The sequence below is a fragment of the Lepidochelys olivacea genome, assembly GCF_965140295.1.
Source record: "Lepidochelys olivacea isolate rLepOli2 genome assembly, chromosome: 9".
NCBI lineage: Eukaryota > Metazoa > Chordata > Testudines > Cheloniidae > Lepidochelys > Lepidochelys olivacea.
In genome coordinates, this window is record NC_140419.1 from 103,252,270 (window position 1) to 103,393,891 (window position 141,622).

The following is a 141,622-nucleotide window of genomic DNA, read 5'->3' on the forward strand; positions in this document are numbered from 1 at the left end:
AGCAGCCTGCCTCTCACATGCAGAGGCCTGGGGCTGCAGGGTGGGCGGCCTCTCTCCTCTCCCCCGCCCGCCAATTTCTGGTGCCATCTGCATCTTATACCTCCTCTGCAAAAGGAGCTGGCCTGGTGGAGACCCGGGGGGGGCGGAGGGGGAAGAGGGCAGGGAGAGCTGAGCTTCCCTGGGAGGCAGTGGGGCTCAGCCCTGTGCCAGGGGACAAGGGGCTGCTGCCCCCCAGCCTAGGGTGGCAGCTGGTTACAGGATGCTGTGGGGCTGGCAGGCCCAGCATGTCTCCCTCCCTTGGCAGGACCTGCCCCCACCCTCACTGACTCCCCCTCCCCCGCAGAGTTAATCTCAGTGTGGCAGAGACATCTGCTCTGCATCCAGAGGACTGGAGGGAGCGGCAGGGCGAAGCTGAGGGCACCTGCCCCAGGGGATGACTCGCCAGATGGACGGACTGACGGCTGCTGCAGTGTGAATAAAGGCTGCTGTGCTCAAGCCCACTGGCCGCACCTCCCCCAGCGTGGGCCAGGCTGGCCCCGGTGGCTGAGTGCCTGGGGCGGGAAGGGGTCACAGCATCTGCGTGGGCTGCAGACGGAGTTGCCTGCTTCCCCAGGCTGGCGGGGGAGCAGACTCTGGCTGTGGGCTTGAGCCAGCCAGGGCCTGGCAGGAAGAGCCCCTTGCCCTCTGAGCGTGCAGCCCAAATTGTGCCCCCACCCCCCACTCATACTAGGGCCTTCCCAAGGCCGGGGGGCGTGGAGGGTGGGGGGGAAGCTGTGCCTGTGTTACGGAGTCCCCGGGCGATGCTCTGGAACTGCTCCCCATGAAGCCAGTCAGGACTCTGGGGCAGTCACCTTCCTATGAGCAGCCTGTCTGCAGGACACACAGCTCACACGGCTTCCACCTTCCTGGGTCTGACCTCGGAGCATTCAGCATCCTCTGCCCCTCCGTGCACTTCCACCCAGGCGGGGTCCTGGGGAAGCCAGAGGGTCCTGCCCCCCAACACCGCAGTCAGACGGGACTCTCAGCCAGCCAGTAAAACAGAGGTTTATTAGACAACAGGAACATGGTCTAACACAGAGCCTGTAGGTGCAGAGAACAGGACCCCTCAGCCGGGTCCATTTTGGGGGGCAGTGCGCCAGACAACCACGACTGCCCTTCACTCCATGTCCCAGCCAGCCCCAAAACTGAAACTCCCTCCAGCCCCCGCTCCTCTGGGCTTTGTCCCTTTCCCGGGTCAGGAGGTCACCTGACTCCTTTGTTCTCCAACCCTTTAGCTCTCACCTTGCAGGGGGGAAGGGCCAGGCCATCAGTGGCCAGGAAACAGGGTGTTGGCCATTCTCTGTGTCCAGACCCCTGCACACACCTGCCCTCTAGGGCTCTGCAACTATCATACACCTTTATCCCACCCCCTAGATACTTAAGAACTGCATGGGAGAAACTGAGGCACCCCCACACTATTCAGAGGAACCATTAAGAACAGTCCCACTTCGTCACATCTCTCCCCCCTTCGAGATCGAACTGAGCAGGGTCACTTTAGCCGGCGACCTGGGGAAGTTCGAAGCCACCAACGTTCCCATGGATGCTTCAGCATCTCTCCCATTCCTTGGTAGGAGTTACACCAGGCCCTTCCAGTTTCACGTCCTCCCTTAGGTCAGAGGTGGTTGATAGCACTTGCAGGGTGCATGTGGGAAGGTTTATGCAGCCCGTTCCCTTTTGGGCACCCCAAAACCCCAGGGGGGTCAAACTGGGATTGGGTCTTCTCCCCAACAAGCTGGCCAAACACATCCACTTGGTTATAGGACTGTTTAACTTTCTTAACAGCTTTCACTTCATCTGAGACCTTCTCAAAGCTATCCACACTGGCTCTTTCAACAGGAAAGTCAGTAGATCCATTCACAACAGAAAATTTCTGGCCATTAGGAACTGAAACTTTCTTGATTAAATTACTTTCACACCCTTCAGTGGCAGTAAACTGCTTGCAAAGACTCCATGAGGATTCCTTTCCCTAGGGCTTTTCTATGCAACAATTCACCCCTCACAGAATTCTGCCCTTACCCTCTTCACCTAGGGCTTGCTCTAGAGGAACACTTTCCTGAGCAACAACAGGCTGTTTCTGGGTCTCCCTTACATCCAGAATCACCTCTGGTCCATCCGGCAGATTCCTACACAATCCCCTTTCAGGCAAACTTACAGACTTCCTAGATAAAAGGTTAGAAGCATTCTCCTTCCCTTTGCCACACACAAGTTCAGGAATCTTTTCCTTCTTGCTACCGGTTGCCACACCCTCAGTAGGTAACACAATCAAATCACCTTCATGCTCTCCTTGTGCCCTGGCTAGGATCTCACCCTGATTAGACAGAGTTGCTCCACCCTTTCCCAACAACACACTAGCAACCGGCAAAATACAAGCACCAGAATTGTCTGGTCTCTGGGATTTTACATAGACACTAACTGGATACGACCTAGTTACAGGGCCATTCTCCCGAGCAGACACAAACTTCGGACCCTTCCCTTCCTGGGCTTTAGCTGAATTCAGAATAAACTCTGAGAAAACTACACTACCCTCAACCATCACAGGCTGAAAGGCCCCTTCTGTCTGCTCCACAGACAAAGAAGAGCCGGACACACTTTCTCCTTTACCAGACACACAGCTTGGGATCTCTTTCCCCTTGTCCCAGCAGACAAGGCTGGTCACAGACAACTGCTTGGAGACCGGGGTAGCTCCCTCCGTAGGCAAGTCAATAGCCCTGACAGACACAGGAACATTTCCTTCTCTGTCACAATTCTCCACCCAGGTAATAGGTAAGGTCCAGGGACACTCCTTTTCCACTCTCCTCGCCTTCCCACCCTGCTGACTAGACAAAGCCATCAGCTCACAAGGCTGCCTAGGCTCATCCAGACTCTCCTTACCCAGCACCTTGCCACTCCCCACAGATCCCCTGCCCTGCCTGTGTCTCCCCCCACTCAGCTGGGGTCTCAGCTCCCACTGTGCTCAGCGCTGCCCTTGCTGTCCCAGTGGGGGTAGGCAGCGAGCTCGCTGCTTTCCTCACTGCATCAGAGCCAGCGTGAGCCCCCTCTCCAGTGTGCAAGGGGGGCAGGGAGCATCTCTCTGTCCCACCCAGCCCCAGGGGTCTGGTTACAGGCAGGCAGGTAGCCTGAACCTAGCAGCTCCTCCCCCCTGCCAGCCAGGTCATCTGCATTTTCACTGACCATTTCCCTCCGCCGATTGGTTCCCTGGATTCAAATTCAAACCCTTGGCAGTTACCGGAGCAGGGCCTGGATCCTGTCCCAAAGAGACAAGTCACCCCACAACAGGGTCTTGCAGCTGGTATCCTGGAGAACCCCAAAGACCAGCCAGCCCCACCCCTCCTGTGTCTGCACAGGGATCTGGGCCATAGGCAGGGCGAAGGGCTTCGTCCCTTGGACCCTCACCCAGCTCACACAGCCCCTCAGCCTCTGAGGCTGCACCACCCAGGGCCTGACACCAGTTCTCTCTGTCCCAGGATCTCGCCACCCCAGGAATGTCTCCCCATTGACCATCACCTTCCGCTCCCACTGGAGGTCCGAGGGGCCTGACCCCAGGAAACTCCACACAGACATATAGGTTGGGACCAGGAGTGGGAGCCTGTCCACCTCCCCACCCATTTGGCTGACTGAGTCTACGGCCTTGGGACCCAGCAAGGGAGCTAGACACTGGGGCTTTTCCGCAGGGTCCCCCTGGTTCAAATCTCCAGCCTGCTCAAAGGCAGTGAGGTGGGAATCCACATCCCCACCGTCCTTAACCAGGGGCAGCAATTTAGTCCCAAGGTTCCATGCGGAACTGGCCCTCCGAGGTCTATCCCCACTCACCCCGGGGAGGTCCCCTATGCCTCTCCACTCCCCCATCGCCAGTTCATGCTGCTGCTGCTTCTGCAGCTCTTTCTCGGGCTCTCGCTGTCTCCCACAGTCCTCTTGCTCTCTCGGACTCAGCTCCAATCCCGTCCGTCTCCGATCCCCCGATGGGGAACCCAATCCTGAAGACCCCCGTCTGGTCGGGGACAGGAGTCTTGGCGATGCCTGGCTCCCACTCCAGCTGCTCCCAGATCCTGCTATAGCCCCATTTGGGGTCAGGAATCTGTTCCTTAGAGCGGTCATCCTCCTCCAGCTGCACGATTAACTGTGCCTTGGTGAAATTTCCAATGTGTAACCCTCTCTTTTTGTACAGGGTTACAATGTCCTTCTTAAGGAGATGGTGATAGGCCATCACTCCATTGTTCCCAAGTTGTTGTGGACTCACAGGCCTGTGTGCTCTCAGCTTCCCACGGTTTCCAGGGAGAACCCCTAGTGTGCCAGCCCTTCTCGAGGTCACCTCCTCTTTGCCAGGGTCGAGCTGCAGAGTACTCCGCCCCTGGGACCGCTCGCTGCAATCCCCCAGGGGACCCTGTTACTGCAAAAGTCCTTCTCTCTGGTCACACACTCCCAGGGGTTACCGTCCCCTGAAACCCTCTCTCTGAATCTTCAGCACACCTGGTCCCCGTCAATCCCCCTTCGTTTTACTGCTTCCCAGTCACTTACTGCAGGAAGCGCCATCCACGGGGTGCAGTACATCCCACCGCTCCCACCAGTTGTCACGGAGTCCCCGGGCGATGCTCTGGAACTGCTCCCCATGAAGCCAGTCAGGACTCTGGGGCAGTCACCTTCCTATGAGCAGCCTGTCTGCAGGACACACAGCTCACACGGCTTCCACCTTCCTGGGTCTGACCTCGGAGCATTCAGCATCCTCTGCCCCTCCGTGCACTTCCACCCAGGCGGGGTCCTGGGGAAGCCAGAGGGTCCTGCCCCCCGACACCGCAGTCAGACGTGACTCTCAGCCAGCCAGTAAAACAGAGGTTTATTAGACAACAGGAACATGGTCTAACACAGAGCCTGTAGGTGCAGAGAACAGGACCCCTCAGCCGGGTCCATTTTGGGGGGCAGTGCGCCAGACAACCACGACTGCCCTTCACTCCATGTCCCAGCCAGCCCCAAAACTGAAACTCCCTCCAGCCCCCGCTCCTCTGGGCTTTGTCCCTTTCCCAGGTCAGGAGGTCACCTGACTCCTTTGTTCTCCAACCCTTTAGCTCTCACCTTGCAGGGCGGAAGGGCCCAGGCCATCAGTGGCCAGGAAACAGGGTGTTGGCCATTCTCTGTGTCCAGACCCCTGCACACACCTGCCCTCTAGGGCTCTGCAACTATCATACACCCTTATCCCACCCCCTAGATACTTAAGAACTGCATGGGAGAAACTGAGGCACCCCCACACTATTCAGAGGAACCATTAAGAACAGTCCCACTTTGTCACAGCCTATATTTCTAACTACAGGGGGAACAGGCTCCTGACCCCCCCCAACACAGCTATGCCAGCCCCTGTCCCCTTCCACCCACGGCTAGGCTGGCTCTACACCCCACCCTTGTATTCAGGGGGTCAGGCAGGAGAGTGAGGGGAGATGGTAGCTGGGGGGCACAGATGGGGCGGAGGGAGGGTGCAGCGCACCAGCCACAGGCTGCATCTAGCTGACTCAGCCAGTTTTATACCGGCCACCACCCCCAGGCCCTGCCCAGCCTGGCAACTCACCCCGGCCCACCCCCACTAGCCCCTGCCCTGCTTACACTGCGAGCCACAACCAGCTCCCCTGGTGGGAGACGCCGAGAGCTCCCCCCACAGCCAGGGCCTCCCCTCATAGCCAGGGCCCTTGTTATACCAATAAAATAAAAACCAGCAGGATCTTATTAAAGGGGATAAAACAAAATGTCACATTTATTGTGAACACAGAAAGAATCATAGTAGGCAGTCAGAAAGAAAAGGAGTCCTTGTGGCACCTTAGAGACTAACCAATTTATTCGAGCATGAGCTTTCGTGAGCTACAGCTCACTTCATCGGACGCATTCAGTAGCCAGTTGGTAATAGCTATAACATTTCATTCATTCACACATTCATTCATACACACACACAGGTGCTGCAGCTGCTGTATAGTTACCAGTTTGTAGCTTGGGTTCGTAGCTTGGGGCAGCTAACTGGCCAGGCTAACTCTGCCTCTGGGGCCCGTGTGGTTGATCACCCGTCAATTGCAGACATGACTTTCAGCCTAGGACCTGGCTTTGATGTTTTTTCAATTGTATTTTTTTTCTTTTCTTTTGAGGGTGGACTCCTCTTCCTTTGTCAGGGCTGTTGTCTGCATCTTCAGCCGTTGGGTGTTTACACTTTATTTCATCAGGACAAGCTGGGGCTGGAGTTGATTCATTCCATCATCCGTTCTTACCTCATTCACACATCTAAACTACACCCATCAGATTACAGCCAGGTTTTTCAAAAATGAAGGTTGCAGCATTTACAAAATGGAGTGAGCATTTTAAAATGAAGTTTGGGACAAGTTAAAATGGAGTTTGAGTTACAATATGGACAAGTGTAAGGAATGGCAAACAGTGAGCAGAAGTTACAGTGTTGAAACAGGTTTCAGAGTAGCAGCCGTGTTAGTCTGTATCCGCAAAAAGAAAAGGAGGACTTGTGGCACCTTAGAGACTAACCCATTTATCTGAGCATGAGCTTTCGTGAGCTACAGCTCACTTCATCGGATGCATTCTGTAGCTCACGAAAGCTTATGTTCAAATAAATTGGTTAGTCTCTAAGGTGCCACAAGTCCTCCTTTTCTTAATGTTGAAACAGTGTAAGTTTCAGCGATTTAAGCAGCAATTGGATTGAAAGTGAAACTCAATTAGCCAGTTATTGGGGTAACCGGTTTTATGAATGAATGTTGTTTCATTCATAAAACGTTGCTTATGAAGTTATATTAATAAAATGAACAATTAAAACCAATCTCATTGATTAGTTCTACACCCTGCCCCGCCCCCCACAGCGCCCCCTGCTGGGAGAGGCTGGAACAGCTGGAAGCTCCCCCCACAGACAGGGCCCTGGCCCGCCCCCACAGCGCCCCCTGCTAGGAGAGGCCGGAACAGCTGCGAGCTCCCCCCACAGACAGGGCCCTGGCCCGCCCCCACAGCGCCCCCTGCTGGGAGAGGCCGGGAGCTCCCCCCACAGCCAGGGCCCTGCCTCGCCCCCCACAGCGCCCCCTGCTGGGAGAGGCTGGAACAGCTGGAAGCTCCCCCCACAGACAGTTCCCCTGTCTTGCCCCCACAGCGCCCCCTGCTGGGAGAGGCTGGAACAGCTGGAAGCTCCCCCCACAGACAGTTCCCCTGTCTTGCCCCCACAGCGCCCCCTGCTGGGAGAAGCCAGAACAGCTGCAAGCTCCCCCCACAGACAGGGCCCTGGCCCGCCCCCACAGCACCCCCTGCTGGGACAGGCAGGAGTATCTGGGAGCTCCCCCACAGCCAGGGACCTGCCCCACTTCCAACATCACCCCCTGCTGGCAGAAGCTGGACATTCTCTGCAGAGCTCAGCTTCGTAATCTGTGCTCATTGTTTGGCTTACACTTTGCTCCAGGCCCTTCCCTTCCTGTGGGCAGAGGCAAGCGCTGAGCCAGGAGATAATGCTGCTGGCAGCCACCCCTTGGCAGGACCTGATCCTCTGCCCTGCTTCACTCCCCTGTGTGTGTGAGTGTGTGTGTGTGCGGGCGGGTGGGGGGCTGTTCCAGGGCTATGGGGCTGATTAATTGCCCTGGGGGCTCAGGCTGCAGCCCGGCTCTGGGACCCCTCACCTCATAGGGTCCTAGAGCCTAGGCTCCAGGACAAGCCCAAGCATCCACATCCTAGTGCAACAGCCCCTTAGTGCCCATCCCAAAAGCCTGGGTCAGCGGGTGTCTGATTGCAGTGCACATGGCCCCTGTGGGACATGCCCAGGCTCCATAGGAGGAGTGTGGGCCAGTGGGGAACTGAACCTAGGACTTCACCCAGGCTTGTGCCCTACCCACTGGGCCAGCCTTCCTAGACAACTGCCCCCCCCAGCTAATCCCACCCACCACCTCCTCCTAACACTAACCCCCGCACTTGACCCCCCAGCCCCCTCAGACACAGCTCCACATCCAGCCCCCCAATGTCCCTGATGCAGCCCCCCCAGACAGCTCCCCACCCAGCCTCACCTGACCCCCCACAGTCCCCCACCCCCTCAGACACAGCTCCTGATACTGCCCCCCAGACAGCACCCCCCTGACAGCCCTCCCAACCTAAACAACCTACTGCCCCCCACAGCACACCCAACATGACTCCTCAGTTCTAACAACCCACCGACAGCCCCCCAATCCCTAACCACCCTACCTAATACAGTCCCTTCTAACACAATCCTCTATCCCACACACCACTTCAAACTATCCCCACCTGCCACACCTAACCAGCCCCATAGCTGTCCTACCCAACTGCCCTTCCAAACCAACTCTAACGCAGTCACCCCCAATGATGCCCACACAGCACTCTCAAACCAACACCCACAGCCCCCCAGCTTCTCCTGCCACCTCGTCCCTCCCAACCCTCTCCTGCCCCACACCAGGTTGTCCCCCACAAGTCATGTTGCCTGAAGGCTGGGAGCTGGGTCCTTGGCTGTGCTGGAAGTGGGTAGGGGAGAGTCCAGCTGCCCCAGGAGCAGAGGGCCCTGGCTCGGTGCCCGGCCTCCGAGCTGAGATGAAGGCTAGTGCCAAATTTGGAAGCTACGTTTCTTGCTGTTCCCTCCTGGGCCAAGCAGGAGCCAGGGTCCGGGGGTCACCACACGCCAGGGATTGCATAGGCTGGTTTTGGCTCTGTGTTCACTGCAGAGACCTTGGAGCTGGGCGCAGGCCCCAGTGTCCGAGTTAATCGGTTACAGCCTGTATTTGCCTTTGCAGCTGCCCACAGCACGGTTGGACTTGTTGAAATTCAGTGTCCCAGGGAAGCCGGGAGGCCTGGGTCGAGGCACTGAGTGCTGGGTGATGGGGACCCCACCAGCCATTGACATGTGGAGACAGGAGAGGCTCACGGGCTTGGGGCCCCTGCCTGGGGGCCCCTGCAGGGAATCTCGGACTGCTGCAGCCCCCAGCTGGAGTCGAGTCCAGGCCCTCCCAAGCTCCCCTGCGGGTGGGCCTGGCACTGCCAGCTCTGGGCTCTCACCTGCCTGAGGAGTCCAAGCCCAGCAGTTAGTTCTGGTGCAGCTGCCGTGGCATGAGGCAGGGGGCACGTGGCTAATGGCTGACCAGGGATGGGCTGTGGCAGTCAGTGAGTGTGGGCCCGTCTACCGGGCCCAGGGTGAGGATCCTGCAGAAGGGCAGGGCTGGCAGCCAAGTGGCACAGCTGGACACACCTGAGGCTGTTTACCTGGAAAGTGAGCAAGGCTGGATGGCGTCAGCCCCACTCCCTGGTCGATTCTGAGGGCTGGCCTCCTGCGGCAGGGGAGGGCCAGTATAAAGGTCCCAGCTCTGCTGAAGCAAAGCACTTTCAAGAGGACAATTGCACAGAGCCCTACCTGTTCCTCGGTGCCAGCGGTGAGTCTGGGGCCCCCTCCACAGCACGTGCTGCCTCAGCCTTCTCCAGAGGCTGGTCCCCAACTCCCACCCCCTGGGAGCGGGGGCCCGGCGCAGGGCTCTGGCTCACAGTTCTCCATGCTGCCCCAAGAGCCCTAGGCCAGCGGTCCCCAGGGGTAACCTCCCTAGCTGAGGGGTCTCCTTTCGCAGCCCAGCCCAGCTGAGGCAAGTTCTCCCCTCTCCTTGGACTGGGTAAGGGGGTCTCTTTCCTCCCCCGTCCCTTCACGAGCTGGAGGAGCAGTTTGGGTCGGCAGGGAACAGAGGGTGACATTATCCAGCTTCCTGCCAGGGATGTGCCCGACTCGTGAGCCAGGAGGCATAAGCTTGGTTGCAGGAGAGAGAGCAGATTTACTCCTCTGGCAGTCCCTGCTAAGGTCTGTTCTCCAGCCACCTTTATCATATGGGCAGCTAGCTCACAAACACCTCTGAAGGGCTCTGCAGCCCAAGCCAGCGGCCCTGTGAAGCCCTAGCTACCGTCCCAGCTCAGGGGCTCTAAGCAATATCCAGCAGCTCCTTGGGGTGGTGCAGACCCCTCGGCACAGCTGCTGGATTTTCCCAGATCTGGAACCTGGGGCCAGAGGAGACAAACCTCAGATCCAGCCTGCTTCTCTCCTAGGGGCCTCCAAGCCTGCTGTTCCCACATCTGACACCCACCCCGCGCTCCTCAGGCAGACGGGCCACAGCTGAGCCTTTGTGCTTCTCCTGCTGCCAACCCCAGAATGATGCCCAGAGCGTGCTGACCCCCCAGGGGCAGGGATCCCCCTCCCACCAATGCCAAGTGCACGCTGACAGTCTTGGGGGACATCCCAGGCCATTTCCCAGCATGCTCCAGTTGCTTTCCAAGCGAAGGTCCTTCCCCCCTGCCCAGGGCTGCTGTGCTGCCCTGTGTGGCCCCTGGCTGGGGAAGAGTGGGGCACAGACCCACACCTGGGCTGGAAGCTGGGGGTCTCTTCTTGGGTGCTGGGACATTTCCAGTGAGGCAGCCTGAGAGCCCACCAACCCTCTGTGCCTCCGCAAAAGGCAGCAGGTCACTCCTGCTCCCGGCAGACCTGCTGTGCCCAGCGAGGGCGGTGCCCAGTGAGGGGGGGCCCTGAGGCAGTGTCTCATCTACCTGGTCTAGGGCCTCGGTCTAGGCACTGTCAACCACTGGAAGAGGCTGGTGCTAGGCTGCCGCTGACGGGGGGGGATCCCCGTCGGGTCACTCCCAGCACAGGCTTCCTGCCAGTCCCTGCCTCCAGCGTGGGGCTTGCTCATCTCCACACATGCCACATGTTATCACATGCTACCAGACCCAGCTCCGGTGTGCTACCCCCCTGCTCCCCACAGCTACCAGACCCAGCTCCGGTGTGCTACCCCCCTGCTCCCCACAGCTACCAGACCCAGCTCCGGTGTGCTGCTCCCCACAGCTACCAGACACCCCCGGATCAGCTCCGGTGTGCTACCCCCCTGCTTCCCATGGCTACCAGACACCCCCGGATCAGCTCCGGTGTGCTACCCCCCTGCTTCCCATGGCTACCAGACCCAGCTCCGGTGTGCTGCTCCCCACAGCTACCAGACACCCCCGGATCAGCTCCGGTGTGCTACCCCCCTGCTCCCCATGGCTACCAGACACCCCCGGATCAGCTCCGGTGTGCTACCCCACTGCCCCCCTGCTCCCCATGGCTACCAGAGTCCCCAGACCAGCTCCAGTGTGCTACCTCCTTCTCCCCATGGCTACCAGACCCAGCTCTGCTGTGCTACCTCCTGCTCCCCACGGCTACCAGAGTCCCCCGACCAGCTCCAGTATGCTACATCCCCTGCACCCCACAGCCCCCTGGACCAGCTCTGGTGTGCTATACCCCCCACTCTCCAAGGCCAGAGGAAGGCCTCCCCCTTCCCTGCACAGTACCAGGGAAATGCAGCCCTCTCCCTGCGCTCACACTCCTCCCCAGGTCCCTCAGTGGCCATTGCAGCCCCAAAGCAAGAATTCGGCTGCACTCTGGCAGTCAGAGTGCCCCCCCGACACTCCCCGCCCCCATGTTTCAGGGGGTGTGAGCAGCACAACACCCCCACTGCCTCCCCTCGTCAGGCCGAGGCAGGCCCTCCCAGTCCCATCGCCTCTGGAAACCACTTGGCCTAGTCACTGCCCCGGGTGGGTCCGGAAGCCCTGGCGAGATAGCGCTCAGGCTCTTGTCTGGCTTGGAGTAGAGTCCAGCCCAGCTCTGTACCCACCCTGCCAGGCTTCTCTCGGGGCTTCCACAGCACTGGGTGCTCAGGAAACGCCCAGGCAAAGCCTGGCTGGGCCTGGGGCTCTGGACCACACCACACACAGCAGCAGCTTCACCAAAGGAGACCTCTTCAGAGCCGGGCTGCTAAGCCAGGGAATTTGGGAGCCCAGCCATCCATGGGCTCAGCATCCTGGTGTCCAGGCACATTCCTCACCCCACACACCCCTGAGCGCCAGGCAGGGCCACCCTCCCCCTTGTACAAACAGGGGCTAAAGTCCAGAGGGGCAGGGGACTTGCCCCAGGTTACATAGGCAGGGCCTTGAACACAGGCCTGGGCAGCGGCTGCTGGCCTGGCCTTTCTCTCCTCACACCTAAAGGTGGTTTTATCGGATCACAGGAGTTCAGAGGGTTCACAAGCTCAGTTCCCTCTAAGCTGTGTGACTGCACAGCTGCCTATTAAGCCCCACACAGGGACTCAGGGCTGCGGCGGGGAGAGATGCCTCTCCCCCAGCACAGACCTGCCACAGCGGGGAGAGGTGCCCCTCCCCACCGGCCCCAGTGCAGACCTGCCCTGGACTTGCTGCCGCTGGGGAAGAGGAGCCCCTCCCTCAGCCTGGCCCAGGCCCACCGGAGCTGTGCAGCTGGAGAGAGGAGCCTCTCCCCCTGCCTGCACCCCAAACCCCTCCTCCCTGACCCCACTCCAGAGCCTGCACCCCCCAGACTCAACCCTCTGCCCCAACCCTGAGCCCCCTCCTGCACCCTGAACTCCTTATCCCCCACCCCTCCCAGGGCCCGCGGCCCAATCCTCTGCCCCAGCCCTGAGCCCCCTCCCACACTCTGAACCCCTCGGCCCCACCCCCACCACATGAATTTTGTTATGTGCACCCATATGAAGGTCATGTGTCACATGTCACCTCCATATTGGTACACATAACAAAATTCATTCTGCACATGGACATACAAAATTAGAGGAAGCACTGCCCCCAAGGACCCTAAGGTGACCAGCAGACAGGTTTACAGCTGCTCAAGAGATCCAAGTTCTTTGCTGCTTTAGGGATGAGGTCCTTTCCCTTTTCTTTAGCTGGGCCCAGTGGGCATTTCCTGGGTTTATTATAATACTGTGGTTTGTCTGCAGCTCAGATTTATCAAAAAACAGCTTTAACTCTGACCCCCATCAGGGCCCGACTCCTATTCAGCCATTCACCACCCCTCTGCAGCTAGCCACTGGGCTACGTTTTCTGCATGATCACAAACATCCCTCATGCGACACGAACTGCCCTGAAAAGCACCCGCTGCTGCCATAGCTTCCTCCCTGAGAGCGCCCCACAGCCTGGGCCAGCTCCGTCCACGGCAATGGAACCCGGGCGCACTCGCTGCGAAGAGGGACACAAACCGGCCTAGCCTTAGAGCTCCCATGACTCAAGCCGAGAAAAGGACACCTGCCGCAGCCCCTGTACAGCGTCACACCTGTGCAACTAGAAGGGCTTGTAAACAGCTTGAAGGGAACTGACCCTGTGTGGACTCTCTGAATTCAACTGAAGCCTGGCTTGTGTCAGTGGGGAAGTGAGCTAAGCTACGTTGATACAAGCCAGATTTACACTGAATGTAGAGCATCCAGGCAGGGCCTTGTACCTTATGCCTGTTTAAGGAAAGGGGAGATTTTAAAACAGAGCAACTTTGAACATGGACTGGACCCAGTTTGATTTCACTGCACGGGTGGGAAGGTGGTTACTTATAGCCCATCATTTTTTCAGGAGACTCTTGAAGAGGACTGTTCATGCTCTGCAAAATCCCAGTCTTGAGACACCAGATCCTTCTCCCATAAACAGAACGCTCCGGAAACAGGGCAGTTAGTAGCTACAGAACAAGGGTGGACAACTTTGAGCACCAGGATTGTCCTGCCCCTGTGAAATCTACAGGAGGGGCCTTGGCTTGTCAAGCGACACCCAGATTGTCGGGTGCCAGAGATGTAACCTGCATTATGGGACAGCCTGGGAAAACCAGTGCTGCCCGAAGGAGGCTTCCGAAGAGCACAGCCATCTCGGCGGGGGAGAAGAACGCTCGTTACACAACCCACACTGCACCTTCGTCAGGACGCCAGCCACCTAGCAGGGCCCACCCCCCTGTGGAACAGAATGGCGCTGCAAGTACCCGAGCTGCTCCCCTCTCCCCACCCCCAATTCTTGGTGGCTTGGCCCTCCAGCCCCCCGCCCCTCCCTGACGGGGTATCAAAGTCCAAACCAAGCCAGTTTCCTGTCTCGCTGTAAGCTAGACACAGCCTGGCTTCCCAAGGGTCTCGCTTCTCTTCATCTCCTTTTCAGCCCATCCTCTGGACTCACCCCTCCTAAGCCTCCTGGGGCAGCCTCCTTCCTGGGCTGTGTGGGGGCCCCACAACAACCCGCTTTGGTGGGCTCCCCAGCCTGGGAACTCTCTGTTTAGAGCTGCCTGCCCTCTTCTCCTTCCCAGGGCCCCTCCCTGCGCAGCTGAGCTCCTTCCCCTGGCAGCCCTCCCTGCTCACTTCGTGGCAAACTCTGCCACTTTCCTTCTCCCCTCTGGGCCGCAGGCCTGGGAAGGGTGAGCCCAGTCCTTTCTGGGGCTGCCTTTGCCTCAGGGGCTTTCCCTCAGCCCCCCGGCATTGTGGCTCTGCTGGGGCATCTCAGCCTGCAAGTCTCTGCCGAGCTCCCCCTCACCAACCCACTGGCTGCCTGTCCACTTCTGTCTCCCACATGCCTGAGTGGGCTCTTTGTCCCCTGACCCCATGGGGTGCTGGGCTGCATCTGGCATCCCCGGAAGTACCAGCTCACCCTGTGACTCGTCTCTGGCCTGGTGGACGCTATGCCATGGGCACATGGGGATTACGTCTGCCGGAGGCAGGAGATGGGCCGAGATGGGCCATTGGCCTGCGGCAGTCAGGGTTCAAGTGTGTTCAAACCTCTCAGGCTGGCTCGGAAAAGACTTCTCACTGGGGCCTCCTCTGGCCGAAGCCAGGCCTGCTGTGGCCAGGACCATCGTGCGGTGGCAGCAGCCTGGTAACCCTCTCAGGGAACGCGGTGCCAGCATTCTGCTGTGGCCATGCTGGTGCCTGGGGAAGCTCCCAGGGACCTACCGCCATGGAGTGCTGGCCCGGTCTGACTGCTCCTTGCACCCCCTCAAAGCTGACTCCTGCAACCTCAGCAAGCTGCCTCTGGGCTCTGCATGTGGGCGCCCCTAGCAAGGGTCGTCTAAGCAATGCTGTGTCGGGACCTCTATCCCAGAGCCCCTGCCATGGGACCAATGCCAACACTGCCCCACAGAGCCTGGGCGTGCTGGAACTGGGTCGTGGCTGGCCTGCAGCCCTACTCTTCATGCTGCCCTCCACGGCTGCATTCCCAGATCTACCCCGCAGTGCGGAGAGTCCCTGTCCCCACAAACCCCCAGCCGGCTTCTCTGCTGCCTTTCAACTGGGCTGCTCCAGCCTCTCTTAGGAGCAGGGAGACCTGAATGCTGAGCCCTGAAACAGCGCCCAGACGGGCGCGTCACAGCCCCTGCCCTGCCCCTGCTCAGACATATCTAGTTAGTAACGCCTGAATTGCAACACCAGTCCCACCCCACTGCTGTTATCGCCCAGCCCTGGCCCTGTCTAGCCTGCCCCGCCCACTGGTATCACTGTCCCTGCTCCCCGCCTACTCCCCGCAGCCCATTTACCCCCTCCAAGGCTCCTCGGTCCACCTCCATCTCCCAGCCCATCTCCCCAGACTCCTCTGCCTGCCTCGCCTTCCCTGATGCTGTCACCATGTGTGTGTGGTAGGAATGTCCCTGCAGCTCTCCAGACCTCCTTCCCTGGTGCTGTCTGTTCCGCAGGCAGAGCTCCTCTTACGGACGGACGTCTCAGCCCTCCTTCCTCCTCACTGCTAGCTCATAATTTATGGCCACCTTAAAAGTGTTGTCAAGTCCCTCCCTTTTCCAGGCTCTGCAGCGCACGGCTCGTATGGTCTAAGTTTGTGCAGCACCTGGCACAGCCGGGCCCATGACGACAATACAAACAATTTTAACACTTCTGTTGAGGGCAGGGGGGAGTCGGCAGCAAGACAGGCTGGGTTCAGTTTTTTAGGGGTTCCTAAAGGCTCAACCTCAGCTCAAGCCCCCATTCAGAAACTTGGGAACCTATATACGCCGCCCAGGGCGCCTCTGATAGGCAATAGCTTCCGTCTCACAAGCCCTGTGCCCAGGGGTTCAAAACCAACCCTTGGGGGGAGGGGAGACAACACAATAAACGTGGGCCAACCTGCAAGTAATAATTCACTTACACCCCTTCAGTCAGACCCAGTGTTCCCTCTAATTTTGTATGTCCATGTGCAGAATGAATTTTGTTATGCGCATCAATATGGAGGCGATGTGTGACACATTACCTTCATATTGGGGCACATAACAAAATTCATGTGGCAGGGGTGGGGCCGAGGGGTTCAGAGTGTGGGAGGGGGCTTAGGGCTGGAGCAGAGGGTTGGGGTGCGGGGGGGGTGTGGGCTCTGGGGTGGGGCCGGGGATGAGGGGTTTGGGGTGTGGGAGGGGGCTCAGGGCTGGGACAGAAGTTGGGGTGTGGGCTCTGGGGTGGGGCTGAGGATGAGAGGTTTGGGGGTGCAGGCTGCCCCAGGGCTGCAGTGGGGAGAGAGGACTCCCCCCAGCCCTCTCTCGCTGCAGCAGCTCGGGGTCAGGGGGGAGAGACTTCTCCCTGGCTGCGGCAGGTCCATGCTGGGGAGAGGCATCTCTCCCCGCCACAGCCCTGTGCGGGGCTTAATAGGCAGCTGCGCGGCCGCCCAGCTTATAGGGACTTTAGGTCAAACCCTCCCGCCCCAGGGCCTGCCCAGCAGCCCAAGCTCAGGCCTTCCCCGGCCGCTGCACCTGGCTCATGATGAGCTCTTGTGGCTGGTCTCAGGCCATGCAACTCCCCTGAGCTCTGCACCAGCCGTCAGCCCAGGCTAGGCCAGCTGGAGTCACCGGTAAGAGACACCCGGCCTTTGCCAGCAAATAACCCCACTCCATTTCCCAGCCGGGCCAGAGCGACCCAGCGCCGCCGGGGCGGTTCTCCTGTCCGCCCTTTCCCAAGAGAGTCAAGAGAGTCTTTTATTGCCCACAAACTCAAAATTTAACTGTATTTTAACCAAAACAGCCCCAAATGCCGTAGCACTGAAATGCGAATGAGGCCTGTCCCCCAGTCAGCTCCCCAGCAGACGGCAGCAGAGAGCATCCCCTCCCTCGTTGGAGCCCTGTCTCACCCCGTGGGGCCCCCTGCTCCCCTGGGTGCAATGGGCAGCTCCCTGCCCTCCAGAGCTCCAGCGCTTGAGGCTCCCACAAGACCTTCCTCCTGAGCACGCGTCCCATGGCTGCACTAGCCCTGCTGCCGGCTCTGCTCTGGCACCATGAACCCTGCCCTGTCTCCCGTCCCAGGTGCTTGGGGCTCTTGTCAGAGCCCGGAGCTCCTCTCTAGAGAGCGGCCCAGGAGCCTGTAGGGGTGCCGGGGCGCGAGCAAGGAGCCGCGCTCCGCTGGCTTGGCTGGCCCTGGTGTCAGCAGATTCTGAATGCCATTTTTGCTCTTCACACAACCAAGCAGCAAGGACCCACACAGGTGCAGAGGGGTCCCATTACTCAGACCCCTTCCCGCATGCCGTGCCGGGCCTAGCCCCACACCCACTGCCACTCCAGAGGGGCTGGGGGCTTCTCAAACACACAGTGCAGCGAAGGCCACTGGGACGCTCACAAATTATTGAAAGGGATATGCCCCAATGCTCATGGAGTCCGACCTGCAGCAGGGGCCAGGCTTTCCATGTGTCAATATTGGGCTCGTGGCTAGGGCACCGGGCTGGGACCCAGCACATCATTTCCCAGCTCTGCCCCGGCCAGCTGTGTGACCCGGGAAGTCACTGACTCTCCCTGGGCCCCGCTCCCTGCTGGAGAGGGGTGCACGTGCAGGAATGGCAGTACCCAGCAAGAGGGACACAAGAGAGGCTGCTCTCCCCTGCCTGCAGAGCTGTCTGGCAAAGCTGTGATGTCTCCCCCGGCGTGGCAGACGCTCATCTCTCGCGGCACAGCGGGCTGGCGGTTCTTGGCCTCTTATGGCCCGCGGTGCAGCAGAGGGCATGACAATGCAAGGCCTTGGGTGGTCCCAAGAATGGAGGCTCCTGCATGCCCGGCTGGGACACTGGGCTCTGACACAGTGTTCTCGTTCCAAGAAGGAGCTGCCAGTTGCTAGATGTTTGTCAGAAGCCACCACAGTGACTGATACCAGCTCTGCACCGTGGTGAGGGGCTGGCCTGCCTCACCCCTAGTCAGCCCTCTGACCCACCTCCTGGCAGCAGCTGTGCACCAGAGCTCCCGAGACAGGCCCCTGAACATTGCTCGCTGCATCGTGTGCTTCAGCCACCAGGGAGCTCTGGGGCCACAGCGAGCCGTCCCGTCAGCGAGAGCCCGGATTGTTCCCTGGGCCCCGGGGAGCCGTCCCGTCAGCGAGAGCCCGGCTTGTTCTCTGGGCCCCGGGGAGCCGTCCCATCAGTGAGAGCCCGGCTTGTTCCCTGGGCCCCGGGGAGCCGTCCCGTCAGCGAGAGCCCGGCTTGTTCCCTGGGCCCCGGGGAGCCGTCCCATCAGTGAGAGCCCGGCTTCTTCACTGGGCCCCAGGGCCCTGGCGAGCTGTCCCATCAGCGAGAGCCCGGCTTGTTCTCTAGGCCCTGGGGCCCTGGCGAGCCGTTCCGTCAGCGAGAGCCTGGCTTGTTCTCTAGGCCCCGGGGCCCTGGCGAGCCGTCCCGTCAGCGAGAGCCCGGCTTGTTCTCTAGGCCCTGGGGCCCTGGCGAGCCGTCCCATCAGCGAGAGCTCGGCTTGTTCTCTGGGCCCCGGGGAGCCGTCCCATCAGTGAGAGCCCGGCTTCTTCACTGGGCCCCAGGGCCCTGGCGAGCTGTCCCGTCAGCGAGAGCCCGGCTTGTTCTCTAGGCCCCGGGGCCCTGGCGAGCCGTCCCGTCAGCGAGAGCCCGGCTTGTTCTCTAGGCCCCGGGGCCCTGGCGAGCCGTCCCGTCAGCGAGAGCTCGGCTTGTTCTCTGGGCCCCGGGGAGCCGTCCCATCAGCGAGAGCCCGGCTTGTTCTCTAGGCCCCGGGGCCCTGGCGAGCCGTCCCGTCAGCGAGAGCCCGGCTTGTTCTCTAGGCCCCGGGGCCCTGGCGAGCCGTCCCGTCAGCGAGAGCCCGGCTTGTTCTCTAGGCCCTGGGGCCCTGGCAAGCCGTCCCGTCAGCGAGAGCTCGGCTTGTTCTCTGGGCCCCGGGGAGCCGTCCCATCAGTGAGAGCCCGGCTTCTTCACTGGGCCCCAGGGCCCTGGCGAGCTGTCCCGTCAGTGAGAGCCCGGCTTGTTCTCTAGGCCCTGGGGCCCTGGCGAGCCGTTCCGTCAGCGAGAGCCCGGCTTGTTCACTGGGCCCCGGGGCCCTGGCGAGCCGTCCCGTCAGCGAGAGCCCGGCTTGTTCACTGGGCCCCAGGGCCCTGGCGAGCTGTCCCGTCAGTGAGAGCCCGGCTTGTTCTCTAGGCCCTGGGGCCCTGGCGAGCCGTTCCGTCAGCGAGAGCCCGGCTTGTTCACTGGGCCCCGGGGAGCCGTTCCGTCAGCGAGAGCCCGGCTTGTTCTCTGGGGCCCTGGGCCCTGGGGAGCCATCCCATCAGCGAGAGCCCGGCTTGTTCTCTAGGCCCCGGGGCCCTGGCGAGCCGTCCTGGCAGCGAGAGCCCGGCTTGTTCTCTGGGCCCTGGCGAGCCGTCCCGTCAGTGAGAGCCCGGCTTGTTCTCTGGGGCCCTGGGCCCCGGCGAGCCATCCCGTCAGCGAGAGCCCAGCTTGTTCTCTGGGGCCCTGGGCCCTGGGGAGCCGTCCCATCAGCGAGAGCCCGGCTTGTTCTCTAGGCCCCGGGGCCCTGGCGAGCCGTCCCGTCAGCAAGAGCCCGGCTTGTTCTCTGCGCCCTGGGGACAATCACCTCTGCAGATGGGCCGTGAGCTGGCGTCTCCCTGTGGCAGTGTGAGGCTCTGGCCGTGGTCCCCAGAGCCCGTTAGGGGGCAGTGGAGAGAGCACCCCAGTGGGGTCCCTGGCCACAGACGGCATGCCAGGAGGGCAGGGACCCGGACTCGTTCTCATGGGCAAGGTGGGAGCGGGCACGGGGCTGGGCCTGGCTGGAATGCAGGACACTGGCACTTTGTTTGGCAGGGGGTAGGCGGAAGTCAGGGCGTTTGATCTGAATTCTACAGTGTGTTGTTCCCATAAAGGCCTCATTGTATGTGAATAGTTTATAAAGCAGCATATGACTTCCCAGTGCAGGGCAGCGGCAGATAGAGACAAGGGCAGGCAGCGCGGGGGGCTGAGCCGCGCACACTCCTGCCTGGAGACATGAGAGCTTAGCGGGGACCCTTCTGGGCTGCTCAGAAAGGACACTCCTCACCACAAGGTAACATGGCCGCTACAGGGCCCCGGTCCGTCTCCTGCTCTTGGCCCTCTGCAGAGCTCTGCACGGGAGCCAGTGGCACAGGCGGAGCCGACGGGCAGAGGCAGGCGATGGCTGCAAGTCGTGTTTCTGGGTCCGTCCGGGGCTGGTAGCCCCAGCAGGGGGATGGATTGGACACTCGTCCGCTGGGCACACAGCGGCTGCTCCCAGTGCTCTGGCAGGGGGCAGGGAGGAGTCGTAGGGGTCCTGGTGCCATTCTGTTCTGATGGTTTGTGCCACGTTCTCCTGGTCTTGGCTCTCCCAGGGCTCGGGCTAGAGTCTGGAGAAGGGGGCAGGCAGCAGGGCGCTGTGCCCTGAGCTCTCTGCTCCTGCAGGGCCAGGCTGCGGGTGGAGAGCAGAGTCCCTGACTGTGCCTCCCCCATGCTGGGGGACAGCAGCAACCAGGGCGCATGCCAGGGAAAGCTGCACTCCCTCACCACTCCTGAGGGGGAACAGCCGCCCCATAGGTCAGGGCCCACCCTCGTCCTCCAGCCAGCAGGCCCTAAATCCCAACCCAGAGTGCCCTGCGGGGCGGAGGGGGGCACTGCTGCAATTAATATGCAAATGAGCAATCCAATCAGTACACCTTCCCCAGGCCTCAATCGCTACATGAGATTCAATGTATTCTAAGCTGCTCCTACCTCCTCAGCTTCACCGTGCTGCAGCCGGGGGCTGAAATCACAGGGCAAAGCTGGAGGGTCAGACAACTGGGGCAAGGGCAGGGGGTTTGGAGCTAGGGAGCCCCAGGAGGAGGGAAGGGATGAGCGTATTAGTTGGATTCTCCTGTGAAATGATCAGCAATGAGGGTGAACTATGTCGAGAATGAAAAGCACATTGTGAGTGTAACCCACACACCTCCTGGGGGTGGTTTCTGTCCCATTTAGCGGCACTTTGAGAGAGAGAGAAAAAATGAGTCTGCAACTACAGCCTTAGCTAAGAGCCAGTTGTCTTTGAGCTCATGCTGTAGACGCTCACGCACTAAGCTCCAGAGGCTCCAGGCTTGATCCTGCCCGTTGACAACCAGGGTCTGTCGGCGTTACGTTAGGTTTCAGAGTCAACACGTCACTGAGGTGTCAGGATTAGCTCCCACCTCCCTGTGCTCGTTTCAGACTGCCTGCAGACTCTGGCAGAGAGCATGGTGTTTGTTTCAGTGGTCAACATTCTCCAGGCTTCCTTTACAAGCACGAGGGCTAGAAACTCAGACCAAGAGTGTCGCTAGTGGTGACTCAATTTGGGTGCCCACCTGCAGACACTCAGGCCTAACGTACAGAGTGGTCGGCTCCCCAGCTACCACTGGCCAGGCCTTGTGGACACTCGCGTCAACAGAGGAAAGGGCTAAGTAAGAAGCATGGTGAATGCTGCCCCTGGAGCCTCGACTGCTTTTGGCCTCTGGTCTCCATTCCTCTCAGCCCACAGGGCCCATCCCTAGGGTCTCTGGGCTGCTAACTTGACCTCCTGCTGCTGTCTCTTGCAGGCGTGAGGCACGATGAATTGGGCAGGCCTCTACACAGTGCTGAGTGGCGTGAACCGCCATTCCACTGCCATTGGGCGCATCTGGCTTTCTGTCATCTTCATCTTCAGGATCATGGTGCTGGTGGTGGCAGCTGAGAGTGTCTGGGGGGATGAGAAAACTGCCTTCACTTGCAACACGCAGCAGCCAGGCTGCAACAGCGTCTGCTACGACCACTTCTTCCCCATCTCCCACGTGCGGCTGTGGGCCTTGCAGCTGATCCTAGTCACCACACCTGCCCTGCTAGTGGCCATGCACGTGGCCTACCAGCAGCACCAGGAGAAGAAGCTGCTGGTGCTGACAGGGCATGGCGACACCAAGCACCTCGAGGAGGTGAAGAAGCACAAGATGCGCATCTCAGGCTCCCTGTGGTGGACATACACCTGCAGCGTGATATTCCGACTCCTCTTCGAGGCTGTCTTCATGTACATCTTCTACATGATCTACCCTGGCTACCAGATGATCCGGCTGGTCAAGTGTGAGGCCTACCCATGCCCCAACACCGTCGACTGCTTCATCTCCCGGCCCACCGAGAAGACCATCTTCACTGTCTTCATGCTGGCCACCTCAGGCATCTGCATCATCCTCAACATGGCCGAGCTGGTGTACCTGGTGGTGCGGGCCTGTGCCCGCCGGGCCCAGCAGGACTCCAACCCCCCATCAGGGAAGAGCTCCTTATATGGCCACAAGCTCTCCCCCGAGTACAAGCAGAATGAGATCAACCAGCTGCTGACGGAGCAGGACAGCTCCCTCAAGGACATGCTGCGTCGCAATCCGGGGCTGCAGGAGAAGAGCGATCGCTGCTCTGCCTGCTAGAGGCGCCAGCTCCATTGGGTGGGGCCCTGGCACACAAGGCCCCTACCCCTCAGCCCTCCACCGGGAGCCATGGGGGACAGGCTCTGGCGGGAGATGAAGAGCATTGAACGGAGCCTGTTGGTACACTCACAACTGCCTGAGCTCTGGCCCTAGGACACTGCCAACTTGCGCACGGTGTCGTGCCAAGCCCTTCACCCCCCACTGCAATGGGCCCCCAGCCACACACAAGCCAAGTCCTTTTCACACCCTGAAACCCATTAGAAGGGCTGGGGTAGCTGCAGAGCTCTCAGAATTTGCCTTAATTCATTGTGTGATGCCCCCCAAGCCGTACTGGTGCCCCCAACAGAGGCCCTGTCTCCCAGAGGGAAAGGAGCCACCCCCACTGCGGGGCCCAGCCAGTGGGTCCGAGCGAGGGTCAGTTTCCTGCGGCAGAGAACACCAGATGGGGCCTGGCAGTTGGAGTACCAGAGGTGTAGGCCATTAAAGCTGTATCTCAGGAGCTGACTCTCTCTCTCTCTGTCACCGGGGGTTTGGTGAGGGCTCAGGATCTCTGGGGCAGCGGGACTGCAGGCCCCCCCAAACCTCGCCAGGTCAGCCCGCTGGGCCAGCTCCTTCCTGTCCTGCTTGGGGCTGGGCCAAGCACACACTGAACAGGGAGCTGCATCCCCCCCCCCCCCCCCGACAGCTGCCAAGCCTTCCGGACATCCCACGGCAGCCAGGCCCTTCCCCTGTGTCCTGCAGGCCAGTGTGGTATCCAGGGGCTGCTCGGACCTGTCCAGCCCCATAATGCTGACAGAAGGCGTGCAGAGCGCCCAGGGTCTGTGAGCAGCCTGTGAGCATCCTTGGACAGCATGGGATGCCTCTCCAGCAGCATGCACAGCAGGACAGCTTTCTCCCCCAGGGCCAGGCCCCATCTCACTGCACATGTAAGTCCCAGACCCCTCTGCCCCCTGCTCAACGGGGCACACTCACAGGCCAGAGACCACTTCAAAGCCCAGCTCTGTGACATACCAGGGCACAATCCAGACTAGTTGGGGGCTGTGTCACCCCTGCCCTGCAACCTTGGGTGCCTTGCTGTAGCAGCTCCCACTTGGGCCACTCACGAATAGCCTCCAGCATGCAGGGCACCCCCTGAGTGTCGGTGTGAAACTGCACCCAGCCAGCCACACCCTGGCTCTCACCAGTCTTGGTTACACTGCGAGGTGACCCCAGCACACCCCCAGTCCTGGATCTTCCCCCGGAAATGTACATTCTGTATGCCCAGCCCTGGCCCGGACGGTGCAAATATATTACGTCCAATATTCCTTTAAAGGAATAATAGGCCAGTCTATTACCTTAGATAGTTCTTCAGACACTTCACTTAAACACACTGGCTTAGATAAAATAGCCAAACATGTTTATTAACTACAAGGAGAGAGATTTGAAGTGAGTACAAGTAACAAGGCATAAAAGTCAGAAATGGTTAGAAGAAACTAAAGAGAAGCCGTTTGGTGGTGCCTCGTTTAACAAACTACAGCAGAGTCAAGCAAAACTTCTCACCACATGCTGCAGCAGATTACTGTCCAAATGCTCAGGTCAGGACCCTCCCCAGAGTCCAACAGCTGCTTCCTTCTGCTCTTCAGGTGCAGTAAATGTGATTGAGGGGCAGAGGGGAGGCACATTGGGGTGTTTGGCCCTCCAAAAACATTTCCAGCTGGCACCAGGAGCCCCAAAATGTCTAGATGGAAGGATGTTCCTTGCTGTTTTTTTCTTACCTGTTTGAGCTTCATTTCCCTGCCTGCTTGATGATTCTGTTTCCTGCTTAAAGACAGATGAAGCAGAGTGTGCTCCTTTGTGTAGGGCAGACCTGTCGGCCTGGACTGGCTGTGGAACATGTGCTAAGCACCATCCAGGGGAACCCTACCACTGCACATTTTACCAGGATGCTACTGACCAGCAGATGAGTTTTCACAGGATTCCTGCGCAAAAGGTGATTCCAATAGTGAGCAGGTGTGAATACAGTCCTGCCCCCCAGCCCTGTGGGTGAGGCATGCTCACAGGCCAGGGATCCCACGGCAGCCCAGCCCGCAGGTTGTGCCGCATAGCCCTGGGGCAGGGCCTGTCGGCACCCAGCCCACCTGCTCACCACAGGCAACAGCCACCAGAGTTGGGGCTCAGGGGAGACATCAAGGGACCCCCTCAGAAGCTGGGGGAGGGGCTACTCCCTGATAGCCTGGGTGGAGGCTTAGCAGGGTGGGCTGTTCCCTGCTAGCCTAGGGCTGGGGTGGGGCTCAGCAGAGGGGGCTGCTCCATGCTAGCCTGGAGGGCAGATCAGCAAAGGGGGCTGCTCTCTGCTAGCCTGGGGCTGGGGCGGACTCAGCTATATGAGTCTTTCATTTTCATGAATGGTTTTACGAGGTAATTTCTCCCCTGGCTGGCTGGACATGGGGCCCCTGAGGGGAGGGCAAAGGAGGCACTGAGCCTTACATGTGTGGGGGGACACCATGCTGGAGGAGAGGACCGGGGCACCACGCTTGGGAGAGCTCCATGCAGCTGAGGCTGTGGAGCATGCAGGGTGCTGCGTGGTGTGGAGCAGGGACATAGCCCAGCCCAGGCCTGTCCTGCCCCCTTGCTGACAGTACCACACTTGGGCTGCACATGCAGCCCCTCGACCTGCCCCAGACAGACAGGGCTGCGGAGGGCAGGGCAGCATGGTCACCACAACTGGCCCTTGCACTGAGCAGATACAAGGGCCTTGTCTCTGCCCAGAGAGCAGCCTGGCACCGGTCGCTGTCCCCGGGCACCGGGCAGCCCCGGGAGGCAGCAACACATTCCCAGCCTGCTGCATGGCTCCAGGCACTTTCTTGGCCACAGAAATGCTGGGGGCAAGCAGTGCCCTGCAGGTACAGAGACTGGCATGAGCCAGGGGATAGGGCACACTGAGGGGCTGAGGGAGACACCAAGTCCTGCCAAGTGTCATGGGGCCCCGCACACCCACAGCAGCCAGCCCCCGCCCCATTCTGACGCTAACCCCAGCCCAGATTACAGGAGGGCAAGGCTGGCTCACACCTGCTGCCGGGCCGAGTCGGCCACTTACCCGCCCCGCTGGGTATAGGGTAGTGAGGCCTCAGGGCACCTGCAGAGCACAGGGCACCACCCTCCCCAGCTGCCGAGGCTGACCCACGCCCTGGCAGGGTGTCTGCGCTACGCAGGCTGCAGGCAAGGAGAATGGTGCCCCCACAGCACCTCGCCCTGGGCCAGCATGCAGCCCCCGTCACCTACCCTGCTGTGGCACCAATAGCCCCCCAGCCCTCCCACCCTGCTCCAGCCTCTCCATCTCCCCAACCCCCCTGCTCCTGAGCCACCAGACCGCACCTGCCCCATGCCATGACTTACCTGACGGTAATGGCTACTGGTTTCGGAAACGTGCCAGATGCAGGTTTTGCTGTTACCCTGGCCCCACCCAGCAGCTGCAATCAGCCCACAGGCAGAGATCGCATGGGGGGCAGTGCCCGAGGCTCCGGCAATGGCAGGGAAATGAGTCAGTGACGCAGACCCAGAGAAACCCCCCCCTCTCCCCAGGCTGCAGAGGAAGGCAAACAACCCAACATTCCTGCCAGTCTGACCTGGGGGAAATTCCTTCCCCCCTCCCCCCCCGGCCCCCACACAGTGATCACAGCCATGGGCATGTGAGCACGAACCAGACTGCCATGCACCTGAGAGAGAGACTGCTCAGGGCCACCTCCAAGCCCTACCCGCCCGCCCCGGCTCCATCTCCAGCCGTGGCCAGCCCCACTGCTGCAGAGCCAGGAGAGGCTGACATCCTGGGGACCACCGAGACCAGACAGGGGTTTCCTCACCACCTGCCCTGTGGCCTTGTGGCCTTTGCACTCATCAGCTCCTTGACACCAGTCACCTGCCCTCCAACACAAGGTCCCCCCGGCTTTCCCCCGCCTCGGCACTCTGCAGGGTGACCCATCTCCCAAAAGCCGTATGTCCTGCGTTCTTACGGAACAGACACGGGCTGGCTCCCTGCCTGGCCGGGCTCAAACCCAGCCCTCAGCCCCTGCATGCCTTGGCACACCCACCACACAGTTTGCTTGGGGTGAAAATAAACAAACAGAAAAGTCACAGATTCAAAACTGAACTAGTGAGAGGGCCAAACGTCCGAGCTACCCAGGGAATAGCCACAGCTGCGCCCTCAGGCTTCACAGGGTCACATTAGATACAAATCCCTTTCCTCAGTTTCCCAGCAGGAGGCCCCAGCTCAGGGGGGTCCAGCACTCACAACCAGCCTTCCGCCGCCAGACTCCCCCGAGTGCTGCATGAAAACGCCTCCCTTCCAAACCTGCTGTTCAAATGCTTTTTCCTAAGGCCCCGGTGACTCGTGCCTTGCTCTTGTCCATTTCCAGTTGTTTCAGTGTCCTTCCACTGACACTCATGGGCCACCATTCTCTGTTCCTGGGCGGCAGGATATTTCTCTGAAAACATCCGCTCAATGCACTGTGTGCATCGGAGCGAACAGATGTTAGGAACCAATGGAAAGGGATAGCTAAAGACAGTAAAAATCATATTGCCACGATATAAATCCATGGTATGCACATCTTGAATACTGTGTGCAGTTCTGGTTGCCCATTCTCAAAAAAGCAATATTAGAATTGGAAAAGGTGCAGAGAAGAGCAACAAAAATGATGGGGGGTGTGGAGCAGCTTCCGTATGAGGTGTGATGAAAAAGACTGGGACTGTCTCTCAGAAAAGAGACGACTAAGGGGCGAGTTGACAGAGGTCTATAAAATCATGCCTGGGGGGGAGAAAGTGCCTAGGGATGTGTTATTTACCCCTTCGCATAACCCAAGAACCAGGGGGCACCCAATGAAATTACTGGGCAGCAGGTTTAAAACAAACAAAAGGAAGTATTTCTTCACACAATGCTCAGTCAATGTAGGAACTTGTTGCCAGGGGATGCTGAGCAGGCCAAAATGATAACTGGGTTCACAAAAGCATGAGACTAACACATTTATTTGGGCATAAGCTTTTGTGAGCTAGAACTCACTTCATCAGATGCATGGAGTGCATGCATCTGATGAAGTGGGTTCTAGCCCACAAAAGCTTATGCCCAAATAAATGTGTTCGTCTCTATGGTGCCACAAGGACTCCTCATTGTTTTTGCTGATACAGACTAACACAGCTACCACTCTGAAAAGAATGAGACATTCCTGGAGGACAGGTCCATCGATGGCTATTAGCCAGAGGTCAGGGACCTGCTCCGCCCTGGGTCAGAACAGTCACTGCAGGAGGTGTCCCTGGCGCCTGGGCTTGGTGTCCCTGCTGCTGGGGGTGCAGCGTGTGGGCATGTAGCCAGGCTGTGCCCTGGAACAGGTAGAGGGGGCCGTCCCACAGCTGGCCCAGGACAGGGTTTATGCTGGGGATGTGTCTGGTATTTCGTGGATCTCACGGGGCAGGCTGAGCCCCAGAACCCCAACCACCCAGTCTCCCTGCCCCCTGAGCGTCTACAAACTGAAGGGGAGGGGCAGCTAACTTCACCTTTACATTATAAATATTAACAAGGGGGCATGCCCCACTGCAGTGAGAAGGGCAAGGAGGGCTTTGCAAGCCTCCACCCTTCCCTGTGCAGGATCCCAGGGGGCACTGGTCCGCTGAGCTTTGTTGTGCAACTGCAGCACAGGGCTCTGACTGGAGTGCACCCCAGCTGGGATGCGCCAAGGGCTGCACTGGCCATGCCCGCATACTGGGGCATGGTCCCCCCCAACTCAGGCAAAGCCTTCCCTCTGCGTGGAGGAGCCCAAGGCACCGTGTGAGGATGGCGTCAGAGATGGGGCATTTGCAGAGGCCCCCAGGCCCAGCAGCGCATGGAGCAGGTCGGTCAGGAAAATGACCCTCCAATGGCATTGAGGCGGCCAGAGCCAGTGAATTGCATGGGCTCGGTCACAGAGAGCTCTCCCAACTTGCTGTCCTGACACCCTTCCCTGCAGTAGGGATTATATTTAGAAATGTGCTCAAGCCAAAAATAAAGAGGTAAAAAGGTTTCCCAGGGGCTGTTTCCGCCGTCAGTCACAGGGACAGCCATGAAGCGCCTGCTCCAACATAACCTGCATAAAACACGCTAGGCAGACAGACAGACAGACAGACTCACACGCCTGCCCCTTGCCAGAGACCAGCCGGACACTTCTGCCCCCAGAAGAGGAGTGGGGACACGTCCTGCTGGGGCTGCAGGGATCTACTACGCAAGAGGCACGGGGCAGCGGAGTTGCCTCCACGGCCACAGGATCTGCAAACGGTGAGGGAGTGTCTTTGTTTTTTGCCTGGCCTGTGGTCTCATGGCACTAGGCACTGGCATCTGCTCCAATGAGCACAAATGGGCCCCGACCCTGCCCTCCATTTGTCTGTGGGAGAAACCCCGGCCCTTTGCCCCAGACTCACCCTTGTGTGGCCTTGGCTGCGCAGGGAGCAGCTTTGGGCTAGGCGTCTACCTCAGCTGCCAGTGCTGCAGGACAGGCTCACCGGGCAGCGCTTTGCGAGCCCCAGGTAAAGGGCTTGAGCAGAATGGCTTTGACTTGAATTCTAGCCTTGGAGCTTTCAACCTGGGTTAATCCCTAGAAGAGGAAGCGCAGTGCAGGCTCCCCCCTGCTGCCCAGCCACTTGGCTTCCTCCACAGGGACCTGCTCAGCTGTTCTGTCTAGGAGGCCACTGATTTCCAGCTGCCTTGAGAGGCTGCTGCAGAGCTAGGAACAGAGCTGAGCTGTGCTGAACCTGGGGCCACCGCAGAGCCAGTCCCCAGCAATCAGTGCTCTTAAAGCAGGATACCAGGGCCAAACAGGGGTTAATCCTGGAGGGGTCTTGCAGCCACAGGCAGCTGATGGGCTCAGGTAGCCTCAGGTTAACCCACTCCCTGCCCTGGCTTTGCTCTTGAGCCAGGCACATGGCTTATACAAACACATCCCTGGCCACAAAAGGCAAGCATGGCTGTGCGCTGTATCTGGCTATCAGGCATTGCTGTTCTGGGACCCGAGGGAGGAAGCTCCGGATGCTGGTGTGTGCAGCAGGGCCGGGGAGGGCTCTGCTGTAGGGACGTGCCCAGTGCAGGGTGCCCCCATGCCAGCTTCTCACAGGTCTGGAGCAGTGCAGGGTGCCGGAGTCTCTGGGATGCCGATGTCTGGGCATGTTCCTCTCTTTTAGGATGAGCCGGTATTTGCACTCATGGGTGACTGGAACCTGCTGGGGAGGCTTCTGGAGAGTGCTCAGGAGCACTCCACAGTGGTAGGGAAGGTCTGGCTCACTGTCCTGTTCATTTTCCGTATCCTTGTCTTGGGGGCAGCTGCCGAGAAAGTCTGGGGGGACGAACAGTCGGGCTTCTCCTGCGACACCAAGCAGCCAGGCTGCCAGAACGTCTGTTATGACAAAACCTTCCCCATCTCTCACATCCGCTTCTGGGTGCTGCAGATCATCTTTGTCTCCACCCCCAGCCTCGTGTACCTGGGCCACATCCTGCATCTGGTGCGCATGGCGGAGAAGGAGCAGCAGCGAGAGGAGACTTGGGTGGCCCAGCAGGAGCCCCTGGTGCAGCATAAACCTTCCATCAAAGATGTTCATGGCAAAATCCGCCTGCAGGGGGCCATTCTGAGGACTTATATTTGCAACATTGTTTTTAAGATGCTCTTTGAGGTGGGCTTCATTGTGGGCCAATACGCACTGTATGGGTTTGAACTAAAGCCTCTCTACACGTGCAACCGCTGGCCCTGCCCCAACACGGTTAACTGCTACATAGCCCGGCCCACCGAGAAAACCATTTTTGTCCTCTTCATGACGGGGGTGGCCTGCCTGTCTCTGCTCCTCAATCTGATAGAAATGTACCACCTGGGCTCCACCAAGTGCAGGCAGGGGCTGGCAGCCAACCACTGCCAGGCGCCCGACCCCAAGGCCAGCTCCAACACTCCCAGAGAAACAAGCGACCACCACATTCCTCACTGTCCTGTGGCCAACCGCCTTCCCCATCCTGCTGACCCCAGCCTTCCATTGCAGCTGTACGCCAGCCAAACAGCTCCCTCTGCGGGCAGGGACAGCCATGCAGCATGGAGCAGCCGTGAGACAGGCAACCAGGGCCTGGCCATGGAAGAACCATTGCAGCAGGGCAGCAGGTCCAGTAAATCTAGCACTAAGCTGAGACCCAGTGACTTGGCTGTTTAACTGTGGCGGCCCAGCCCTGCACTGAGAGCTGGATGCACTGGCCCAGAGCTGACAGGCAGGGGAAGGGGGCTCTTGTTCCAGACAAGCACTGTTACCGCGAGGCTGCATCACAGGGAGCACAGCTCGGCTCAGGAGCCCGTTGTGTTTCCATGGATGCCATGTTGTCCCCACCATGGAAATACTGGGCCCGTAATACAGACACCAGTGTCCAGGAGCCTGAAACCTGGGCCAGACATGCACAGCTCAAGCCCTCTCCCCTCAGTGGCTCTGCAGCAGCCTTGTGGCCGTCAGGGGCAGGAGGCAGGGAGCCGAGAGGGGTAAGCTCCACACTTGATAGGACGCAGGCAGGGCCTGTAACTTTTCCTTTCCCATGTGACAAGGCCTCAGGGCTGTGTTGGACCTGGGCAGCCCCACTGGTGTTTCCCCTTTTCTAGGTGGAGAGCACCCCCACCCCCTTTTGCTCCTAGGCAGTAGCAGAGCTCAGGAAGGCCACAGCAGAGACTCACAGTAGATGGCTGCTCAGGGCCAAGAGACCCTTTCCAGGCCCTAGCAAGGAGAATGGGACTGGACATAGCCTTTGCCACGCACCTGGGGCCCTGCTGGATGGTCCACAGCTTTGCAGGCTGCTGGTGTAACAGCCTGTCAGGGAAGATGGAGCTGCTCCAAGCAGGAAGGCCTAGGCCCCACTACCACTGCATCCTAGCCATGTGGCTCCTTCCCCAGCCCTGTGCCCCAGCCGGGGCGACTCTCAAACCATCTCTACCTCCCAGGGCAACGTGTGTGGGAAAGCAAAGACTGCAGCTGTGATAGTCAGGTGACGCTGAGGTTTCAGCAGCCTCAGCTGTTGGACTCCTTCCAAGGCTGCACTGAGCCCTGTACTTGGGCACCTCCTGCTGTGACAAGACTGACTTCTCCCTCGTGAAAAGTGGAACAAGATGACGTGAGCTCTGCAGAAGGCAGGCACATTGTCCCGTAGCCAAGGCACAGACCCCTAGCAGGAGAGGGGAATTCAGTCCTAAACTGCTTCTCTCTCTGCCCCTGCCCAGGGTATCTGCGTGCAGGGCCACAGCACAGGGGCAGGAAGGGAACTTCCTGCTGGACAGAGCCTCTGCTCTCCCCAAGAAGGATCCAGGCCCTCGCTCTGCACTGGATGAGAGAGGCCCCTCCCTGCAGCCTTCAGGATTCCTGGGCTTTGCTGTGGGGACAAGGGAGAAGGATCCAGGCTTGGGCTACATTACAAGGAAGCGACCTCTGGATTGCAGTTCTGTCTCATCCTCTCTGGTCACTTGCCTTAGCCTTGGGAGGGTCACGTGGGCAGGGAGATTGCTGCAGGTGTTGCTACGATCGCCATAGTAACATAGGGAAGGGACCATCACTGCAGCTGGAACCAGGGCTAGTGCAGGAAGCTTCTTCCAAGGCCAACAGCAGCTGGAGAGATGGCGCCTGCAGGGCCCACCATTTCATTTCAGCCCCCCAGTACTAGAACAAGTTCAGCTCGTTGCAGGGAGGCTCCGTGAACCTGGACCTAGGGCTGCTTGGCTGTCTCCTGTCCACACTCTCCTCTGGTCCCATGCAGGACTGGTCAGGTTGCCAGCTGCAGAATTGTAGCCTCTGGAGAAGGCTGTGTTGCACACAGGCTGCCCCTCACTCCCTCAAGGGCACAGCCTGGCCACTCCCTGCTTAGCTCACAGGAGATGGAGGCAGGAAGGCCATGGGCCTCTCTCCCGCTCCACATGAAGGCCGGGCCTGCTCCCACCACAATTCGTAGATCCTAATGCCAGAAGCGACAGGCCACCATGGCCACACAGCTTTAGGCCCTACCGCAGGCAGAGCTCGCAGGTCGACCCATGCTGGGAATTACAGCTCCCAGCTGCTGGATAGGGTGCCCTGGCAGGTGAGCTGCCAGATCTGGTCCTACATCCGGCACAGACCCTGGGATGGATGGCAGGGGCAAGGTGACAGGGATCAGGCATAACTCCCTGATGACTGAGCCCTTGAGACAGGCAAGGGGCAGCGGCCCTAGCCTCCTCCCTGGAGCAGAGGCAGCCCCTGCTCTGCCCTTCAGTGGATTAAGGACAGCAGCTGCCGGCAGGTTTTTGCGTCTTTATTTGAAATGAATGGTTGCTAGAGACACAAGATTAGCCTAACGCCCCGTTAGCACTACAACAAGACCGGTGACTGGCTCACTCTTGACATGGAAACAGAGGGCCCCGGGCCAGGTCCCAGAACAATATATACAGACTCAACAGACAGTGCCGAGTCCCATTGACAGCTGATAAAAAAAATCAAAACAAAACACCAAGGGGAGGGAGCCAGAAGGGAACAGCAAAGCTGGGGCAGGGGCTGGGCGAGCAGAGAGACCCAGGCAGCCTCCACTCCCTCGTTGACCTGCGGCCCCCCTCCACTGCTCGCAAGTTCTGGCCTGGTGCGGCCCCGCAGAATTCTCAGTCTAATGCAGGCTTGGAGGAGACGGGCCCAGCAGCAATGAGTCCAGGCACAGAGGCTACCTCCTCCATCTGATAGTGTTAGGCTAGCAACGGGGGCACCATCCATTCTGCTACAGCTTGGGGGGCAGGGAGGGGTCCCTGCTCCTCAGCCCTGGCAGCGAGGATGCCCCTTGGCTCCCATGCCCGATGCAGAATTCAGACCTTCAACGGCCCCCAGTGGCTGCTGTGAGTGCACAATGCAGGGTGAAGCCACAGCTAATGCAGAGCTGGGGAAGGGAGATCCCAGGAGCCCCCTGGGCACTGACCTCTGTGCTGCTGAAGAGGAGAATGAGATGAGCCAGAGACAGCGCAGCCAGGGCCCTCTGGGAACACAGCCCCCTCCAGCAGAGATGGGAATGGTCCAGCCAACAGACTCAGCTTCTGGGAATGGCCCTGCTACCCCGGCTGGCACAGCTCCTCCCAGGGCCCTGCGTGCTGCGCATGGCTCCCTTCCCCACTCCTGCTGCTTGGGCAGGGAGCTGACTGTAGGCTCAGGGCCTCCTGTGCGGGCTACTAGGCCCAGTCTGTCCCCACTGCACTGAGCAGTCTCTTCCCCATGGCCCCACAGCCTGGTGTTCATGTTACACCAGGCAGGGAGAGACCGAGAACAGCCCTGGGGAGAGGGGACAGGCAGGGCTCACCGGCCCAGTGCCCTTTGGGGCTCCTGGCTGGGAGAGGGACTGGCTCTGGATCTCCACCCCTGGGAAGAAGGCGGGAGAAGGTGGGACACTGCCTCAGTCAGGCAGAGCACAGGAAGGGCCTGGGTGCCAGGGGGCTGATGTGGGAGGGGGACGGCAGGTTACTAGCATCAGGCAGGGATGTTCAGAGTCCTACACGCACTGAGCTGGACAGTGCTACCACTTCTGCAGGGCTGGGAGCGGCACTACGCCCCCATGCCATGCCACACTCACATGCCGCAACCCTGGCCAGGTAGGAGGAGCAGGGGAGATGCCTTCCCAGGCCAGAGCAGACCCAGCCCAGCGGGCCCTGGGTGCCGCCTGACCATGCTCCAGCCCTGGCCTGCGCTCAGTCCATGTCCTCCTCCAGGCTGCTGCCCCGGCTGTGCTCCTCGTAGATCTCCCGGACGGCCAGGATGCGATTCAGCATGCTCTCCAGCATGCTCCTGTCCATGGGGATGACCGAGTACCAGAGAGGCGACTCTGCAATGCACGACCGCTCTGGCTGCAGGTAGAAGACGTCGTTCCGGTTCCGCAGGCTCTCTGGACTGTGGCAAGAGGGGGGCAGAGTGAACCTCACCCTAGAGCCCAGAGAGCCCTGGCCTCCTCAGCCATCCTGAGCCCATAGGGTCCTTCCCTCCTGACCTGGAACCCAGCAAGCCCCGGTGCCCCCCCATTCACCCAGGAGAGGCCTAGAGCCCACTCGTCTGAGCGTCTGTAAAGGAGACGCTAGCACTGCAGGGAAAGGCCCATGAGCTGGGCTTGGAGCTCCTCTCCCAAGGTGACCCAGGACAGTGCTCATGGCAGGCAGGAGTGGGGGGTCCCGAGGCACCTCAGCCACCTCCTCCTGCCAATCTGAGGGGAGGGAGGGATATGAGAGCAGCCAGACAGGGTGAGACCAAAGGTCCATCCAGCCCCGTGCCCTGTCTGCCGACAGTGGCCGACGCCAGGTGCCCCAGAGGGAGCTAACCTAACAGGTGATGATCTAGTGATCTCTCTCCCGCCATCCATCTCCACCCTCTGACAAACAGAGGCTAGGGACACCATTCCTTACCCATCCTGGCTAATAGCCATTAATGGACTTAACCTCCATGAATTTAACCAGTTCTCTCTTAAACCTCGTCGTAAGAATGCCCACTGAGGGTGGCGCCCACTGAGGGTGGCGCCCACTGAGACGAGTTACTCAGCCCTAGAGCTGTGATCACAGCACTCCAGCAATGGCAGACACAGACAGGACTTGGGGATGTGAGAAACCAGCCCCTGGAGACACACACCCCATGCCTCCTGCTTCACTGGCAGGGCCCTGGCAGTCAGTGCTCTGCACAGCTCTTTGCAAAGGCAGCACATGTCGGGGGCAGCTGGGCTGCTCCACAATGTCCTTCCAGCCAGTCAAGGGGCCAGACTGGGCACACGGGGCTGCAGGAGTGCAGGGGATACCCCGGCAGATGGACGGTGGCTCCCTCTCCCTAGGAGACTCACCATTTGGAGAGATAGAATTCATAGAACTTGACCGGGCACCGGAGCGGGTTCATCCTGTTCTCCCGCTGCTCCAGGATCGGCAGCTCCTCCTCTCGCTTCCGCTTCCCAGAACTGCTGTCTGCAGAGAGAGGCCAAGTCAGAGCAGTGCACACACGGGGCAGGGGCGGGGAGACAGACACGTGCAGGCCCCTACCTCGCCCTTTTTTCTGCCGGACGGGGGCGTAGTAGCGGATGCTCACCACCTTGGTGGTGCCCCGGGCTGTAGTGCACTTGCGGGACTGGCGCACCACGTTGGTGAAGGACAGCTGCATGTGCTCCTCCGCAGTCTGCAGGCCGAAGAACTTGGTGTTGAAGAACATGAGGGTGTTGAGGAGGACAAAGGGGGAGTACACCCCCAGCTGCTTACACTCCCAGAGATGCTCCTCCTCCACGCGGGAAAAGATCGTGTCTGCAAGCACACAGCGGAAGAAGCTGGGTCACACGCGTCTGTAATGCTGTGGGCTCCCCGGCAAGCTCTGGCCCGGCAGGGAGACTGGAGGGGATGTGGCTGCTGCCGCCACCACCACCAGCCCAGCTTAAGCCACGTGTGTCAGGGGAACATCAACCAGGGCACTGGGGCCCTCCCCCGGATCTCTCTCCCTGCCTGGGGCAGAGGGAGCTTGGCTCAATGGTTCAGTGGAAGGACAACAGCTGTTACAACAGAGCCCCTTGCCCTGTGGAGTAGCGAGAGGAGCCATGCTTGCTGACACCAGGCTGGGAGCTGTCCCACTGTACCCTCCCCAGCCATGACCCAGCCTAGGTTAACCCACCACAGCACAGCTGGTGCAAGCCAGCCCCGGACCATACCAAGGGGCCCCCGCCCCACAGCTCGGTACGAAGTGTCACGCACTGCTGCATGTGCTGGTACAGTCAGAGAGAAAGGGAGAGCAGCAGGCAGGACAGGAACAGGCAACTCCCATGCAAAAGCCAGGCAAACTGCTCCAGCCCAAGAGCTTCCCCTGGCAGGCAAGAGGCTGGGACAGTTAACTTGACTGCTCTCAGGGTGCATGGAGACAAGGGCACCCAGCCTGGGGCCCGGAATGGGAAAGCACAGCCCTTATGAAGGTGTCTAACTTGGAATGGCTCTCTGTTACTGCTTGGACTATGCCAGGAAGCCAGGGAGATCAAAGACCTCTGGCCTGGGAGTTGGGAAGCAGACAAGGGTTCATAAGCCCCCGGGTCTGACACAGTGCTACCCAAAGGCTGGGGCAGGGCCTTCCCCTGCTATGGAAAGCAGCAGCCTGGTCCAAAAGTGGCTGGATGGAGAGTCCCCTATTGTATCTGGACAGAGAATGTGGTTTTCATGGGCACCTGCTAGCCTGGATTCAACCCTCAGCCAGCCTGAGATGCTGAATCCCAACTGCCGACAACCCCTGGCCCAGCTCTGCTGTTGGGTCCTGGGGAGAGGTTACATGCAGCTCCAAGATGCAGCAGGGGCAGTGGACTTCCCCCTCTAGGAATAAGGGTGGGCAGGCCTGGCTCTGTGCGCTCAGGAGGATTCAAGGATCCACTTGTCTCCTATGGCAAACTTCCCTCAGAAGCATCCCAAGGAGGGGAAGGGGCAGAGGTGGTCCCCGCTTGGCCAACTCCAGCCAGGCCTGAGAGCTTGACCGTAGTGGCCGCTAATAAAGGACACGTACTGTTTGGTAGGAGTGTGGGCTGCCAGCCACTCAGGGACTTGTTCAGCTCCTGCACGAAGGTCAGGTAGTAAAGGTCTGTGAAGATATTCACCATCCGGTTGTTCTCCAGCAGGTACTAGAAGGGAGAGAACACATGGTCAGTGAAGGGAGACAGCAGTGTTGGGCACAGGATGAAATGGTTCTGTACTGTAAGTGTGCTGCAGACGTGTATTTCACTTGGTGTGTGCCCAGCGTGCTGGAGCTGGAGAAGTTTCCCTAGCAGTACCCATAGGAGGCGGCACTCGGACCTCGTGCTCAAAGCCTTTCCCCTGGCTATCTAAGGTGGCCGGCGCCCTTCCCCGCCTCAGTTCCTTTGCACCGAATACCCAGAGACTGGACTCCATGAACAGCCCCCGATGCAGGTCAGGCAATGGACAGCGAGAGGAGGAAGATCCCGACCTGGACGCCAAGGAATCCGGGGTGTCAGGGGATCAAGGTGGCAGCTGTCCAGAGCGTGTGAGCAACCAGTCTGACTCACCCATAGCCCAGAATGGAGGGAATTGGGGCCGATGGTGGAAACAGAATCACCGGCACTGACTACACCTCCATCATTTCTGGTGCTGGAAGTGGTGTCAACCTCAAAACCAGCAGTGGTACCCAGGTGACTGACGGAGCCAAAGTGGAGAGTGATGAGTGCACGCTCACAACGGGATACCAAAGTTGTTCCTGGCACTGAGGAGATCCCTTGTGATGAGCCTGGTCCCAGCCCCACTTCCACTGACTGTGGAAGGGAAACATCGGTGTGTGGTGCTGACAGATCCACAGGTCCATCAATGGCTATTAGCCAGATGGGCAGGGATGGTGTCCCGAGCCTCTGTTGGCCAGAAGCTGGGAATGAGCGACAGGGGATGGATCACTGGATGATTATCTGTACCGTTCATTTCCTCTGGGGCACCCGGCACTGGCCACTGTCGGAAGACAGGTGTGACATTGCACTCCATATGTTTTATGGAAATACATTATATACACACTTATAAACCTAACTGGAATATACCTTATGCAAAAGGTCTCGTCAGGTACCATTACAAAGCTTATAATCTACAGTGTTCATCCTATTTGTATGAATGTATCTGTCTTGTATCTGAAGCTAGAAATATGAAGTATTACTCTGAAGTCCTATTGTAACTATGCAAAGTGTGGGTCATTAATGGTGGTTTGGAATCTTGATAGCTCCCATTAACCAGGAATCTTGATAGCCATTGGTTGTAAATGGCTCTGTTGACTTGTAAGCCTTCCTGTGTTCCTGTGAGTCAGGCCGGGAAGAATGGAGGCTTGGGGTCTCACAGGACATGTGACCATGTCACCTGGTACTGGAATCCACCTTAAACATGGTGCCTTTCCATTTAGAAGGAGGGGTGGGGACCCAGAGAGACAAAAGATTCCCACCTTGTGCCAAAGCCATAAAATGGGGTGGAACAGAACAAAGGGGGCTGCAACCATAAGAAATCCCCCTGTTAGTTACCACCTGAGCTGGAACTAACAAGGACTGTACCAGGGGAAAGATTGGGCCCAGACTAGAAAAGAGTCTAGACTGTGAAAGAAGCTTATTGGAAAGAAGCTTATCTCTGAGGGTGAGATTTACCTGTATTCAGTTTCTAAATGTATTAGGCTTAGACTTGTGTGTTTTTTATTTTGCTTGGTAACTCACGTTGTTCTGTCTGTTATCACTTGAAACCACTTAAATCCTACTTTTTATATTTAATAAAATCACTTTTGTTTATTAGTAAACCCAGAATAAGTGATTAATACCTGGGGGAGCGAACAGCTGTGCATTTCTCTCTATCAGTGTTATAGAGAGTGGACAATTTATTAATTTACCCTATATAAGCTTTATACAGAGTAAAACAGATTTATTTCGGGTTTGGATCCCATTGGGAGCTTGGTGTCGGGGTGCTGGAAATAGGTGACTTGCTGAGCAGCTTTTGGTTAAAGTCTGCAGCGTTGGAGGCATGGACCAGCCCCTGGGTCTGTGTTGCAGAAGCTAGCGTGTCTGGCTCAACAAGGCAGGGTTCTGGAGTCCCAAGCTGGCAGTGGAAAATGGGCTCAGAGGTAATTCCGTCCCAAGGGGGTCTCTGTGACCAAATCCGTCACAATAGAATACTGGGCTAGATAGACCTTTGGTCTGACCGAGTATGGCTGTTCTTCTGTTCGGTTCAGCAGCCTGCCCAGTCAATGGGCTATAAACGATGCAGCCCTGGCAAAGTCCTGGACCAAGGAAGAAGTCGGGACGCAAAAGCAGAGGTCCACTGCCGCTTGCTACAGAAACAGCCAGTGCTGGCATCACCCTTGTCGGTACCAGACTCAATGGATGCCAGGGGGCCAGAACTGGAGACAACAGTACAGGGTCTCTGACCTCCCTGTGCAGTACCGGGGAGTGGTTGAGGGAAACTGCTCCAATGCATCGTTTCGGTCCACACTCCTTCTGGAGGAAGCAGACGAGTACCCACACAACCTGAAGCAGCCATGACCAGTCCTATGAGACCTCTTGCTTGGCATACTCAGCAGGGAGAGACTCCTCCATCTCTTCAGGGAGGTACCAGCTCCAGACTGTGAAACAGCAGCACTCTCAGAACCGGAGGGCGACTTCCGATCCCATGTAGGCCTTGGGGCCGAAACAGGTCACATGCCTGTTCAAGCAGGCGCTGCTTCAGACCAAGGTCTCTCGCTACCTGAGTCCGTTTGGTGAATGATTTGTAAACCGAACACCACTCCTTGCCGTAGCCTTTGTCTGAGCACAGCAAGCTCTGCGTGTGGGGACTGTTGCTGGGATCACCCCGCACACGGCGGACAGTGTTTAATCCCTAGTGATGCCGTCACCAGGGAAATACTGGAACTAAGACTAACAGACGCCAGACTAAGGGCACTAGTTAACTAGACCCAGCTGGAGAAAGGCACTAAGACATTGTGAGGTTAGAAGCCACACAGCGCTCCGGCTCCGGCCAGGAAGAAGGAACGGAGGGGGTAGAGGCAGCGCTGGCCTGCAATAGCCAGGGAGGGACTATCAGCATGAGGCGCGAGCTCCGCCTTCTCCAGGTACTGCTAAGCTAAATTCTCCAGCTCCGGTGTGCTGGGCGCGCACACACCTACGTGGAATAAATGGGTGCATCTGACTGAGCAAGGAAGACTGCTGCAGAGACTATCACAGGGTATCATGTTGCCTCTGTATAAATCCATGGTATGCCCACACCTTGAACACTGCGAGCAGGTGTCGTCACCCCATCTCACAAAGGATACACTGGACATGGAAAAGGTTCAGAAAAGGGCAATGAAAATTATTAGGGGTTTGGAACAGCTTCCGTATGAGACGAGATTAATAAGACTGGGACTTTTCAGCTTGGAAAAGAGATGACTAAGGGGAGATATGACAGAGGTCTATAAATTTATGACTGGTGTGGAAAAAGTAAATAAGGAAGTGTTATTTACTCCTTCTCATAACACGCAAACTAGGGGTCACCAAATTAAATTAATAGGCAGCAGGTTTAAAACAAACAAAATGAAGTATCTTTTCACACAACGCACAGTCAATCTGTGGAACTCCTTGCCAGAGAATGTTGTGAAGGCCAAGGCTATAACAGGGTTCAAAAAAGAATTAGATAAGTTCATGGAGGATAGGCCCATCACTGGCTATTACCCAGGATGGACAGGGATGGTGTCCCTCGCCTCTGTTTGCCAGAAGCTGGGAATGGGCAACAGGGGATGGATCCCTTGATGATGACCTGTTCTGTTCACTCCCTCTGGGGCACCTGGCATTGGCCACTGTCAGAGACAGGATACAGGGCTAGATGGACCTTTGTTCTGACCCAGCCTGGCCATTCCTAGTACCGGTCAGATCACACATTGCAGAATTAGAGGGAGTTCAGAGAAAGGTGAGGAGAGTTAGAGGCCTTGGAAAAAAAAAACACCTGAAGAGACAGCCCCCAGTGTGATCCTCACACAGCTAGAACACAAAGAACTGATAGTTACTAGGGGTCATGGGGGGAGCAGGCCAGGGGAGCCCCGCACCCTTGGCTACAGGTTTGGGTGGGGAGGATGTGAGGCCCAGGAGAGAGCCTACTGGTACTAGGGTGAGGGGGGTGTGGAAGGCCTGCCCACGCTCTCCCATTGCCTGGCATCAGGATGCAGAACACAAGGCCAGGGGAGCCCCCCTACCTGCTGGATGCCGAGGCAGAGGTAATAGATGCTGTCTGGCTCATAGCGCTCGCCATTGGGCCGTGTTATCTCCTTGACGAACTGGGCAAGACCATAGTTGAGCTCGGCAGCGGTGCAGGCCAGGATATCCTCTTTGATGCGCATGGGCTTAGCTGCAGAGACAGAAGCAGATCAACCTCAGGCAAGAGCTCTCGTGGGGGTGGAATGCTCAGTGCTGACAAGGGAGCCTGGCTGCTGGCGTTGGGGACAGGTCCCTGGGGCTCGCTGGACTCAGGGGCTCCTTGGACAGGCTTCCCAGGCCCACTGGGCTCTGCAGCCTGATGCTGCAACCCCTCCCAGCAATCCCTGGGGCAGAGGTAGCACTTACGCCCAAAGCGCAGCTCCTCTCCCTTGCTGGACTCCCCGCCGGCATACTTTGTCTGCACCCAGCACTTCCAGGCATTCACCCCATACGAATAATTCAGTCCTGTGCAGCTGGGCTGGCTGCTCATGGAGTCCCGGGAGCAGCTTTCGGAGAGCACGAGACGCTTCTGACCCTGCGGAGAAGTGCACCGTAAGGCTGGGAATGCCAGAGCATACGTAGTGCAAAGGCAGGTGTTACTGACAGTCCCAAAGGATCCCAGAATGCCCACAGACTCAGAAACATAGGACTGGAAGGCCTCTCCTGAACGCCCACAACAGTAATGGTTAGGGCAATCAGCTGTGAGACCAGGCTCAGATGCCTTATTAGCACGTTTGGCATGCAGGAACAACCCATCCTCACAGCGTGCTACAACAGACCAGTGCTGGCACTGCTGGGGCAAAGGACCAAAACCTGCTACCAATGAGGGCAGACCGGGGGCAGCCACGGAGCTATCACCAAAAGGAGACGGCCAACCAACAGACCAGCCCTCTCCCACGCAACAGGAGCTGCAATAATGGCACTAATTCAAAATGTTAACAGAGGCTGTGAACTCCCACAGCAAAACCAATAAAGCCTAGAAGCTCTGAGGGCCAAAGTTCTCTGGGTCAGGGAAGTCAGAGATATGCTCAGCTGAGCATTTGATCTTCATGTGACATTCCCAAGGTTTGTTTAGCAGTCTGTGTTCAGACACAGCTACAGACAGCCCTATACCCTCTAACAGGCTGACTATTGTGTTCAATTGAACTCAGGACCCCTCTACACTTAGAGCTGAGTAGCCTGGCTCCTTCAGAAGGAAAATCTCCAGCAAGACGGCACCTAGCAGGACATAGAATCACTGGACTGAAAGGCACTGCAAGAGGTCATCTAGTCCAGTTCCCTGCACTCAAGGCAGGACTAAGTATTATCTAGACCATCCCTGACAGGTGTTTGTCCAACCTGCTCTTAAAAATCTCCAATGATGGAGATTCCACAAAGATTCCTCCCTAGGCAATTTATTCCAGTGCTTAACTACCTTGACAGTTAGGAATTTTTTCCTAATGTCCAACCTAAACCGCCCTCCCTGCAATTTAAGCCCATTACTTCTTGTCCTATCCTCAGAGGTTAAGAACAATAATTTTTCCTCCCTCCTCTTTGTAACAACCTTTTATGTACTTGAAAACTGTTATCATGTCCCCTCTCAGTCTTCTCTTTTCCAGACTAAATAAACTCAGTTTTTCCAATCTTCCCTCAAAGGTCATGTTTTCTAGGCCTTTAATCGTTTTTGTTGCTCTTCTCTGGACTTTCTCCAATTTTGCCACATCCTTCCTGAAATGTGGTGCTCAGAACTGGAGACAGGCCTAATCAGCGTGGAGTAGACTGGAAGAATTACTTCTCGTGTCTTGCTTACAACAGTCCTGCTAATACATCCCAGAATGATGTTTGCTTTTTTTGCAACAGCGTTACACTATTGATTCATATTTAGCTTATGGTCCACTATGACCCCCAGATCCCTTTCCGCAGTACTCCTTCCTAGGCAGTCATTTCCCATTTTGTATGTGTGCAACTGATTCTTCCTTCCTAAATGGAGTACTTTGCATTTGTCCTTACTGAATTTCATCCTATTTACTTCAGACCATTTCTCCAGTTTGTCCAGATCATTTTGAATTTTAATCCTATCCTCCAAACCACTTGCAAGCCCTCCAAGTTTAGTATCATCTGCAAACTTTGTAAGTGTACTCTCTATGCCATTATCTAAATCATTGATGAAGATATTGAACAGAGCCAGAACTGATCCCTGCAGGATCCCACTCGTTATGCCTTTCCAGCATGACTGTGAACCACTGATAACTACTCTCTGGGAACGGTTTTCCAAACAGTTTTGCACCCACCTTATAGTAGCTCCATCTAGGTTGCATCCAAGGAGAGAACCTGGCATCTGGGCTGCAGCCCACTCAGTGGCAAAACTCCCTCCCACAGTCCACCTCCTGCCTCCCACACAGCCCAAACTGAGACCAGAACCCCACAGCGTTCAGCAGGCAATGCCCACCAGCTGCCCTGGGCCACTGCAGCCCCGCACACGCAGCACTCACCTTCCGAATGGTGCGAGGGAGGTCTGGATCTGTGGATACATCATCTGGCCCCACTAGGCCACAGTCAAAGAGGAAATCCACACTGGGGTTAATGTCCAGAGGGTCTGACGGGAAACAAGGCAGCACAGAAGGGTTCAAAGGTGTGGGATTTTGCCAGCCACGCCATCCCCCCAAAGGGACAGAGCCAGCCGGGCCAATGTGGGCATTACCCAGGGATCCCCCCAGGGAGATCTCCTAGCCCCAGCCAATGGCAGGCAGCAGCACTGACAGCACCAAGCCATAGTGCATGGTAACGCTGGGCCTCTGAAAGAATTCAGCAAACCAACCCTTTGAGGGGGGTTCCCCAAAGGCACCTCTCGAGCCCCTCTTGTGCCATGGTCCCAAATCCTCTCCCTCTTCCAACGCTGTGGCCAGGCCGCTGCCCTGCTGGGTACAGGGCTTGTAAGCACGCTCCCTCAGTCCCACAGTACTTGGCTCATTGGAGTCTCCCACTCCTTGACAGTGAGGGGCCCTGCTAAGTACTCCAGGGATCGCTGACCTGCACCTGCCTAGCCAATGAGCCAGCCCCCTGTGGAGTTGCCTGCTCTATTTCCTGCCCACACTTCTGGCCTCGGCACATTGGATCAGTCTGCTGTTTATTCAGCCAGATCCCTGGAGCAGATTTAGCGAAGGACAGACCTAACCCATTCCCTGATGGATGCCTCGCCCTGCTCAGAGGTCACTTGGCACTAGCCTTCGGTAAAGCCCTATTTAGGGGACACTGTCACAATCCAGAGCAGCCAAGCTCACTTTGAGACACACCAGAGCTGAGCCAGGATTCTCCAAGGGATCTGGCACAGCCATACCCCGCTTCGTCCTGGACTCACCTTTCTGCAGGTTTTGCTGCTAAACTGATCTGTGTCTCCCTGATATTACTCCTTATGCCATGCAGTGTGGGCCTCCCACTCCCTGCCCTTTATAGGCTGCACGTAGTGAACCTGACTTGCCAGGGCCCAGGGTCACTGCTGAGCCTAACTGGCTTCCCTGCAATTGTACAGAGAGACTTCAGCATGTTCACTGCCCTCTTGGTCTCTCCTGATGCTCATGTTGGAGGGACCAGCTCCACCCCTCAAACATATCCGCCCCCTCTGCCTCCAGCTGCCACTGGCCCTGTGTGCCCAGCTGGCCATTTGTTTCTTTGACAGGGACAGTTCCTCTGTAAATGCTGCCTGTGCAGCAGGGTCCCTAGGGCAGTCTGAATGCGTCCCTGTGCCCCACGCAGCCTGCTCTTACTTTTGGGGAAGTCGGCCTCCAGGTCCTGGCCAGGTTCATCCAAGACATTTGCCATCTTGACAGCCATGGCTAACACATCATCTCTCGCTGGCCCAAACAGGTCGCAGTCCTCCAGGAGACCCTCTGCGCTCTGGTTACTCACCAGGTCTGAGGATACAAGAGCAGCTCAGGATACTCACGCTCCAAATTAGCCTCCCCCACCCCCTCCAACTGGAAACAGACATAATGGGTCAAATGACACTTGCAGAATTAAATAGACTCTCATAGGCTGAGGCTCTGTGCTAAAGTTCAGCTGACCTCCCTAAAAGCCACGCTGCAGAGCCTTCTCCAGTGCTCGGAGCGGCCCCAGGGCCTCTCCCGGAGACCAAGTCAGAGGCTGCAAAATAGGACTCAAGAAACGCAGCTCTCAGGTGACTGCTTGGGAAATGCTTACTCCGTGTGCAGTGCTGCACACCCATAGCCCATGAGGGACAGTGACCTGCACTCCTGCCAGGAACTCCATTTTAAAATAAATCATTTGGAAATGAACCCAGGGTGGTTAAGGTACATGTGTAGTACTCCCATCCCCACCAGACAGGGCTGCAAGCACAGCTCTGTGCCAGAAACACAGCTCTTAAGGTGCCTTTTCAGTGGCATCCATCTTAGTGGTGGTGCTCCCCACAGTTAGCAACCACCGCCCACCCCTCAGGCTGTGCAGAAGCTGGAGCATGGACAGAAGGGCTGTCTTTTGTAGCAACTGAGCCCAGGCCAGGTCCTGAGAGGGGCTCCAGCACATGGAATGGCGATGAAACCTACCACACAGGTCTGAGGATGCCTTGTCCAGCTCCTCAGCCTCTGCGATCATCTCGGCCATGGCCAGGATGTCAGCCTCCAGGGGATTGGAAGGGATCTTCACCTTCAGCTCCTCAATGGTCTCCACTATCTTATCCGTGCTCTCCAGCGTTGTGGGCAGGAACATTGGCACAGGCACCTATCAGTCAGCAGGACACCAGGCAGAGGTCAGAGCCAAACACGACCTCCGCTTTGGGGCCCGCACCTGACAGCAAACTGGCTCTGCCAAGTGCACCCAAAGCCAGGAGAGAGGAAGGAAGGGGGGCTCAGAGAGGCCCGTGCAGAAGAGGAGAGTCAGGGGAAGGGGAGCTCGAGCAGATGGGTGTGTTGCTTACCGGGACAGGCATGGAGAAAGGCACGGGTACTTTCTGGCAGTACATATGCATAGGCACAGGCACGAAGATCGGGACAGGGATCGGCAAGACAATCACCTGTGGCTTCCAGTCTGCCTCTGGCACAGAACAAAGGGCATGTCAGCGCCTTCTGCTGGCTCGGATGGGGACCAGTCTCTCCCTTGCACGCCCCCTTGGTTCTATTCCTTGCAGCACCCCTGGCTGGCTGTAAATCTCACTCTCTTCCCTATGCGGACACCCATTGCAGCGCTACCTGGTCCTGCATGCACACCCGGACATGAGCTCCCTTAACTCACAGGCAAATCCTGTGTGATGGGCTATTGCTGCAAACCCTCCTCTCCTAGAGAACCGATGGCCAGGGACACGTCTTACAGTGCTAATGGCATTTAGATGGCTGACTCCCCCAAGAAGGGACTGCCACGAGCACATCAATGGCTCGCCCGGACAGACCTCTTCGGCAGTCTGCCTGGAGCCCGTTGGCAGGCTGGCTGGGATGCTGCTGCCGCCCAGAGCCTGTGCATAGTCAGCTTGCCCCCCGGCCCCCAAATGAGACTGGCTCTCTGGAGTGGCATGCAAGAACTGCCAGAGTTGAAAATCCCACTTGGCCCTAAGGAGAAGGCACAGTCCCCTCATGCCTGCTGTTGGGATGCATGCAGCACCAGCAGGGGCTAAGTAGTGGGGATTGCTGGGGAAGTGGCCAGTTAGCCAGTTAGCAAGCAAAAGGTACAGAATTTTCTGGCTTTCTAAAGGAAGGGGTGAGGAGCTTACAGGGGCCGGTGGCACAGGTGCTCTTCGAGGAGTAAGCTAGAATGTGGACTGGGCCAACTTGCTCCGCACTCAGCAGGGGCAGACCACCTCTCTTTGGCTGGCACCTACTGGTGAGTTGGTTCCCCTCCCCTCCAGGCTTTCTGCACAGGAGTTACAGCCACTCCCACTCCCCTCTCAATTTGGTGCTGGGTGTTCAGTGAGTTTACACACACTCAGGAGCTTGTCCCAGTGGTCCCTGCTGCCCCAGGAAGACACAGCATATGCTCTTACCTGTCTGACATCCCTTGGACTTCACCTCTATCTTGCAGGACACACCCCGGTTCTGCATCAATGGTTTGCACATAGCAGCCTTGTTCTTCCGAGGCGTGGCTGGAACTGGTGGCGGTGGGGGGGCTGGGGACATCTGGGCTGAGGAGGCCTTTGCAGACACCTATCAAGATCCAGAAAGGGGCAAGTCTGTGTCCTGTGCTAGCGAACACCCCTTTCCCCCAACAACCCACATGGCAAAGGCCCAGTCCTCATGGCCAGTACCCTTCTCCCTGAAGCTGCTGCTGGTGGTGCCTCCCGCTGCCCCCATCTCAGGCAGTACCTGCAGACCCCCAGGTGCCCACCCCAGCCCCATTCACTGCTCTCAAGCCAAACACCCAGCAGGTGCTTGTACCTATGGACACACCCCATGCCAGGGAGCCAAGCCCTGAATGGGATGCACTGCCCAGGGGTGCAGACATGGCCAAAGCAGCAGCAAGCTCAGAGCTGGTGACTGACGAGCCCCAATCAGCAGGGAGTGTAGCACCCATTAATCCCACCCTAGGGAGCAGGGAAGGAATTTGGTCTTTTCAGGGTCCCAGGCTTTTGCGAGTGAAATGAACAGCCATGGGCCAGGGGGGGAAACAGGGTGAGGGCATGCATCAGGCGACGCTGGGAACCACTCAATAGCTTTACACTGATGTGCCTTCCCATGGCATCTGTCTGCTCCTAGGGCCAGTCACCCATTGCCACTTGTCCATGCAGCCATATTGCCCTCTCCACAGGCTGGTTCCCAGCAGCACACCTCAGGCTCCTCTGCCCACGCACAGAGATGCTGCCCCAGCCTCAGATGGGGCCAGTGCCACCCTGGAAACACTGGCCAGGTCCTAGAATTTGTTACCAACTCAGGAAGTCCCCCCTTGGGGCAAGGGCAGCCCAAGGGCCTCACCATATTAGTCTCTGCTTTCTGTGGGGAAGAGCCAGGAGGTTTGGGCTCTGGAGTCTGACCTGCAAGGGAAAGAGAAGAACCATGAGCACACGCTGCATTCTTGCTTGCCTGTGCTCTCAGGCTGGTGGATCCCTGGACAAGGCAGCAGCAACCGGCCAGAAGGGCAGGGACTAACATGCTCTCTTCTCACCAACCCAGGGCCAGTCCTGGACCGTACTTGCCAATGTTTCTAACCTGATGAGGTCACAAGATATTGGACCTTAAAAATCACATCATCGTCTCCATTGTTATCTTGCTCTTCCCAGCACTCCATCCCAGCTGTCATTGCTGGCCTGGCACCTACCCAACCCCGTCACAGTGGGTGGGCAGCTGATTCCAGACTTTTTATTCCACTGACCTGCTGCATGGCCTTAGCTGAACCACTTCCCCTCCCTGTTCCTCAGTCTCCCCTCTGTAAACCAGGGTATCCCCTTTGCAAAGTGCTTTGGGATCCTCAGGAGGAAGGTGGCAGAAAAGGACAAAATGATTAACAATACTGCCGAAATCTGCCCCACCGTGTCCCCCAGGAGCGAGGATGGCATAGCCAAGTGCACACTGGAGAGAGATGACCTGACTCAGGGATCCTGTAAGGCAGAGGTAATAGCAGGTCAGGACATCAGCCAGCCAGCTACTAACCATAGAGACGAATGGTCTCTCCAAGCTCCTCTCAGGAGTAATTGTCAGCTCCTTCACCCGGGTCTGCCAGCGTGTCCAGAATTACCCAGCAGGCATTAGACTGTGAGCGCCGGTGAGCAGGGACTGCTGTACACGGTACTAACGAAGCCGGAGCAGCAATGCCATGCTCAGCTCTCCGTGCAGGCTTCAGCAGAGCCTCAACACGCTAAGGAGCAGGAGTCATAGCGGCACCTGTCCCCCACAGTGCACTCCTCCCTGAGGAGAGCAAGGAGCTGCCAATGGCCCAGCCCTGTCAGGCAACAGAAGGGCTCAAGGGACCAGCCCTTCTTGGGTGCTTGACCCACACAGATCTTCTCTCTCTTTAGGAAATACAGAGTGCTGCTGGGGAAATCCGAGCACAGCCCACTTGATGATTCCAGCTCGGGAGGGGCGGGGGGTCCAGCAAGTCCTGCCCCAAAAATCCTGCCACGGGGCTGGCAAGGGTCCCCAGCTGCAGAATCTGCAGGTCTCTCGGGGGACCTTCCACCTCTCAGCAGACAGGCAGCCAGCCCAGACAGAACGGAGCCCACAACGTGCCTGCCTCCAAGAAACCATGGCTGTCAGCAGGGAAGGCCAGGGCTCTGGGGCATGAGCTAGGCTAGGTGACAGGCATCTCTGCAGCGGAGCAATCAGAAGCCTACAGCAGCACCCCACCTGACCAAGGAGAAAGGACTCTCTGCATGTGGGGCTGGGAGCCTAGAAGGTCCCTCACAGAGCCCCACAAGATAACTGACCAATCCCCCATCTTCTGGGTCAGGTGCCCCTCTGAAGCACACTGGCTGGTTCTTGGGTTCCTCCTGCTATCACGTCAGGAGCTCTCAAAGGCCCCATTTGGGAAGACTGACATTCTGCGTAGGAATGTCTGGCTGGCCTGAGAAGGAGGAAGTGCAGTAGGGCCTGTTGGAGAGCCAATCATTCCCAGTGAGAGATTGTCGACAGCTCTGGGACCCAGGTCTCCCCAACACCAGCCTGAGGCTCTGGTGCTCACACACAGAGACCTAGTCTGAAGAAGGGCAGTTGCAACCTGCAAATCGCTAAGCAGTTCCCAGGGCACCATCTTTCCAGAAGCAGCCACAGGGTCGCAGGGACAACAAGCTCCAGAAAGCCATGAAGCACAAGAGCCTGAAAAGTGAACAGCCAGCGGCTGTGCCTGGGATGGATCAGGAATCAGGACTGTACAAGGCTCCAGGTCTGAGCCAGGCTGGTTTCTGGTTTCTTACCACTCGTGGGCCTCCAGAGTTCTTCATCCCTTTGACCCTGCGGCCGCGTCTAGAGAGATGGCGCCATCTCCACAGCGCTGGGGGAGAGGGTGTTGGTCCCAACATGCTCCTTTGTGCTGTCACCTGAACCAGCTGGCAGAAACGCCTTTCCTGGTTTAGTGTGATTGGAGCTGAACTTGTACCGGGCCAACCAGAATACACATCCCTGCAAGAGGAGCTCTTTCCTGCTGTCTCTCTGTGCTTTGGCAAGTCACTCTGAACCCATCAGTTCTGGGACAGGAATATCCCCCTCCAAACCTAGGATCCCTGGGGGAATCCTGCTGCAGACCTGAACTCCATGGGCTGTTGATTGGAATCTAGTTAGTTACTACACACAGTTGGCTTCTGACCTACCCATTTCCTAAGACCTAGCACCTGCCCAGCTCAAGTTGGGGATCAGGGGTGGCACGCAGCAGTAAGATTCTTCAAGCCTTTCACTTCCCATGTATGTACTGCTCTGCGCTGAGAAAACATCCTTGTAAAGTCCCAGTCTCCCTTCAGGAGGCTTCTTGGGCTCACATACAAATGGCCCTGCCATCAAAGGTGGGCAGCACTGGTTGCATTTCAGATGAGCCACCTATTTATCACTTTTGAAGGGGATAAAGAAGATCAGCTACACTGGTTGATGGGCTGGCTGATTACAGAGGGGAACTCTTACAGATCCCAGCAGTCTGCACTGCAGAAGCAATGGCCATGGAGTGTGAAACAGGTCCTTCCCTAGGACCCAGAGGGGGCGAATGGCTTGCTTGCCCAGGCGGCTCTTGTGTGGGTGCTCCAGAGGGCAGTGTTAGAGGCCCCCTCCAGAGTACGCACCACCTCAAGGGCAAGGAAGGAGGTGGTGGGTTGCAGTGCCTTCAGCTGTGGAGGAGTCCATGTTACCATCAATGGACAGTGCAGCTATCAGCTTCCCCTGCGGCTAGGCGAGATCAGAGCATGGCAGAGACAATGCTGCTGAACTGGGAAATGGTAGGTGTAACACTCGCCCTCTGTCGGGGGAGCCTGACATCTTGCCTGGCTGGATCCTCAGCTCCCAGATGTCTCAATACCAGGAGGGGTCAACAGTGCTTTATCCAGATTTCTACAAGTTCCTGGCCCCTGGGGCCGCCAGGGAGGGTGATTCCAGCATGCAGGCCCTCCTTTCCCACTCCGATGTGCGGGGCCTTGCCCTTGCTCCTGGTCTTTGCTGCTCCAACATACTTTAGGTGGGGTGACCTATAGACAGCGCTCAGGGACTTCACTGGCTACAGAAAAGGCTGCCACTTATTGAGTGCTGCTTCTCACCAGGAGTACATGGATCAGCTCTGCTGTTAGCTGCTCTGCCATCCATCTGGTTTATGGTGCCAGTCCATTCCTGTCCCCTTCTCCTGGCAACAGAGCCTGGAGACTGGGGGCAGAGCCCTGGTCTCTGGAGTGTATTCCCCTCACCTTGGTACAGGTGAGCCAGGGATTTTCTCAGTGAGGAATATTTGCTCTTCGAAGAGTGTAGGGCTTGTGGGAGCAGGCTCAGGGTTTGGCAAAAGTCAGAGCTGTTGATGCTGGGTCCATCTGAAGTTCAAGTCATTTGATCTCCCAGTATTGCAAAAGCACCACATGTCCTGGGCATTATACAAGCCTAAACCAAATCAACTGAGTAACACAGGAGGAGGTCCTGGCCCCAAGAAGAGTCACGCAGAGCAAGGCTACGTCTGTGTCCCCAGGACAGTGTTAGCTGTGTCCCCTCACGGTACCAATTGGCACCTGCCATCCAGGGAGATCCCAAGGCACTTTGCAATGTCCTACCGCTGATTTACACAAGTTAACTACAGGAAACGGGGCAACAGGCAGAGAGAATTCAGCCTCCAGCTGGAACTGCTGGAACACAGCACAGAATTGTCCAGGACACTGGGGTTAGCAACCCCAGCACTCCCCACAACTGCCTGGGATTGCGGACAAGCAGTAAGACTTCCATGTCATGTCTCATTAAAAGAGCAGGACAGCACCCTCTACTGTCCTGCTCCGTTACTGGCTCACTTCTGACTGAGGGAAGAGCCCACCTACAGCATCACCAGCACCACTTCCTGCAGCACCCTGGGTGTTCCTTGAAGGCCTCCCATCCAAGCACTGACCTGGCCCAATCCTGCTTAGTTTATGAGATCTGAGGAGTCACAGCTCAGAGGTGTGGATTATCAAGTCAAACCATGCTGTCCCCTAACCCTGTAAATCAAGCTCCCAGCTGGCAACTTGAGGCTGGAGTCGCCCGTTAAATCCCTGAGCATCCTCGCTAAGAGTGAGAGCTACAGGCAGCCTGCTGGCACCGGCTCCGCCCATCTGGGCCCTGTGTGTCACAGAACCACAGACGTTAGAGATGGAGAAGCCCCCGTAAGTCCCACTCAGTCCATCCCCACAGGGGCCAGTGCAGGATTGTTCCCTAGTGTCTCGTCCGGTCCCAGCACTGGAGCTTCCAGTTCTCCCTGTCTCTCGGGCTGAGCTCTGCTGGGCTCTCTCCCTCCTTCCTACTCACTGTTCAGCAGGCTCTCGGGCCCCTTCTGCGTGTCCAGGTTGGGCTGGTTCTGTTGATTGTAAAACCTCAGCAGACACTGCTGGTTGCAGAAGTGTTTGATTTGCCCCCGCCAGTGGATGGTTTCCAGCAGCTTCCCTTGACGTTTGCAGGCATGGCACCGAGCTGCCTAAAGCCCCGAGTGGTAGGAGACACAAACAACCAAGTAACTAACCACACCCACTCTGCGTGTAGAGAAAGAGGAACACTTGGCAAGATGCTGTGAGCTTCCCCACAGAAGTGCCCTGTCAGCAGCAGCCGTGCAAGCTTCTCCACACCACTGCCAGCTGGGGACTCCAGCAGTACGAACTTCCTCAGAGCAGTGCTCTGGCAAGATGGGCTAATGAGCTTCCCCGCAGCAGTGTCCCATCGTTGCCAGCTGGGCACTCCAGCAACGGGAGCTCCCCACAGCAGGGCCAGCTGGGCACTCCAGCAACGGGAGCTCCCCACAGCAGGGCCAGCTGGGCACTCCAGCAACGGGAGCTCCCCACAGCAGGGCCAGCTGGACACTCCAGCAACGGGAGCTCCCCACAGCAAGGCCCAGTTCTCTGGATCAGTGCCCACACCAGCAATTCAGCACAAGGCTGCCAGTGCCGATACTGACCTTGAAGTACCATAGCAAGTATTTGCTCTTGCAGTCTTCACTACAGAAGTCCCAGGTGCTGCCCTCCAGCTGCTCGGTGACCGCCCGCTGGCAGGTCTGGGAACAGTAGGTGCAGGTGATGCAGCACAGACCCAGGTTCTTGGTAAAATCCTGTTTGTAAAGAAGCACACACCCTGCGGAGAAACAATAGGAGTGAAACCTTCCCAGGATGCACTGGGGGACTCCCTGTCCTGAACCAGACCAGAAGCCAGGTGTGTGGAGACACAACAGAGCACAATATTGTTGGGAACAATCCTGCACTGGCCCCGGGGCTGGGACAACATGGGACCTCCGGGGATTTGCCATCTCTCACCTCTTTGCTCCTAGGAAGAGCGTAACTCCAAACAAACGCCTCCAGCCTCCTTTGTGCAGGAACTTGCCAGGCAGGACAAGGTCAGGCCAGGCCAGCCCAGGTGTAGGAGTACAGATGTGTGATGACAGGAGGTGCAGAGCTGCCACCTGCTGTCTCTCACAACACTCAGACAGAGAAAAGCAATGAGACAGCCCTCCCCAAGCTGACACTGGATGGCAAGGCCTCTTCCCAGGTGCTGGCAGCCAGGACTCCACCCCTGAATCAGCCTCCCTGCATTACAAGGCAAGGCCTTTGCCCTGGCACAACAGACTTCCCTCCATTCCACTACAAGGTCTCTCCTTTCCCCAAGCCATGGGGCCGGCAGCAGGCGCCTCCCTCTCCCATGCTCTCTCCATATACCTTCACTGCAGAAGTTCTTCTCCACCCCAGAGAAGCGGATCTTCTCATGCAGCAGCTTCTCCTGCTTGCAGTGCTCACACTGGGACACTACCCCACGCAGCCGCTTGAAGTCCTCACAGCAGTCCTTGCAGCAGAACTGGTACACTTTGTCCTGCCAAAGAGACCGCTGCCTGAGTCAGCCAGCCTGGCCGGACAAGCCTAGGCTGGCTAGGAAAGCAGGAGCGGAATCATAGTGCTGGGTAGACAGAGTCACAACGTCCCCAGTGTAGGAACTGGGGCAAGGGGAACTTGCCCCAAACCCAGCCCAGCCTCTGCCCTGACCACCAGGAGAGCGTCTTCCACAGTCACCCCTACAGGGCTATGGCTGCCAGCTAACCTGGCCGAGAGGAGGCTGACCTGGGCTCTGCAACTCCTGCCCCCTCTTCAGAGCAGGGAAAGGAACCCGAGGAGGCTCTGCATCCCCTCTGGTTTGGGCCTCAGCCCCATGTACCCAGGGGCCAAGGCCCAGCTGTCTCTTCTCACCTGCCAGTCCAGAATCTCTGGCTTCCCGCTGAAGAGATTGTGACAATAATGACAGTTCAGGTGGATCCCCCCTTCGGGGCTGGTGCGCTGCAGGGAGAAAGGGAGAAAGTTAAAGGAGAAAGGACATGTAGGGGGCAGATGTACCCACCGTGCCCACCAGCTGGAGCATTCCTGCCCAGCCCCACCACACTCACTGGCCAACGTATCCCCACCCACCTCTGCCTGACAGCACATTCTAAGGTCACTGAGCTTAAGGCCAGAAGGTGACCATTACAGCATCTGACCTCCTGATGGTGACAAGCCATTACATTCCACCCAGTTCCCCTTGTATTGAGCCCTAGAACATGGGGTTATGTTGAAAGCAGATCTTCCAGAAAGGCATCCAGCCCTCATGTGCAGGCCTCAAGAGATGGAGAATCCACCACTTCATGGGGAGTTTGTGCCAATGGCTAGTCACCCTCCCTGAAACATTGGTGCTTTATTTCTTATCTGAATGTGTCTAGCTTTGGCTGCCAGCCACTGGTTCTCACTCTGCCTTTCTCTGCTAAATTAAAGAGCCCCAGAGTGCACTGTATTTTCTCCCCAAGAAGGCATTCAGACACTGTGATCAACTCAACTCTCAAGAGTCTTTCTGACGAGCTAAACACATTGGCCTCTAAGTCTCTCCCTAGCATACATTTTCTCCAGCCCTCAAATCCTTGTTCTGGCTCTGTTCTGTGCCCTCTCCAGTGTTTCAACACTTTTTAAGGTGTGGACACCAGAGCTGGATGCAGTCCAGGATCAGCCTCACCAACGCCTTATTCAGAGGTGATGTCCCCTCCCAGCTCCCCACTCACTATGTCCATTTACACAGCCAAGGGTCACGTTAACCCTTTGCCAGAACATCGCACTGGGAGCTCCCACTCAGCTGCTTGTCTGCTATGACCCCTAAACCCTTCAGAGTCCCTGCTTTCCAGGATACAGCCCCCTCCCCAGCCCTTGGCATTTTTTGTTCCTAGATGCATGAACTTGCATTTGGCTTTATTAAAACACGTTGTTTAAATAGGCCCAACTTACCAATCAAACCACATCGCTCTGTATGCCTGCCTGTCCTCAACATCATTTACCACTGCCAAGCTTTGTGTCATCCACAAAGCTTATCAGCAATATTTTATATTTCCTTCTGGATCATTGATGAAAATGGTGAACACTGGGCCTAGGAGGCCAGTCCCTGCGGGACCCCACTAGAAACATCCCCATTCAGTAATTCCCTGTTGACAGTTGCTTTTTGAGATCTGTCCATTAGCCATTCTTAATCCATTTCATGTGTGCTTACAACTACAATACCCACCTGCGGAAGTGAAGAAACAGACTGACAGAGCCAGAAGAGTACCCAGAAGTTATCTACTACAGGACAGGCCCAACAAAGGAAACAACAGAACGCCACTAGCCATCACCTACAGCCCCCAACTAAAACCTCTCCAACGCATCATCAAGGATCTACAACCTATCCTGAAGGACGACCCATCACTCTCACAGATCTTGGGAGACAGGCCAGTCCTTGCTTACAGACAGCCCCCCAACCTGAACCAAATACTCACCAGCAACCACATACCACACAACAGAACCACTAACCCAGGAACCTATCCTTGCAACAAAGCCCGTTGCCAACTGTGTCCACATATCTATTCAGGGGACACCATCATAGGGCCTAATCACATCAGCCACACTATCAGAGGCTCGTTCACCTGCACATCTACCAATGTGATTTATGCCATCATGTGCCAGCAATGCCCCTCTGCCATGTACATTGGTCAAACTGGACAGTCTCTACGTAAAAGAATAAATGGACACAAATCAGATGTCAAGAATTATAACATTCAAAAACCAGTCGGAGAACACTTCAATATCTCTGGTCACTCGATCAGAGACCTAAAAGTGGCAATTCTTCAATAAAAAAAACTTCAAAAACAGACTCCAACAAGAGACTGCTGAATTGGAATTAATTTGCAAACTGGACACCATTACATTAGGCTTGAATGTGGATGTGTCATTACACAAAGTAAAAGTATTTCCGCATGTTTATTTTCCACCCCCTACTGTTCCTCACACGTTCTTGTCAACCGCTGGAAATGGCCCACCTTGATTATCTCTACAAAAGGTTTTGGTTTGTTTTTTTTTCCTCTCCTGCTGGTAATAGCTCACCTTACCTGATCACTCTCCTTACAGTGTGTAGGTAACACCCATTGTTTCATGTTCTCTGTGTATATAAATCTCCCCACTGTATTTTCCACTGCATGCATCCGATGAAGTGAACTGTAGCTCACGAAAGCTTATGCTCAAATAAATTTGTTAGTCTCTAAGGTGCCACAAGTCCTCCTTTTCTTTTTGCGGATACAGACTAACACAGCTGCTACTCTGAAACCTGACTGATATCAGAGAGTGGTAATTTTTTTAATCAACACGTTGCGTGTCACTATGACAAACCCCTTACTAAAGTCTAACTGTATTACATCTACACAGTTCTCTTTCATCAGCCAAACCAGGTTTGTTTGACAAGACCTATTTCCCAAAAACCATGATGACTGGCATGACTTACATTCCCATCTTTTAACTCTTTATTGATTGATTCCTGTATTTGCTTTTCCATTACTTTGCCAGGGATTGATGGCAGGCTAACCAGCCTATAGTTACTCAGATCATCCTGCTTGTCCTTTTTGAACCATCGCATGACATTAGCTCTCTTCCAAGTCTTCTGGAATTTCCTCAGTATTCCAAGATTCACTAAAAATGCATGTCAGTGGGCCAGAGATCTCCAACTCTCTTAGGACTCTTGGTCCATATTATCTGGGGCTGCTGTTTCCTGGGACTCCTACAGGGAGGGCACACTGGAAAGTCCCAGCTGGGGCATAGGAGTTGCAGGGACTGTGCTTGTAAGTAACCCTGGTGCTGGCCCCACCCTCTGCTCTTAGGCTGGGTGCAAGATGTGGCTGGTTGTAATTTACTCCTATGCCCCAGCTGGGACTCTCCAGTGTGCCCTCCCTGTTGGAGTCCCAGGAAGCAGCAGCCTCTGCTGGGAGAGGAGAGGGACCCCTCCCTGACAGGAAGCATGTTTCAATACCTGGAATTTGGTCCAGCAGCTGGGGCTGCAGAACTGGTACACAACCCGGTCAGTCTTGTTGTAATAGCAGGGCTCAGACAGGCTCTTTCTGCAGAAGCTGCAGGGCCTAGCGGGACCTAGCAAGACAGAGACAGTGATGGCAGCAGCATGGAAGCTGGGACTGGAGGGAGAGAATGGGCTGCACGTTCCTATCCCATTCTCTCCAGGTCTGTTATAGTGGACCTGGTACTCAGACACCCTGGTGCAACAATCCCAGGAGAACGGGGATGCTGGGCTTTGCCAGGGCAGAAATGCTGCCTCAGGGGACAGGGAGGTCGCAGCATCACTCCAGCTTGGTGCCCAGCCTAGTCTTACCTAGGGCAATGTCGGAGATCCCCGAACGTGTGACATCTCTCTTTCTGCGAGCTCCCCCTAAGCCTCACTCCGACAGCTCAGAGGTCAGCGACACAGGGCCCTTTGGGGCTGATGTTCTCTTACCAGTCAGACCCGACTGCTTCACTTTGTGAGAGGTGGTGCAGCAGATGGAGCAGAACAGGCCCATTTTGCCACTCCGATCCACGTTGGGCAGCATGTCGAAGTTCTTACACAGCGTTTTGCACCACATGCAGGGGTACACGCGCGTATTCTTCTGCAAGCATAAAGCAGAGCGCAGCTACTGGAGAGCTCAGGCCTCTGCTTTCCTCCATCCCATGTCCTGGCTGGTCCCTAGCCCATCCTCACCCCATCTTACCAACTCTCCCTCCTCCGATTCCCTTCAATGGCCCCACAAGGCAGTTCTCCTACAGCAGGCTGACATGAACACACAACATGGACAACAAGCTTGCACTCTCTTCCGCCCTTGGGTCACAGGCCCTGGCAGCTGTTGGCAATGCCCAAGAGCAGGCCACGCTCCCCTCTACCATCTGAGAACCCACCTAGATCTCAGGCTAGCCTGGGGCACACAGACACTTTGTAGGGACCCCATGGCTGGATGCAAGAGAGGCCACTCAGTGGGGGCATTGTCTAGTTCACTGAATCCTGCACAGCACAGCAGGATAGAACCAGCTCTGGGCTTTCTGGCCACCGCAAGGACCCAGCTCTGTGCCTTTGACAATCAGCCTCGCTAGGCAAGTGACCAGGAGCGCCAGCCCACCTGCCACAGCGCCAGGCCGACTGATCCAGCAAGCCCACTGGCCACAGCGCCAGGCCTAGGGAGCTGCAGCCCCAGAAGCAGGAGTAAGCTCAGTGCACCTCCACTAGTGTGCTTTGAAGAGAGCCTTTGGATCTCTTTTCTTAAGAAGCTTCCTGAGCGTTGGAGGAGCTGAGAGGGAGACTGCTTGGTGTTGCTGTTACTGTAGAGGGAGTGCCCTGCACTGAGCCAAGGGAAGGCTGGTAAAAGCCTCGGGAAAGGGAGATGGGTGCCCCCGGAGCCCCTCCCCATCTCCAGGAACCCGCTCACCTTCTTGTAGCTATTGAGGCAGGTGGAATTGCAGAAGCGTTTCTGCTGCCCCTCGTGGAAGAGGTACTCTAGTGGCAGCCCCTTGTTGTAGATGTAGAGGCCGCAGTTATCGCAGCAGTTGGTTTTCAGCCCCTTGGTGGCTCGGAATTTGGTGAAGCAGGCATCACTGCAGAGCCGGTGCACCACGTTCCCATTGCTGACCTCGTGCTGGACCTGCACACACATCGGCACCAGGTATTCCCTCAGAGGCAAGCACAGGCCCACCCGGCCATTCTGCAGGGGTCTGGCCCTCAAGCCGGCCTGTGTCTCTGGGCAGGAAGGGCCATTACTCTAGCAAACCCGTGCAAGCTGGCTCCCACCCCAGCAGGACAATGGAATGAGTGGCACGGAGAGCTGCAAGGGGCAGCATGGGCAGAGAGAGCAGAAGCTGCACCTCTGGGGCTGATGGGTGGAAAACGATGGACAAGGAGGAATCTGAAAACAAGCCCAAATCTGCACATGGGCCACAGCCTGAGCCCATAGGAGTCCCTGCAAGGTTCCCCAGGCCGACCCAGATACTGATAGGCTCAACCAACCGCTATAACTGCACGAGGCAGCTCACAAGCACCCGGAAAGGTGTGGGCAGTTGCATTAACTCCAGCTCCGGCAGATGGCTTCAAAGCTTCTTGGGCCAAACACTGGAGAGACCAGGGCTCTGCTTACCTCCCCAGGCTTGTGACAGACACTGCAGCGGCTGGTGTCCGAGGCCTCTGCAGGCTGAGGGGCTGGTCTCTGCTGCTGCGCCTCGTAGAGGGAGAGGCACACAGAGGTGCAGAACTCATGGAAAGAGCCACCTGAGCCGATCTGGGCCACAACAGAGTCCTTGGTGTTCCAGATCTCTCTGTGGGGCAGGAAAGGACTGGTTAGCGCAAGGGACACCCTCACTCCAGGACAAAGAGGGAGGGTGGGCGGTATTGCAAGGGGCTCCAGGACAGGGGGAGGTGAGGAGGAGCAGAAAGTGCAGATAGAGGGAGTGGAGTCCTGTGGTGGGGAAAGACAGGGTATTGGGGGGGAGGCCAGGAGTGTGAAGGAGGGCGAGGGAGCCGGATGGGGTAACGTGGGGGGAGAGCAGACAAGGGAAGTGGGTTGGGGAGAGAGTGAGGGTGGGCGTGAGGGAAGGTAGGCGAAGGTAAGCAATACTGTGAAAGCAGGGCACATGGGTAGATGGGTGAGGAAGGCAGGGTGAGATGGGGGGAGGGTCGCTAGTCAGATGGAAGGTGGGGGGCGAGGGCAAGAGGGTGGGTAAGGCAGGAAGGGGCACACACTTTTTACAGAAGGTGCAGATCTTCTTGCCAGGTGGTTTCTTGGAGAAAGTGGTGAGACAGGAACTGGAGCAGAAGAGCTGAGGGAGCCCTTTGCGCTGGTAGGCAGTCTGGCCCTTCTGCAGTGGGGTCCGGCAGTTGGCACAAGTCATCTTGGTAACGGTGGAGCGCGCAGCCCGCTGAGCCATCTGTGTGCGCAAGGACATGCGGGTCGAGCGCCGGGTACGGAAAGGAACAAAGTCCTCATCGTTGGGATCATCCACCATAGCATCCGAGTCCTCGTCAGAGACTGGGACTGTAAGCAGGGAAAGGGAGAGACAGATTCCCCGTTAGGGACTGCAGCATAACCCCATGTCCAGACTCGGGACGGGACTTTCTGGATTCCATTTCAGGATGCAGGACCTGGAATTTCCTCAGCAGGGAGGAGTAAGGGACCTTGGAAAGCTGTAATGTGCTGGCAGGGGATGAAGCAGGAAACCCCCAGGCTCACTGAGCCTTGGGCACTGCTGTCTCCACACTCAAGGCACAATTCTTTCGGGCCAAGCAGCAAGTTCAAGTGCAAACAGTTAGAGCAGACTGAAGAAGTCTCTGCACGTTCCACTGTGCATTACAGAGAACAAGGCAGCACCCCCCAGCCCCTTCCCACAAGAGAGAAGGGAGCAGGTGACACAGCCAGAGTGTAAAGGGCACAACTCCTCTGCACTCCTACAGGAAGGAGCAGGAGATGCCACAAGCACTTTTAGACTCTGCATCTCAGAGGCAAAGACTGGATGTTTTCCCCCAGGAAAGTCCCTACAATGAAGCCTGCCTCCTGATCCCCAGATGGGGTGGGGAGAAAGGGACAGAGCTGCCCAGGGGATTGTGCTCCTGGCTGGGAAGGGGCCTCTCAGATGAGTGCTCAAACCGCCCCCCATCCTCTCCTCCTCCCCCCACTTAGAAATGGGCCGAGTGGCCAGCCTAGGTTACTTACTGCTCTCGGAGGAATTCACAGTTTCAGGCCTGGCTGCCTCTGATCTCCTGGCTCGTTCGCTTCTCTTCTGCTCCTGGAAGATACCCAGAGAACATTCAGACCAACCATCTTCTGGGGTGACCACAGACAGAAAGCCTTGGTCACTCCCAGGGCCCAGCTTCAGGGCTCTTCTTTCAAACTAACTGCAGATGGTTCAAGCTTTGCTGAAGCCCAGCCAAGGTCCTGACTGGGTTAAGCAGGGCAGGGGGGAGCCGAGCTGGCTTAAGAGAAAGGGGCTCTAGCCTGGCAAGTGGCAGGGAGCTAAGACTGAAGCCACCTGCACAGGACAGAGAAGGTGTCTGCCCCAGGAGACATGCACACTCCTTCCCATGCTCACTCAGAGGGGTGGCCTTCAAGTACTCTTGCAGACAGAGGCACTTATCTGAACTCTCCTCACCTTTTCAGTTGGCTGTTCACTTCCCTTCCCAGCCAGGTCTTCTCCTGCAATGGAAAGACAGACGACACCTGAATCCCAGACCCCAATTCTCTCCAGAGCAGGGGAAAAGCTGCCTGCTCAGAGACAGCAATCCTCTGCATAAACAGGAGGGGCTAGAAATCACAGGGAAGAAGACCAGCCTTTCCTCCTGCCTACACATGCACAGCAAGGCTTGATACCACAGAGTCACTTGGAGGAAGAACCACATACAAGGTGTGGTATCCACGGCCAGGAGCATGCCGCAGGGAACAGGCCTGCATGCAGAGCGGGAGAGAGAGACACTGGGCAGCTGCAGCTGTCACTTCTACATTTTCGGAGCCAGCCTGCCGACCTGGCGACCGAATCCTCTCTGTAAACACAGAACAGACTCAGCCTGTGAAGGGAGTGGGTAGGTCCAGGCCTTCCTCAGCCTGGTGTGGAGAGCAGGGCAGGAACCCTGCCTAATGGAGACATGCCCTGCCCACGCTGCTCCGCCCCTAGTGCCAAGGTAGCCTCAGACATTACCAACCAGCACCAGCATGGGCTGAATCCAGAGCGTTGGCTGGGGGACCAGTAGCCAACAGAAGCAAACTTCAAGCTACGGCAGCCAATGAGAGTGCTCATTTGCACCAGGGCCCTGACTGCCAGAGCTACTAATCCCTCCTGCGGGGGCCACTTCCCCAGCCCACCCAGTCAGCAGGAGAGGCTGGTTCACATGCAGAGGAGACCTAAGTTCCCTGTAAGCTGCGCAGCCACGCAGCAGCCTGCTTAGCACCGTGCAGGCGCTCAAGGAACCCACCCAAAGACCTGCAGCGGCTGGGGACCGGCCGGGGGAGGGGGCCACTCCGCTGGCCCCAACTCTGCTGTGGCCTGGATCTGCCGTGGCCAGGGCGGCACAGCCCCAGGTGCAGCCGGGGCACTCCTCCCTGGGCCCGAACCTAGTCCTGGACAGGGGGAGGGGCGCCTATCCTGCAGCCCCAGCCCCGGAGCTGCCGCGACAGGGAGAGATGCCTCTCCCCTCGAGCCCAGGTGCTGCTGCGAGGAGAAAGAGCTGGGGGGAGTCCTCTCTCTTCGCTGTAGCCCCGGAGCACCCTCCCGCACCCCAAAACCCTCATCCCTGGCCCCACCCCAGAGACAGCACCTCCAGCCGAAGCCTCACCCCTACCCCCTGAACCATCTGCCCCAGCCCCGAGCCCCTCATCCCCAGCCCCACCCCAGAGCCGCACCCCCAGCCGGAGCCTCACCCCTCCACACCCCAACCCTCTGCTTCAGCCCTGAGCCCCCTTCCACACTCCAAACCCCTCAGCCCCACCCCCCACCACATAAATTTTGTTATGTGCACCATATGAAGGTCATGTGTCACACATCGCCTCCATATTGGTGTACATAACAGAACTCATTCTGCACATGCGTGGGAAAAATTTGAGGGAACACTGTCAGGAGACTCCAGGGTAAGACAAGAGCTGATCAGTCTCCAGTTTACTGGAGCAGAGACTGCCCACCACTCGTCATGCAAGAGCTTTGCCCCGGCATTGGAAGACCTACCTGGGGATGATGACCGTGTGGCCTCCTGTGCTTTTGGCATGTTCCTCTCTTGTCTGAGGGCATTACCACCATCCTCATCCCCCTCCTCAGCCTGGCTTTCGTCAGTGTGCTCAGGGGGCAGGGCAGGGCTCTGTTCTAGCCCCTCTTCTGCTGCTGGCTCCTCTTTTTGCAAAGGGGAGCTTTTCCTTGGTGCCTTCAACCTTGTTTTCTTTGCCTGCTTAAGACTGGGCTGTGGTGGAACTGTTGGCAAACTTGAGAGCTGCGTTGTAAACTCCTCCGTGGGTGGCGCAGAGCTCAGCTCCCCTACGCTAGGACTGGGCTGCAGGGGGGACTTTAGAGTGTTGCCATCACAAAGCACAGTAGTGGCTGCAGCACAATCATCTTTTAGGTCCCCAGAGTCATATTTTGGTTTATCTTCCCCTTCTTTCCAAGCTTCTGGCACAATGTCTTCCCTAGCCAGCCCAGAGGAGTCCCCATGCCCATCTGCAATGTCCTGGGAAGAATCTGCCTTGTACAGACCCTCCAAATCCCCTGGTTTATCTAGACCCATCAAACCAGTGGCTTCATCCAAGTCACCTAAGACACCAGGTTTCTCCAGAACGTCCAAGACACTGGGTTTATTTGGATCAAGGTTGTTTGATTTGTTTAGATCAGCCAAACTGTCTGTTTTCACCAAAAGGTCTAAGTCCCCATCTGCAGTCACCTGCTTGGTCTCATCCCATTCCATCACAGGGGGCTGAAGACCTGACGCTTGCTGTGTAGAAGCTGTCTGGGAGCCCAGAAGATCTTCCCCAAACTCCATGTCGGCAGGGAGATCACCAATCAGTGGCTTATCAGGCAGAGAAAGGGGGTCCAAAGATCCAGGAAATTCACTGGAATCCATTTAGAAGCAGCAAACAACTGGGAATGAGAAAGAGCCAGAAAGTTAATGTTACGGTGTCTAAATACAGCATTACCCATTCTTCCAGGCTGCACCAGGAGATCCCTGGTGGGAATCTAGCACAGACCAGGAGACAAGTGACCCACCTCCACTTCTCACAGTATAACAGGGAATTACAAACTTCTGGAGCCAAAAAGCTGCCTTGAGCTCTGCCTGCCTGGGAATTTACCACGAGATGCCTATGCTCCACCATGGCCAAGATGCAACTAAAGGGGTGAGTGAGTATGTTTACAGCAGAGAAACACAGTGGGCTACTACAAAGGAACTGTGTTTCAATTCAGAGGACTGTGTGTAGGTATTCAGCAATCTGTAATGCGGTAGTGGGACTGGTGCCCCATCGCCCCTTCAGTACTTCACCAGAGCCAGACGAGGGGGCAGGATGGATCAGTTCTCAAACAGCTGCCCACATGTTACTATTTAAAGTGCCTTTTCTCCCAGCCAGTCCATCTCACCACCAGGAGCCGGCCCCTCCCCCACCCCCACTGTAGGAACCCCCTGCAGTCTATGTAGCCCATGCCATGGAGACAGACTATCCACAAGAGCTGGGAGTCAAAAAACACAGGGAGACAAGGACACATCTCTGGGATCCCAGCTGTACAGGTGCAGGAGTTGCAGAGTGTTTGGTTTCTGCAGAAAGAAACCTTCGGGGCGGGGGAGTAAGGCGGGTTATAAGTGAAGACAGAAATAACCCTAAGAGGCTAAAAACCACTGACAAAACATAACGGAAAATCATAAACTAATATCTTGGGGAATTACCCTGAAACTAGTACAGAGCAAGCTAGGCAGCAAGGATACATCAATCTGTGCTACCCCTGCTGAAATGAGATCACTTCTGGGCTCCTAATTATGTGAGAGATTGAAAGTTGAAGTCTAAGGAGAGCCACAAACATGGTCAAGGACTGGAGGAGCTGAATTATGAGGAGAAACAGAGATACATATGCCTTTGCTAAACAAGGAAAACCACCACCAACTATATGACAGATGTAAAAACCAAAGAGGGAGAGGGATCCTGGGAAGTGCCCAGCTGGATCAAACCTATGGTCTACCCAGGGCAGAATTGTTTTTCTGATGCAGCAAGAACCGGACGCTTCAGAGGAAGGAGCAAGAACTCCACAAGAGCAGATGTAGGATAAAGCATCATTCTAATCCCTAAGAGTTAGAAATTGGTCTAAGCCCTGAGGCAGGAGGTTTAATGTGTCTTCCAACATTTGTTACCAAACACTATTCTAACTCTGGACATTCTCAACCCTGTAGATGCCCACTTGCTTCTTAAATGGTCAGTTTTTGGTCTCAGTGACAGCAAGTCCCACTGACTAATTACAAATTGTGTGAAAATGTATTTCCTTTTCTCAGTTTTGAATCTGCCACCTTTTAATGCAATTAAAATGTCCCTCTGTTCTTCTGTCATGAGACAGGGAAAATAGGAGTTCCTGATCTACCTTCTCTCGACCAGTCATTATTTTACAGACCTTTATCACGTCTCCTCTTTAAAAGGAAACAATACCTATTTTTTCCAATCTCTCTTCAGGGAAGTGTAGCAGCTCCATCACTTGAGTCTCCTAAATCAGCCCCCAAATAGCAAGTACAGTGCTCCTCCTCAGCTTGCTCCCATCTGTAGTACCTCTGAGTCTCTTACCCCTGGGTCCTCTAAGTTCCTGTGGCCAGCACAAGACTCCTCCTCTCACCTGCGCCATAATACCACTTGGAGGTTGCTTCTATAACTCTAGCACCTATGAGGAGGGAATTATTACAGTGTTTAGTCCAGCATCCTCTCTGGAGGTGCTGGGACCTGCCACACTAGTTGGCTGTGTAGAAGTCACCTCACAGCTCAGGTGAATAGAGCACATTTGGAGTTCATATGATCCGAGATGATTTTACTGTGAAGAGAAGAAACCCCCCCCCCGCCACACACACACACAGCAGTCAACACCTCTTGAAAGGGCATATTTCACTCCTGCCACATGCCCACACAGTCCAGAACAGACTACAAATAGGGTGCAGCAAGGATGAAGCCTCCAAAGAGTTTTCTATCTCAAACAGGTTTGCGATGCAAGATGAGGAAGGGCAGAGGGAGACTTGACCAGCTCCTTCTTCTCTTCCTGCCCACAGCAGGAAAGCCAGGCGTCACTCACGAGGCAGTTTATTTCGAACTAACACATAGGAAATACATGTGTGGAGCAGGAACAGACCTGGGGAAACTGTCTTCAGAAGGACAGGTAAGAGTCTGACTTTGCAGCCAGACATTGTAAACATTTTCAGTTATCAACTAAAATAAGAATAGCCAAATATCCTACTTCAGGGTGGCAGCTGAGAACTGCTGCCCTCAGGAAGGGAAAATGATTCACCTGATACTCTACTTCTCTAAAGACATCATCTCACACACACATCTCTTCAGCAAGAGACTAGCACAGCTCCCCTTGTCCCATTAGGGCACCAGTAACAGAGCCATGCACCCTACTACTTTTGCATGCTACCTCCTATCAAATATAAATGCTGCCCTCCATCTGTTCCAGGCAGTTCCTCTGGTTGGATAGGAGACAACGCTCCCAGGATGAGCCAGTTCAAGAACATAAAATCTAAGATGTGCCTCAGAGAAAGGAAAAGAGAAAAAACAAGTGCAAGAGAAAAGCCCCTCCATGAAGAAAAGGTCCAGAGCCTTAGGGGAGGTGAGAATGCTCCAGAGAGGAGATCTTCCAAGAAGTAGAACAAGTAAAATAATTTCTCCTTTTCTAACGATGCCCTCTACCAGGATTCCCACTTCTGGAGAGCAAGAAGTTAGTACACCGCAGCAGCGACCAGCAATAAGGTCAACACCAGCCCAGTGAACAGGGAAGGGTTTCATTTGATGTACAAAGCAGAGGAGAAAGACACTTCTCAAATCCACAATTAGGTGCAATGTACAAGCCTGCAGAATGAGCCACAGAGGCCAAACACACAGACAAGATTGGTCACTGTGTGAAAACAACACAAAGCTTCATTTGGTGGTGGGAAAGCTTGATCTCCTGTAATAGGGGCTAATCAGGCCTAGTTCACCAGTGTTAAAGAGCTTCTTCTCTAGGAAGTCCCCAGCTAGGGTTCCACTAGGCTGCAGCTCAGGTCCCTTGTTTGGGATAGCCAGAAACCAGTCCTCCTCAGTCCCTTGCTGTTCCTTGAGTTACTTTTACCTCTGTAGTCTTCCCCAGCTTCTTTGTCCTGCTCCTTCCTTAGCTGGGTTGGTTGGTTTGGCAGCTTTTCACCAGCCTGCTGAAGGAATACTCCTCCTGCAGTCCCCCTCAGGGCAAGTCTACACTGCAAAATTAAGTTGACCCTAAGTTACATCAATGTACAGCTGCCACAGTAATTAAACTGCTTTTGCATGTCCATACCACACTCCTTGTGTCGGTGGTGTGAGTCCTCACTACCAGAACTTGCACTGATGCAGAGAGCAGACACCGTGGGGAGCTATCTCACTATGCAACTTGCCTCCATCTAGTGCAGGATGGTTTGGGAAGGGTTTGCAATGCCTCTTGGAGGCAAATGAGTCATGCAGAGGCAACTGGGACCATGGTTTCAACATCCCATGATGCAGTTTTCTCCATCCCATAATTTTATCTGCATCCTATGATGTCTGTGCCTCTTTTCAAAAGCCCTGCAAATCCACGCATCCACCATGTCTGTGAGAAGCATGGATCCTGCACAGGTCTGCACTATTTTGTGAGCACAATGGCCCTGATCCTGCAGCATTTGCAGAGCCACCAGAGGAGCTGTAGGGAACAGGACAATTCCATGGAGGCTAGCCTGTTGCGGAACGCAAACAATAGAAGGCTGGTGCTAGCCTTCACGGAGGAGCTGCAGATGGGGGAGCACCAGTTCTGGGCCTGAGAAACAAGCACTGACTGGTGGGATTGTATTGTTATGCAGGTATGGGATGAAGAGCAGTGGCTGTAGAATTTTTGGATGGGCAAAGCTACATTCCTGGAAGCGTGTGCAGAGCTTGCCCCAGCCCCCTGGTGCAGCAACACCACAATGAGAGCTGCACGGACAGTGGAGAAGCAAGTGGCAATTGCTGTGTGGAAGATGGCAATGCGAGATTACTGACAGATCAGTAGCAATCTATTTGGAGTTGGGAAATCCACCATGGGGGTTGCTGTGATGCAAGTGTTCAGGGCCATTAATCACATCCTGCTACGAGGGATTGAGACTCTGGGCAATGTGCAGGACAGAGATGGGGTACCAAAACTGTGATAGGGTGGGGGGGGGGGATGATACACATATCCCTATTTTGGCACAAGACCACCTTGCCTGACTACATCAACAGAAAGGGCTACTTTTCTATGGTATTGCAAGGGCTGGTGGATCACCAGGGACGCTTTGCTGATATCAACGCAAGATGGTCAGGGAAGGGGGATTAACACACATTTTTAACACAGGCCTGTTCAGAAAGCTGCAAGCAGGGACTCTTTCCAGACCAGAGGGTTACCTTTGGGGATGTTGAAATGACAATAGTGATCCTGGGAAACCCAGCCTGCCCCTTACTCCTGTGGCTCACGAAGCTGTACACCAGCCACCTTGATAGCAGCAAGGAGCGCTTGAATGACAGGCTCAGCAGGTGCAGCATGACACGGAATTTACTTTTGGACATTTGAGAGGACACTGGCACTGTTTACTCATGAGATTACTCAATGAAAAAAATATCCCAGTGGGTATAGCTGCCTGCTGTGTGCTTCATAGTATCTGTGAAGCAAAGGGGGGAAGTTTCTACCGGGGTGGAGATGGAACACCTGTCTGCTGATTTTGAGCAGCCAGACACCAGAGCTATAAGAAGAGCTCAACAGGGAGCTATGCAACTCAGGGAGGCTTTGAAAGACCATTTTAATAGTGAGCCACAGTGATGTGTGCTGCTGTATCATGCTCTGCCTGGCATTGTTTTGTGGTTTTTTTGCAGCCCCGTATGAACCTTGTAATGAGTGCTGTGTGTGTAGTAACAGAACACTGCAAATGCACCTATTGCTATTATCCGTGAATGCCCTAGCCATCATATGTTGTGAGCTAATAAAAATGAATTAAGTTTCCATAAATAGACTTTTATTCCAAATGCCGCAAACAGACATATTTGTAACTGAATGAAACTTTATAAATACAGAGAAAAGAACCTTTGAAGAGGAAAGAACAGTCATTTCACATACACATACACCAACTGTCTCTGTTGCAGGGTGAAGTGGTATGCGTAATGCACCACATGGGAGGACAGGGGTGTGGAGAGGTGCCAGAATGCAGCTCTTTATGGGTTGCAGAGGGAGGCAAGCATGGGTCTGTTGAATCCGAAGATCAACAAGAGTCTTCAGCATGTTTGACACTTGAGAAGTGCTAGCATCTCCTGCTGCACGTTTCTCTCTTTTTCCTGCGCTTTTCTCCTCTCCACTCCATCCACAAGGGCGACCCTCTAAGCCCTGTTCTCGGTATCCAAAGCACTAGAGACTTGCAGGGTCTTTTGGAACACATCATCCCATGTCCTCTTCCTTCTCCTCCTCATGTGACTCAGCTGGTGTGGATGGAGAGACCCTCAAGGCCACATTTCCAGCTGCAAAAGATGCAATGCACAAAGCTACTATTGTGAGTTTATTTGTAAGATAAATGGAAACTTGGCATACTGAACTCACTCCCCTTGATCCACACAAGTTACAAGCACTACATTCTCAGTTCTCCTTGGGATTCACAGAGCATGGGGCAGTCCCTCTACTTCTATTAGCTCTTTCACTACCTCTTCTAGCATGATCAAAAAGAGAACAAATGAACAGACAATATCAAAGCAATATCAAAGCAAACTCCATACTTACCAGAGAGATTCCTTCCCCTGCATCAGGCTCGCCGGTGCTGGACAACAGAGACTGGCTTGACTGCTCCAGCATCAGAAAGAGGTCCTTGTTCACCACGCCACTGGATCCACCCTGGTCGCCTGTCCCCCATGCTCCTCCTTTTCCAACACCTCTTCCTCACTGTTCACTTCAGGGACCTGTTACTCCAGCTCCCCTGAAGTATCCAAGTGGTTCTTCTTGGCAGTGGTGGTGGGGTCTTCACCAAGAATGGCATGCAACAATTTGTAAAAGCAGCGTGCCTGCCGCTCTGCACCAGACACTATTTGCATCCCTTGCCTTCTGGTACGCCTGCCACAGCTCCTTGACTTTTACGCAGCACTGCTACGGGTCCCTCTTACAGCCCTTCTCCCCCATGCCCCGAGCGATCTGCTCGTAGATATCAATATTTATGTGGCTGGATCAGTGCTATCCCCCCACAGCCTCTTCTCCCTACAGATATCAACCACTTTCGGTGTACTCCAGGAGGGAGCTTGTCTGCAGCGTTGAGCAGGCATGGACAGAAGCTAGGTGAGCTCTCCATACCAAGCAAACAGTAAATGGAATTTCAAAAAAGTGTGGGGCTTTAAAAGAAGAGGGGTGTCTACCCATGTACCTGGCCCCCGGGCAGTGGACTTCAAAAACATGACCAGAGCGGTCACAGTGGGGCACCTCCTAGAGGCCAATAAAGTCAACATAAGTAACACATTGTCTATACTGACATTGCATCGACTTAACTGCTATACCTCTCGCAGAGGTGGTGTTATTAAGTCGGCATAGAGAGTGAGTCACTTTGGTGGGAGTGACATTTTAGCGTAAAGAGAAAAGGAGTGGCCACTGAATACATCCGATGAAGTGAGCTGTAGCTCACGAAAGCTTATGCTCAAATAAATGTGTTAGTCTCTAAGGTGCCACAAGTCCTCCTTTTCTTTTTGCAGCTACAGACTAACACGGCTGCTACTCTGAAACCTGTCATTATTTTAGTGTAGACTCCTACAGAGTTTTATCGACATAAGCTGCCTTGTATTGACATAACTCTGTAGTGTCGACCAGGTGTGTACCTGTCTTGCAGCCTTTTTATCCTCACTGCTGCTGTGGAGTTACCAAATCAGCTCTGGCTGAGCATGAAGGCAGTTGCTTTGTTAACTCCCTGAACGCTGAGCCAGCATGGAGTATATAGATGCCACAAGACCTCCCCTATCTTGGGAACATGTTCTGGAACACAAGTCTGAAACAGGACTCCTTCCTGTAGGCCAGTCCAAATACAAACACCCTTGTAAATGCATGGGGACAGGATCGCGGATCAGCCTTGCTGATATCTACCATAGAAACATCCCTGAGGCAGGCCGTAGAGGCACCTGTGTCGAGGCATGCTGTCCAAGGCCCAGGGCCCCCCCAGGGGGCGCAGGGCCCAGGACATAAGCACCCAGTTTCTAAATCTGCCGGTGGGTGCTCCCCCCCCCCACCTCCACCCCTTCCCCCGAGGCCCCACCCGTTCCCCTCCCCCGAATGCACTGCACCCTCGCTCCTTCCCCCCTCCCCAGCACCTCCTGATGCCACAAAACATCTGATCCACGGCAGGCAGTACGCACTGAGAGGGAGGGAGAGGCGCTGATTGGTGGGGCCTGCTGGCCAGCAGGAGGCACTGAGGGAGGTTCTGGGAGGGGGGCTCTTCCTCGTCTCCCCCCGCTTGCCTGCGGCTTGCCTCCTAACCCCGCTAACCCACCTCACTGCCCAAGGCTCCCCAAAGTGCAGGGCCCAGGGTGGTCGCCCCAATTTGCTGTACCCAAGGGACAGTTCTACCGAGGACAGTCTTCTTGTTTCATGCAGTCAGGACCAGTGTTTCCTTTAATTTTTTTCACCCATGTGCAGAATGAATTTTGATATGTGCATCAATATGGAGGTGATGTATGACACATGACCTTCATATGGGTGCACATAACAAAATTCATGTGGTGGGGGTGAGAGGGGGCTCCGGGCTAGGGCAGAGGGTTGGGGTGCAGGGGTGTGAGGGCTCTGGCTGAGAGTGTGGGCTCTGGGGTGCAGCCGTGGATGAGGGGTTTGGGGTGCAGGAGGGTGCTCTGGGGCTACGGCTAGTCCCCCCAGTTCTCTCTCTCCCCGCTGCACCGCCAGGGCTGGGGCTGCAGGATAGGTGCCCCTTCCCTGGCCCCAGCAGGTCCAGGCCAGGGCTGGGTTTGGGTTGGGGAGGGGGCATCCCAGCTGCACCTGGGTCCAGGACTCTGGGCCATGCCGCCATGCCAAGCTGTGCCTGGGGGTGGGGTGGGCCTACCGCGCTGCCCTGGCCACGCCTGGGAGCATGCCGGGCCGCAGCACAGTTGGGGCTGGCAGAGGGGCGCCCCTCCCCGAGCCGGTCCCTGGGCAGCTTCCCTGAGCACCTGTGCAGTGCTAAACAGGCTGCTGCGCGGCTTACAGGGAACTTAGGTCAGGACACCGTAACATGAAAGGTAGTAAGGCATCCGCTCAGACAGTATCTTCCTGTGCACAACACTGCCCCGCATATTGGTGTCCAAAGGAACAAAGAACTCGTTGGACTACCTAAGAACAACTAAAGGACGGAAGCATTTGGAAAAAGGCTTCGTTGGGGTGAGCATGTGGGCGAGGGAAACCTGTTAGGCCAACAGGCTACTGAAGTGGAACTCCACCACCACAAAGAGGGTTCTAAGCCCAGAGCAGCACCATATCCTTGTAAAACTTGGAATAACGTGCACCAGCCACTGGGGCAGGACTTCAGTCAGTGTTCACTTTCATTAGCTTTGTCAGGACCACACCAATACCACTTGGAACAAGGTTTTTAGTGGACGGTTTGAAGAGCAATAAGCCCGGCATATGGCTGATATGGAGCTACAGAGAGTGCCTGACTGGGACGGTTCATGGGAGGCTCAAACAGTTGCCCAATGTACCTGGATGGAGTTAGTCTTTAGGTTGGACTCAGGCAGATGTATGGGGGAAAGTAAGGGGTCTCTTTGCACCTATTGCAAACTTTTTCCACTTGGAGGTGTAGGTCTTTCTGCTAGGTGGCTTTCAAGAGGCCACAAGTTGCCTCCATGACTACAGATCTCTGCCTTGCCAGGAGCCATGCTCCTGTGATGGTTCTGAGCGATGCTCTGAAAGCCAGATTCTCAGCCCAAGGATCAGCTTTGGCTATCTGCAACAGGGCAATGAACCATACCTATCTGGGATGGCAGAGGGCTTTTGGGATCATTGAGCGTCTCCCTCTCCTGGACTTTGCCAGAAGGTCTCCTTTCATAGGGCTGCCCAGGAGGCGTCCCTTTATAACGTGGGATTTTCTTAGTGCCACGAACAGGACACTAGAGGCTTATTATTCATGGGAGTGCTGAAGTGATCTATCTTTGGTACCCTCCTCCCATGGGGGAGATCTAATCCACAGGCAACTCACGAGGATCTACCACAGATCTGTCTGCAATCACATCTTCCTTCCTTCAGTCCTTAGTGGAACAAAGGATCTGGTCTAAGAGGTGAATATATAGCAGAACCTCAGAGTTACGAACACCTCAGGAATGGAGGTTGTTTGTAACTCTGAAATGTTCATAACTCTGAACAAAACATATGACTGTTCTTTCAAAAGTTTACAACTGACAATTGACTTAATGCAGCTTTCAGAATTTACTATGTAGAAGAAAAATGCTGCTTTTAACAATCTTAATGTACATGAAACAAGCACAGAAACTGTTTCCTTACATTGTCAAATATATATATATTTTTAAAGTAGTTTATATTTAACACAGTACTGTACTTACCTTTTTTTTTTGGTCTCTGCTGCTGCCTGATTGCATATTTATGGTTCCAAATGAGGTGTGTGGTTGGTGGGTCAGTTCGTAACTCTGATGTTCAACTCTGAACTGCCCAGTAATAGCGACCATAATGTAACTAAATTTAACATGCTTGTGAGGGGGAAATGCCCAAAGAAACCCGCCACAGTCGCATTTAACTTCAAAGGGGGAAACTACACAAAAGTGCGGAAGCTAGCCGAGCAGAAATTAAACGGAAGAGTCGCAAAGAGGAAACGCCTACCAACTGCATGGAGACTATTTAAACGCATCATAGCAGAGGCTCAAACTAAATGTGTATCCAAATTAAAAACAAGCAAATAAAAAACACCCAGTAAGATGTGGGTGCCACCAGAAAAAAGCGCCACCATGACTAAAACAGCAGAGTAAAAGAGGCACTTAGAGGCAAAAAGGCATCCTTTAAAAATCAGAAGTCTAATGCTACTGAGAAAAACAGAAAGGAGCATAAACTCTGGGAAGTCAAGTGTAAAAGTATAAGGTCGGCAGGCCAAGAAAGAATTTGAAGAGTAACTATCTAATGACAGCTAATAACAGAGAAACAGCATTTTATTTATTTATTAGTACATCAGAAGCAGGAAGGCTGCCAAACAATTGGTGGGGCTAAAGGGGTGCTAAAGGAGTGCTCAAGGAAGACCAGGCAGGTGCGGAGAAGCTAAATTAATTCTTTGCAACAGTCTTCATTGCAGACAATACGGGGGGGAGTATATTTCCAGCCATAATTTTTAGGTGACCAATCTGATCCACTGTCCCAGACTCAAGTGTCACTAGAGGAGGTTTAAGAACAAATTGATAAATTAAAGAGTAATAAGCAATCAGGACCAGATGGTATTCACCCTGAAGTTCTGAAGGAACTAAAATATAAAACTGCAGAACTACTAACTACGGTATGTAACCTCTCTCTTAAATCAGCCTCTTTACCTGATGACTAGAGGATAGCTAATGTAAGGATTTTTTTTTTTAATTTTTTTTTTTTAAAAGGCTCCAGAGGTGATCCTGGCAATTACAGGCCAGTAAGCCTAACTTCAGTATCATGCAAATTGGTTGAAACTATAGTAAAGAACAGAATTATCAGACACATAGATGAACACGATATGTTGGGGAAGAGTCAACTCGGCTTTTTTAAAGGGAAATCATGCTTCATCAATCCATTAGAATTCTTTGAGGGGGGTCAACAAGCATATGCACAAGGGTGACCCAGTGCATATAGTGTACTTGGACTTTCAGAAAGCCTGTGACAAAGTCCCTCACCAAAGGCTGTTAAGCATAGTAAGCGGTCATGGGATAAGAGGGAAGGTCCTCTCATGGGTCAGTAACTGGTTAAAAGACAGGAAACAAGGGTAGGGATAAATGGTCAGTTTTCACAATAGAGAGAGGTAAATAGGGAGGTTCCCCCAAAGATCTGTACTGGAACCAATGCTGTTCAACATATTCATAAGTGATTTGGAAAAGGGGGTAAACAGTGAGGTGGCAATGTTTGCAGACGATAAAAAAGTTACTCAAGAGTTAAGTCTAAAGCAGACTGTGAAGTTACAAAGGGATCTCACAAAACGGGGTGACATCATGGCAGATGATATTCAGTGTTGATAAATGCAAAATAATGCACACTGGAAAAAATAATCCTAACTATACATACAAAATGATGGGGTCTAAATTAGCTGTTACCACTCAAGCAAGAGATCCTGGAATCATTGTGGATAGCTCCCTGAAAACATCTGCTCAAAATGCAACGACAGTCAAAAAAGATAACAGAACACGAGGAACCATTAGGAAAGGGATAGATAATAAGACAGAAAATATCAGAATGCCATTATATAAATCTATGGTACACCCACATCTTGAATACTACATGCATTTTCGGTAGCCCCATCTCAAAAAAGATGTGTTAGAATTGGAAAAGGTACAGAGAAGGGCAATGAAAATGATTAAGGGTATGGAACAACTTCGACACAAAGAGACGGACTGTTCAGTTTAGAAAAGTGATGATTATGGAGGGATATGATAAAGGTCTATAAAATCATGAACAGTGTGCAGAAAGTGAATAAGGAAGTGTTATTTGCCCCTTCACATAAATACAAGAACTAGAGAGACAAGGTGGTTGAGGTGTAATATATTTTATTGTACCCACTTCTGTTGGTGAGAGAGACAAGCTTTCGACCTGAAGAGAAGCTCTGTGTAGGCTCGAAAACTTGTCTCTCCCACCAACAGCAGTTGGTCCAGTAAAAGATATCACCTTATCCACCTTCTCTCTCTAATATCCTAGTACCAACACAGCTACAACACCACAACATACAAGCACTAGGGATCACCCAAATGAAATTAATAGGCAGAAGGTTTAAAAAAACAAAAACAAAAGGAAGTGCTTCTTCACACAAAGCACAGTCAACGTATGGAACTCACTGCCATGGGATGTTGTGAAGGTTAAAAGCATAAACGGGATTTAAAAACACATTAGACAAGTTCATGGAGGATAGGTCCATCAATGGCTATTAGACACAATGGTCTGGCATGCAACCCCATGCTCTGGGTAAACCTAAACCTCCAACTGCCAAAAGCTGAGCCTCGATGACAGGATGATCACTCAAAATTGCCCTGTTCTTTTCATTCCCTCTGAGACATCTGGCAGTGGCCATTGTCAGAGACAGGATACTGGGCTAGATGGACCATTAGTCTGACCCAGTGTGGCCGTTATGTTCCCAGCCAAGTGCCTACTGACAAAAAATGGGAGGGACACAGCTTGCTCCCAAACCTACAGGACTGCCCAGTACCTCCTTCCCTGTTCATGGAAAGCATGGCAGCCTGATGCCCATTTGAATCCAGATCATCACTGGGGATACAAGACCACTGAAGGTCTTTGGGATTAGGCTAGGACACCTTCATCTCCAGAACATTTTGTGCAACTGCTGTTCCTGAGGAGACAAAGTTCAATGAAGAGGTAGTTCCTCAGCTGCAGTTTAGATAGGAGGTGTTGAGACATCCAATCTGTTACTCAGTTGTGAAGTGGAAGCCCTTGTGTTGCTTATTTCCAGTGGGATCCCAGGGTCTGCTGAGGTTGCCTCATGTGCAGATTGTGCCATGGGAACAACAAATACAGCTGTGGCCACTAGATAGAACATTCATAGCATGGCCGGTACTGTCATCTGCTGGCTTTTCATTATCCTTTCTGCCAAGCAAATTAGTTGTTGGATCCCATCCTGGGCAAGAAAGCTTTGAGTTGAGATGTATCTAACAGGGCTCCTGAATAGGACAATTGTATTCTGGTGCAAGTTGGAACTTTGGTCATTAAGCTTTTTAATAAAAGTATCCTAAGAACCCCATGGGATTACACGCTGATCTTTGACACCATCCAGAGCAGTGTCCTTAATCAGTTAATTGTCATGGCAGGGGAACGTTGGGGCTACCCACAGAGACCACAACTACCAAGCATTTAATGAAAACACACAGTGCTGATGCCAGCCCCAAAGTGCAGATAATGCTGTTCCCCTATGACCAATTAATCTGCCTTTGTGCACACAAGTGTCAGCAAGGTCCAGGGCATTCAAGCAGCTGACTTTCTCTAGCACACACAATGGCTCCGAGGGTAACCATCTTAAACTTTTCTTTTGCTGATCCAGATACTGATTCAGATTCCCAAGATCCACACTGTGCTGGAAATTTCTCATCTTTTTGACTATCAGAAGGTATCTAGAATGACGACGGTGTTAAACAACTTCTACTAAAGTTCAACATTTTTAAATCAGCAAGTCCAGGTAACCTGCACCCAAGAGTTTTAAATGAATTGGCCAAGGAACTCTCCAAACCAGTAATGTTAATTTTTAGTAAATCTTTAAATAATAGGAATTTTCCAGAGGACTAGAAAAAAGCTTATCTTGTGCAACATTTAAAAAGGGCAAGCAGGACACGGATCTCAAGCAAAATAATGGAACAGCTGATAAGTGACTCAATCAATAAAGAATTACAGGATGATAATATAATTAATGCCCAGTCAACATGACTTTAGATAATAGGTCTTGTCAAACAAACTGGATATTATTTTTTGAGACGATTACAAGTTTGATTGATAAGAGTAATTGGGTGGACATAACACCCTTAGAGTTCTGTAAGGCATTTGACTTAGTACCACACAACATTCGGATTCAAAAATTAGCACTATACAATGTTAACATGGCACAAAATAAGTGTATTAAAATCTGGCTAACAGATGATTCTCCATTAACATTTTGAGCTCTACCAGTGAATGACTGTTGTGAGAGAGACTGTTTCTCAGCCCAATGCTACTCAATATTTTTATCAAGGATCTGGAAAATGTAAAAGGTTAATTATCAGTAACTTTTGTTCTTCATGAGTCAACTCTGATTTCACACTTACAAGATTGGCACCCCCTTGCCTGAGAGGCTGACCACTGGGGCTGCACAACTGTAGTGACATTGACATTCAATTTCATAACTCATATCAAGGGAGCACAGTCACCAAACACATCAGTTCCTTCCTATCTGCCACCAAGAGCACTAGGGAACTGTGGTGTGTGTGGTCAGCGTTGCAGATCTGGGCTAATCCCCTTGGTTTAAATAGTTATAGCTCAATTATTACTGCTGATAAAGTTGGCAGAGACCATTAAGGTTGATGGAGTGGTATGAGGTGGACAAGATCACTGTTACAGAGAAATACAGATCACTTGGTAAGTTGGGTACAATTAAACTCCATGCATTGTAATACAACCAAATACAAGGGCCGACATCCAGGAACAAAAGTGCAGGTTACACTTAAAGGATGGGGCTGGTATTCGGGAAAGCTAAGCCTCTGCAAAGGATGGTGTAGATGATCAACCGAACATAAGCCTCCATTGCAATGCTGCAGCTAAGATTGATAATGCCATTCTTGGTTGTTGTGGTGATGTGACTCCCCACCGCCATGAGGCAAGGTGGTGTTACAGAACTCCTTTGGTCACAACCAGATCCAATTTGACAAGCCTCTGAGGCTTGTCAGGCCAAGGGGTTGGCCCTTAAAAGGGAGGAATCCAGGTCAGTTGAGGCGCCACTCTGAAACAAGCAGACCTGGGGCACAGGGCTCCCAGCCCAGGGCCCTAGGTTACTTACTGAAGGAAAAGCTTGAGCATGCAACCTGGCCTAGCCTTTGGAGAAAGAAGACAGAAAAGAAAACCAGCCTTTGTTGGAACCCCTGGAACTAAGCCTTGGCTTTAGCTATAGGGGCCCCAGACTTCCTTTGGGGATCTGAATGACTGGCTTCCACTTATTGGCATAAAGTCCCGAGGGCCATGGAAGTATTTTCTTTTTCATTTGGACTGCTCTGTACCCACCGAAGGGGGTGGACTCAAAAAGCACAGATGAAGGGACATCCCGAAGGGGATTCCAAGTAACGAGGTAACGATGTAGGAGGTAAGTGAAATGCCCTTCCCCACTTCAAGGGTGCAACTGGGAAATGTAGCCTTTGACAGATGTAGAAACAGGGAGAGCAGGAGGAGGGAGTGGCATTCCCTATGTATATGGCACTGGTGAGATTATTGCTGGAATATAGGATCCAATTCTAGTGTTTACACTTTTAAAAGGACATTGAAAAACAAGAGGATTCAAGGAAGAGCCGTAAGAAGCAGTCAAGGTTTGGAAAGCTTGCCTTCAGTGAGAGACGTAAGGAGCACCATCTGTTTAGTTTACTGAAAATTAAGTTAAGAAGTGACTTTATCACAGCCTAGAAATATTTACATGGGGAAATTTCTGATAGCAGATGGCTCTTTCATCTAGTAGACCAGGCAGAATCCAATGGCTAGAAGATCCAATGGCTAGAAGCTGAAGTTGGACAAATTCAAACTGTAAATAAGGCACACATTTCTAACAGCACTGGTAACTAACCATTGGGACCACAAAGATTCTCCATCATTTTCAGTCTTTACATCCCCATTCGGGGTCTTAAATTATTGGACTCAATGAAGGAATCACTGGGTGAGGTTCTCTTGCCTGAGGTATGTAGGAGGTCAGATTAGACAAGCACAATGGTCCACTCCTGGCCTTTGAATCTGTACCAGCCTTCTAGTTTGTACGAGTCTAAATAGCAGCCACCCTCGCCATGATCCCTCGAGCCTGCCCCCACACATGCAGCTAGAATTGTCTACACAAGATGGGTCATCCCAAGTGTTCTGGAAAACACCACCACTGGCTTTGCCACAACTATCAGTGCTAGGGACACCAGCACCAAGACCAGAGTTTCTTGCACCGGGAGCACCAAATTCTTGGGGTGCAAGCCTCAGCCTTGGTGCAGTAGTTACTCTGATTCATCATGAGATTGTACACCTGCCAAGAGAGAGCAACAGGATGCCCTGAAGTCGGTATTGTAGGCTTCAGGACAGTTTCACAAGAGCAGGATTAATCAAGCTAGGTTGCCCAGAATATACCCAGAAACTTTATCCCCCTCCCTGCTTCAACCAAGAGAATGCAGAAAGGTGAAATCCAGAAGCCTTAAGGCAGAGCTGTCCAGAATTGTGGTTTTGACAGGGTGTGTCAGAAAGCCCAATTTACAGGGGCACTCTGGGATGCCTCAGAGGGCTTGAAAGCACTCCTCATACCTCCTCACCACTCAGGTACATCCGCTGATGTGTCCAACACGCAGCACTAGTGGTAAACTCTGAGGCAGACAATATCAGCGTGCTCAGCAGCCTCTGACAAATTTTGGAGCAGAAGAGCAGCCTCCTTCCTCCTTGTTTTCCCTTCTTCCGACACCAACGGCTGATATCTGTGTCACCTCTTTGCCAAGTGATGGCAGATATTTGGGCTTTGCCTATTAGCTTCCAAGTGGAGAAGTGAACCATATGGAATCTGGATGTATTCTAAGTGTAACTCATTTTATTTGCACATCTACACCAGCCCCAGACAGAAATGCAGACAATCCCTTTTTTCAGGAATCTCAGCCCAATTTCAATGCCTGGTTCCCACTGAGCAATTCTGTCTCAAGAATTGACCCCAGTCAGAGACCAAGGCAGAAAGCGAATTCTCGTGCAGCTTGCACAGCTCCCTCTCCAAGAACTACTGCTTCTACCCAGACCCTCACCTGTAAAACAAACACTACACAAGCATTTCTTCACAGACCAAAAACCTGCCATGAAAAGACATCTGCCAAAACAATACCATACACAAAAACAGGACTCTGGGAGCACTCAGTGAAGAACAAGCATCAAGCTAAGAGAGGTGCTGAGGTGAATGATGCTCAGTGTCAAGACACCAGCCAAAAGACAAAAACAGCTATTGGAGCCCTGGAAAAGGCCAAAGAATAGTGGTTTCTGAATGTCAAGGAAATTGCCAAAACATGCACCAGCATGACAAGGCAATGGCCTCAAAACTTCCCACAGATGACCACAGCTGCCAGGAAAGCAGTTGCAGACACAAACCACCACCAGATGAGTATAGCTGAGACGTGGGGAAGAGCTGGAGTGTTGGTTTGATGAGGTGCAGTCTCTGAAGCAAGTTCATTTACTAGCCGTGGTGTTGAACATTTGGAGACATTTAGATGGCAGACAAAACTGCCAGTAAGCAGCCTGGCACTGATGCCATGCTGTTTTCTAGGGCCTCAAAACCTGAAGAGCTAGGAGAGGATTCTAACCAGTCTTGAGCTAGGAACCAAAGACCCATCAGTAAGAATCCAGCACAGATAAGGTTCTTAGAAAAGGACTTTTCTCCCCATATGCAGGTGTCTACAATTGGCCTGGGGCATTACAGGGAATTTTCGCCTTTCCCAAGAGCATCAGGAATTGACAGAAGCAGGGTGCTGGTCTGGATAGACCAGTGTTTTCACCCATTTTGATAAATCCTAGATTTCTCCTTCTTTATGTTGATGAACCTAAAGTCTGGGCAATTGGAGAGGCCCCTGAGCCCTGGCCATGGGATAGCCACAGGAATCTGCTGGTAGGGTCCATGCCCATCAACCAAGAACACTTTTCATTGGGGAAGGAGAAAGATATAGAGGGTGGTGTCTCTTAGGCCTGATCTATACCAGCAAAGCACTCCTCGTGTGGATTCAGCTATACTCTCTAACCCTGAGCAAAACAAGCTAGACTAGTAAAAGCTCAGTTTTGCCACCGTGTCTACCCTACAGGCTGCTGCCAGCACAGCTGTATCAGTCAGGGATCACACCACTTCACAGCCCAAACTCATAGCTCTGCTTGTAGAAGTCTGTAGCCTAGACACAATCTTAGGCTTCTCTCCCACCCACCCAATTTAAAGCTATAATACCTAACTTTGATCCTTTGTCCCAGATATCAGATTTTTATTGGGAGTCTGGAGTGACCAGCTGTTTGGGTGGGTTTGTTACACTGCACCCCTGCCCTCAGCAGCTGGGGGGGGTGGCCAGGGGCGGGAGGGGGAGCAGAAATGACTGTAGGCTCAAAGGGAACTTGGAATGGGACCTGGCTTGTGAATGGGCAAGAGACATGGCTGGAGCCATGGGGTGCAGCTTGGTTTTACTCCATCAACCACAGAGGGCAAATGTGCTACTGTCCCTTTCAAGATGAGAAATGAAGCTAGGATGGAGCTAATGACAAAGTCATGCTCTAAACAGGAGCTTTGAATTTGGGAGGCAGTTTGAGGGAATGGCAGCACAGTTGAGTGATAACAGGTGAGTGACTTGCAGTCTAGAGCCAGAGCTGGAACAGCACATCAGGAGATGAGAGGAAGCTTCTACTGGGACAGAAAAGTAACTCAAATCATGGCTCCTTCTCACTTAGTTGAGAGGTTCATCCCCACCCTGTATCCCAGAGCCCTGCACCATATCCCATCCCACAAGACCACTCCCTGCAGTCCAGAGCCACATCTCAATCCTTACCGTGAACAAGCCCACATGGCAGGTAGAATCATACGTCCACCCCACAGAACAATACCCTACAGAGCCATACTCCCTCCCATCAACAGCCACAGCCCACCCCATACAAGCACACTCTGCAAGCACCACCAGCATGTGTGTCCCACCACAGCCAATCCAACAGCAACTTCCAGGCAGCGCTTTGCCCTGCCCCCCCCAGGCACACCCTCTCGGGAGAGCTGTTGCTTTAGGGACACAAAGGCATCTCCTGCTTTTTCCCACTCCAGGGCCCACAACATAACTCAGAAAGAGGGAGCTGGAGTCCAGTGTGACTCCTGCATCAGCACGTGTGTTTAGGCACCTTCAATGCAATTTTTTATTCTCGTGTGTGGAGAGCCAAGCACATGGGACACTCTGCAGAAAAAGTCTCTTCCCAAAGGGCAGTCAAACCAGGTGGCGAGGAGGAGGGGAAAGGGCTCTGGAAAAAGCCCCGTTTGACTCAGATGTGAAAAAGGGTATTGGGAAAACAAGCTGAACAGGTGTAAATGCTCCGATCCCGTTTGACATCTGAGGGAAACAAGGAGCCCCCAAGGCCAAAGCACAACCCGCGATCAACCACCGTCGCGCCGGCCCTGGGCAACGCACCATCTTAGCTGGGCTAACCGGAGGCTTGCAGGGCTCCAAGGATTACGTCTGGATGTGGGGGTAGAAGAGACACGTGGTTTTTCCTGGAGACCCAGAGCAAGCACTGGTCTGAAATTCTGGGCAGGGGACCCAAAGTGCCCCATGTGCCGGCAGAGACAACCCCGGAGACAGAGCCTCACCCCCTCCCCGCAGACCCCTCCCACTTCCCCGGGGCAGGGGCGCCCGCCCCCGCGCTCCCACCCCTGCTCCCCCTCCCCCACAGCGGAGCTGCACATCTATGGGCCCCTGCACGGAAAGGGGCGGGGTCGGTGCGCGCCCCCTCCCCCCTGCGCGGAAAGGGGCGGGGTCGGTGCGCGCCCCCTCCCCCCTGCGCGGAAAGGGCGCGGGGGGAGGGTCCGGAGGCGCCCCCTCCGCCCTGCGCGGAAAGGGGACGAGGCCCGGCGCGCGCCCCCCTCCCCCCAAGGGCCCTGCCCCTCGCCCCACGGGGGGCCCAGCCCCGCCCCCACCCGGGAGCGGAGGCATAAGGCGCCCCGCGGGCGAAGCCGGGAGCCGCCACCCCCTCCCTCTCCGAGACCGCGCCGCCCCCCCGGCCGCGCTGAGCCACCGCAGCCAATGAGGACCCGCCCCCAGCTCGGCCGCGGCTCGTACCTGGCTCGCCGCGCCGCCCGCACTGCCCGGAGCCCGGATTCGGGTCGCGGCCCCTTTAAATGGAGGCGCCGCTCCGAGCCCTCAGCGCGCTGCAGCCCGAGGGGGGGCGGGGGCGACTCCCCATTGGCTGCGGCGGGAGGGGGCGGTTCCCTATTGGCTGCGGCGGGGCTTGGGCTCGCGAGACTCCCTTTCAGCGGGCAACCCCAAAAACCCGGAGCGGATTACAGTGTCTGGGATCGGAGGCAGACCCCGGGATCTGCAGGGCGACCCGAAAACGCGGGGCGGATTTCCGGATCGGAGGAGGAAGCCCAAAGGAGCTGGAGCATAGCTCCCGGCGAGGGACGCTGCCTCCGCAGCTGCCTCCGCTGCTCGCTTGGGGGTGAAATCCCGGCGTGGAACCCAGGATCGGGACCGGCACCGAGGGCACCGTCCCCTCCTGGCGGCTGCCCGCAAACTGCGGAGCGGATCCTGCCGCCGGAGCGCGAGCACCAGCCCCCTGGAGCCGTCTGCCCCGTTAACCCTCTCGGGCCCGGGGGAGGCCGCGGCGGAGCGGGCCCCGCCTCGGGCCCCGCCATACCTGGCCTCGGCCCCGAGCGCCCCTGGCCTGCGAGCGCGCGGGGGCGGCCCCCGGCCCCGGCCCGCTCCGGCCCCTACCTGCGCCACTCAGGAGCCGCCCGGCCCGCTCCGGGCGCCGCCGCCGCCGCCTCCCTGGAGCTGGAGCGTCTCCCCCGGGCGGTGAGTGACAGCGCGGCCGGGCGGGGCTTCGGCGGGGGCCCGGGACACGGCCCCGCCCACGGGCTGGGCTGCGCCCGGACCCCCCACTTCTCACCCGCCGGGCCCCGCCCACCGCCGGCCCCCCCGTGGGCCCCGCCCCTCCCCGACACCCCGACTCTCCTCACCCCCCCCCCGAGCCGCCCACTTCTCACCCCCGGGGCCCCGCCCCTCCCCGACACCCCGACTCTCCTCACCCCCCCCCGAGCCGCCCACTTCTCACCCGCCGGGCCCCGCCCACCGCCGGCCCCCCCATGGACCCCTCCCCGACACCCCTACTTCTCACCCGCCGGGCCCCGCCCCTCCCCGACACCCCGACTCTCCTCACCCCCCCCGAGCCGCCCACTTCTCACCCGCCGGGCCCCGCCCACCGCCGGCCCCCCATGGACCCCTCCCCGACACCCCTACTTCTCACCCGCCGGGCCCCGCCCCTCCCCGACACCCCTCACCCCCCCCAGCCGCCCACTTCTCACCCGCCGGGCCCCGCCCACCGCCGGCCCCCCCGTGGGCCCCGCCCCTCCCCGACACCCCGACACCCCTCACCCCCCCCGAGCCGCCCACTTCTCACCCCCGGGGCCCCGCCCCTCCCCGACACCCCGACTCTCCTCACCCCCCCCCAGCCGCCCACTTCTCACCCCCGGGGCCCCGCCCACCGCCGGCCCCCCCGTGGGCCCCGCCCCTCCCCGACACCCCGACTCTCCTCACCCCCCCCCGAGCCGCCCACTTCTCACCCCCGGGGCCCCGCCCCTCCCCGACACCCCGACTCTCCTCACCCCCCCCCGAGCCGCCCACTTCTCACCCGCCGGGCCCCGCCCACCGCCGGCCCCCCCGTGGGCCCCGCCCCTCCCCGACACCCCGACTCTCCTCACCCCCCCCCCCGAGCCGCCCACTTCTCACCCCCGGGGCCCCGCCCCTCCCCGACACCCCGACTCTCCTCACCCCCCCCCGAGCCGCCCACTTCTCACCCGCCGGGCCCCGCCCACCGCCGGCCCCCCCATGGACCCCTCCCCGACACCCCTACTTCTCACCCGCCGGGCCCCGCCCCTCCCCGACACCCCTCACCCCCCCCAGCCGCCCACTTCTCACCCGCCGGGCCCCGCCCACCGCCGGCCCCCCCGTGGGCCCCGCCCCTCCCCGACACCCCGACACCCCTCACCCCCCCCGAGCCGCCCACTTCTCACCCCCGGGGCCCCGCCCCTCCCCGACACCCCGACTCTCCTCACCCCCCCCAGCCGCCCACTTCTCACCCCCGGGGCCCCGCCCACCGTCGGCCCCCCCCCGTGGGCCCCTCCCCGACACCCCTACTTCTCACCCGCCGGGCCCCGCCCCTCCCCGACACCCCGACTCTCCTCACCCCCCCCCCCGAGCCGCCCACTTCTCACCCCCGGGGCCCCGCCCACTGTCGGCCCCCCCCCGTAGGCCCCTCCCCGACACCCCTACTTCTCACCCGCCGGGCCCCGCCCCTCCCCGACTCCCCGACTCTCCTCACCCCCCCCCGAGCCGCCCACTTCTCACCCCCGGGGCCCCGCCCACCGTCGGCTCCCCCCCCCGTGGGCCCCTCCCCGACACCCCTACTTCTCACCCCCGGGGCCCCGCCCACCGTCGGCCCCGTGGGCCCCTCCCCTCCCCTCCCCTCCCGACTGTCCTCGCCCCCCCCACGGACACCCCCGGGGCCCCGCCCACCGTCGGCTCCCCCCCGTGGGCCCCTCCCACCGTCGGCCCCTCCCCTCCCGACTGTCCTCGCCCCCCCCCACGGACACCCCCTACTTCTCACCCGCCGGGCCCCGCCCACCATTGGCTCCCCCATGGACCCCTCCCTGACACCCCTACTTCTCACCCCCGGGGACCCGCCCACCGTCGGCCCCCCCCGTGGGCCCCTCCCCGACACCCCGACTCTCCTCACCCCCTGCTCCCCACAGACACCCCACCGCTCTTCCCCGCTGCGCCACGCCCACTCCCAGGGACCCCTCTACCCTCCCCCTACGGACACCCCCACTTCTCATAATCCGGGTCCCACCCACTGCCGGGCAACCCTCCCATGCGCCCCCTCCCCCCACTGACATCCCTCGACCCCACCCGGCCACGCCCATTCCCAGGGACCCCCTCCCCCTTCAACACCCCTACCTCTCTTCACCCCCCCCCCAGACTCTGCCCCACCTCCACTGGGGCACCCTCCCCGCTGGGACGCTTCAGCCCCAACCCCCCTTGGCTCCCTCCCCCAGGGACACTCCCACCTCTCTCACACACCCAGATCCCTGCTAGGCCCTTCCCATTCATGGGGGTCATCCCCCCCAGGACCCCTTCCCCTCTCCTCACCCCTCTGGACCCCTGCTCCACAGGGACCTGCCCACTTCTGGCACCCCGCATCCCACCAGGTGGACTTCCCCCCCCCCCCAGGGACACCCCCAGCTCTCCTCACACCCCTGGGACCTGCCCACTCCCCAGCATTCCCCATCCCTCCTCACCCATAGGCCCACCTCCCCCCATGGACACCCCCACCTCTCTCACAACCTCATAAACCCCCACCCCTCCTGGGACTTCCCCATTCCTCACACACACCCTGCCCCCCAGGGACCCACCCCCTTCCATCCCAGCCCCCACATCTCCCTCCAGGGACACATCTTCTCACACATATCCCCATAGGGGGATCCACCCCCTCCTGGAGAACTCCCTTCGCTACCACCCTGGGACTCCCCCTACACCTTATTCCACACAGTCCCCCTCCCCTCAGAAACAACCCCACCTCTTCTCACACACACACCTGGACCCTCCAACCTGACTCTGCCCTGTCCCCCAGGAACCCGCCTTGACCCAGACATCCTCTTCCCCACCACCTCGCGCTCTCTCTCTCACACACACCCTTCTCCCTGTCCCATCCCACAGGGACCCACCCAATCCCAGCTGTCCCCTCCATCCCACATCCCGTTCCCTCACAGCCCCCCCCCCCCGCAGGGACAACCCCTTCCCTCACACCCCCTCATCTCTCCAGACACACTCCATTCTCCTAGGGACCCCCCAGTGACACCCCATCCACTCACACAGATACCCTCCTGCATCTCATCTCACATCCTGCCCCCCTCACCCCGTGGGACTCTTGCATCCTCACACACACCCCTCCATCTCCTCTCACATATACACACACCTCTCTCCCTGAATAGCCCCATCATTCCGGGACCCTCCCAGGGGCTGCCCACCACTTCATACACACACTCCCCTCTGCCTCTGGGGACCCCCCACCACGCCCCTCCCCTGCACCCTTCCCCCCACACACACACTCCTGGACACAACCCATCATCCCTGGACACCCCACACCGCTCTCCGCCCTCAAGGATTCCCCATCCCCTCACACAAACACACCCCTCTTCCCCAGACATGTCCCCAGGGCCGGCTCTGTTTTTGCGGCCCCAAGCAGTGCAAAAACCTGTCGCCGCCGAATTGCCGCCGGCCAGCAGGGGAGAGAGAAGCTGCTGCCACGGAAACTCTGCTGCCCCTTTCTGACTGCCGCCCCAAGCACCGGCTTGGAACGCTGGGGCCTGGAGCCGGCCCTGCATGTCCTATACCCTTTCATACACATCACCCTCTTCCCCCAGACCCCCGTCTCCTCACACATCGTCCAATCCCCTGGAGACATCCCCCATCCCCTCATGCACACACCCCCTTTTCCCCCAGACACACACTCCATCTCCTGTGGATCCCTCCATCCCCTCACACACACACTCCTCTTCACCTGGACACACCCCATTTCTCCCCCCCCACACACCCCTCTCCCCCCAGGAGACATCCCATCATCCCCTCACACATCTTCCAGCCCCCTAGAGACATCCCACCTCCCTCCTCCACACACGCCCCATCCCCTGGGGATCCCTTTGTCCCCTCACACACTCCTGTCCCATTACACAACCTCTCCCTCCAGGGACACTCCCCTCCCCCACACCACCCTGGACAATCCTCATCCCCTTACATACACACACACCCCACCCTCCACCATTGCCTTGCACACCTCCCTGGTACACCTCTATCCTCTCTCACACACAACATCCTTTCTGAACACTGTTGTTTCCTCTCATTCCTCCATCCTGTCCTCCCTCATGAATACCCCCATCCCCTCACACATACCCATTCCCCCACATGGAAACCCCCATCCCCTCTGGATGCTATTATTTCCTGTCACCCCCACCCCTCTCACACATCCATTCCCTTCCTTATCTATCATCTGGTGTACCCCCATCCTCTCCCCCATTCTCCTGGATACACCCTTCATTTTCCCCCATCCTCCCCTTGTACACACACCCATCTCACTCCCAACCCCCCCACCCATATTCATGGTACACCCACCTCCTTTCACCCATCTGCCCAGTTCCACACAACCCAATACCTTTCACATGCCCTCCTTATTGATTCTCCCTTGAGATTCCCATCCGCCTCCTCAGTTTATTTTTTGGGAACACCCCCCATCCCCCACCGATCCTCCCTATCCCCTCAAACACACCCTTCACCACAGTTCCACACATCTTTTGGGATCCCTTCCATCCTCTTTCCCCTTGATTCCATCTGAGATCCCCACACATGTGCCCTCAATTTACTCCTTGGAAACACCCTCATCCCTCCCCACTCCAATCCCCTCCCAAGGACACTCACCTGACCCCTCAATTCCCAACCCACAACTTCCCCCCATCCTCTCACTTGCTTCCCCACTCCTTCCCTGGGGAACCCCATCCCCTCACCCAACATCTCCCCCTCCAATTTCACACCCCCAAGGGGGGTAACCCAATGGGGAGTCACAGTGAGAAAAGGATGCTCTGCAGGCACCGAGAAAGTGAGGCAAGGAGCTGGGACTGGATTCAGAAAGGCAGAGGGCAGTAATAGGATACAGGGAGGAGAATGCATGGCTGAAGCTGCAGGGAAGGAAATGGATTTTAGCTGCAGTGTGTTAGATGGAAGAAGGGAGAGCCAGGAAGGCTGAAGAAGAGGCGACTACAGGAGTCCAGGCCAAAGAGAACCAGGGCATGACCCTGGGTTGCGGCAGCAGAGATGAAAAGGAAGAGAATATTTCAAGATGTGATAGAGAGAGACAAGATTACCCATTGCTCCTGTCCACGTTGAGTCACAAGATAACCTGCTTCACCAGCAATGCCAGCTCACCTACCTGTTCATCAGCTTCTCACACCTTCCATACCACCCCTTTTTCACTGAACGCCTCCCTCAACTGATCTGGATGGCCAGTAACTGCCCTCTCCTGCTTTAAATCTCCACTCAAGTCTAGAAGAAATCTGCCAGTTGGTGGCAGCTAGGATGAGGGGGAGAAGGGAACAAATCATTTGCAAGATTGGAAAAAATACTTGCTTTATAGTATGTATATAAACAGTAAGGAGCCCGGTGGCACCTTAAAGACTAATGTCTTAAGATAAACAGTGTATCCCTCTATCCCCACCCGTCATATAACATACGTCTTAGATGGTACGCTTCATAAAGCAAATGACTCTCTCCCTAAATGTGCAGTACAAGGGGGTCCTGATCCCAATTTTGGCCCCTGAGGCCTATTGCAATGTAAATATTAAATTATATATAAAAAACTGTCAAAATATTAAGGTTGCAAAGTGAAGCACTCAAAATCTAGGAAGCACTTGTGCATCCTTAACACTGGCCCTTTGTGTATAGAGCCATTAAACCCCAAGAAAGAGAGGGCCTCAAAGAATAGGAGAGGGATCTATGGTGAGATTGAGGAGAATAAGAATGGAGAAGAGACTTTTAGACATGGAGGGAAAGAGTAGAAGCAGGGGAGGAGGAGATCAAGGAGGGAGTTGGAGAATAGGAGGTCAATGCACTGGGCATAGAGAACCCATTCAAGGAGCTTTAAGATGTAGGAAAGAAGTGGGGCGCTAGAAAGCGAATTGGAATCACAGAGGAACAACAAGGAGTTCGGTGGCATCTTAAAGACTAACAGATTTATTTAGGCATAAGCTTTAGTGGGTAAAAAACCACTTCTTCGGATGCATGGAGTGAAAATTACAGAACATAACTACCCCCTGATGCTTGATCACAGAGGAGTTTACTCTAGGGCAGCAGTGCCCAAACCATGATCTATGCAGAATTTAATTGTCACATTCTCAAGAGAGCTAAAATATATAAATACATCCCTGAAGTGATTGTCACCTCTTTCTGTTTTATTTATTTACACTCTAGCCAGTGGTTCTCCAACTTTGGGGTGGGCCCTCCTGGGAATGTGTCAAGGGAGGCAAGAGCTGTGCGCTTTTTTTCTTTTTTTTAAAAAGAGCTCTGGCTGTCAGACCACCCACCCCCAGCCCTGTGTCTCAGGCTCCTGAAAAAGGGCTGTGCGCACCCAGGAGGTAGGGATAGCCAGAGCCCCACCCCACGGGCTCAGGCTCTCCTCTCCCCCACCCACATATCCCTCACCTGGAAGTGGCAGGGCTCTGGCTCTCAGTCCTGGGGTAGCAGCAGAGAAGTAAGGGTGGCAATGGGGCACTAAGTCTGTTGTGAAAAGTGATATTGACAAATATCGCTTTTCATGTTGCCACCCTTACTTCTGGGGTGCTGCCTTCAGAGCTGGGGCCCCAGCCAGCAGCCTCTGCTCTTCCTTCAGAGCTGGGTGGCAGCACATGTACTCGGGGGGAAGGGCATAAATGACCACAGACACAAAGAAGGGGGGGGGGCCCTATCAAATACGTTTGAGAACCACTGCTCTAGACTTAGAACAGGTTTTGTGTGTATACACAAATGCAATCAGATGGAGACAATAGTTGTAGTTACCACTGGTATGTTATGGGGTTTGAACGTACAGGCAGCTGGGGAGGAAACTGACCAGTCAGAGGAGATGGGACTGTGCACATAGGATGGGAGCTAAAGCCTGGTGATCGTCCGTGGGAGAGGAGATGGGGGGATGGTTAATGGCCAGTAGGAAGGAAAGGAAGGCTGGGCAGAGAAGCAGGGCTAATCCAGTGGCAGAGCTATGACCAGGCAATCACCAATGGAGGGAGTGTCCATGAGACTATCTTTCTAAGACGTTGATTCCACATAGTGAAACATTAGGTGAAGTAGCAGCATTCTTGAAGGTGGAAGAAAGAAAATGAATAATGGTGATAGGAGGAGTGAGAAGGGTAGACAGGCTGGGATCCAGGATTGGAGGCAGTTAGAAGCTAGGGGACCTCAAAGGTGAACACAAAGTTCATGATAGCAAACACTCACGTATATGTTAGGAGACCCTGTTGTACATTCTCACAACTTTATGAGAAATCCCTCCAGCCTTTATTAATCTATCACAGTAGAAACAGATTGTAGAAACAGTAGAAACAATTTAAAGTTCAGTTATTGTCTACAAAATATGTGCATCCAAATCAGTGCTACTGCCTTTGGGGACCACATAAGCTTATTCAATGTTTTAGTTATGTTAGTTTTGTAAGGCTTGGGAGAAGAAGCCATACTCCATTCTTTAAGATGGAGTCACTGAGAGCTGATAAAAATTGAACCCACTATAATAGAATAAGAATCTGACACCAGGCATGCTGGGAAGAAATTGAACTCTGTTTCCAGTCCCACCTGATCTGGGTCAGTATTTCAGAGGTCACATGGCAGTAGTCATTATCCACTGATACAGTGGCTGGTATTACACCCACAATGCCATGTTTACTGTCACTCTTCAGAGTCTAAGGCTATGTCTACACTAGCACTTTGTCGGACGGGGTGTGGAAAAAAACCACACCCGACCAACGTAAGTTTCACGGACAAAAGCGCAGGTGTGAATAGCGCTATGTCGGTGGGAGATGCTGCCGACATAGCTACTGCTGCTCACTGGGGGTGGTTTAATTATGCTGATGGGAGAGCTCTCTCCCATCGGCATAGAGCAGCTACATGGGAGACCTTACAGAGGTGCAGCTGCAGCAGTACAGCTGCGCCACTGTAAGGTCTGTAGTGTAGACACCGCCTTTTAAGACTTCTTTCACTCAACAAAATCCCCATGATGGCTGAAGTGGCATTTTCAAAAGCATTGGACATTGCCAGAACTGCTCCCATTGAAGTGAATGGGAATTTTACCGTTTGTTTCACTGGGAATGGTTAAGCCAATACCCTTTGGAAAAATCCCACTCTAACTCTGAAAGCTCCAACCTTGGCCTACAAGTGTGAGCTAAGGTTGGAGAAGAATTTAAAACAAAATTTAGAGGAATGACAATCTGCTCTGAGCCTGCTCCTGGGCACTGGCTAACAAAGCTCTTCCACACCCAAAGTTGCATCAGTTTCACTAAATCAGCGTAACATCCCATCTTTAGGCCTGTTCTACACTTAAAATTACCTACATGCCTCCCGCTTTCATCCAGACCACACCACACGATCCATTGTCTACAGCCAAGCTCTACGATATAACCGCATTTCCTCCAACCCCTCAGACAGAGACAAACACCTACAAGATCTCTATCAAGCATTCTTACAACTACAATACCTACCTGCGGAAGTGAAGAAACAGATTGACAGAGCCAGAAGACACCTACTACAGGACAGGCCCAACAAAGAAAATAACAGAACGCCACTAGCCGTCACCTTCAGCCTCCAACTAAAACCCCTCCAACGCATTATTAAGGATCTACAACCTATCCTGAAGGACGACCCATCACTCTCACAGATCTTGGGAGACAGGCCAGTCCTTGCTTACAGACAGTCCCCCAACCTGAAGCAAATACTCACCAGCAACCACACAACAGAAACACTAACCCAGGAACCTATCCTTGCAACAAAGCCCGTTGCCAACTGTGTCCACATATCTATTCAGGGGACACCATCATAGGGCCTAATCACATCAGCCACACTATCAGAGGCTCGTTCACCTGCACATCTACCAATGTGATATATGCCATCATGTGCCAGCAATGCCCCTCTGCCATGTACATTGGTCAAACTGGACAGTCTCTACATAAAAGAATAAATGGACACAAATCAGATGTCAAGAATTATAACATTCAAAAACCAGTTGGAGAACACTTCAATCTCTCTGGTCACTCGATTACAGACCTTTAAAAGTGGCAATTCTTCAACAAAAAAACTTCAAAAACAGACTCCAAGGAGAGACTGCTGAATTGGAATTAATTTGCAAACTGGATACAATTAACTTAGGCTTGAATAGAGACTGGGAGTGGATGGGTCATTACACAAAGTAAAACTATTTCCCCATGTTTATTCCCCCACCGTTCCTCAGATGTTCTTGTCAACTGCTGGAAATGGCCCACCTTGATTATCACTACAAAAGGTCACTGCGGCCTCTCCCCCCCCCCCCCCCCGCTGGTAATAGCTCACCTTAAGTGATCACTCTGGTTATTGTGTGTATGGTAACACCCATTGTTTCATGTTCTCTATGTATATAAATCTCTCCACTGTATTTTCCACTGAATGCATCCGATGAAGTGAGCTGTAGCTCACGAAAGCTCATGCTCAAATAAATTGGTTAGTCTCTAAGGTGCCACAAGTCCTCCTTTTCTTTTTGAGAATACAGACTAACACAGCTGCTACTCTGAAACTTAAAATTTAGTTTGACATAGCTCTATTGCTCAGGGATGTGACAAACCACACTGCTGAGTGGCATAGTTATGCCAAGCTAACCTCCAGTGTAGATGCACCTAGGCTGATGAAAGGATGCTTCTGTCAAACTAGCTACTATTGCTTGGTGAGATGGTGTTCCTACACCCGCAGAAAAACCCATGTCACCGCAAGCTGTGTCTGCACTATGTGGTTATGCCAGTATAGTACGCATAGTATAGACATGGCCTGAGTGAAACTGGTACAATTCTGTGTTCAGACAAGCCTAAAGTTGCTCTTGTTCTGTACTGAAGGTTCAACTGCCTCAGCACAGCCTAAAGCACTCCTGCCCTTTTAACTGAGCCCCACAGAAAACTGTCCCCAGCCAAGGGGCAACTCAGCCCACCTTCAGAACTTTGAAATGTTCATGCCATTAAGCACAGGCAATTTCTCAGCTCTGTCTGTTCTCCTGGGATTTGGTCAGTGTTGCTCTCATGAAACCCCCACACATGCTGAAACATCACAGAGGTCAAGAGGAGTGTCTCCTCCACTTCACACTGCTAGTGGTAGTACTACAGAGATGGAACCTACATGCTGCAGGATGCAGTGCCTCCTTGCTTCTCACTTTGATGCTAGCTGCTGCTGCTTATATTGTAGTAGGTGCATCTGCACACATGGGGCTTCTGTAAGACCAGCAGTAACTGCTGATCTGAGAATCCCCCCATCACCAAAACAAAAAAAAAAATCAAGAAAATTAAATGCAAAAAACTCTAGTAATGCAACATTAAGGCTGTGAACATAACTGCACAAGAATTAGGGAAGGGAAATGTTCCCTTTCTTGTTACAGTTAAGTCTTACTAATAGAATATAAAATTTAGTACAAAGTGCTCCTCTTACCAGGCCTAATGTGCATTGTAAACTACGAGGTGTTCACATAGTTATGTGATGCCACATGCCAGTTAGATATCAGAGGTGTGTGAATCACTTTTTCTCTTGAGGCAACTCTGACTAAAATTACTTGTGTCGGGTTCGGTCTACACTACATACTTACTTCTGTGTAACTACGTCGCTCAGGGTGTGAAAAATCCACACCCATGCGCGATGTAGTTATACTGACCTTACACATACACACCCCCCTCACTGTGTAGACAGTGCTATTTTGGCAGGAGAACTTCTCCCACCAACATAACTACCGCCTTTTGCAGAGGTGGAATTATTAAGCCAGCGGGAAAGCTTTCTTCTGTTGGCTTGGAGCATCTTCACCAGACACACTGCATTGGTGCAGCTGCGCCAGTGTAAATTTGTAGTGTAGACCTGCCTTCAGTTTAGTTCTCTGTTTGAAATATGTGAGCTGGAGTTTTCTACCAGGCAGGAATGTTAAAAGTTAACCAGTATCCTGCCTCCCATATGAGCCATCACTCCTGCTACAGGGTAGGCCTGGCCAGGAGGCAGAGTTCTGGGAAAGCAGGGGTTCTCTTGTAGTGCTGGGGAGTGAAGCACAGATGGATTTTCATCCTCCCTAACTCCTCATCCTGAAACTACCAGGCCAGGGTGAGCAGTAGCCCTCTCAGCGTGCAAAATAGGGACTGGTGACAAAACATGGGAAGTGTCTCCAACATGGGGCACTGCTTACCCAAAGTGTATTAAATGGCACTTCGTTTGGGAGAAGGGGTGTTCTGTTAATTATTTTCAATAATACCTTTGTTAAGCTACTGGTTATCCTGTGTTACATTCCTTCCCTTTCTCTGTTTATACATTTTCCTAGGTGTCTGTTTCCCACAGAGGGACACTGTCAACTTTGGGCACGTCTACATACAAAATTTGCACCACATTAACTATAACTGTATGATTAAAGCGGTACCATCTCCCTAGTGTGGATGCAGTTATATTAGTGTAGAGGTGCTTTTATTCCTGTACACAAAGGGGAATAACTGCTTGTTTAAGTCACCTTTATAGCATAGGTGCTGACTTCCCTTCTGCCCCGTGGGTGCTCGACACTCCCCCCTGCCCCTGACCCCCCCCACCCCACCTTGCCTCACCCCCATTCCACCCCTTTCCCCCCAAGTCCCCACCCCTGCCCCACCTCCTCCCCTGAGCGTGCCACATCTCCACTCCTCCCCCTTGCTCCCGAAAAGTCCTAAGCACCACCAAACAGCTATTAGTGGCAGGGGGGCGGGAAGCGCTGGACGGGAGGGGGAAGAGGGGGGGACGCAGCACGCTCAGGTGGGAGAGAAGGAGGCAAGGAGGGGGGAGCTTGGCTGCCAGTGGGTGCAGAGCACCTGCTAATTGTTCCCCGTGGGTGCTCCAGCCCCTGAGCACCCACGGAGTCGGTGCCTATGCTTTACAGTGGTTTAACTGAATATAGAGTAGGCTTTTACTTGTTAGCAAAATTATTATATAAGTCACATCCATAACCAAAATAGTTACACCAGTAGAAATTTCAGCTGTTGACCAGGTCTTAAAATTTTTTGGTTGAAAACACACCCATTTCCTTACCTGTGTTTTCCAGTTGCTTCCCCTCCACCCATCTCCTATCCTGCTGCTGCAGGCCCTAAGAGGGTTTCCCTGAGCTGAACTGTATTCCCACTACTGTCAGCTTTGCTCCCCCTCCCCACTAACTGTGCAACCTCTGTCCCCAGCCAGATTGTGTAACCTCATCACCTTCCCTATTAACTGTACCCACTGGTATCCTGTGGAACACTCTACCCCCAGGCCCGAAAAACAACAACAACAAAAACAACTGTGCCCGCAACCAGACAAGATTACAAATCTGGTTAATAAAGGTAATAGTACTGATAGCACTTTTGCAAAGCAGCTAAGTACTGCGCAACATTCTGATTAAAAACAAGCACTAAACAAAATCAACATGGGTCATATTGAATATATTCAGAGCTAACAGATAAATATAAAAACATACCTGTTCATTAACTATTATCAACTGGGGGTTGCTCAGGCCTTAGTTCTTGGCCCAATGCTATTTAATATTTTTAATCAATGATCTATAATATAAAATAATTGATAAAGTTTCAGATGAGACTAAGGTTGGTGGATTAGTAAATGAGGGGGACAGATCACTGTTTCAGAACAATCTGGATCACTTGTAAACAGGATGCAATCAAACTACATGTGTTTCTGACTGAGCTTGTGAAGTTTTCACACTCAGCATTTCTCTTTCTGTAACACAATCAATTCCAAAATTTCAGGGAATGCTCTAGGCATCAATAGCCAAAACTATTGACTTTTTTGGGAAAAATCAGAAAAATGGGGGAGATACAAAGCTCCTGTTAGCTTTTTAGCACAGCCAACTGATGCAAGCACCTCTGCAATGGTCTACAGATCAAACCACTGGTTGATGGCACCCATTAATGCCTTCCAGCATAACAGTACTCCTATTTCACTGCTGTGTATCCTCCGAACAGAGTTAAATCATTCAGGATGTCAAAATGTTAGTCTCCCAGGCAGAAAGAACAACCATGAGGGAATATGGGGTGCCGTGGTGTGAACACAGCCCCTGGCATGAGGGAGGAAAGAATGAGGATCCTGGTATGGGGGAAGGGAAAAATGGAGTACACAAAGCCACTCGGGCAGAGACTGGGGGACCTGGGTGTGGGGAAAGGGGTCACACAGAACCCATGGCATGAGGGAAAGACAAAAACCTTGTCATGCAGGAAAAGGGGAAAGGGGGGAAGAGGCTAATGAGATTTCACACAGAGTCCCTGACACAGGGGAAGAATGGGGGCCCTGGAATGGAAAAAAGGGGCCATGCAGAGCCCCTGGCATGGTGGGGGAAAAGGGAATGAGGGCACATAGCATCCCTGGCTCGGGAAGACTGAAAGACCCTGGAACAGGAGAAATGGGGGGTATAAGGGAATGAGAGTAATGGAACACACACAGACACGCTTCCGTGAGGAGAAGAATGGAAGGCCCTGGAATGGTAGTCACACAGAACGCCTAGTTGGAGGGAGATTGTGGGAAGTTGCAGCAAGCTCCTGAAATAGAGGGGGATGGGAGGGGTGACACCCACCCACAGATCTTGGGGACAGGGAGAATGAAGGATGCTAATCGGAGCTCCCAATGTGTGCAATGTACTTGGCCTACAGAAACTAAAAAGCATGCAATCCTCTACCAATATTTCCAAACACAAGGTCTTACATTTAGAACACAGAATTTAGGTCACACTTTCAGGGTCAGGGACTGTACCCTGGAACACAGTGACATCAAAAATAATGTAGGGGGCCACTGTAAGTAACCAGCTGATTATGAACTTCCAGAGCAAAGCTGTAGCAAAAAGGACTAACACAGTCCTTGGATGTGTAAACAGGGGGATATACAGCAGGGGAGTAGGGAGGTTACAGTACCCCTGCATACCACACTGGGGAGATTGTTACTGGACTGCTGTGTCAACTACTGGTGGGTGCATCCTTTAGAAAGAATACTGAAAAATTGGAGTGGGTTCAGAGAAGAGCCACAAGAGCAATTTGAGGCTTGGAAGGAGTGGGATACTTAAAATCTATCTATTTAGTTTATCAAAGAAGCTACTTCATTGTGATCTATAAATTACCAACACAGAAGAAAATACTGGATAATAGAGGGAATCTAGCAGACAAAGACAGAACAAGATCACATGGGAAATAAGATGCAAATTTAATTACCTATTAGAATAATTTTGCCAAGGGATGCAGTCAAATCTCCATCACATGGAGTCTTTAAATCGAGACGGGGTATTTTTCTAAAAAGACCTGCCCTAGTGGGCAGTACTGAGTGACATTAGATGGCCTGCGTTACTCGGGTTAGGCTCGATGGACACAAGGCTCCTTTGGCCTTAGGACCCTCTGGATCTGCGGCGGGGGTCACCGGCTGCCTACCACTCAACGATGAGCTCTCCGAGGCAGGCTGGCATTTAACCCCTGGCTGCGGGGCGCGTGGGAGCTAGATCCACAAACGGGATTTAGGGTCCACACAGCAAACCCTGACTTCACCCGCCCAGCGGCACCCAGAGCCGCGGAGGGGCGCGGGCTCCCGGGCACTGCGGAGCAGAGCTGGACGCCGGAGAGCCGGCCAGCCCGCGGAGCGGGAGGCCCCGCCGCGAGCCAGCAGCAAACGCCCGGGAGGAGAGCGACGGGGCGACCCCGGGCCCGGGGGAGGTGCCGCCCAGGAGCCCCCGGGGCTTAACCCCGCCTGGCAGCCGAAGCCGCTGCACGCCGCAGGGCAGGGGCCGGCCAGAGCCAGCCAGCGAGCGGGGCCGGGCCGGGCCGGGCGGGGCCGGGGACCACGGCGGCCCGGCGCCCCCCGACGCTCCAGCCCAGCGGCCAGGGCGCCCCACGCGGCTTGACGCCGGGGCCGGGGCGGGCCGAAGCTGGCGGGCGCTGCCCTGCGGGCTCCGGGACCGGGGGGCCCCCTCCCCTGGGCTCGGCTCGGCTCGGGGCGGGGCCGCGGCGGCGGACTGACAGCAGCCCCGACGGCGGCCGCGGCACTGTCTCTTTAAGCCGCACCACCCTCCGGACGCTGCGCAGATGCCGATCTCAATGCGCCTGCGCACGCTCGGGGGTTGGCTTCTTCGTTCCTTTGTCCCTACCTCGCCTCTCATCTAAGCTTGGTGCCTGAGGGCATGAGTGGCAGCTAGTTTCGCGGGCTGCGAAGACTGCTCAGCCAATAAACTACGAATAGAGGCGCGATCTTGTCTTTGGTCCCGCCCTGCTCCATTCCTTCTGTGATTGGCACTGCTGTGAGCCACTGAACGGAAAGTGTGTGGAGAAGATTGGCCAATGGGGCAGCAACATGGGCGGCCCTTGGGTAACCGGTTAGGCTGTCCGATTTCCGGCCGCACGCGCTCTTTTTTTCTAGGCGACGAGAAGGCGAGAAGGCCGCGATCCGTTGTGGGAGCGAGGGCCCAGGAGCAGGTGAGGCGGGGGCGTCCCGTGAGCGGCTCCGGGCGCAGCGGGCTCCGGGCGCGGCGGCTCCGGCGGCCTTCCGCCCGAGTGGGCCCGCGCGGCGAGGCCGCGGTGTCCGGCTGACGCGCCCCCAGCAGCGGCTCTTGGCGGGCCCGCGCCGGGCGGGCGGGAGGCCTCGGCCGCACGCGGCGCGGCACCGGTTCAGCTTCATGTCAAAGGCTCCCTTCAGGATAAACCGGTGCAACTTCCTCGTGTGCCCCCCCCCCGCTTTTCCCTTCGCTGCCAGGTAGCTGCTGCGGCCCTGTCAGCCCGCCCGGCCCGTCGCTCTCCTCCTCCAGCCTCGCTGGCTGTCGCCCGCGCTTGCCCTTTTCTTCCCCCCCGGTGCGCCGCAAACCTGCCGTAGCCCCGCCTGTTTTCGCGCTCCTTGTCTCCCACCAGCTTTCCGCCGGTTGCCCTTGCGTGGCTCCTCGGTTAGCTGTAAGTAAACGACTCATTTGTGCCAGTGCTTCTCGGTGGCTTCACAAATTACACGTTGCTTTTTTATTGCTTCCGCTTGTGCTGCTTGTAGGCACAGTACCCCGCTTGTCACTCTTTCTTTAGGTGATTGCATATGAACTTACCGCTTTGCATAGCCCTCCACCGCTCATGCTCCCGCCTCCATTGACGCTCCCCCCCACCCCGACACATTTACTTTCCGTAGGTGCACTGGCTAGGGAGAATTATTTAAGTTGCAATTCATTCTGCCCTATGCATTCTAAAAACTGCCAACCAGGTTTTAGTTCCAGTATTATTGTTTTTTTGTTGTATATATTTGAACTGTCTGCAGCTCCTAGGTACAGTGTGTTGGTGCTTCATGAGTAAAATAACTTCTTTTGACTGAATGCATAGTTTGAGCATGCTGTGTAAGGATTACACATATATCTTGTCTGGTTGCCTTACAGCCACTTTGACCAACTTGGAATCTAGGTCTCTCCAACACTTCTAAATGGAACAAACTTAGTATGGAAGGAATTGGTGGCAAAGGAATGTGGATACCCAAGATAAGACAAGTACTATGGTGCAGCTTTTTAAACACAGTGCTGATTGCACAGATGCTTATAGCAAACAGTATCATCAGGGGACATATTTCTGTTTTTGGTTGTTGTTTTTTTAAGTCTGATGGTCTTATAAAAGTTCTAGTAACCATCAAAACAACAGCCACTAAACATAATATATATAAAATAAGAGTGGCCATACTCTGTCAGATCAGAGGTCAGTCTAGCCCAGTATCCTGTTGTCTGACAGTGGCCAATGCCGGGTACTTCAGAGGGAATGAACAGAACAGGTAAACATCAAATGATCCATCCTCTGTGGCCCATTCCCAGCTTCTGACAAACACAAACAGAGGCTAGGGACACCATCCCTGCCCATCTTGGTTAATAGCCATTAATGGACCTATCCATCATGAATTTATCTCATTCTTTTTTGAACCCTGTTATAGTTTTGGGCCTCACAGTATCCTTTAGCAAAGAGTTCCACAGGTTGACTCTACATGGTGTGAAAAAATACTTCCTTTTGTTTTGCCTAATTAACCTAATTTCATTTGATGACCCATTTGTGTGTTATGAGAAAGAGTAAATAACACTTCCTTAGTTACTTTCTCCACACCCATCATTTATAGACCTTTATCATATCCCCCCCTTAGTTGCCTCTTTTCCAAGCTGAAAAGTCCTACTCTTATTAATCTGTCCTCATATGGAAGCTGTTCCATACCCCTAATCATTTTTCTTTCCCTTTTTCAAATCTTTCCAATTCCAATATATCTTTTTTGAGATGGCCTGACCACACCTGCATCCAGTATTCAAGATGTGGGCGTACCATGGATTTATATAGAGGCGACATGATATTTTTTGTCGTCTTATCTATTCCTTTCTTAATGATTCCCAACATTCTGTTAGCTTTTTTGACTGCCGATGCACACTGAGTGGATGTTTTCAGAGACCTAGCCACAATGACTCCCAAGATCTTTCTTGAATGGTAACAGCTAATTTGGACCCCATCATTTTATGTGTATGGTTATGTTTTCTGATGTGCATTAATTTGTATTTTTCAACATTGAATTTCATCTGCCATTTTGTTGCCCAGTCATCCAGTTTTGTGAGATTTCTTTGTAACTCTTTGCAGTCTGCGTTGGACTTAATTGGTTTTGTTTCATCTGCATATTTTGCCACCTCATTGTTTACCAATTTTTCCAGATAATTTATGAATATATTGAATAGGACTGATCCTGGTACAGACCCCGGGGGACACCACTATTTTACCTTTCTCCATTGTGAAAACTGACCATTTATCCCTACCCTTTGTTTCCTGTCTTTTAACTAGTTACTGATCCATGAAAGGACCTTCCCTCTTATCCCATGACAGCTTACTTAGCTTATGAGCCTTTGGTGAGGGACCTTGTCAAAATCTTTCTGAAAATCTGAGTACACTATATCTACTGGATCCCCTTGTGTACATGCTTGTTGACCCCCTCAGAGAATTGTAGTGGATTGGTGAGACATGACTTCCTTTTTCAAAAACCAGGTTGACCCTTCCCCAACAAATCATGTTCATCTAGGTGTCTGACATTCCTGTTCTTTACTATAGTTTCAACTAGTTTGCCCAGTACTGAAGTAATTGCCAGGATCACCTCTGGAGCCTTTTTTAAAAATTGGTGTCATGTTATCTATCCTCCAGTCATCTGGTACAGAAGCTGATTTAAATGATAGGTTACATACCACAATTAGCAGTTCTTCAATTTCACATTTGAGTACATTCATAGCTCTTGGGTGAATACCATCTGATCCTGGTGACTTATTACTTTTTAGTTTATCAATTTATTCCAGAACCTTCTCTAATGACACCTCAATCTGGGACATTTCGTCAGATTTGTCACCTAAAAAGAATGGCTCAGGTTTAGGAATATCCTTCACATCCTCAGCCTTGAAGACTGATGCAAATAATTCATTTAGGGTGTGTCTACACTGGCATTTTACAGCGCTGCAACTTTCTCGCTTAGGGGTGTGAAAAAACACACCCCTGAGCGCTGCAAGTTTCAGTGCTGTAACGTTCCAGTGTAGACAGTGCACCAGTGCTGGGAGACGTGCTCCCAGTGCTGGGAGCTATTCCCCTTTTGGAGGTGGGTTTTTTAAAGCGCTGGGAGAGCTCTCTCCCAGTGCTATGCTGCAACTACACAAGCAGCACTTTAACGTTGCCGTTGAAGACGTGCCCTTAGTTTCTCCACAATGGTCTTATCATCCTTGAGTACTCCTTTAGCATCTCTATTGTTCAGTGGCCCCACTGTTTGTTTAGCATGCTTCCTGCTTCTGATGTATTTAAAAAAGGGACATGGTTAACATAAAATCACCCTTGCCTGAATTCTTTTACTTGCTACTGTTACAGGGAATACATCTTCTTAGAACTGAATGCTTAAGACAGTTTTTTGTTTTCTTTTTGAATTTGAGAGTGCTTCATGTGTATTGCACTTTCCCCTGTGTATGTGGTTCTTTCACATAGCAACATGAGAGAAATTATCTTAAATAGGAAAATATAACTACATTGGTTGGCATTAGGACTCGAATGCAGGACTTAAAACCAACTAGATTTTAAGTTAACTTTTCCCTTAAAGGAGGATCTCTTCTTGGTTTTGTAGTATTTATGTGGCTAGTAGGTCAGAAAGAGCACTTTAGTTGGAAATATCATTGGCTACACAGGTTAATTCGAATCAGATGTATTATGTTCAAATTGCACTTTCCCTCATATTGTCTGTTTCCCCCAGGTGTCTGGAGTTGCAGAGACTGGAAATGCTTCTGTTCTGATGATTATCTCTGTGGTTGTGCCCAGGAAAGTAGCTGTAGTGTTGTGTGCATTGGCGGTTGCTGGTTTGTACATTGAGGATATATAACCAATGATGTATTTGCTCTCAGGTTGGAAAAATGCAAGGCAATAAAGGCTTTAACATGGAGAAGCAGAACCATGCTCCAAGAAAACAGCATCAGCATCAACAACCACCTATTCCTGCTAATGGACAGCAGGTCAACAGCCAGAGTGAGTAGATTACACAAGTCCATCTTGGTTGTTGTAGCCCTCTGGGCTGCCAAAGTGCCATCCGCATAAGCCCTGACTTAAGTTTCACTTTAAACTGTCACAGGTTCTTTCCCTGTTTGAGATGATCTGATATCCCATGAGAAAGGATTAGTTTAGATCCTCTTCTGCTGTCAAGTTCCTCTGGATTTTTTTATTGCCAATCCTTGCCCCGTGAATAACCCACTTGTATTCGTTCTTTTTGGTATGAAAGCAGAGCTTTTTACTAAATCTGTAAGAAGAGGAGATTGCGTTCAAGATTACGCTTTCAGTCAGTTCAGTTCTGCTCTTATGGCCTGACTTTCAAATATGTTGAATGCTGGTTGCTCCCAAAGGTTTCATTGAGATTTTTGGGGCTGAGTGCTTCTGAATCAGGCCATTAATGTGCACGTTTAAAGATTTCTTCCTTGCTGCTTATAGGATCTTCCAGTAAATCTAACTGCCCAGAGGACTGCAAATCTCTCCAATCCTCCAGTGTCACCACTGTGGATTTTACAAGAAAGAGGTGGCTTGTCTGTGACTGGCACTCTTTCCTCCTTTTCTCTCACCCTCACCCTTCTTCCCAAAGCTGTACCAGAGGACCACCTAGCACAGTCCTTCCTAGGTATTGGTGGGATAGAATTGCTGTCTGCATAGATGCAGTTCTAATAGGAAGGTTGTTATAGGGTTCCCTAATCACACATCAAATCGAATCACACATCAGTTTGAAACTTCTGAGCAAGGTGATCTCCTGACTTGGCTGCTTGATACTCCAGCATCAGAGGGCCAATCGTACCAGTGAGGGTTGTTGTGCCAGTAAGTCCAATCCACTGACGTGTACCCTTGTTCAATATGGGCTGGAGCTCTATGGAATTGTTGGGTTTTGATCTTGAGCTGAAGAAGTGGGGTTTAATGACCTTTGGGGCCTTAACAGATCTAACTTAATGGTTCAGAAGCATGTAGTGGTGAGGGTCTGAAGCTGCCATTCATGGATGACTGGGGAGTGTGTCTGGTTACATTGATGAATCAGTTAATTTGATAGTTATGTTTTGCTTTGAATGTGGAATCTACTACATAAGTGTTATAAAAAATAGAGCTGCTCAAGTTGAGTGTGTGATAAAGTGGTTGGCCAGCCTTCTCCCTACTAGAGTGGGATAATTTTACCCTTGCATTCTAGTCTCACCCATTAAAAACTAAATAGAGTGACAATGGGAGATCAAAAAGAAAAGGAGTACTTGTGGCACCTTAGAGACTAACCAATTTATTTGAGCATAAGCTTTCGTGAGCTACGGCTCACTTCATCGGATGCATACTGATCAAGTCTCTATTCATGCTTCTTATGGGTCATCTCAAAATACCATTTTTGTGATTATTGCTTGAGACCATAAACCTGAGCATTTCCCATATTTTTTTCCACCATTGTAGTGTCTGCACTTTCTTACTCCCTGCCTCACTATATTTTTATGATTTATCATTAATTTGCTGGCTTTTTGGTTCTGTTTTAGCCACTGAGTGTTACTTGACTGTAGACTTCGTGACTAACTTTGCTGACTTTTCTGAGGTCCCATCCATATTGCTGCTTTATAGCTTCCAGCTGCTTTCTCTCCAGCTTGGAGATAGGGTCTGGGTTCCAGAATCTTTCTAGTGCATTCCCAGGCTGTAGGTGGCTGAAATGTTATCTGCTTTTTCCCCCTTGTGCATCTGTTGTACTAGGCAAGACTAATTAATGTAAGTATCTTTTGAATGTGTGTTTTTTGTTTTTTTGGTTTTTTTTTCTGAATCACTGTTGAGTTCTGAATTCATTCCAGGATGATAATCCTCTAGCAGCCTATGACACTGCAGCTTTTCTGTAGATAGCTAAGCTGTGGTCTTGAAGTCCATGTGTCAAACATAGTCCACAGTAAGAGTTGCTAAGCATCTTTTGACGCAGTAGTCAAGTTAGGAAGGCTGCTGCATTCTTCCAAGGTCCCTACTTCCCGCTTTGGGCTCTCCCTCACATAGTGGCCGATGCCTTGTTACGAAGCAGTGCAGTTCCTGCAAACTTCGTCTTTCATCAGAATGTTGGCCCATGCTGAAATACTGTCTCCTTGTTGCTATGGAATTGGTTGGAGATGTTTGAGACTTGGGTGAGCGGGTGGAGTTAGCTATTGTTGTATGTCTTTATGCTCGCTGTGATGTAACATAGTGGAATTTATCCCCCCAATTGTAGAGCGACTGTGTACCTTATTCCCCTCAGATGAAGGCCTCACTATTGACCTGAAGAATTTCCGGAAACCTGGTGAAAAGACATTCACCCAGAGGAGCCGCCTCTTTGTGGGGAACCTGCCCCCAGATATTACTGAGGAGGAGATGAGAAAGTTGTTTGAAAAGTATGGGAAGGCAGGTGAAGTCTTCATACACAAGGACAAAGGCTTTGGATTTATCAGGCTGGTGAGTCATTATTGCTTCCTTTGGGGTGTCCTGTGTTAGCGCTCTGACATTAGGAGAGTGGTGCTTATTGGAAATAGTAACCTTGTTCACATATTTTGCTAATCGAGTTGGTATCTTCACATAGATGTTTAAAATTAATTCTGGTGATCTGAAGTATGGGATACATTGGAACCAATTGGTTCTTAGATTTTTAATATTTTGAATTATACAGCAGGTTAGCTGCCTTGCAGTTATATGGATTAAACAAGGATACTTAATTTATTTCAAGACAGTTGCTTCAGACATGGGAATAAGGTCTTGCCCATCCTCCAAACTATTGTCTTGGCATCCTATTTAGGAAAGGAAGATGTAAAACTGGGGTAACAGCTGTTCTTGTGACAAAACCTATATTTTAAGTCCCATACAAGTGTTTTGCTTATATTGAACATCAAGAAACAGGAAGGAACCATCTTGACACTTTCTTGTCTTGAAATACAAGATGGGCAGCATGGTGAGAAGCTGGAAGCTTTTTAAAGTACTATGGAGATAATGAGTATTTAATACAAGTTCGCATATTTTCCAATAAGTCATTAGTCAGGTAATGGATCTTAAGATTTTGAAAGACTCCTGCCTTTCTTGTACTTTCAAATACTGAGTAGTTCCTGTGTCAATCATCAGACTAGATTACTGGGAAGAATTAGGAAAGTAACAGTTCTCACTGTGATCCTAGTGCTATTCATTGATGTGTGCTTAACTAATATTAACTCCTAGCTACAATCTGTAATCCTTGCAACATTCCTTTTAAGTTTTGTACCTGATGTTGTCTGCTTTCTTTTTATCTTCTCTCCCCAAACTTAACATGTGCTCCCTGAACTAGTTTAACGGGCACCTTGGATAATGGTCAGAAGACCATTACAAACGTTACTAAGGCATCCTTTGTGGTACAAAGAGTTTTGTTCTTCTTGCTGTATTGCTAGTCCAGGGAAAGATAGGCTAGTGACCCTGTCCTCTGCTTCTGTGGCAGGAAACATGTTTCCATACTGCATTGCAAGTTTAATGATAACTTTTCTTGTCTTCAGGAAACTCGCACTCTAGCCGAGATTGCAAAGGTAGAACTAGACAACATGCCTCTCCGTGGGAAGCAACTAAGAGTGCGCTTTGCATGCCACAGTGCATCACTGACTGTCAGAAACCTGCCTCAATTTGTGTCAAATGAGCTCTTGGAGGAAGCCTTCTCTGTGTTCGGCCAGGTGGAAAGGGCTGTGGTTATTGTGGATGACAGAGGAAGATCGTCTGGGAAAGGCATTGTGGAGTTTTCAGGGAAACCTGCTGCTAGGAAAGCTCTGGACAGATGTAGTGAAGGGTCTTTCCTGCTAACCACGTAAGTGAGGAGGGCGAGAAGTGCTGTTCTGGAAAGTGCACAGCTTGGCCAGGCGGGTGCTGGCTTGTGAAACACTGGTGCTTTAACACTAGAGTGGGGCTATGTGTGGTATGGGGCAGAAGGCACTATGTACTTAAACGTAAGTTCTATAATGACAAACTTCCTGTCTCATATCTGGGCCATGTTAGAATAAATCTGTGCACAGGCTTATGTTCAAAACCATCTTGCTTCCTGGAGGCTGTCCATGGGATTGAGTGTGCTAATCTGGGAACTGCTGCTGTTGAGGTTCCTCATAGACAAAGCCGCCTTTGGGCAGTTCAAGTAGTCCTGAAGAAGAAGAAGCTATTCCTCCCCTGTTAAAGTATTGCTGGCAAGTGAATAAAGCTTGTGTATGTTAACTGTGCAGTCTAGATCACCCTAGAATTGATTATGAAAATGGGCTTTTGTTTTGCAGTGGGTACTTTTGTGATAGAATGTTGCACACAATCCTGTCAGCAGGCATAGATTCAGTTTGTTGTTTAAATGGCTAGATTGTGTGTGTCCATGCATTCATTCGTTTGTTCTGGCTGCAGCACACTAGCCTCCATGCTTGAGTATTCCAGGGGCACCTAGCAGGTCTGCAGAGTTCAATGTCCTTCTGGGAATGACTGTGCATTCTTAAGAGTGGAACTAAATCTGAAATGTTCTTTGCCCCATTGGTCCCAACAGCCAGTGAGTCGGACCAGTTATGTATGGTACAAGGCCCATCGCTCCAATGCTTTTGGTTAGGTTGGGTTGCTTTTTGGGGGAGTGCTGAGCTGACTGTTTTTTCTCTCCCCCCCGCCCTTTGGGCGGGTTTTTTTTTAAAAAAAAAAGTTATTTTGGTAACAGCAGTTATTAAAGCCTAGGATATATTGTGTTTGATTTATAATCCACTTACTCTTCTAAGTAACATTTTATTCCTGCTCCTATTCCCTCACTACCATTGTCCCTGCTATACCTTGCCTTGTTCCAGAAGATTTGGAGATGGCACCTTTCATTCCATTGCTAGGATACTCTGAGATCAGTACACAAACGCCTTCAACTTCAGAAAGCAGCTCAGTTCTGTTCAGTCTTTTCTTTTCTTCTGTGCTAGCCTCTCCAGTGTGTGTCTGGGACTGGCCAACGGTGCACTAATAGCTGGGCTACAATTGGAGGGTCTTTGGACTCTGCCCAGACTGTTTGGAAATCTTCACTCGTATCACGTCTTTGTTTAGTAACTATCATTGGCTGATTCGGGACTCAGAAGTAGCTGTCTTAAAGAAAGAATACGAGAACTAGCTGTCACCAAATGAAGTTAATAGGCAGCAGGTTTAAAACAAACAAAAGGAAGTATTTCTTCACACAATGCACAGTCAACCTGTGGAACTCTTTGCCAGAGGATGTTGTGAAGGTCAAGACTATAACAAGGTTCAAAAAAGAACTAGATAAATTCACGGAGGATAGGTCCATCAATAGCTGTTAGCCAGGATGGGCAGGGATAGTGTCCCTAGCGTCTGCCAGAAGCTGGGAATGAGCAACAGGGAATGGATCACTTGATTACCTGTTCATTCCTTCTGGGGCACCCTGGCAGTGGCCAGTATCGGAAGACAGGATACTGGGCTAGATGGAACTTTGGTGTGATCCAGTATGGCCGTTATGTTCTTAAGCGATTATAGAAGCAATTTCAAACAAGTCACACCCAAAACCCAGACAGTACCAATATATAACTTGGGTGTGAAGATGGCTTTCACTTGTATTCTGGCTGTCTTTGTCTTAGCATCCGATGAAATGAGCTATAGCTCATGAAAGCTCATGCTCAAATAAATTTGTTAGTCTCGAAGGTGCCACAAGTACTCCTTTTCTTTTTGTGGCTGTAGACTAACACAGCTGCTACTCTGAAAATTGTCTTAGATGGTTTTCTTAGGATCTGTTATTCTGAAACTTCATTGGTAGAGAGAGAGCAGTATTTTATAGCTCCAGCTAGAATTAAGACACACACAGAAGCTGGCCTGCGGTGCAGCCATTGTCTAGGTAACACTGAAATTGTGTGGCCTCTTTTCTTTCCAGATTCCCTCGGCCTGTCACCGTGGAGCCAATGGATCAGTATGATGATGAGGAGGGACTGCCAGAGAAACTGGTCATCAAAAACCAGCAGTTTCACAAGTACGTGTCCACTAGGGAAGGAAGAGGGGTGTTAGTGGTGGACCATTCAAGAGATTGGTGTCTTAATCTTTGGGAGAATGCATCCTCACAAGCTAGTAAAAGGCTCTTCTTATTGCCTTAGTACATTTCTCTCTTCCCCTAATCCTAAATATGTGTTTCTTTACTAACTTAGGCATGCCTCTAGAAAGCACCACCCCTGTTCAGGCAGCTGAAGTTTTCATGAGTAGTTGCCCCTACACTAGAGAGTTGGGTGGGTGGGTGAAGGGCAGAGAGTAATTAGGATTACCTTTTAGTTTCTTCCTTCAATGAATTGGACAGGTCTTTTCTGGGGAGATATGCCAGTGCTTCAGATAGGGTCCTCTGCTAGAAAACAGGAAGATGCAGAAAGAGCAGCTTCCCATTTATTGCAGTGAGAATTCTATTTCTGTGTCAAGCTGGCAAGATGGCAGCTTCTTGGATAAGATATTCTAAGTGCGTTATTGATCTCTCCCCTTCGTAGGTGTTAATTAGAATCTCTCATATTTCATTTGTATGAATCTTTATTTTCCACGTTGGCTTTGCTCAAGTTTTCTTGTCTTCCACTTCCTCAGGGAGCGTGAACAGCCTCCTAGGTTTGCACAGCCTGGCTCTTTTGAGTATGAGTATGCCATGCGCTGGAAGGCTCTAATAGAAATGGAAAAGCAGCAGCAAGAACAGGTGGACCGCAACATTAAGGAAGCAAGAGAGAAGCTGGAAATGGAGATGGAAGCAGCTCGCCATGAGCACCAAGTTATGCTCATGAGGCAAGGTGAGAGCCAACGTCATCAAAGACCACTCTTACAATTTCTTCGTAAAACTGGGAGTGTCTAGCACAGTAACCAGACCAGTGTTGGCTGGAGATGGGCGTGTTGGCTGGAGATGGGCCTGGGGATGGATGTCTGACTGATAGCTTGCCAGATAGCCGTTGTCTAAATAGATCTGCTGTACAGTATAACAAGCTTCTGTTCTGCTATCTTCTGTAGGATGGCAGCTATAGAGTCTTAGTTGATCATACGCTTAACTTGATGACATTTCTTTGTGTATGTCTGTAAAGCAATAACTTGTGAATGCTGCATCTGATCAATTTCAAAATCCCAGGGAATGTCCTAGGTATCAGTGGTGAGAACCCTACCGATTTTGGGGGAAATTGGAAAAGTGAAATGAGGGGGACACAGAGCCCTTACTATCTGTTTAGCAGAGCCACAGCTTCAAGCACTTCTGCAGTTGTTCATAGATTAGATTGGTTGAATGGCACTCATTCACACTTTCCAGCATAACCAAATATTTGTCTCTCATCTCTGCGTGCCCTTCCAGTAGAGTTTAACATGTTGACAGCCTGAATGACTTATCTCCCAGACAAATAATAAGGGGAAAGGGGGGAGAAGGAAAATTGAAGCATGTACACAGCCCATGGAATGGGAGATGCACAGAACCCTGGCAGTCCAGGAAAAATTGTGGTATCCTGGCATGGGGTAGGGGGAACGCAGATCCAGCAAGGGGGAGGGGAGAAAATGAGAGGCAGACAGCCCCTGGCATAGGGGGAACTAGGGGCACACAGGATTCCCACCATAGAGAGATTTGGGGACCATAGTATGAGAGCACACAGAACCCCTGTCCTGGGGAAAAGAGGACGTGGAGGGAAGTGGAAATGGCATGCATACAGAGCTGCTGGCATGGGAGGAGAATGGGTGCCCCTGCTATGGAAGGAGAAGAAATGGGGAACTTCTGGCATGCAGGGAGGGAATATGGGACCCTGGTATGGGGGAAGGAAGGAATGGGGGGGCCCACACAGAACCCCGTCATGAAGGAAGGAGTGCAGGCAGTTGCATGGAGTCACTATAATAAAGGGGGATGTAAGGGTAGCACCCAGGGACCTTGTGGGGAAGGGTGGAGGAATGCAAGGAGCCCCTGGTGTGCACAATGAGCTCAGGCTAGAAAAACTACGAAGGTGCAACCCCCTGGTGTGGAAACTAACTGGTAAGTTGAGGTTCAGGTATGGAAGTGGGGGGAGGTAATGTTAGTCTGGTCACCTAGCAGCCCGCAGAGGGAATGACAATTGGCCCAGTGATTGGCTTCTACTGTCACCTCTTCCAGATTTAATGAGACGCCAGGAAGAACTAAGGAGAATGGAGGAACTGCATAACCAAGAAGTGCAGAAACGTAAACAGCTGGAGCTCAGGTAAAGGGAGGTTCTGGCCACTCATATTGCTATGAATTAAATGCATCCCCTTAGACTGGGGCTAGGGCATTATCCAAAGCAGTTGGACACACAATTTAACAAATATAATTTCCAAACGTTGAGTCATCTTCATCCATAAGCAAAATTTACAGTAGGTTTAGGGTGCAGTATTGTTTATGGTGTATGCCCGTGACCTTGAAGTACACTGACTAGTTCTTGTTTTTTCACTGATAGACTCAGGTTTGGATTCTTACTGCTTGGCTTTCAGATGTATATACAAAAGCCAGGTGTTTTTGCAGCAACCTCGATTGCTCTAGCGCTGTAGGTGGGGAAAATCCTTGCCCTAGCTGCAACCTTTTCATTCTTCCTGTCACTTAAGGATCTATGAGAATCTCTCTCCTCTCTCTCAACTCCTTTATGGTCTTACTGCCTGGTTCTCAAGGTAATTCTGTAGGCCACTAGGAAGATCTTCAGACCAGTTCTTTTCAGAGCACAGTTTGAGAACGACTTGGCTAATGTTTCCTGATTACATATGGATAGCATTTGTTTCAAAGCGTAGCGTATTCTCTGACTGAGATTTTTTTCTGATAAGATCACTAGAATTGAAAGGGATTAGAAATAATGGTAGTTTTCATGAGTTCTAGAAATTTATCATATTGAAGAGCTTAATGCTGTACTTGTCTGGAAGAACAGTGTCATCTTTACTGCTGACAAATGCCTACCATGTAGCACTTCGCCCCTGTGATACAGAATCTGCTTATGTCGTGCTGAGTGACTCTGGAGTCCTTTCCTTGCAGGCAGGAGGAAGAACGCAGGCGCCGTGAGGAGGAGATGAGGCGGCAGCAGGAGGAGATGATGAGACGCCAGCAAGAGGGCTTTAAAGGGAACTTTGCTGATGCGGTATGAGTTCTCCTACCTTTTGATTCATATGTGGCTTCTGTCAGAAGGATAGTTGTCCAGAGACAGGGCAGGATTTCTGTTGATAAGAATATGACTGGGCATATATTTTTCTCTAGAAGAGTACCTCTTTATGGAGGTACAAGTAACACAATAAGATGGGGATGGGACTGCGTTTTTACAAATCAATTTTAATCTTGTTGAGGATCACAAACACTAAAATTAACCATACTCGTGGTTATTGCATGGTCTCACTACAGGCAGAATTAAGATTGTTCGAGTGCCTTAACTGTGTTTCCATTTTTTTGTTTAATCTTTAATTTCAGGCGGGCTTGGGGGTGTTTTTAATGATTGGCTTTGGGATAATTACAACATCTCTAATGTAATTTACCCTATGTTACTGGTATGTGCTCTGTCATAACTTCACCCCAATGCAGTTTTGTCTGAGACTATACGTATGGAAATCCAGTTGTTCATGGGAACTCACTTTCCTGCTGCTGTCCATGTAGGACCACAGTGTGTCAGTCTTACTTTGCAGCAGAGCACATGCTAACAGGTCCTATTCTTGGAGCAGTGATTGAAAATTTCCTTCATGAAGATCTCTGCAGAGCCCCACAAGGAGTCACGTGCCAGGCCACAATAACATTGGCCTGAAGACTGCTGCATCCTGTCTTGGCAGTTTGTCTAAACATTGCTGAGTTTAGGGACCACTTTAGGCATGACAACGTGGTTGCCATTAAAAATCAGTACTTGTCAAGTTACCACACAATGATATTGGGTACTGCAGTTCCCCAACTGTTAGAATGGCAAACGTCTCTAATTACTGATTTCTTGATACCAGTAGCTCTAATTTTAAGGCCACATTTTTCACAGTTCAGTAGGGCTAAAAACAACACTATTGGGAATTCACTCATTTCTATCTCTGGCAGTTTGCAAGATCAGCTCTTAAAATCTCATTTCAGAAACCACCTTGCTTTTAATCTGTTTTATTTCTGATGCTGTAACAGCTGCCACCTCGAACCATGGGAGCTAGAAATTGTAAACAGTGCTGTATACTAATAGCTTGGCATCTGCTTTCACACGGTGGAAAGCAGTGGTGTCATATATGGCAAGTGGACTGTATGCATCCCGGTTGAAGTATTTGTGGCCTACATGACATCCAGGTTTTTTTGATGTTTCTATCCTTTTTGGTTGTGAAGAAAACTTTCCAAATGTAAACAGCATGGCTGATGCAGTACTGTCTTCCTGAGGCTGCATACAGTTTGAAACCGTGATTGTGAATTTCCTTGACCCACACTGATCTCCTTAATGTTGACTCTGAAGCCCAGTGATTACACACCAATGTTCTCTCACATTTATCTCCCCCTGTTGTTTTGTCATATCATTAGATGTAAGCTCCTTGGAGTAGAGATGGTCTCTGTGGCATTATCTCCATTTTTGAACTGCTTTAACTCTTTTTTTTTTTTTTAAACTGATGCAGCCATCTAAAATAGATTCACTTATACTGGTATAAAGGTGGCGTAACTGTATCCACACTAGAGGGTATCCTGATTTATCTGTACAAAATCATCCCCTAACTGAAATAGTTAAATCCTGTACAGAAACTGTGTAGATCAGGCCTAAACTATGTGCCTAGTTCCCAGCACAACGGAGCCCTGATCGGGGCCTCTAAGTGCTACTGCAATTCAAATAATAAATAGCTGTCCTAGACATACAAATGAAGGAAAGTGAAACTGGCTCGCTGGTTCTTGTGAAGAAGTGGGACTGCTCTTGGGGTAAGGGGGCACTGCTGGCTTTGAAGCAGAACAGCTCCTTTTTGTGCTCACTAGCCTATGCTAATAGGAAAAGCATCTGTATTCCTTTTTTAAAGTATGCTGTTTCCTGACCTTGGTGAAGTAGTAGAGCGAATTTCACCTATTGTTAGCAGTAGTCTGAGCAGCCAACGTCAGATCTCTCTACCTAGGCGTCACACATCTCTGTATACCAACACTTGTGCTTTAAATTTGCACAGTGCTTTGCTTCTGTTGGATGTTTTACAGTGCAGGTGGCTAACTATACTGCAGATTTACACCTTTAAATTGAGATCTTATTTGTTCAGCAGTGAATAGTGAAGTGGATGGTTCATTTTCCTTCGCAACTTTTCCTAGGGAGTGACTTTTCTATCCAGTCTTCAATGATAAAGTCTACTGAAGCTCTCTGGGTTTGTTATATTAGAGAATGTCTTAAACAATGTGGTGTGAAATAAGTCTCTCTTTCAGAGGGAGCCACCGGATATGCGCATGGGACAGATGGGCATGGGAGGTAAGAGCTGCCTGTGGTTATCTGTCTTCTCTGTTTCTCTCCATGTTCAGTTCCCCTGTCTGCAGACACTGGACCTGCTCTTGGAGTGTTTCATTTTGCTAATTCCATATTTAGTGCACTTAAAACTTGCTGTAAATAACTTTCCAATGATGTCTGTTTCTCTTAAGTTTATATAAAGTTTATTTAAAGCACGTGACAGTTCACAGCATGCAAAGTGAGAAGTATTTGGTGTGATACCTTTCTACCTAAAGTAATTTCATTACTGTATGTCTGCAGAGGGCTTAGCTCAGTAAGCAGAAGTTTCAGGTGAAATTATAGGTAGAGCCCAAATGGAATTAAGATTTCCCAAGGAGACTTGTGTCTACTTTAGGAATAGGTAAAACATGCAGAGAGAGATGCTGAGCTCAGCAAACAAAAAGGTCAGATGGGTAATAAGTATGACCCATTGATTGTATTTCCATATTTCTAGTTCACAATCTGCAATTTTAGACCACTTGGGCAGAAATCAGTGAAAAAAGGAGTATTGGATGGTTAATAGATACTGAAATGTGATCTTGATGGCCGTCAGCTATCTGTGCTTTTTGGGTTGATTTGAATTTTGAGTGCAAGGGTAGCTAGGCTTGGTTCACTATTGTATCTGATAAAGGCAAGGCAGCCTGACTTGTTAGGACTCCCTCTCTGGGGTAGAACACAGCAGGAAACTTGCATAGGTCGTCTCACTAGTGGGAGACATGTCGTCCAATTCCCTTTTGTGTATGCTGGGAATATTCTTCAGATCTCTCTTGCAGGTGCCATAGGCATGAACAATAGAGGAGCTATGGGTGCCACCCCTGTCCCAGCCGGCGCACCTCCTGCAGCTGGTCCTGGAGCTATGATGCCTGATGGAGCTATGGGAATGGTAATGTATCTGCAGCATTATTTTTCTAGCTACTCTCTTTTGAACCCTTTTAAAGAGTACAGTGTGGGGCTAGCTATGGAGACTTAGTTAGTTGTTTCTCTGTTGCTAAGGCTGAGACTTGCTTTACATCAAAGACCTGCTTTTTGGCCACCTCTCAAATCCTCAGAGGTCAGTGTTCACATACGATATGTGGCCAGCATGGAACTTGTTGCCCCAGTCTGAGGTGACTCAGTCAGAATTCCTAATGCTTTTCTGTCATATTATACCTCAAAAATAACTTACCCTAAAATGTATTTGAAAGATCTCAGTAACAGTTTTTGCATGTGACAAATCTTTTACATGGGGAAAGGTATATTTGGGAAACTTCATTGAATTGGGGATCTGGATTCTGGCAGACTATATGGTTCAAATTTTCAAGAGCTTTCTACCTAGCAGTTCCCATTGAGAACAATGGAGAATCCCCCTAAAGTGAGAACAATGTGGGTTGCTGAGCTCTTCTGAAGGTCTGACCATTAAAGGGCAGAGAATGACTGGAGACCTATGCTTGCTTATTTTTCCCTGCTTAAATGGTTGCTTTTTCTTGCAAAGAGCCTTCAAAATGAAAAACCATGGTTAATGGAGGCTTTTCGTTGTGACTGTTTTGAGATGGGGAGAAGAAAACCCCCCGTCACCAGCAGTCAATTTTGTGAATGCACTATCTTGCCTATGGCAATAGTATCTCCTTTTGTCCTTTCCACTGGTGCCATTCCTCTGAAGTGGATGCTGGGGAATTTTCATTCTCTTCCCGACACTTCCCTGTAAGTGGGAATAAATGGAGGGATCATTGGGGCTTCATAGCCCCTCATAGTTCTTTGACTTTTCTCCTCCCTACCTCTCCCTAATTGCCCTATAAAGTTTCAGAGCTCTTCAGGTATCCTGCTGCTTGCTTTCCAATCAGTATCATTTTAAACAGTTTAAAAATGCAAAAACCCAAAGGAAAAGTAAGATAAAAACTCTTAATGCTGAATATCTATCAGTACTAGAAGGTTAAAAATTCCATCAATTAGAAAGCCAGAATTAAGGCTCTGCTTAAAAGAAATCCACATCCGAACTCTGCTCCAACAACAAGGCCATAAGAAAAGCAAATAAGACAGGTTTCAGAATAACAGCCGTGTTAGTCTGTCTTCGCAAAAAGAAAAGGAGTACTTGTGACACCTTAGAGACTAACCAATTTATTTGAGCATGAGCTTTCGTGAGCTACAGCTCACTTCAACGGTCGTCCATCCACACATTTTACCTCAGCCGTCACCACAAACTTGAATGCTTTACTCTGAATCAGGCAGTGTCTGTACCAACTTTTGCCTTTATGTCCACACAAATGAAACCAGTCCATAAATTCACTTTTTGAATTCTAATTAAACAAATAGCGTACTAAATATAGCTATTCCTCCACTCTTAAGATTCACTGGACCACCAATTAGGCAGGTATAAGATTGGCGCTAATGTATCTACATATGCATACCACCTAGGCCAGATTATGAAATTACAGTACTTGTGTGGAAAAAAATGTGAGTTAGTGTGGTGAAAAAGCATCCTATTTAGTATCAAACATGCATGTTTGAAACCATATATAAAACCAGAGCTTGTTGGTGCATATTTTTGATACATCATCTGCAAGTTGTATCAAGGCAATATATTTGCCTAATAAGATAGCCACAGCCATTGTATGTGAACTGCTTAAAGCCCTTATAAAAATGATGCAATGAACAAACAAATGAAAGCTAGGTTGCTGTAGAGCAGGGGTTCTCAAACTGGGGGTCAGGACCCCTCAGGGTGTCGCGAGGTTATTACATGGGGAGTCGCGAGCTGTCAGCTGCCACCCCAAACCCCGCTTTGCCTCCAGCATTTATAATGGTGTTAAATATATTTTAACATGCTTTTAATTTATAAGGGGGGGGGTCGCATTCAGAGACTTGCTATGTGAAAGTGGTCACCAGTACAAAAGTTTGAGAACCACTGCTGTAGAGGCAAAGTGAAGGTTGTTGCATGTTCACTTCAATTCTGAGCTTTCAAATGTTTCGGGGTTACTTTAGTTTAACAAAGTTTGTGTGAGTAATTTAGTTTAGGAAGGTAATGGGGTGGGAATGGTGATGACTCTTAAGAGGGTTAAACTAGATTAGCTTGTAAAGAATCTGATTTTGATGATATCCAGTGATGGCTACAAGACTTTTAACGTGACAGCTTCAGAACAGACCATGTCTTCCCTCCATATTTCTTTCCCATCTGCTCCACGGAGCTCTGCTCTTGCCTGAGGCACAGTATCACATCTGCAGCATGAGCATAGCAGCTGTGTAAATATTTGGTGTCTAAAGTGTTCTGGGAATTTTGCATACCAAATAAGACACACTCTGCTTCAGAAAGCTTAGTCTAAGCTATAGGCTAGTGACCATTGGGAGAGGCAGGCCAGGGGATGAGAGGGAGAGGACAAAGGTTACCAAAATAAGGTCATGCAGTTGCTCTAGTTGCCAATGTAGCGTATATTATTATCTGAGACTTCTTCAGTTCTCTTGTGATGACATCAGTGTTTCAAGTGGTGACCAAGTTTGTGTGGATAAAGGGGCAGGGAGATTGGTGGATTGGATGACGGGGAGAGGATGGATTCAGGGAGGGGGAAATGTGAAAGGAGGGGAGTCCAGGCGCACTGTTGAAAAGGAGGACAAATATTGTCTCTGGTGAGTGGGGGGGACGGGACTTCTAGGGGCCAGGAGGCTTTTACAGGCTGCTTTGGAAGCCAGCCCTGCTTATACTGCTGGTGCTGGGAATTAATGGAACCCTGTGTCCCAGAGCAGCTGCTTGGTCTGATAAGGAGCAGATCCTCCACTCACCCATTCCTGGCACTGACAGTGGTTCCAGTCTTTCCCTCAAGTAGGGCCTGCAGGACAAGACTAAGGCTGTTCCAGACCCTTTCTGTTCTGCGTGGGAGAGTATAAGGGGGGCTGCCATTTTACTGCCCTTAGTTGTGTGAAATCCTCAGCAACATTGGCAGCATGTGTCAGGGTTCCAAACCCTTGATCACCCCCATTTGTAGTTTGAATGATTATTGGGGCTGGGTGTCCAGGAATGGTGTTCAGTTTGGGGAGTATGGTGGAATTGTGAAATTCTCAGGATCCCAGACTGCATTACTCAGACAGCCCACTACAGGGCATTAGTCTACAGGGTTTGTGTGGCTATTTTCCAGTATGCTTGGCCCTGAATTCTGTGGGGGAAGCTGACTTTGTTCCTGTGGTACTTAGTTATCTGAGATCACATCCCTGTCAGTCCAGTCTTGGTTTGGGGCACTCCCCTCAGTAAATCTGGAATTAAGAGTTTACTCTGTATTCATAGAGTAGGGAAGATTCTGAACTCGCTGCTTTCCAGTTACGTAATGCCTTGAGTTGGTAGTCACTTGGTTCTGTGGAATCCTGATCAGACCCAGGTGGACTGGAATTGCTTCTAACTTAAGTCTTTTCTCCTTTCTGCCTCTTCTGCGCTCTCGCCCTGTACAAGACACCGCCACCGCCCACTGATCGCTTTGGCCAGGGCAGCGCAATGGAAGGACTTGGAGCTATGGGAGGAAACCCGCCTGGCTTCAACAGAGGAAATCCTGGGGGGGACTTTGGCCCTAACAAACGTCGTCGATACTAACAGGATTAAGCTACCCCCTACCAACCCCCCAAAGAGGAAAGGAATCTTGGCAGGCTACGTAGAGTTCTACTTGGGGGGTGACTCTTCATGGTAGTTTTAATTAGGGCCTGCTTTGGCAAAGCCACTCTAGGAAAAGGGGAGTGCAGTCTGACTGGTAAAGGTTTTAGTAAATTTAATATGGTGCATTCCTATAATTTCAATGTGAAAAGTGGATTCTGGGAGGCTTCAGTAGCTGTGCAGTAAAAGTAAGACCTGATAGAACCCTGATGCCTTTACCATTCCATGTTTCCTACATGCAGCTGCAGTCCTGAGATTAACTAGATACAATCGGAGTATTAGCATTCGTCCAGTACAGCTCCTTTGAGAGCACAGGCAAGTCTCTGGAGATTAGGGCAGCACTCGGATCTTTTGCGGCCCTCAGCGGCTCTGTAAATTTATATAGCTCCAAATGACCCATCATGTAGTGAAACCAGGAGGGTTTTATGTTTTTTAACTTGTAGTTTTTACTTTTTCCCTGGACCATTTATTTCTTTAAAGTAGTGGACCGTCATGTGCAGCCTGAATGGCTGGAAGGCTCTTGATTGAATGGATCTTTGATATGTGTTGTACCGCTGTTTATTTTTACTGGTAGTAAAGTACAATCTATTGGACAAAGATACTGTATCTCATGCTGAAGACTTAACTGAAACTATTGTTTGTATAACCTTAATCTTGCCTGTCTATTGTGTAGAACTACTACAAGATTTTCGTTTAGTGTAAACTGTTTGAACACAAGCTGTAATCGTCCCACTAACAAGTTTGAGTTTGTCTGAGGAATGTTACAGGAATGCATTATTAAAGTGGATTTTAAGCCTTTTTTTATCTTGTGTGCAGTCTCTTCTATTCCTGAATAAAGCTTCTGGGTACATGCAGACTGAGGCACATGAAGCTCCAGTCACTAGAGCAAAATTGCATTGCTGTCCTCATCCACAATGTGCAGAAACTGTCTAACCCTTGAGAGCTCCAACAGCATTATCCTTGGCATAGATGGCATTTCATTATAGAACTTTGAGTTGGTTGGAACCTGCCAATCTCAGCTTCAGGAGCTGGGCTTGGAGAATTCACTGAAGTTTGCGCCTTGCAGATCTCTTCAGACTCTTCTGGTGAGGTGGAAATAGGAAGAGCAGAACTGCTATTCCTGCTTCCAACACAGAGCTAGTAGAAGCTTTTTCTCTTGTTAAAATGTGGTAGAAACTGGAAATATGAGTATTCTGAGATGCTGTACCCTGAAGTCTCAAGCTCCTTGCGCCGTTTTGCTGTCTGGGAAGCAAACAGGCTGCTTCAGCAAGGGATACTTTTTGCTGGGGAGAAGGTAAGTGGTCAACATGAGACCATGTGTAACTTGCCAGAGCTATTAAATGAGAAGGGAGATCGAATCAGGACAGTTCCAAATGCCTCGCCCTAATGGGGGCAGGAGATTGAAACTGTATTGTCTTAAGTGCCAGTACACTGTTTGCAATGACTTTGATTCAGTAGGTAGAAGCTTGAAATTATTATAACCCTACTTAACTAATCACAGAATTCCCAGGGTATGTTGTTTCAGGGTATAAACCAGCCTCCATGAATGGGGTGGCTAGCAAGAAGCCTTTCCTGGATCAGGCTATTCCATAACCACTGCTGCAGTGCTTCTTGCACCTTTCTCCAAAACACTTGGTACTGGACTAGATGGCCCTCTGAGCTGATCTAATATGACAATTCCTGTTTCTAACCATAGTGGAGAGGGTGGGTTCTGCAGCTACGTCATGTGCTGCTAAGATGTTTTTATTGGAACTGATGTAGTAGTTTTGTCACTTGTTTCTTTTTGGGTTACCTTGGCTTGGTAGGTATTTGAGGTCCTGGATTGTTGTGTAGTTGAGTTGTCTGGAAAGCTGCCTAATCTTTCCTCTGCACCCTACTGATGGGACAATAGGGTCATGTGTCTGAGTTACAGCTGATCTGTCCCACCTCTCTGCATAGGGCTGAAACAGGTACAATGTGGTGTGATCAATACCTAGAGTTTCTAACTTCATAATGTGTGTGGAAAGGCAAGATCAAATGTCTAGGTAATCTGATAACCTCTGCCATGCTACCTCTCTGCTTTTTTGCTTGTTACTGAACTGCAGAAGCAGGAGAAAAATGTCTTAGGAAAACAGGGACTGCTCAAGTATTGGAGTCAGCTGTTGTGACCTTTCCCTTCACCACAGTAATAATGTAAGATAAGGACTAGACTGGCTAACCTTTTTCTAAGAGTACAGGGACAAAAACAGGGTGTGAGGATGGCGGGGAAAGGGGAACTTAGCGCTGCTCAAAGTTCATCTTACAAGCCAAAAGATACATCCAGTGGCAGCTACGCAACTACAGGCCAAAACTCCTCTCTCTGGTACGTATGTTTCTGAGATAGCTTTATTCTCATTTGAATGTCTTTTAAAGCAAGCTGGGGAGCAGACTAAAAAACTGTCTGAGACCTTTACAAGGGAACTGTCAGGAGAAGTCAGTAACACAGGATTGTTATGCATGTCACTGAGAAGAAACTGCAGCAGAGACCAGTTGTGGGATAATTTCCAAGGGTGCTGTGCATTAGGTGGGATGTTAAGGACAGGATGACTTCAGAGCTCATGATGGATGCTGATGAGGTTTTGTTTTGTTAGGGGTCTCTCTACTGCTGACAGCTCAGAATAGGAATGGTGGCTGGAGATGCTGCAGCTGGGCTTACACTGTTAACTTATGCTCAAAAAAGTGGCTTTTAGTAAGAGGCCATCCAAGGAGCAGGACTTTAGAGAAGGATTTTTTTGCTTCTAACAAGCCAAACTCAACCTGCGTGCATAAGAACAGAGCATACTTTGCAATTATGTATCTGCTAGTAATATTGAAGACTTTGCAGATTCATAGATTCCAAGGCCAGAAAAGACCACTGTGATCTAGTATGACTTCCTGTATAACACAGGCCATAGAACTTCCCCAAAATAATTCCAAGACCAGAGCTTTTAGAAAAACATCCAACCTTGATTTTAAAATTGTTGGTGACAGAGAAGCCACTGTCACCCTTGGTAAATTGTTCCAGTGATTAATTACTGACATTGTCAAAAATGTACGTCTTATTTCCAGTCTGAATTTGTCTGGTTTCAACTTCCAGCTATTGGATTGTGTTATACCTTTCCTTTCTAAACTGTTCTCAAATATCAAATATATTATCAAATATTTGTTCCCCATGCAGATACTTATACACTGTAATCAAGTCACTCCTTAACCTTCTCTTTGTTAAGTTAAGTAGACCGAACTCCCTGAGTCTATTACTATAATGAATGTTTTCCAATCCTTTCATCATTCTCATTCTCATGGCTATTCTCTAAACCCTCACCAGTTTATCAATGTCTGTCTTGAACTGTGGACACCAGACCTGTATACAGTATCCCAGCATGCCGTACAGTCGCAGAGAGAGATTAGACAAGGAAGGGTGAAACAATATCTTTTATTGGACCAACTTCTGTGGGTGACCGAGACAAGCTTTTGAGCCACACAGAGCTCTTCCTCAGGGCTTCGAAAGCAACACAAGGCCAGGTGGAACTGATTGTTTAGCATAAGTAGTTAGCACATATTGTAAGGGACCATTCAAGGTAGACTGGACCATTAACACCTCTGCAGTCATAGGACCAAAAGGAGAGGGGGGGTTAATGAGTTACACAAAGTTGTAAGAAGCCATACATCCAGCATCTGTTCAATCCATGATTTTTAGTGTCTAGCTAAATAATAAATTTAAGTTCCCAGGCTTGTCTTTTGAAAGTGCTGTGTAGGTTTCCTTTCAGGATGAGGACTGGTACATCAGATATAGAGTGATCGATTTGTGAAAAGTGTTCACCTGCAGGTGATGGTATTTTTGTCTTTTTTTCAATTTCCTGTGTGAGTTCATTCCAGAGCATAGTGATTGTCTGGTTTCACCCACATAGTTACTGGGACAATTCACTGGATAAGAGATACCACATGCTTGATAGGCATGTGCAGTTGTACCAGTTTCAAATACAGAAGTAAAATAACTTCTCTACTCCTAATTGAGATTCCTCTGTTCATGCATCCCAGGAGGGCATTAGCTCTTTTTTGGCCACAGTGTTCCACCATGACCCCCCAAAAATTTTCAGTCACTGCTTCCCAGGATAGAGTCCCCCATTTTGTAAGTATGGGTTACATTCTTTGTTCCTAGCTCTATGCAGTTGCACTTAGCCATATTAAAAAGCATATTGTTTGCTTGTGCCCAGTTTACCAAGTGATCCAGATTGCTGTGAATCAGTGACTTGTCCTCTTAATTAATTACCATTTTCCCCCAGTTTTTTGTCATCTACAAACTGAGTGATGATTTTGTTTTCTTCCAGGTCGTTAATAAAAAATGTTAAATAGTGTTGAGCCAAGAACAAATCTGGCAGGACCCCTCTAGAAACACCTACTTTATGATGATTCCCGATTTCTAATTCTATTTTTCTAATTCTATTTTGAGACCTATCAGTTAGCCAGTTTTAAATCCATTTAATGTGTGCTGTGTTAATTTTGTATCATTCTCCTTTTTTGATCAAAATATTCCCTAGTCAAACACCCTACAGAAGTCTCAAGTGTATGATGTCAGCACTACTACTTCTGTCGACCAACTTTATAATCGGTCAAGCTAACTGGATTTTTTTATGAGAATCTGTTTTCCATACATCCATGTTGATTAGCATTAATTATTTTACCCTCCTTTCTTTCTTTATTAATTGAGTACTGCATCAGCTGCTCCATTATCTTGCCTGGAATTGATGTCTGGCTGACAGACCTGTAATTACTTAGGTCATTCAGTTTATCTTTTTTAAATATTGGTATAACACTTGCTTTCTTCCAGTCTTCTGGAGCTTCCCCCATGCTCAACATTAACAGTCCAGTGAGCCTCTCAGTCAGCTCTTTTTAAAAACTCTTGGATGCAAGTTATCCGGACCTGCTGATTTAAAAATGTCTAACCTTTAGTAGCTTCTGTTTACAATCTCCAGAGATACTAGTGGAATGGAATGAGTGTTATATGGTATGACTACAATCATCATTTTTTTCCCAAATACAGAACAAATATTTATTGAACACCTCTGCCTTTTCTGCATTACTGTTGGTAATTCTGCCATTTCTATCTAGTAATGGACCAGTACCACTGTCAGGATTCTTTTTGTTCTTTGCTGATCATCTGGTATGGAGGCCTCACCTGCATCAGTTCATAATACCTGGACCTCAGCAGGAGGAGACCAGTCATCACATAATTATCTAGAGTGGGTCTAGCCTGCAAAGAATTTCTGCCTCTGCTGAAGGATGCCTTCAGATTCTAAGGGCAATGCAATTGTCAAGTGTTGCATAAACCACCCGGGCAGTGCACATTCACCTCCTGGATGAGGCGGCCAGGAAGTTTGGGAAGTGATGTAGCTTCTCTCCCCCCCCCCCCCCCCTCACTGAGGCTTGGTCTGGGGAAGAGGAAGGTCTGACATTTTAGACCAGGTATCCGGAGCTGATTTTCATTTGGGCAGTTCTTTTAGATGAGCTCTGCACGTTGGCACTATTTGCCATCTTCTCAAGGTAAGAATTCCTTAATTACTAGGTGAAACTGGCCACTCCCCCTTACACCCTCAGAGCCTCACTTGTGGGGAGGAGAGAGTGACTCTGGGATGGACAGTGCTCTCCAGAAGCTCGCAATGCAAGCACCTTAATCCCACAAGTGTGAATGTGCAGAGGCTATGTGAAGAACTTCAGCAACTGGTAAGTAACCTTCATTTCTGTGTGTCCATCAGCATGAGCCCTACCAAGAGCATATTGCAGCAGTGTAGCCTAGAGAGATGACAAAGATGAGGACTGAAATGAGAGGGAAAATATAGTCTTTTGGCCACTAACAAGGTAAAGATATATTTCTGTTCTCTGCTGCTACCTGAGACTCCAAGAACAATAATGAGGTCTGGTAAGATTCCTAGATTGCCAGTGAAGTTTGTGAAGCACTGGTATTCGCCATCATCTGAGCAGGCGGGCAGAGTTCACCAGCTCCTCGAAATGCTTCTCACTGTCCATCAACATCACTCCAGTGTGCTCTTGTAGCCTTCATTCAGCTGTTAGAACAGAGCTGAGACTTGCCCAGCTGATGCCAATTATTTCCCTTGGCTCTGTACTGTGTACAAACCGTGTCTCATCATCTTTCTGGTCTCCTAAGACAGCTGCTGTTTAAGGATATTGCATCTCTTACTAGCACTGCTATTTTACATTTTATCTTCTTTAGAATCTTGGGCTCAGTACTAGATGTTCTTGGAGATTGTGCCCCTTGATTCAGAAAATTTTTCAGCTATAAGAAAAAGGTCTGATTTCTCATGAAAAGTTGTTTTGGAATAAGTATTTCCCTGTTGGCTTCTACAGTAAGTTCACTTATTTTCTCTGCTACAGTACTATCCTTTGTACATGTCCCTCATTCTTTGGTTTACGGGGGACTGTAGGCACATGTGCAGCCTTCCTTCTCCTAAATTTAAGAGGTTTTATTTTTTAACTTAATGTTTTTGGCTTACTGCTTTTTACACCTTGCCAGAGTTTGGGTCCTGACTGGTTTTAATTTGTTGAGGGAAGATTTCCAGGTTGTTGAATTCCTTTTTAAAAAAGCACTAATAAACTCCTGCCTGTCTCCACTTAGCCAAATATTCCCTACCCCCCTCTTCCCACCACAGCTATGCAAACTCTGCCTCTTGAGGGGGTCTTTTAAATATACTCCAGCCCACACATATGACTTTTTTTTACTTTAGGACACAGCCAACTGTTTATTTTGTATAGAAATGCCATACTGGACCAGATTCGTAGTCCATCTACTTTTGTGTCTTATCTCAGACATGTTTCAGAGTAGCAGCTGTATTAGTCTGTATCCGCAAAAAGAACAAGAGGACTTGTGGCACCTTAGAGACTAATAAATTTATTAGAGCACAAGCTTTCGTGGGCTACAGCCCACTTCATCGGATGCATAGAATGGAACATATAGTCAGAAGATATATATCTTGATTATCACTACAAAAGTTTTTTTTCTCCTGCTAATAATAGCTCATCTTAATTAATTAGCCTCTTACAGTTTGTATGGCAACTTCCACCTTTGTGTGTGTGTGAGAGAGAGCTATTATCAGCAGGAGAAAAAAAACTTTTGTAGTGATAATCAAGATGGCCCATTTAGACAGTTGACAAGAAGGTGTGAGGATACTTAACATGGGGAAATAGATTCAATGTGTGTAATGACCCAGCCACTCCCAGTCTCTATTCAAACTCAAGTTAATAGTATCTAGTTTGCATATTAATTCAAGCTCAGCAGTTTCTCATTGGAGTCTCAGAGTAGCAGCCATGTTAGTGTGTATTCGCAAAAAGAAAAGGAGTACTTGTGGCACCTTAGAGACTAACACATTTATTTGAGCATAAGCTTTCGTGAGCTACAGCTCACTTCATCGGATGCTGTAGCTCACGAAAGCTTATGCTCAAATAAATGTGTTAGTCTCTAAGGTGCCACAAGTACTCCTTTTCTCTTTGGAGCCTGTTTTTGAAGCTTTTCTGTTGCAAAATTGCCACCCTTAAGTCTTTCACTGAGTGGCCAGAGAGGTTGAAGTGTTCTCCTACCAGTTTTTGAACGTTATGATTCCTGATGTCAGATGTGTGTGTCCATTTATTCTTTTGCTGTCCGGTTTGGCCAATGTACATGGCAGAGGGGCATTGTTATTTAGAGCTAGTTAGTTAAAGTATAACATACTGGATCAGAAGGCTAAGGAGTCTGGTTTCAAAAGATGTGGCTCATGCCCAGCAGTATTCCCAGTGTCAGATGCACGTGCCAGATGCTTGGCATGTTTGGGAGAAGGGCATTCTCCCTCTAAATGTCTGATCTGCTCAATATTTGCCAGAAGGGCAAAGAAAGACAGAACTGGCTCCAGGCAATTCCATTGCAAAAAGCACTGATGGCAGCGGCCAGTTCTCAGAGACCAGCTTTAATTCCCCCTCTAACCAAATGAGCCAGGGAAAAGCGAGATTCCGCTTCTGTTTCAGACATAGGATCCAAGAGAGTTTAGGGTCCAACAATCTGTTTCCAGAGTTGTCCCGATTCAGAGAGACTTTGTTGCAGTACCGAGGAAAAATGTGCAGCCCTCATTGGGGTCGGCCTCATTACAAAGAGCTACTCGGAGGGAGAAGGACTTACCAGGAAAGAATCTCATAATGGAGCCAGGCTCTGATTGAAGATTTCAGTGCAGAGTTAGGAGTCATACCTCTATGGATCCAACACTATCTGATCCAGAGGAGCCTGTCCTGAGCGTGAGCTTTAAGGATCCAATTAAGAGAACTGAAGAGGGTTTGCTAACTAGCATGCCACCGCATAGCATTACAGTTAAAGCAGTAGTTCGTCAGGCAACTCCATTCATGGCTCCGTCGACAGTTGAGCTAGTACTGCGTCTCAGGACACGTCACATGAGGTACTACACCCAGTCAGGCTGACTGCTTCTCCGAGAGTCAGCAAAGAACAGGAAAGTGGCAGGAGCCCTGTGCTGCTGTCTTCTTCTAAGACCCCTTCAGGACCCCTGGAGAAGAACTTCTCTCTGCTCTCCTTTTTCAAGAAGATTATTGTCTCTGTTCCCATCAGAGCCGCAAATGGATTGGGGCCAGAAGAGTGATGCAGATTGCAGGTTAGAACCAGGAAAAAATTATTATAATCAGTTCACTGCAGCCCCACGGGAACCAACTGGCATAAAGGTATTTCCAGCCTGATCCATCAGTGGGGTTTTGACCTGAGTGGCAGGTACCTCCCTGGGCAAAGTGTTCTCACTGGCCATTTCTGGCACCTTATCAGGAAGGACCAATGTATAGGGTCAGACCTTCAGCAAAACAGTATGAGGAGGACCTTCAGTTGTCAGATCCAAGGGATAAGGACCAACCAATGCAGCTTACTCAGAACAGGTCGCATATGGAAATAGGTGAAATATTATCCGAGAAGGAGGAACTGGAGCTGGAAGAGTCTGATTCAGAATTAACGGATATGCCTTCTCTGGATGAAAATGTGAGGGTCCTCTCAGTATCATCACCAGCGGAAGATGCTGTAGACTTTCATAAGTTAGTATCTTGAATGTTGAAAATATTACATATTCCTTCTGTTAGAATGCGATGATTGCTCCACAACATCTTCAAAATTTGAGGGGCAATGACTAGTCAACAAGTCAGACTTCTCTTGTTAGAGGGATTGCTTCAATCAGCAAAGGCAGTCTGGAAAACTCCCTCAACCACTCAGCCTGTCTAAGAAGGCAGACAAATTATATCAGTTCCCTCAAGAATGACTTGCTGTGTTTCATACTCATCCACCTCCTAATTTGTTGGTGTTTTGAAGTGGCACTTTATAGATTAAAAGGTGCCCAAGCTCACTCTGCTCCATTGAATAAGGAAAGGAAGAGGCTGGATGCATTAGGGAAAAAAATATTTTCGTCAGCTACATTAAATGTGCACATATTCAACTAATGAAGTTGGCAAAGCTAGGTACCAATACCATTTCTGGAACAAAAAGCCCTCTTTCCTTAATGTGCTCCCAGAGCAACACACGGTTATCAAATGCCATTTTGACTGAAGGACAGAATGTCATTAAGCAGTAGTTGAGAGCGGCTTTTGACTCCTCAGATACTTCAGCAAGTTCTGTAGCTTTGGCTCACTAAGGAGACATGGATGGGTAAGATCTCGTGAAGGAGTCTCAACAAAAAGAAGGATTGAGGACTGTCCATTTGAAGGAGAAGGTCTGTTTAGGATTCAGACTGATGAGGTACTAGAGAAGGGGAACAATGTAAGATCTACTGCCAAGGTTTCCTTAATACAGGGAAGAGGCTGTATTTGACTCCGTTACCCAAGTATCATTGGCAATACCCTCCTTCTTCATCTCCTTCACTTCATTACAGTTATCAGAGAATTCCATATCACTGCCAACCTCAACATTTATACCCCACAACACCAGCTACAATAGAGGAAGACATTTAAACCTTGCAATAATAAAGGGAAAGTTTTTTTTGTTTTTTTTTTCCAATCTGTCTTCTATGGTTTCTCCAAGACACCAAATTTGACATAAGGACACAGAGCTTCAAACCAGTCCCCCTTGGACTTTATTTATCCACCGTTTGGGGACTGCTTGTCCTGTTTTTATTACCAGTGGGATTTGTTAATAATGGACAGATGAATATTAGAAGTTATTTCATGCAGTTATGCAATTCAGTTCAAAACCTTTCCCTCAGCAACCAACCTACTTCATATCTGGACAGAGATCAAAGTTATCTCAATTTGTTGAAAAAAGGAGGTTCTGTCTCTACTAATTAGGTGCAAGAGGTTTTACTTGCATTATTTTCTAATTCTAAAAAAAGATGGAGGGCCTTTGGATTGAAGGAGTTCAAACACTTATAGAAAGAAATTTCACTTCCGCATGTTGTCTCTAACTTCTATAATACCTTCTCTTTCCCTCCAGGATTAGTTCACAGGTCTGGACTTAAAAGGTGCATACATCCACATTTCTATAAGATCACGTCAGCAGAAGTACCTGTGTTTTGTTACTGGAGAGGACCATTTTCAGTACAAGGTCCTCCTTTTCGGGTTGTCCGCAGCACCCATTGTGCTTACAAAATGCCTGTCTGTTGTGGCAGCATATCTAAAAAGGTGGGGGTGTATGTATACTGTGAAAAGGTCGGGCCAGATGGCTATAGGAGAGTAATAGAAGGCAGATATATTAGCCCCAGGTTAAGTAGGTTCCTTTTTTCCTGGGTAAGGTAACAGGGAAGGTTCCAGAACAATCAGGAACCTTCTGGAAACAATTAAGACAGACAGGCTGATTAGAACACCTGCAGCCAATCAAGAAGCTGCTAGAATCAATTAAGGCAGGCTAATCAGGGCATCTGGATTTTAAAAGGTGCTCACTTCAGTTTGTGGTGCGCATGTGAGGAGCTGGGAGCAAGAGGCACTAGGAGCTGAGAGTGATCATGTGTACTGTTAGAGGACTGAGAAGTACAAGCATTATCAGACACCAGGAGGAAGGTCCTGTGATGAGACTAAAGAAGGTGTTGGGACAAGGCCATGGGGAAGTATTCCAGGGAGTTTGTAGCCGTTGCACAGCTGTTCCAGGAGGCACTCTAGCCGGCTGCATTCCACAGGCCCTGGGCTGGAACCCGGAGTAGAGGGTGGGCCCGGGTTCCCCCCAAACCTCCTAACTCCTGGTCAGATACAGGAGGAATTGACCTGGACTGTGGGTTCACGAAAATGGACAAACTGGGGGCTGCCATGAATCTCCAAGGCGAGCAAATCTGCCAATGAGCGCAAGACCTACCAAGGTAGAGGAGGAACTTTGTCACAATACATGTACCTAGACAATGGGTTAACAAAAGCAGCATCCAGGGAACAGATCTTACTACATGTAAATCTAATATGTTCACTATTTGTCAGTCTGGGATTACATATAATTTGGGGGAAAGTCATGCCTAAACCATAGTCAAAGGATTCTTTTTATAGGAGCCATATTGGATTCAGCTGTGGGGAGAGCTTTTCTGAAAGAGGAGAGAGATGTCAAAATAAAAAGATGTACATGTCACCACCACCAAATACCAAGACAACTGATTGTTTTCTTCTTTTGGTTGCCAGGTCTGCTGTATCAACCACAGCACTGATTCCTTATGCTCATCTCCAGATGAGAGAACCTTCAGCAGTGGTTAGCAAAGTATTACAAATCAGATTTAAACAGCATGCATTGAAAAATATTAATTCCATAACATCATTAATGTGGTGGGTAGATCATCATAATGCAATAATACATGCATCTACCCCAGGATGGGGAGCCTATCTGAACATCAAAATGTTGGTCAGAGATCATTTGTCACCAAAGGAAAGGAACTTACACATCAATATTTTAGAATGGACACAATCAAACTAGCCCTTAGGTCTTTTCTACCTCAACTCGGAAACAAAGCAGTTTCAGGTAGTAACAGACTATGACAAATAGGCACTTACCCTGTGAAATTATACAGGGAGGCCAAGAGTCTTTGTATAGAAGATGATAGTCATCCAGTAGCAATTCACGTAGCAGCGGAACAGAACGCCATTGCAGCAATAGGAAATTCTAGAGATATTGTTCCAGAGCAGACCGAGGCAAGGAATCAATATTGGATGCTTTCTAATACACTGGGATCAGGGTTTAATGTATGCTTTCCCCCCCATATTCTCTTATTTAGAGAGTGATAAGACAGGACAAAGCCTGGGTGATCTTAATAGCACCCATTATGGCCTAGACAACAGTGGTATAAAGATTTGATACATCTGTCAAAAGGATTAGTGGAACCTTTACCACAGACATCGGACTTGTCACAACAAACAGGGAAGGTCTATCATCCGGACCTTTGATCCCTTCTGTTGATTGCATGGGGAGTAGACCGTTAGCTGGACTAGAAGAAAGCCTTTAATTAGAAGTACAGCATGTACTATTATATTCTAGAAAAGAACCCACACAGAAATGCTATCGTCTTAAATGGAAAAGGTTTGTATTGTGGATTTCCATGTGTAATGTGGCTCGGTATGTGGCACCAATTAATTAAATATTAGAGTATTTATTGTATCTTAAGAAGACATTTCTTTCAGCATCTTCAGTTAAGGTTCATCTCTCGGCCATATCAGCATATCATGCATCTGTAGAGGGAAAATCAGTTTGTACTAATGATACAATCAAGGGGTTTGTAGAAGGCCCTAATAATTTGTATCCTTCAATAAAAACTCCTATGCCCTTCTGGGATCTTAATGTAGTACTAGCACAATTAATAAGACCTCCCTTTGAACCTCTGGAGAGCTGTTTCTAATTCATTTATCTGCCAAAACAGTATTTTTGATAGCAATCATTTCCGTAAGATGCATGTGAATTGCATTCATTAATGGCTGATCCACCATTTACTGTGTTTCATAAGGATAAAGAGGTTCTTTGCACTCATTCTAAGTTCTTACCAAAAGTAGTCTCTGATTTTCACATATATCAATCTATAATTTTTCCTCAAACCCCATACTCATTATGGAGAGCTAATGCTCTCCTCCCATCTAATGTGTGTAATTTATCTTTTTAGTTAGACAGGACTAAACAGTTTAGAGAGTCTTCAAAGCTGTTTATAGCTCATGGACCAAAAAACAAAGGAAAGGTATTTCTGTACAGACTCTCTGTAGATGGGTTAGATTGGGTATATATGAATCTTATAAATTGTCAGGATTATCCATTCTACAGGGCATCAGAACTCATTCAGTTAGATCAAAGGCAGCTTGCATGGCTCTCTAGACATGTTCCTATGTTAGAGAGAGATAGAGCAGCAACCTGGCGTTCTGTTCAACTTTTACTAAACCTTATTCTGTACACCTGCAATCTAGATTGGATGCAAAGTTTGGCAGGCAATCATGTACTCCTTGTTTAACTAGAACTCCAGCTCCCATTATCCTGGGTCCCAGTACTGCTTATTAATCTGTCCCATGAGTGGAAATATGCCCAGGACACCCAAAGGAAGAAGTTAAGGTTACTTCCCTGTAACCGAGTTTCTTTGAGACAGACTCTGCATATTCACGCTCCCCACCCATCATTCCCCACTACCTTGAAGTCCTACTTATCAGAGAACTTGGGATCCCAGGGGATGGAACCTAGGCAGTGGAGCAACATGCTCCTTTCTAAACCATTGCCCTAGAATGTCCAGAGTTCAGGGGTGTGTGGGAGAGGTAAGGCAGTTGCGTGGATACTCCAACGGCTATTGGTAGTAGAATTTTACTGTTCAGGCTTCACTGGTTGGCACATCCCAGGAGTGGGAATATGCAGAGGATGCACAAAGGACCTCGGTTACAGGTAAGTAAACTTACTTTCTTCTGAAACGTGGTGCTGGCAAATGTTAGAGAAAGGACACTGCACTAGAGAGACAGAAGATCTGAGCCAGAATGCCTCTTCCTATTGTCTGTATTCCTAGTCTGACTGTGTTTAGAGAATCCGCTTCCTGTGCCTTAGCATCATGCTCGCAGGCAGGCAAGTCTAAATAGTGCCACCACAGAGGGAAGCCAAAACACTAATTTTTCTGTTTAGTGTCCAGGGTATACAAATTAATCTCTTATCTGTATACAGAGGGAGCCACCTATAGAGGAAAGAGTGAATCAGAGCAGGGAAGTGTTGATAGCGATGATGCTCTAGGGGAATTGGTCCTTATTATTACAGTTCCAAGGAAAAGAAAATATGGAGCCTAACAATCCTTAGCCCATCCTTAGAATGGAGTCCAAAGCCACCAGAATCAGGGTGTCAGGACGTAGGTTGTGCAAGTGCCCAAGAAAGTAACTACATGTTTTTATTTGTCAATTCTGGAATTAGAAATGGGAGCTGGATCACGTAAGTCAGGCATTCACATTAGATCACCTAGGCCAATGGTTTGCAAATTGGTCTGCAGAATGCTGGCTAGCCACATGATATTGACTTGCCTCCTTTTCTCCCGATATCAAATTACATTAAAAGAATCTAAAACACCTTAAATACTTTCCTAATATCACTCTTCCATGTCAGCAATTATCCTCAGAGATCATACTGCATCACTAGAGGGAGGGGAGATGGGTCTATGCAATAATGACTGGGAGAGCAGATGTCCATAAAACAATTTGCACATTGAGGTATGGTCCACTCCATGACAACTCCCTGACTGGCGCAACTACTGCCCCAGAGGCCAATGCAGAGATGGTCCCTGAAGCTGGGTGCCTCAAAGTGAACTGCCTAAACCAATTAATTTTAGTCCCCCATTCACCAGGCAAACTTTCCAATCATTAATGGGAAATAGCTTGAGCAAGCCCTGCAATATTCTAATCTCTGGTTCTCTTTGTGTCACTTAACTTGCATTCATTCAGTTCTGGCTTTCAACTCACACTGCTCCCTAGAGAAATTCCCAACTGTACGGTGAAGGTATTCTAGGAAGGTAAGAGAATTTAGTCTCCATGTTCATTACTTCTAGTTCTGCACTTCCCTTACTTTTCCATCAATGGAGCTTTCTTTCCCTGGAACAATTACTCAGAGGAGGCAGACAGGACTGATTGTTCTGCCTCTGTATAGGCTCCGGGGTCTCTATCCTGTAATGACCCTTCTTCACATCAATGTTTCTATGACCATGGCTGCTCATTCACTGTACACTGTCTGGGGTTCATCACTCCCATTTCATTTTGGGCATGGACTGAAATGATCAGAGTCCTCCCAATACGCACCCAATGAGCCTTGGTCATTGAGACACCACTCACTGTACACTGGAATGACAGCAGCTGTAAAACAGCTGGCTGCTTGCACCCTTGTCATTAACTCCTTGTAGCGCTGCAGCTCTGCTCAGCCGAAGGTGGTGTCAGATGTCACCAGTGTGGTGCTCTGCTCTATCCAATGTTGATAACAGTTGGCTGCGTGTGTGTGTGTGTGCTCCCTGTGTGCTGTCTCAGCTCTACGCAGATAGCCGGCACCCCAGATGTTGAGCAAACCGCCCAATGACCACAGACTCAGATAAGGTACGAAGGCACCCGGCCAGGTTTATTGCCAAACGAAACACAGTCTCTAGCTCCCCGGATCAGCTGTCTACAGTTCTGCTAGTACTTATGTGCTCCCTGACATTGGACCAGCTCAGTCAGTGGCGGGATTTACCACTGCCCCCTACACCAGACCAAGACAACTCCCCAGGGATGCGTTCTTATACACAGGTACAAACAAGTTACACATCACTCCTGACGTATTGAGGTGCAACCCCTCTATGTAGCAAGGTGCCGCCTCTCACCTTGTACATGTTGGTTCGAACAAAGCAACCGTATCCATCATACTGCCCTTTTGCCCGTCTTTAGGATGGGTCAGCCTGTTCCTTGTTATCTGTGGAATGTGCAAATATCGGAGTGTTGTGGTACCTTTTAGGTATGTGTATTTTTGCAACGTCAGCCCTCTTCTTGCCAGCTTCTGTGAGCGGGGCCTGCCTTTTGCTCACAAATTAACTTAGCTTTATATTAGCAAAGTCTGGACCATTACTTTAGTTCAGGCCTTAGGCATCATACCGGCCCCCTGATACAAGGGTTAATGTTTTAGGGCCTCATCTTACTACAGAAGGCACTGTAAGCTCCATCAATCAGGGGGCTTTGCATGTGTATTTTTTTGTTTTTACCTTAGCTGTGATTTTAACTGTACTTGGTCTTCTGTGGGCTGAGTTGGGGGTTATGGATGTTCAAGGGTACTTTGTTATTTGGCTTTTAGGTTTATTGGGTTATTTTCTGACTGACCCTCAAGAGTATATACTGAGAGGGCTCAAGTTACTTAATGGCAGCTATCCGCCTGAACAGTTTGTGCCTGTAAATATGTCTGCTGAAGGGCATCTCACAGTTGGCCCTGTCCTGCCTCTCTCATTTGCACAACCTCCTAGCTGGAACTTAGTGCCATCTTTTGCGGGGAATCTGGCTGCTGGGACAAGCAGAGACTATTCCACTCCAACAGCTAGTAGTTACCTGTTTAGGAATGTCAAGTGCCTCCAACGAGCATTGAGGAAGCTGCTTCCACCATCCTTATACATCTGCTCTACAGAGAGAAAAAGGACTTATTTGAACTAACTTGATTGATAGCGTGCAGTACAAATACCTTGTAAGACTTTTAAAGGCCTCTGCCAGACCTACTAGATATGAAGAGAGGTAGCACTGGCCAGAGAAAGAGAACAGTCTGTATTTAGAAATGAACAGTTCAACCACGTAAAGATGTTGAATCTATAAAAACTGCCACATTAAACTTGTTTCCTCCTAGAAGTCATGGGAACCCACCAAAGTTCTGAAATAGGATGGGATCTTCTTAGCCTCAGTTGTTTGATTTGTCTATTTAAACCGCTTTCCCTTTTTGAGTTCTGCTGTTTTTATAGAGATTCTAGTTGCTCATGAAAGTATGGTTCTCACTTGGCCTTCTACATGTGTGAAGCCAAAGGACTCTTATTATTTTGAAAAACTTGTGCTATTTGTGGGCCCATGATGTTGTACCTCTTGCTTTAAAAACACAGTAGGAATTAATCTAAAACCAAATTGATAAAGAATATTAAAGACTCATGTCATTAACAGGTTTTGAACTTGCTAGCTTTGAAATGTGACAGATACACGAGATTCCTACATCCTATTTGCAAAGCGGCTTCTCGGGTTAGTATACCTGGAACCTTTGAGGCCATGGTATGGCTCACATACTGGGAGGGAGGGGGGAAGGATGGGCACATTCAGGAAAAAACACCTCCCGCACTGCAGCCAAGGGGGAGAGCAGGGAAAGCTCTGTGATTCTGCGAGAGGGAGAATGCACCCACTGATTTAATGTTTTGAGCTATCTACTTCACCATATGTGGGCAGGTATTAGAAGGACTAGTGCAGAACCCACTTTCCTCCTCAGGGACACGTCTCTCCTTTGAACCCTGTACTTTCTGGTCACTGCTGAGTATCTTATTGGGTGCTGGGAAGTGGGTGGCGTAAGCCTGCCCACAGCTAAAAGCCCCCCCCTCCTCCCCAAGCCTGTGGAGGAGATACTGAGCCCAGAACTCAACTAAATTCGGGGGACAATAAAGGAAAAAAACAGGAACAGGCGTGAGGATCAAAGGGCCAAAATTAGGGAACCTGAAGGGGACACCGAGCAGAGAACCCCAGACAGTGCCCACTGCTCCTCAAAGGTATCCAAGGAGCCAGCAGATGTGGCCCAAAGGAACTCTGCCTGGATGTGTGAACAGATAAGGGAACTAAACCAGGTCCCACAGTCACAGAGCACCCCTCCCCCCCCCCAAACCAGCCTCCTCTCCCTGGTGTTATAAATGGCTGGCCATGGTTGGGAGGAGGTTGACAAAGTGGTCCTGACGCTTTGTGGGGCCATGGATGGGGTGTGCATAAATAAACAGGTGTGGGGAAAAGTGCCTCAATAAGAGGTTCTGGAGAAGCCGGAAGAGGGGCTGCAACCTGGCGCACTGTAGGTAGACATGCGCCAGGGTCTCCCTCCCACCGCAAAAAGGGCAGGCGTTGGGAAGTCACGGCTGAGTAAATGGGCCTGAAATATGTTCCCGGGCCACCTGGGGCATCAGGTTTGGCTGGAAAGCGGGGAAGAAGTCTGCAAATTAAAGCCGAGCTGGAATTTAGTAGTGTCTGGCAAATTATCCTCCCTCACACTCTCAGTCTCAACCTCTGCCTTGACAGGCCTGCGCAAACAGCCCCCACCAATGTCCCTTCACATCTCTTTGTCTAAAGAGTTTATATTGCGGCCCATCACCAGAGTAATCGGAACAGCTCCCAGGTAAAAGCAATAGCAAAGTCCCTAGTGGACTTCATGCACCCCCCACGATTCCCCTTTGCCCCAGTACAGCCATGAAACACCCCTACTGCCCCGATACCTCTTTATTCGCTCCGCTCTCCCCAGTCCCCACTGTACAGCCCTCCACTTCCCCTTTACACGCACACCTATTAGACTCCCTGGCTTGATACTTCCAGTACATACACCCACTACTCCCCTCTGCCAATGCCCTTTTAAACACATCCCCACTGCTCCCTTCTGTGGACAAATTGGAGGGATGTGGACAAATTGGAGAGAGTCCAGCGGAGGGCAATGAAAATTATTAGGGGGCTGGGGCACATGACTTAGGAGGAGAGGCTGAGGGACCTGGGGTTATTTAGTCTGCAGGAGAGAAGAGTGAGGGGGGATTTGATAGCAGCCTTCAACTACCTGAAAGGGGGTTCCAAAGAGGATGGAGCTCAGCTGTTCTCAGTGGTGGCAGATGACAGAACAAGGAGTAATGGTCTCAAGTTGCAGTGGGGGAGGTTTAGGTTGGATATTAGGAAACACTATTTCATTAGGAGGATGGTGAAGCACTGGAATGGGTTCCCTAGGGAGGTGGTGGAATCTCCTTCCTTAGAGGTTTTTAAGGCCTGGCTTGACAAAGCCCTGGCTGGGATGATTTAGTTGGGGGTTGGTCCTGCTTTGGACTCAATGACCTCCCGAGGTCTCTTCCAACCCTAATCTTCTATGATTCTACGATTCTGTGATTCTGCCCTGATCCCCCACCACACACCCCTCCACTACCCTGATAGCCTTTTACCACTGCCAATACCTGCCATACCCCCTACTGTCCTGACACCCCTTTACCCACACCTCCACTATCCACTTTACCCACTGCATCCCCGCACATACATCCATTGTCCTGCTACCTCTTTGTACAACACTGCTCTCCCCTGATACTCTTTAAATACATCCCCACTCCCCCTTCTGCCTGGATCCTCTACTGCACAGCTCTTCACTACCCTGATACCCCTGCCCCCACAACCCCCATCTGCCCACACGCCCACTGCTCCATCTTCACATACACACACACACAAACACACACTACCCCTCTTCTACAATACCCCCTGCACTGAGACACGCTACCCATCCTCTGCCCTGCTACACCCTGTACACATACCCACTACCCCCCTCTTCCTCACTACACCCCATACACACTCCTGCTACCCACCCTCTGCCCCGCTACACCCCGTACACACTCCTGCTACCCACCCTCTGCCTCGCTACACCCCGTACACGCTCCTGCTACCCACCCTCTGCCTCGCTACACCCCGTACACGCTCCTGCTACCCACCCTCTGCCTCGCTACACCCCGTACACGCTCCTGCTACCCACCCTCTGCCCCGCTACACCCCGTACACGCTCCTGCTACCCACCCTCTGCCCCGCTAGATCATACACACTCCTGCTACGTGCCCTCTGCCCTGCTGCACCCCGTATACACTCCCAATATCCACCCTCTGCCCCACTACACCCCATACACACTCCTGCTACCCACCCTCTGCCTCGCTACACCCCGTACACGCTCCTGCTACCCACCCTCTGCCTCGCTACACCCCGTACACGCTCCTGCTACCCACCCTCTGCCTCGCTACACCCCGTACACACTCCTGCTACCCACCCTCTGCCTCGCTACACCCCGTACACGCTCCTGCTACCCACCCTCTGCCTCGCTACACCCCGTACACGCTCCTGCTACCCACCCTCTGCCCCGCTACACCCCGTACACGCTCCTGCTACCCACCCTCTGCCCCGCTAGATCATACACACTCCTGCTACGTGCCCTCTGCCCTGCTGCACCCCGTATACACTCCCAATATCCACCCTCTGCCCCACTACACCCCATACACACTCCTGCTACCCACCCTCTGCCCCGCTACACCCCGTACACGCTCCTGCTACCCACCCTCTGCCTCGCTACACCCCGTACACGCTCCTGCTACCCACCCTCTGCCTCGCTACACCCCGTACACGCTCCTGCTACCCACCCTCTGCCCCGCTAGATCATACACACTCCTGCTACGTGCCCTCTGCCCTGCTGCACCCCGTATACACTCCCAATATCCACCCTCTGCCCCACTACACCCCATACACACTCCTGCTACCCACCCTCTGCCCCGCTACACCCCGTACACGCTCCTGCTACCCACCCTCTGCCTCGCTACACCCCGTACACGCTCCTGCTACCCACCCTCTGCCTCGCTACACCCCGTACACACTCCTGCTACCCACCCTCTGCCTCGCTACACCCCGTACACGCTCCTGCTACCCACCCTCTGCCCCGCTACACCCCGTACACGCTCCTGCTACCCACCCTCTGCCCCGCTAGATCATACACACTCCTGCTACGTGCCCTCTGCCCTGCTGCACCCCGTATACACTCCCAATATCCACCCTCTGCCCCACTACACCCCATACACACTCCTGCTACCCACCCTCTGCCCCGCTACACCCCGTACACGCTCCTGCTACCCACCCTCTGCCTCGCTACACCCCGTACACGCTCCTGCTACCCACCCTCTGCCTCGCTACACCCCGTACACGCTCCTGCTACCCACCCTCTGCCCCGCTACACCCCGTACACGCTCCTGCTACCCACCCTCTGCCCCGCTACACCCCGTACACGCTCCTGCTACCCACCCTCTGCCCCGCTACACCCCGTACACGCTCCTGCTACCCACCCTCTGCCCCGCTACACCCCGTACACGCTCCTGCTACCCACCCTCTGCCCCGCTAGATCACATACACACTCCTGCTACGTGCCCTCTGCCCTGCTGCACCCCATATACACTCTCACTACCCCCCTGTGCCCCGATACCTCCACACACACCCTCTGCCCTGGTACCCTGTTACACACACCCACTGCCCCAGCACCATCTGCATGCACTCCGAGCCCAAAGCTGCTCCAGGGAAGTGCAGCACCCCTTAGCAATCCCAAGTTGTGCCCCTGGCTACTTCTCTGCCCACTACTGCTTCCTGATCCATTCCGTTGCAGCTGAGGCAGGACTCAGCTGCTGCCAACAATGCTGAGGTGCCATGCCACTCAGACCCGGGTCAGTGGGGCAGACCGGCTCCCCCATCCAGGCCTTCTCCCACCAGCCCTGTGCCCCACTCCAACCTGCCTAGTAGCCTCAGTCCATATGCCCTCCACA

The 141,622-nt window shown here is 52.1% G+C and overlaps 3 protein-coding genes and 1 pseudogene across 10 annotated transcripts; 3 read left to right on the forward strand and 1 right to left on the reverse strand.

The window, feature by feature from the left end:
* The first annotated feature begins 9,200 nt into the window (after positions 1-9,200).
* GJB1 (gap junction protein beta 1) lies at positions 9,201-22,959 on the forward strand. Of its 2 annotated transcripts, XM_084639994.1 has the most exons (3): positions 9,201-9,419; positions 13,420-13,808; positions 21,609-22,959. In XM_084639994.1, exon 3 carries the CDS (start codon positions 21,621-21,623, stop codon positions 22,458-22,460), a length of 840 nt encoding a protein of 279 aa, XP_084496120.1. In that variant the 5' UTR covers positions 9,201-9,419; positions 13,420-13,808; positions 21,609-21,620; the 3' UTR covers positions 22,461-22,959. The 2 variants fall into 2 exon arrangements, with proteins under 2 accessions (XP_084496120.1, XP_084496119.1); XM_084639993.1 differs by lacking the exon at positions 13,420-13,808 and having other exon boundaries at positions 9,208-9,419.
* A 5,301-nt stretch (positions 22,960-28,260) lies between these two features.
* LOC311526329 (gap junction alpha-3 protein pseudogene) lies at positions 28,261-30,648 on the forward strand (annotated as a pseudogene). The gene is made up of 3 exons (XR_014714718.1): positions 28,261-28,318; positions 28,612-28,737; positions 29,776-30,648. The product of XR_014714718.1 is annotated as a gap junction alpha-3 protein pseudogene (transcript).
* A 2,085-nt stretch (positions 30,649-32,733) lies between these two features.
* Positions 32,734-100,686, reverse strand: ZMYM3 (zinc finger MYM-type containing 3). Of its 5 annotated transcripts, none has more exons than XM_084638564.1 (25): positions 83,932-84,039; positions 63,239-64,138; positions 61,676-61,719; positions 61,240-61,312; positions 60,273-60,564; positions 59,671-59,848; positions 58,969-59,181; positions 58,008-58,158; positions 57,531-57,646; positions 54,431-54,517; positions 53,909-54,059; positions 53,158-53,330; positions 52,518-52,683; positions 48,045-48,103; positions 47,120-47,279; positions 46,064-46,179; positions 45,693-45,867; positions 44,898-45,044; positions 43,626-43,729; positions 41,521-41,689; positions 41,154-41,305; positions 36,966-37,080; positions 35,480-35,734; positions 35,287-35,404; positions 32,734-34,355 (listed from the first exon to the last, which is right to left on the reverse strand). In XM_084638564.1, exons 2-25 carry the CDS (start codon positions 64,119-64,121, stop codon positions 34,157-34,159), a joined length of 4,296 nt encoding a protein of 1,431 aa, XP_084494690.1. In that variant the 5' UTR covers positions 64,122-64,138; positions 83,932-84,039; the 3' UTR covers positions 32,734-34,156. The 5 variants fall into 5 exon arrangements, with proteins under 5 accessions (XP_084494690.1, XP_084494689.1, XP_084494688.1 ...); XM_084638565.1 differs by having other exon boundaries at positions 34,217-34,355; positions 35,526-35,734; positions 83,932-84,040; XM_084638563.1 differs by lacking the exon at positions 83,932-84,039 and adding an exon at positions 100,507-100,686 and having other exon boundaries at positions 35,287-35,734.
* On the forward strand, positions 99,966-120,957 carry NONO (non-POU domain containing octamer binding). 2 transcript variants are annotated; one of them, XM_084638566.1, is made up of 11 exons: positions 99,966-100,121; positions 104,057-104,177; positions 106,402-106,622; positions 107,681-107,982; positions 110,050-110,145; positions 110,736-110,932; positions 112,258-112,342; positions 113,140-113,242; positions 115,498-115,540; positions 116,329-116,438; positions 119,964-120,957. In XM_084638566.1, the coding sequence occupies exons 1-11, from the start codon at positions 99,987-99,989 to the stop codon at positions 120,099-120,101; spliced, it is 1,551 nt and encodes a 516-aa protein (XP_084494692.1). In that variant the 5' UTR covers positions 99,966-99,986; the 3' UTR covers positions 120,102-120,957. The 2 variants fall into 2 exon arrangements, with proteins under 2 accessions (XP_084494692.1, XP_084494693.1); XM_084638567.1 differs by having other exon boundaries at positions 106,429-106,622.
* Positions 120,958-141,622: the final 20,665 nt, after the last annotated feature.

Coding starts and splice junctions, on each gene's coding strand:
- GJB1 (XM_084639994.1), top strand. CDS start 21,621: ATGAATTGGGCAGGCCTCTACACAGTGCTGAGTGGCGTGAACCGCCAT.
- ZMYM3 (XM_084638563.1), bottom strand. CDS start 64,121: ATGGATTCCAGTGAATTTCCTGGATCTTTGGACCCCCTTTCTCTGCCT. Junction 54,518..57,530: donor GCTGCTGGACCAAATTCCAG/GTATTGAAACAT, acceptor TTCTCCCTGCAG/CGCACCAGCCCCGAAGGGGG. Junction 48,104..52,517: donor GCCCGAGAGCCTGCTGAACA/GTGAGTAGGAAG, acceptor TTTCCCTTGCAG/GTCAGACTCCAGAGCCCAAA.
- NONO (XM_084638566.1), top strand. CDS start 99,987: ATGGGGCAGCAACATGGGCGGCCCTTGGGTAACCGGTTAGGCTGTCCG. Junction 107,983..110,049: donor GGGTCTTTCCTGCTAACCAC/GTAAGTGAGGAG, acceptor TTTTCTTTCCAG/ATTCCCTCGGCCTGTCACCG. Junction 110,933..112,257: donor AGTTATGCTCATGAGGCAAG/GTGAGAGCCAAC, acceptor CACCTCTTCCAG/ATTTAATGAGACGCCAGGAA.